The 144,179-nt window shown below is 40.1% G+C and overlaps 4 protein-coding genes and 1 long non-coding RNA gene across 5 annotated transcripts; 4 read left to right on the forward strand and 1 right to left on the reverse strand.

The window, feature by feature from the left end:
- Positions 1-888: 888 nt before the first annotated feature.
- Positions 889-19,786, forward strand: LOC309497654 (uncharacterized protein). Its single transcript, XM_082167953.1, has 3 exons — positions 889-949; positions 3,357-3,504; positions 16,689-19,786. Exons 2-3 carry the CDS (start codon positions 3,420-3,422, stop codon positions 17,912-17,914), a joined length of 1,311 nt encoding a protein of 436 aa, XP_082024079.1. The 5' UTR covers positions 889-949; positions 3,357-3,419; the 3' UTR covers positions 17,915-19,786.
- A 23,518-nt stretch (positions 19,787-43,304) lies between these two features.
- LOC309496030 lies at positions 43,305-45,033 on the forward strand. The gene is made up of 3 exons (XR_014204947.1): positions 43,305-43,437; positions 43,559-43,857; positions 44,464-45,033. It is a non-coding gene; the product is annotated as an uncharacterized lncRNA (long non-coding RNA).
- Positions 45,034-45,963: 930 nt separating this feature from the next.
- Positions 45,964-64,715, forward strand: LOC309497639 (uncharacterized protein). The gene is made up of 3 exons (XM_082167928.1): positions 45,964-46,022; positions 50,714-50,863; positions 61,626-64,715. The coding sequence occupies exons 2-3, from the start codon at positions 50,779-50,781 to the stop codon at positions 63,296-63,298; spliced, it is 1,758 nt and encodes a 585-aa protein (XP_082024054.1). The 5' UTR covers positions 45,964-46,022; positions 50,714-50,778; the 3' UTR covers positions 63,299-64,715.
- A 22,136-nt stretch (positions 64,716-86,851) lies between these two features.
- Positions 86,852-102,073, forward strand: LOC309497680 (uncharacterized protein). Its single transcript, XM_082168007.1, has 3 exons — positions 86,852-86,892; positions 87,751-87,891; positions 99,157-102,073. Exons 2-3 carry the CDS (start codon positions 87,807-87,809, stop codon positions 99,987-99,989), a joined length of 918 nt encoding a protein of 305 aa, XP_082024133.1. The 5' UTR covers positions 86,852-86,892; positions 87,751-87,806; the 3' UTR covers positions 99,990-102,073.
- Positions 102,074-112,876: 10,803 nt separating this feature from the next.
- Positions 112,877-138,811, reverse strand: LOC309496367 (chymotrypsinogen B-like). The gene is made up of 6 exons (XM_082166361.1): positions 138,735-138,811; positions 131,994-132,014; positions 131,727-131,889; positions 130,885-131,153; positions 130,629-130,768; positions 112,877-113,340 (listed from the first exon to the last, which is right to left on the reverse strand). The coding sequence occupies exons 1-6, from the start codon at positions 138,787-138,789 to the stop codon at positions 113,059-113,061; spliced, it is 930 nt and encodes a 309-aa protein (XP_082022487.1). The 5' UTR covers positions 138,790-138,811; the 3' UTR covers positions 112,877-113,058.
- Positions 138,812-144,179: the final 5,368 nt, after the last annotated feature.

Here is a 144,179-nt window from a genome sequence, read left to right on the forward strand (position 1 = left end):
TTTGAAACTAGACTTCTGAGTAATACTGAAGATATTGCTATAAATTACAGCAATTCCCTTCCCTTTATCCTTTTAAACGAGCCTCGTGTTTATAGCAGTAGTCTTGCGGGGTGGACTCATTTAAAGTAATGTTATCATCTGGTTTTAGCCAAGTTTCTCTCAAATACAGCACATGGTTATGATCTGTAATCATATCATTAACAATAAGTGCTTTTGAAGAAAGGGATCGAATATTCAGCAACTCAAGCTTTATCATTTGTTCATCTGTAGCCTATATCTGTTTTTTAATTACTAAAAATGTTTATCTGCTAAATGGGAATATTTAATTACATTATTGGCCTACTGAATACCTTGAAACAGATTGATTTTAATATGAAAATGCATTACTTGCATGTTGCATCACCAATAGAATTAACAGAGGAGAGGAGATAATGGATCTCCTTTTTTGACACCTCTACCTATATTGAATCGTGGTCCCAAAAGGTAGTTTAGCAGAACTATTGCAATTATCATCCACATATGAAGCCAGATTGACAATCATCTATGATTTTATTTAAACATGACTAACTTTAGTCGATTTGCAAAGAAATGTGAGAATAATTTAGAACCATTATTGATTAAAGTTATAGGCCTTCAATTCTCTATAAATCTTCAACCGGCTTAGGAATCAGTGTAATAGATCCCTAACATAGTTGGCAACAATACTTAATTTTCCAAAATTCTAAGATATCTTATTTAAATTCTTTGTAAAATTCACAGGTAAAGAAACGATGGTTTGAAACGATGGTTTGAAACTGAAAATCTTCCTCTTTGTCACCCTCCAGCAATTAGGTGGCGCTTTGCTCCCTTTTAGTCGGTTTGCAACTCGCCAGTAAATGCACAGAAGAAGAAGAACACGTCACAAGGCTGCGCCGCACTTTCGTGTCTGAGGTGATTCGACTGAAGAAAGGTTTGTGTTTTGAAGCATTTTAAGTGTTTAAGTTGATCAAAACCATTAGTTGAGTCAATGTTATAGGTTTTGCAAGCGCTGTAGAATGAATGGATTATTATTCAACGTGACATTGTAATGCTGTATCTAACATTTATTATAAATAAATGTAAAGTGCATCCACACAAAAGTAATAGAAAAGATGCGTCTCATTTTCTCGGTTAATAACTTTGGAGATGTCCTCAATGCTATGCTATAATTTAATTTACATTGAATGCGCATAAAGTTTTTCGTCGTGGAAATGACTTTCTCTCTTCAAACATTGTAGCTTTTTATTATTCCGCACATCCGGGTCACGAACTGCTCGTTCACTTTAATATACCGAAAAGCAAAATAGTGCTTTAATTATTGACCATCATTGAGGAAAACAGAAGAAAATCAGCAAATACGAATTACACTGTCAATTATTGTATTAATTATAGATAGTTTTATAGATTACTGAGTTTTGCCCCATTATCTAAACCCATCAACCACAGTAAAGAAAAAACAAAAATAAACGGTAAAACTAAGAAAATGTGTCTATTCCTGCGCACATTTCTAGATTTAAAGTGGAGCACACAAGCCTGTATGTATATGTGCAATACTTCAGAGTCTGATCACCTTTTTATTAAATAAAGCAAGAAATTAATGTTCATATTCATACAAACATCACATTAAAAGTTGTTCAAATAAGTGAATATTTCCAGCCCAAATTCCTCAAAAATAATTAGTTTGATCATCTTAAATGTGTCCCATCCTCTGGTTTTGACTGGATATGATTATGTTTTAGACAAGATTGGAGATAAATCATAATAAATATGCCACAACAATAAAAACAATAACTCGCAGATCTTCTTTTATCTCAGGACTGTGAAAACACCAGCAACGCTGGGACATTATCGCACACATAATGTTGCACATTAAAGTGGGTAACAATGAAATGTGAGGTAATATTGAACTGTTTGAAATATTGATACTACTTTGTCAAGTTTAACGAAGTTAGTTTAATTTTCTTGTCAAAATTGGCGATCTTCCATCGACAATAATGCAGGCATAAATTCGATTAGGCTACGTTTCTAATCGGAGCCTGATGTGATGACATGCAGACTGTGATAAAGGCCTATTTCAGGTACTGACAAGTTATAATGGGAGAAATGGAGCCATTCAAAATTCCCCCCAGAAGATTTTCCAATTAATCTTTTTTTTTTTAAATGTGGTCAATTCGATAGCAATTCTCAAAAAACACAAATCAATCTTTTTTTTGTGTGTATTTATTCCCGCAAACATTAAACATAATAATATCTGATTGACGTTAATCTCATTTACTAGTCTTCTACACTAGATGTCAGCCTCTTACCTTGATCCTGTCACTCATTCAGTGCTGAACATGTAGGATGCAGGTGCTCCTGTCAGCAAGTGGTACTCACTGCAGAGTCAAATGAGGACCAGCTCCTCCTCCTCGCTGGAGCTCTAAGGGGGTGGTCTTTGAAAATAACACACCCCTTTAAGGCTGAGCGATAAATCGATTTTAGCGATTAACTCAAATGTGTAGTTTACGTCGACTTGTTTGAATGATAATCGGTTTCCTCTTAATATCCGCCGATGCTCCCCTCTGGGCTCCCGTAGTTCCGAACGGACTCAGCGTTTGCCATAGAGATACACAAACAATATGGCAAATGAACAAGACCGCGACAGCACAAGCACACCCGCCAGAAACATTTACACACTGAATCCACAGGGCTGCCAACTCACTCCTTCACCGTGAGACTCGCGCAATTGTCACTTTACACACTCTCACGCCACACATCCATTTTCTCACGCAGAGAATCGCGAAGCAAAGACACTGATGGGACTCTGACACCGACAGACGAGACAGAGAAGGTTACTATTGATTGATATAAAACAAATTCTCAGCTCTCAGATTCTGTTAATTTAATTTTGAAATTCAAACAATAAACACAGTTTTGGCGCTTGTAAATGTGACATGACAGATCGCTGACATTTCTCAGTTCAAGCGGCACGTGAACCGAATCATCTGTTACTCTTTACTACTAGTTAATAGTAAATCAACATGAATGTGAACACTGGTCACTGTCTCTCGTGTCGCCGGAAGTCGCCCGCCCTCCATTGAAATTAATGGGATCTGAAGATGTACATGTTTTAAAATTTACACCCCTTCTATTATTGATTGCTATTAGGATGTGAAGAGAGTTTCAACCAGAATAACAAATAAGTGTTTATTGAAAAAATTCTTACCCTATCTTTAACTCTCACTCTGACACTCCCTTACCAGTGCATTGAACTAGAGCTGATTGAGACGCACCCAGAGATTTAGTTTGGATTCTTTTTTCTTTGTTAATTATCCTCATTATTCTATTATCTTTAACAGGACAGAGTGTCCAAACACACAGAAAAACTCCCGGTGAAGCAACTGAGATCCACGTGACACAAGATGGCGTTGATTAAAGAGGAGAGTGAAGAAATGAAGATTGAAGAAGTATTCAGTTTGAAACAAGAAGATACTGAGGAACAAATAGGTTGGTTTCATACTCAAAACTGAACTCAATAATTTAAAATGTCGATGTCTACAGAAATGAATGATATTTTTCAAAGAATGTCCTATTTAAAGCAGTTTTATTTGACGTGTAGTGGGTCGCTCTTGGGCAGTAGGGGTGGGAATCTCTTGGCACTTAAGGATTCGATTACGATTCAGAATGGTGCGATGATGATGATGATTATTGATGCAGGATTTCTTCTTTTCTGACTGTGACATTAGGGTGAATCTTTCTTTAATAACCTCATGATCCGATTCGATTCAGTGAGTCATGATCTGATTCCAAAACTATTCTTGATCTACAGATTTTTTATTATTAAGTTACCGACTTTAAATCTTAAATTTATTTGTAAATTTTTTAATAATTATTTGTACATAATTTTCGTGAAAATTGAATTACTTGTCTAATTATAAATAGGCCTGCTTTTTAAGGCGAGACACGGCAGGCAAAAACATCTTTTTTTTTTTTTTTTTTTACTGGTTAATTTTGAGATTTTGGGATATTTGTCTTCAATAACGTCTTCTGTCAGACTTTTGGTGAAAAAAAAAAAAGTCAGAAATACACTTTTAGATCTTTATTTTACTACACTTGGTCTGTTTGCATCTGTAGATTTCTCATAAATGCAACAAAAGTTGGCGTTCTAAATCATCCCGCTGCTCCGTGATTGCTGCCCGCACTTCTGTCGTCACATATACCGTTAGAAAGCTCTCTCTCTCCTGTACAATGCTGTCAGATCCAAATATGGTCATTTTCTTTTTATCAGCAACCAATCGTGAAAGTAAAAGGGGGGGCTTTAACTCTAAATGCACAATCTAATTGACTGATATAAATCTTTAAAGCCTGTTTTCCCAAAATCACTTTTCTCTCACACTCCAAGTCCGAAATCTCCACTTCAGTAGCACCTATATACACCAAACTTTCCAGTCTTGTACCTAGTTATATTATGAAGACATTTACAGAGGGATTTGTAAATATATTATTCCTAGCCTAATTTATATAACATTTTATTCCAAAAAACATGGCGAAAATCAATTTTTTAAGGCTATCGACAGTATATTCTGATTTACAGGAGTAAATATCCATATTAAAAAGATAGATATATAGATATCCATAAATCCCTCTGTAATTTTCCCCCCATCTAACCCTAACGCGCGAATGGATTCAAAATATTCAAGCGTCCAAATAGACGCGAATTTGACGCGCTATTCGCGTTTGGTGTGAACGCACAGTAACGTGGTGCTTTTTTTAAATGTTTGATTGCGTTCGTTGTGTTGTACGACGCGAGGCGAGGGAGCTTCAAAGAGCTCTGAATTACGGCTTTGCAAACATTGCATTTCGCTGTCTTGCTCTGCGGTGTTTCTAGTGTGAAGTATTTCCACACAGCGGACGTTGTTGGCTAGCCGCAAACTGCGGAATGGATTTCCTGAGCGGGGGCGTGTCTCATAACTCTGTGTCTCATTGAGCCGCGCCTCCGTTCAGTAAATCCATTCCGCAGTTTGCGGCCAGCTAGCAGACTAGCCGCCGGGAATCACTTTTGGAGTCATTTAAGCAGGCAACGTTAAAGCGCGGACATGACTCATGGATATCGGATATCTCCGCCGGTTGGATCGGGAAAATCCGATACGTGAATTACGCTGGTATCGGTCCCGATACTGGATCGGATCGGCCCCATCCCTAATTATTACCTTTTAATAATAATTACTATGATCTATTTCTAGGTTTTATATATATATATAATAATAAAAAAAAAATTATGCTGAATGACCAACAATATCTTAAGCACCAGTTTAGTTTAAGTTCAGTTTAAATTACAAATGCATTCATACATGCTTATCAAGTTTTTGTTCTCATTACTAAAGTTCTATCTAGAGGTCAACCGATATGGGTTTTTCTCTAGCCGGTGCCGATATTTAGAAATCGGGGCAGCCGATGGCCAATATATGATGCTGATTTTTGGCCGATTTTCCTTTTTTCCCCCTTCATCTCATAAAATCTAACAGTTAATAAGAAATGATACAGACAATTGCTTAAATTAAACATTTATTGAACAACACAAGCCTCTCCAATCAGTGCACTTGTATATATATTATAGACGGTTTCAACGGCAACAACATAAACAACCGTTATTGCGCATGGATGCTTTTGTGGCCCAAAACGTAACTTCCGGTAGACTTTCGCAAATAATCAATAACAATAGAGGCTGCGTTATCTTTCATTTTAATTGTACAACATTATCTGAATGAGGTCATTGTCAGCGATGCCAGTGTAAATCAGTAGTGAAATCTAAATGAAGAGCTGTGCTCAAGTTTTGACGGTATTTGGCCTTAAAAGATTGGGTTCGGGTGCCAGGGGTAAAAACCACCACAATTATTTAATTAAAGCTGCAGTAGGTAACTTTTGTAAAAAATTTTTTTTTTTTACATATTTGTTAAAACTGTCATTATGTCCTGTCAGTAGAATGTGAGACAGATAATCTGTGAAAAAAATCAAGCTCCTCTGGCTCCTCCCAGTGGTCCTATTGCCATTTGCAGAAAAAGCCATCCGCTAGTGTGACCATGACCGGGGAATAACCCGCGCCTGACAACAAAGGCTAGAGAGCGCGCGAGAGAGAGAAAGACGCAATCACACTTTCTTATTTTCCATTTCTGTCTACAATAGGGTAGAGTGGGGGAAACCGTAGGCGTAAGCACCCCGGGTGTCCGCGGGATCTTAAAAAGTATTCAGAGTTGATAAATCAATTTAGAGAAAATTAAGGCCCTTAACCCCCTGAGGTCGGCTGTATCGCCGGCGATACCAGCTCGCTTTTTTTTTATTAGTGTAAAAGAAACTCATAAATACTCTGTTGACTTTGATTTTCCATAGGAGTTTCATACATCAATCGATTCTGTTAAATGTGTATTATTTTTGTGTATACTCACAATAAAAACAAAGTGTTGTGCTTTTTGCCAAATAAAGAAAAATAAACACGAAGCGAGTTCTGCCTTCTCTCTGCCAGTGAAGTCCATTCTGAAACGCGTCCGAAAATTAACAATAACTCAGCGAATACTCAGTCAAACAGACATACAGACAGACAGGCATGAAGCTTGAATTCTCTTCTTTTAAATGAAGTCATTTATATAAAAAAACAATTATTCTCATCTTGTGAAATCTGTATTAAAAGAGAGCGATTCCAGTCGAGCTCATCTCATCTCATTACGTTATAATCGGCCCCGCCCACGGAGAGCGCGCGCTATTCAAACGCAAATGGCTGAGGCAATCCTGTGAACGCCCCCATCAGCTCGAGAAAACACACACGTTTATTTAGATCATTGTTTACACCGTCTTGCAGCGCTGTGAGGAATAATACTAATCGAAAATGTCCCTCAGAAGTGCGGGTATATCGAGGAGCGAGCTGAGGAATACAAGTAAGTTTTTTCCTTCTCACGTGAATTTCTTCACGTGGGTTTCTGTTTATGAATGAATAAACGGCACAGATGCGCGCTGTTTACCACAGCTGGCAAAGACAGTTTCAATTTAAATCGCGTGTGTGAATGAATGATGATGTTTTAGCAAACTGCATTGCTATACTGAGATAAGTAAACATCGACTGAATGTTGAAATAAAATGTAGGCTATTTGTATAAGCAACGTATTAAACTGCAAATTAACAATATGCCCTAATATTTCATGAAAACAACGTTACAGTCAGACGAAATATGAAAGACAACATTTTGTTTAGTAGATTTGGGTACAGTTTTTACTGTAGAATATACTGCCACATCAAATAAGCTTTTGTTTAGCCATTTCTATATATAAAATACGATTTTTGTCAAAAATAAAGTCATCAACTAAGATGTTAGCTGTTCCAATGTTGGTTATATTCAAACTAATGAATACATAGATAAAATGTAGGGCCTATAATCATTTTTTTTTTACAAAGAAAGAGTACACTTGAAATATTGTTGAAATTGTAATTATTGTTGTAATTGTAACCATTTTAATAAAATAGCAAAACATATTTACAAGATAGATGTAAGCAAAATCTTAAATGGTCAATATAAGTCTTCTTCTAAATATATCTTTTGTCCTTTCATTGTGGCTCAGTCAGTGTCACACCTGAGTGAATGGCTCATCATTATGCAGAGTGGGTGTATTCTAAGGTGTAAACCACTCCTCGTTCACGCCCCCTCGCATATTGGCTTTCCAAGCAAAACCTGTTTTACATCAATTTAAATCAATGTATGGTTTTATGTGAACGATAAAGCAAGACTATTTTCACATAATTTTGAAGAAAAAACTATAGGCGACGACATCCATAAGTCAAAAGTCTTATTGCCACATATTTAGTATGTGTTTTGTGGTCTTATTTCAAAAATTTTAATTTTTAGTTTTTTCGATAACCACGCATAAACATTATTCTCTCAAAAATGAAAACATGTACATACATGTGGCTCACATATTATTGTAGTCCTGTTTGTGCTATATAGAGTGAATTTACACCTTTGCCATTAATATGTTTATAAGCAACTGAAAAAAGCACAAATGTCAGGGCATGTCAGAACACCCCCAGGGCCCAAAAAAACGCTCAGACTCCAGAGGGTTAAAGTAGTAAAAAACCTTAAATGCCATTTTCCAAGGTATTAAATTGTTTATCATCTCTTCATTATGTAAATTTGTCCAAAGAGGCTGAATGCTAAAGTTTGCCTGAATTTAATCATTGTGTAGGTGAGTAGTGGGATTCTGTGTAGTCTATTTTTGGATTTGATCACATAATGTTGTCGTCTGCGTCGCGAAGTTTGGAATTACTTGAAAATGATCTTACTAAATGACCTTACAAAATGGAATTTCTTTTGATCAAATTAATTAATGAATCTGAGTTAAGATATCATCACCACAATGATAAATCACATGAAATACAAACACCAGTCGAACGAGGAAAGACAGCTGTCCATCACTGCATTCACGACTGCAGGTAAGTGCAGCTGGACCCCGCAGGATCCGAGATGATAACTTATCTGATAGCAAAATGATTGATGAGACATACGCTTCCTTTAAGTTTCGTTTAGGGAGGCGGGTTTAAGAACAGAAAACGCTGTTTTCGCAAGCCACACAACGACATTATGATCAAATACAATCCACGGCACCACCCAGTGCATTTAATTATAACTTTGAGATAGTGCTTGGATTTATCATGGATTCACAGCATTTACAGCCAGCAAAGAGTCAAATTCAAATAGTATTTTATTTTTCGAATAATAATTACAGTTCGAATATTCGTGCACACCCCTAGTACTAACACTCTGTGTTTGAAGGACTTGCTCTGGTGCATCAAATCAGGCACTCCGTAATCACAGGTAAACTGTCTGACCACTCAGGTGTTTGTCGTGAGAAGTGTACCACAAAGAGCTATGGTTTGCAGACAGTTATAAGAGTTGATGTTACAAATGCATCTTTTGAATATACTGTGTGATCTCTAGGTTTATTTTCCCACTTCCATAAGTTTTTTGTTTTTTTTTCAATTGTTTTGTTTATTGGTCTAATCTGGTTTCTGTTTTCTCTTTCTAATAAACCTTGCAATTGATTAGTCACTCAATTAATTATCTTGTGCTTCATTCCCACCTTTCTGAATTATGTTGCATTGATAAGGAGTTATCACAAACTAATATGGTTTATTTGTGCTATCTTACAATCAAAATAGTAAATGTAAGGTGTTGCCGATGTAACGGTGTAAGTGGCGATGAGATCTTAAAATGTATGGAAGGGGTCTTAAAAAAGGTCTTAAACTGTATTAAATTTAACTCCATGATTCCTGTATATACCCTTGGTTGGTTATCTAGACATGAATACCTGTATTAGTATCACTGATACTGGCCTTCATTCATAAAAAGATGCAATTTAAACGAGTATTTCAAATATACTGTCTTTATGTTGTCTCTACATTAATTTGGAGATTAAATGTGAAATTATAACATTATAAAAAATATAAACCTATAAAAATTTGATTTTAGTATTTTTAGGTGTAAACGGGGTCTAAAATGTTTTGAGCTTGTCCACTTTTGACCACTTTCAGAGGTAGTTGAAAAATTAGACCGGATTGCTTTCATTGTGTAGACGCTCATATCATAAGCGTACAAACAGCCACAAAATAACACCTTCTCTCAGCCTACTGACCTAATGCGTAAACATTGTGGGAAACGGGCTAACCAGACAAGATTATTATTATTATTATTATTATATATAATATATATGTTTGTGTGTATATGTGTGTGTTGTATGTTCAAGTTCAAGTTCAAGTTGAGCTTTATTGTCATTCCGCTACATGTGGGGACATACAGTGGAACGAAATGTCGTGCCTCGCAGGACCATAGTGCTACATAAATACAGACATACAACAATGAAGTAAAAAAAACACTATAAACCTATACACAACTAACCTACTGACAGATTTAACTATAAGTATACTATATATAAGTATTTACCCTATACAACTAAAAGAATAAAGGATAAAAAATAAAATAAAAAATACAAACTATATACTTCACAAAAATATTTACGCTATACAAATAAAAATAGAAGATACTGTAATATGTGCAAAGAGAGACATTTGAGTCAGCAGCTGGTTGGGGAACAGTGCAGGATGATATGTAGTGCATGAGCATGTAAACATATATTGCAGAGTCTTTTGTGGGATTGTGTACACGCAGCAGTGTGTGTAAAGTGTCCATAGTGCAGATAGTGTAAAGTGTCATACAGTTTTTTCTTTGGTGTGGTAAGGTTGGGTTGGGTTGGGTTTGGGGGGGGGTCCATGTTTCAGGAGGTAGGGGTTTGCGTGGGGTTTCAGAGGGGGGCGGGGTGATTTGAGTTCAGGGCTCTCACAGCCTGGGGGAAAAAGCTGTTGAGCAGTCTGGCGGAGCGGGCTCTGATGCTCCGGTACCGTCTTCCTGATGGTAGGAGCTGAAAGAGACTGTGGGAGGGATGGGTGGAGTCCTTCACGATGCTGCTGGTTTTGCTGAAGCATCGTGTAATGAAAATGTCCAGAATGGAGGGGAGAGGGGCACCGATGATCTTAGCAGCTGTGTTCACTGTCCGCTGGAGGGTCTTGCGGTCAGCAGCACTGCAGTTCCCGTACCAGACAGTGATGCAGCTGGTCAGCACACTCTCAATAGTGCCTCTGTAAAATGTGGTGAGGATGGGTGGAGGGAGACTTACTCTTTTCAGCCGGCGGAGGAAGTATAGGCGCTGTTGTGCCTTTTTGAAGAGTGACATGGTGTTGGTGGTCCAGGTGAGATCCTCTGTGATGTGCACCCCCAGGAATTTAGTGCTGCTGACTCTCTCCACAGTCGAGCTGTCGATGGTCAGTGGGGGGTGGTCAGCGGAGTTTCTTCTGAAGTCCATCACAACCTCCTTTGTCTTCTCCACATTGAGGGACAGATTGTTTGTGCCACACCATTCAGCCAGCTGTGCCACTTCCTCTCTGTAGTGCGTTTCATCGTTGTTGCTGATGAGACCTACCACTGTTGTGTCATCAGCAAACTTGATGATGTGGTTAGACCTGAACTTGGCAGTGCAGTCATGGGTCAGCAGTGTGAAGAGCAGCGGGCTGAGCACACAGCCTTGTGGGGCGCCTGTGTTCAGTGTGGTAGTGCTCGAGGTGTTGTGGCCGACACGGACTGACTGAGGTCTTCCAGTTAGAAAGTCCAGGATCCAGTTACATAGGGAATTGTTAAGGCCCAGCAGGTTTAGTTTATTTATGAGCTGTTGTGGGATTATTGTGTTGAATGCCGAGCTGAAGTCAATGAACAGCATTCTAACATAGGAGTCTTTATTTTCTAGGTGGGTAAGAGCCAGGTGGAGGGTGGAGGAAATTGCATCGTCCGTAGAGCGGTTTGGACGGTATGCAAACTGAAGCGGGTCGAGTGTGTTGGGGAGGCTGGTTTTGATGTTATGCATGATTAGCCTCTCAAAGCACTTCGTCATGATTGGAGTCAGTGCTATGGGACGGTAGTCATTGAGACAGGACACCGGTGATTTCTTTGGTACCGGTATGATGGTTGTGGATTTGAGACATGTGGGGACGACTGCCTGGCTCAGCGAGATGTTGAAGATATCTGTTAGGACATCTGTCAGCTGTACAGCACAGTCTCTCAGAACACGGCCAGGTATGTTGTCAGGACCCGCAGCCTTGCGTGGGTTAATCCTAGATAGGGTCTTCCTTACGTCGGCTGGAGACAGACAGAGCGCCCGGTCGTTGGGAGGTGTGGGCAGTTTTTGTGCAGGTGTGTCATTCTGCATTTCAAACCGTGAATAGAAGTGGTTGAGTGCATCGGGGAGGGATGTGTCCTCATCACAGGCCTGTGGCGGGGGCTTGTAGTCAGTGATGGTCTGAATGGCTTTCCACAGGTTCCGTGTGTCTCTGCTGTCTGTGAAGTGGTTGTTGATTTTTTGGGCATATGACCGTTTTGCATTTTTTATGCCACAGGTCAGACTGGCTCTTGCTGTTTTGAGGGCTGCTTTATCTCCTGATCTGAATGCTTCATCTCTGGTCTTTAGCAGCCCACGAACCTCTGCTGTCATCCATGGCTTCTGGTTGGCACGTGTGGTGATGGTCTTGGTGACTGTCACATCATCAGTGCACTTTTTGATGTAAGCAGTCATACATGTGTGTGTATGTATGTATGTACATACAAGGAAATTTCTAAGTGACCCCAAATTTTTGAACGATAGTATGTATATGTATATATATATATATATATATATATATATATATATATATATATATACATATACATACTATCGTTCAAAAATTTGGGGTCACTTAGAAATTTCCTTGTTTTCCATGAAAACATACATGAAATGAGTCTGAATAGGAAATATAGCAAAATGAATGGGAAATATATTCATTGACAAGGTTAGTCTATCTATCATTTAGATAAATCTAAAAATCTAACCTTTCATTGAAGTAAAATAATTGAAAGTGGGGGGGAAATCACATTATGAAATAAATGTTTTTTCTCCAAAACACGTTGGCCACAATTATTGATACCCTTTTATTAAATACCTTTTTGCAATCTCCTTTTGCCAAGATAACAGCTCTGAATCTTTTCCTATAATGCCTGATGAGTTTGGAGAACACCTGACAAGAGATCAGAGACCATTCCTTCATACAGAATCTCTTCAGATCCTTCAGATTCACAGATCCATGTTTGTGCTGCTTCTCTTCAGTTCACTCCACTCATCAGGTCAGGGAACTGGGACGGTCATGGCAGAAGCTTCATTTTGTGCTCCAACACATTTTTGTGTTGATTTTGATGTTTGGATCGTTGTCCTGATGGAAGATCCAACCACAGCCCATTATAAGATTTCTAGCAGAAGGCGTCAGGTTTTGATCTTTTTTATCTGTTGATATTTGATAGAATTCACGATGTATCTGAATAAGAAGTCCAGGACCTCCAGCAGAAAAATATGCCCACAACATTAAAGATCCAATGGTATATTAAATTGTACACATGGGGTACTTTTTATCCTTGTGTGCACTAAACACATCTAGCGTGTCTGACAACTGAATATGCTGGAGTTTTGTTTTTGGATGAGCGAGGAGCATTTTTCTTAAAACTTTCCCAAACAACATGTGGGATGTAGGGGTTGTTTGAATTATTATTATTTATTTTTTTAATAGGCTTTCTGACCCCAAGACTCAACTAATCTCTGCAATTCTCCATCTGTGATTATTGAAGAGTCTTTGGCCACTCAAACTTTCATCCTCACCGTCCATTAAGACAATATAGGCACACGTCCTCTTCCTCTTCCTTGATTATATAATTATTATATAATTATAATATAATTATTACTTCTTAATTATTGGCCTGATGGTCAAAATGGGGATTTTCAATTCTTTAGCTATTTTCTTACAGCCACTTTCTATTTTGTGATGCTCAACAATCTTTTGCTGCACATCAGAACTATATTCTTTGGTTTTACTCATTGTGATGGATGATTCAGGGAATTTGGCCTTTGTGTTTCCTCATATTTAAACTCCTGTGAAACAATAAGTCATAGCTGGACAATTTCATGTTCCTAGTCAACTAGTACCTAGTTCCTAGGTGTGCTAAAAAAAAGGTAAATATTAATGGGAATATACTTCAGAGATTTTTGTAAAAAATTCTAGATTTCAGAATTCAAAAATTTCAGAGAATTCTAGGGGTACCAATAATTGTGGCCAACGTGTTTTGGAGAAAAACATTTATTTCATAATGTGATTTGTGTAGAGTAAAAACACATACTAGCCTACTTTTTATCATTTGGGTTGGGAATCGTAAGACATTTTCCGGTTCCGGTTCCCATTCAATACGAATTAAAACTAATAAAAAATAGTAGTAAGGGGAAAATGCACAATCCTTTTTGTGTTTATTTCTTATACTTGTCAAATGAGTTTAACAGACTGGTAATGTCAACAAATTCAACATTTAGCAATTTTTGCAAAAAGAATTCATTTTTCTGAAGGAAAATAAATATTTCTGCATTCTCTAGGATAATTTGGGACCTCTCTTATAGCTTATTGTATCTCCAGCAGTGGATAATACCCTCTCAGAAGGGGTAGAATATGCTTGAACACACATGTAAGATCCAGACAGGTGAAACATAATATAATAAAACAAGAATTCTTCTAATTCTTCTGAGGTAAATCCAACAGCACAGCAACAACACAGTCTTCCAAACTCGATGAAAAGCAGAGGAGTAAGTTACTGGAGTCTCTGATTCTTTGTTTTGAGGTGATGGGACCTTTACAGGCCTTCACGTGGACTATTTGCATGTCAATCGCTCCTGCGCGCGTGGGTGCGGTCACAGAGTTAATGAGGACCCGTTTCAGAAACTGTACATGTTGTTGCTTTCATACGGATTACTTAAACAGAGAATATTTGTTTTTGATATAATTTAAATCATTTAAAAATAGAGACTCCAAGCTTTGTTAAAGACATACGTCACAAGCCTGTGTGACAAACATTCGCTGAGTTACAGATCATTTTCTGTTGCGTTTCAGAATGAACTTCACATTGAGAGAGACGGCAGAACGCGCATCATGTTTATTTTCTTTATTTTACGAATCAAGACCTGCAGTGTAAACAAGGCCCTTGTGATCCGATCGACCCCAACCCCTTTGTTCAAATATCGCAGACGGCCCTAGATTATTGGTGTTCAACATTCACTGCACTTTAAAACATCACACTCTTTCTTGTTCGTATCATGAGAAAGATTAAAGACTCCAGCTTTGATGTTTAACCACTGTTTATGATAAAACTGGGTTGCAGTGATATTAATTTCTTAATTTGTCAGGAGTGCAAAATAATCAATCTGTAATGTTTGATATTTTTTATAGAATATCACACGCATATGAATTCACTCACATATAATTCACTCACGATAATTATCGGCAGCCAAAATTTCGGTGCAACCCTATTTTCTATGTGAAGTTACTTTGTTGTAAATTTTATTCCTAACTTAAATCATTCACATATTTTTTAATAAAAAATAGTTCTAAGCACTTTATTTTATGACCTGTACTGACAATGATTATTTTTTTATTTTGTGTATACATAGGATAAGGTAATATTACAAACTGTTACTATGCATTTATTGTCAGTACTGGGCTTTGTACTGTGTGTGTGATGACCGTGTTTGTCTTCCACCACTGAAGACAATTTTGACCAACAAAATACCCTGGATAAGATGGGGTATATAGCTATGTATATAATGCTGTTGGTTTTGATGCTTAAAATGTTTTTGTTAAATATTTTGATTTCTTTTGCATTGCGCCATTGAACTGGTGTCAACTTGCAGTGTTTCCCCTACAATGTATTAAGCAGCGGCTCAGCGCCGCTGCAAAAATCTTCACATGATCAGTAATATCACGACATTCACTTAAAAACACTGAAACATGGCGACCGGCGGCACTGCTAATGCGATGGCTCTGAATCCACTTGTTGTCAAGAAAGGAGGAAAGAGCCACAAATGGAAATATTTTGATTAGGCTAATGTCACGTTGCCGTAAGGGGCCGTTCACATGCAAATATTTCAAATGTGGGCGTGCGGCAAGCGCGCTCATAATAGAAGCGACGCGGCGCGCTCGTTTTCTCTGCGCGCCTCTGTTCATGGTTGCATAGCAATGACAGACGCCACGGGAGAGCGAGCAAGCCTGTGGAAAGGAGAAAGCGGTACGAACTTTTCTACGTTGAAGTCTATGGGGTCGCTGTGTCAATTTTTTTACTGTCTATGGAAAATATGCCGTCCCGCCCCTCCGTGTTCGGCGATCAGGTTTCATTCTCGCGCAGCTTGTTTAGTAACTTTACGTGCGGGTCTTTTCTGCTCCGTGTTTGCGCCGCGCTCTCCGTTCCGTGTGTGTGTGTGTGTGTCGGCGCACTGCGCTCTCTGCTCAATGTTCAATGTTCTGCTCCTTGTTTTTGCTGCGGGTTCTGCTCTGTGGTTCACGGCCTAAACGCTCCAATCATGTACCGATCACGCACTGGAAAAGCAAAGTCCGCTCAAATAACGTGAAATTTCTCAGTAGTAGACTTCTGTTTGCTGAGCTGGAATAGCCATGCTGGGCAACAATGGTAAAATGACCTGCTCTGATCACATGCTCTGGTAATAATAGCTTTCTATGACTGGTAACGTTACTTTATTTTGATAATTAGTCAAAAAATAAATCTGTTAAATCCGAGTATGTTGCATAGAACTGAATGAAGAATAATATATTGATGTTTTATATTTTAATATAGGGCTATTTTATGTCCAAGTTGTGTGGACATTTTTCTTTTTTTCCCCTTTTTTGTGTGTTATTTAATTTAATTAGTGATTCTACATTTAAATATTGATGATTACAAGTTTTGGGGAATGCGATTAATTGTGATTAATCACAGCAAATTGTGCGTTTTTAATTATTAAAAAAATTTTAATCGATTCCCAGCCGTAATATATATATAAATTTGTATGTCTCAAAATGTCCATTTCTATCCACAAAACTTGCCAGAAGTCATGGTTTAAGGGGTTATTAAAAAAAAAAAATCTTCCGGGGGTGCATGCCCCCAGACCCCCCGCGAGTGGCTTGGTAACAACCTCCGGCACGTAACAGCACCGCTGCTGGAAAAATTTATAGGGGAAACACTGACTTGTATTTGTCTTTTTTCATCTTAGACCTGATGGCGCTGAAAGAGGAGAGTTCTAAGGAAATGAAAGAGAAAGAACATGATTTCATGACTGGAAAAAAATCTACACAGATTAAAAAGACCACACGGGAAAAAAGATTCACCTGCCAAGAGTGCGGAAAGAGTCTTTATCAACGTGGAAACCTTAGAGTCCACATGAGAATTCACACTGGGGAGAAACCTTTCACCTGCAAACATTGTAAAAAGAGTTTCACTGATAAAGGAAACCTTAATATTCACATGAGAGTTCACACAGGAGAGAAGCCTTACACCTGTCAACGATGTGGAAAGAGTTTCGCTCAAAAAGGAAACTTTACAAACCACATGAGAATTCACACTGGAGACAACCTTTTCAACTGCCAGCAGTGTGGAAAGAATTTCAGTGAAAAGGGAAGCCTTAAAATTCACATGAGGATTCACACTAAAGATATCTCATTCACCTGCCAACAGTGTGGAAGGAGTTTCACTCAAAAAGGAAACCTTAAAAAGCACATGAGAATTCACACCGGAGAGAAGCCTTATACCTGCAGACTCTGCAAGAAGAGCTTCACACGGGAACTAGGCCTTAGGTATCACATGCAAATTCACACTGGAGAAAAGCCGTTCAAATGTTGTAGGTGTGGAAAGAGTTTCACACGTAAAGAGACCCTTGAGGACCACATGAGAGGTCACACTGGAGAGAAGCCGTTCACATGTGGTCAGTGTGGGAAAAGTTTTGTAGGAAGACAAAACCTTAATAAGCACATGAGGATTCACTCAAGCGAGAACTATTTTAAATGTCATCAGTGCGGAAGTAAATTCGGAGACATGAATCGCCTTAAGAATCATGTAATAACTCACTCTGGAGAGAAGCCTTTCATGTGCAATCACTGTGGAAAGAATTTTAAAAATAAAGGAAAGCTTAAAGCTCACACGAGACTTCACAATGGAAAGAGGCCTTTCAGATGTCTTCAGCGTGAGAAAAGTTTCACAAATCAAAGAGACCTGAGACGTCATTTCCAAATTCCCTCTAGAGGAAAGAAATTGGATTGTGATCAGTGTAATAAAAAATTCACTTTGCCATTACACTTACAGATACACCTGAAAAGTCACACAGATTTGAGACCGTATTGGTGTTCTTTGTGTGGAAAGAGTTTCAAATGGTTTAGCAATTTAAAATCGCACCAGAAAATGCGTGTCTGTGTGAAATTGAGGCTACATTCAAGCCGTAAATAAATGTGGGCCTAATCAGATTTTCTTAATGTTTATTTGTCGTGAGACTGTTCACGTGACCTTTATACACTCACTGGACACTTTATTAGGTTCACCTGTTACTATTTGTAAACAAAAATATTTAATCATCCAATCACATGGCAGCAACTCAGTACATTTAGGCATGTATACACAGTCAAGATGAAGTTTCAACTAAACATCAGAATGAAGAAGAAAGCTGATTTAAGTGACTTTGAACGTGGTATGGTTGTTGGTCCTAAACCGGCTGGTCTGAGTATTTCAGAAACTGCTGATCTACTGGGATTTTCATGTAAAACTATCTCTAGGATTTACAGAGAGTGCTCAGAAAAAGAGAAAATATCCATTTAGCGGCAGATCTGTGGGCTAAAATGCCTAGTTAATGTCAAGAGAATGGCAAGACTGGTTGGAGCTGATAGAAAGGCAACTTTAACTCAAGCCACTCATTTCAACCAAGGTCTGCAGAATAGTATCTCTGAACACACAACACTTCAAACCTTGAAACAGATGGGCAACGGCAACAAAAGATCACACAGAGTAGCTCTCCTATCAACTAAGAACAACAAACTTGGGCTACAAATGGACTCAACAAAATTGGACAATAGAAGATTGGAAAAATGTTTTCTGGTCTAACGAGTCATTTCTACTTTGATATTCAGATGATGGGGCAGAATTTGGCATTTAACAACATGAAAGCAAGGATCCATTTTGTATCAATGGTTCAGGGTGCTGGTGGTGGTGTGATGGTATGGGGGATATTTTCTTGGCATACTTTGGGCCCCTTAGTACTAAAAGCATCTTTAAATCGCCACAGCCTACCTGAGTATTGTTGCAGACCGTGTCGATCCCTTTATGACCACAGTGTACCCATCTTCTGATGGCTACTTCCAGCAGGATAACGCATCATATCCCAAAGCTCAAATAATTTCAAACTGGTTTCTTGAACATGAAAATTAGTTCACTGCAATTAAATGGCTTTCACAGTCACCATATCTCAAACCAATAGAGCAGCTTTGGGATGTGTTGGAACGGGAGATTAGCATGATGGATGTACAGCCGACAAATCTGCAACAGCTGCATGATGCCATAATGTTCAAAATCAAACCAAAATCTCTGAGGAATATTTTCAGCACCTTGTTGAATGAATTAAAGCAGTTCTGAAGGCAAAAGGGTTCCAACCAGGTAATAGCAAGGTGTACTTAATAAAGTGGCCGGTGAGTGGGGTTGCCAACTGTATTGGGCCTAATTTATTTGTCCCGTACATGACCTCCCGTGTCCCGTTTATAAACTGCTACGCTGATCTAACCACTGAATGATAGGCCTACAACAGTAGCAGTGCTGATCAGGACACTTGAGAATGATCACCGACACCTGTCATTCAAACTTTTGAACTGTAGTGTATAGTCTATTTCAGATAAATGCTATTATTTTGAACAATGGTTTGTGTTTGTATAACATTAAAATAATTTTTTGAATTAAATTATACATAAATAGGTTAAGCAAAACAAATGTTTATGTCTGAGAACCTTTTGTACACATTCTTATCTGCAGACACTGAAATGACATACTGTGTGATACAGTACAAAATATTTAGATTGTCCCGTATTTTGCAACCCTACCGGTGAGTGCATGTGGTCCATATCAGACACTCATCTGATCAAAAAATTATTTCTGCCACAAGTGATCTAGTTATTGAATCTGATTGGAATTATAAAGGAATATGTATTTTTTTGCTGTTTTTGTTTAGTGTTGTATGCCCATGTGAATTTTTTTTTGTATTTTTGTATTTTTTTTGTATTTTAGAAATGCTTATGTTAAGAAACTCTCTGACAAAAAATAAATAAAGTACTACTACTACTACTGTGTAGGCTTTTGTATAGTGAAAATAACCCATAGCACTAGGAAAGCGAAAATGATGGTTCGGTATGTACTTCGGTTTGGAATGTTTTCGGTACAACAGTGGATTTTTTAAAATTACATAGTGGTTTATTGAACAATGTCTCCGTTACTTATGTAACCTCGATTCCCTGAGATAGCGGGAACGAGTATTGTGTCTTTGGTTGACAATATGGGGGAAACTCCTTTTCTCCGAATTGAAAAAATGCATAACACTACAGCGATCTGAGCACGCCTATTGGCCAGTCAGTGGGAACTACATGAACCTATGATGAAGCAGCATGTCTGCGCGAGCCAATCGTGGCGCATCCTGGCAAGAGAGCGCAGAGCCCGCTGAAATGGGCGGGGCATCTGCTTATAAAATAAGCTTTTTTTTCACCATAGGAATCAGGTTTAATTTGACTGAAGCGATGAATGCCAGTCATGTAGCAACATAGCACAGCCATCTACGCAATACTCGTTCTCGTTATCTCAGTGAACCAAGGTTATGTAATTAACATTCCCTTTTGAAACATTTACATGTATTGCGAATTTGCTGGACGCTATGGGGAACCAATCCAATCACACCGTGCTATGTGAGCAGAAGGACATGTTCTAGCCCTAGCCATGGACGCTTGGGTAAGGGTCCCTAGGTGGTAGGGCTGGAGAAGGGCAAGTTAAGCCCAGAAAAAAAAGGGGGCTCGGACTGTGGTCAGAGGGGAGCCCTTTGGTTCACCGAAGCATACAAAGAGCTGCTCTGTCTGAAATGGACAGAGCGCTGTATATATACTGTTAAGGCCCGGACAGGGCAAGTGAAGTTGACGCTCGTGTTCTAAATCGATGTGATGCCATGAGCCTTAGCAAATCACAAAAAAAAAATTGTCCACCACTAAATGGAGAAATTGTGGGTCTTCTATTGTGACAGTTTTATTAAATCTTGCTTACGCAAGATAAAAAGTGATCAAGCCACATTAGAGAGGAAAAAGGCCAAAAAATTTAACAGTTAAAAAAAAGAACAGTATCCAGTATTTAAAAAGAACATAATTGGGCTTGGGCGTAGACACACGTTGAGTCTTACTCCCGCATCTTTTTATTCTATAACTGGCTTAAAACCCCACGAATTCACTACCAATTGGACAATATTGTCGTCGTACACAGATCTGTATCGAATTATGGCAGCCAAATCAGCAAAACAAGGCAAAAAGGATCAGAAAGTTGAGGCGTGTGGTGATGACGGTAGAGATATTAGCTTGGCAGCCATCGCTTACCTTCTGGAAGAACACTGGGCTGCTCTTTTTGCAGACTTTAAAACCACTGTTTCGACACTCGAGGTAAAACTGGACCAAATTCAAGCTACCATGATGGAACCTGCCTCGAAGATTGCTCCTATCGAGACCCACGCAAATTCACAGGATGAGTGCTCTTAACAGTTTTTTCCTGTTAAATTTGGCGATCCATCTGTGGTGACATTCACAAGTTTACTCCATGGTAACTTCAGTCTCTCGATGACACCAGTCAAACTGTCATACAAGTCCACTCCTCGTGTTGTCCCCTTTATGGACTCCATGGCCAAAAACTCCTCCGTGATCTCAAAATTATCATCAATCCCTCTGATAAAAATTAAGAGCTGTGCTGTGTCTTTTATGTCATTACTTTCGTCCAGTGCTAACGAATAGAACTTAAATGACTCAGCTTTTTTGTTCAAGTCGCTGGTCAAATCTTCGTCAATTAGTTGTATACGGCGGGTCACTGTTCTGCGTGATAAACTAATTTGTTCAAATTTGTTTTTGCTTTCTGGACTTAGGTGAAAAAATATTGAGCTGTCCACTCCTTATTAAAAACTCGGCATTCACTGTCCACTTTTCTTTTCTTTGATCCACTCATTATTAATTTCACACGTAAATTTAAGATATTTCGGCTGAATCCTCAGCGTTAGTGCTTCAAAGCGACCGTTTGTACTTGGTTTCCATGGTGACGCGTCATCGCTTGTTACGTGACACACTGCAGCCACAACAGCGCTGAATGAATGATGATCTGCTTTTATGTCATTTTTTCTTTTTTACATTTGTTAGCTATGGCATGAAATATCTGATATTCCGATTGTCAAATATATGCAACGCAAAGTATTGCAAGGAAAAGGCAAAATGAATGCGATCTTAAGACAATTTTTTAAATAATCGACGGGCCGGATTAAACAGCCTAACGGGCAGTATGTGGCCCGCGGGCCGTAGTTTGCCCACCCCTGCCTTAGAAACTACCTGTGTTATGTTAACAGAGAGCAACCCTAAACTTTTTGCCAAAGTTGTGGATCTGTTATCCACTGGCCTGTTATCGTCCGGCTTCACAAGTTTCTGCAGAAGGAAAAGATCATCCGTGAGGCCAGAGCGAAAAGTGGAAAGCTTAACTATCACGGCACTCTCATCTCTATATACGAGGATTATGCTTCAGAAGTGCTCAAACAACGTTCCACAGAGAGGTGCTCTCTGAACTTTACAAACTGGGCCAAAATCCAGTGCTGTTGTTCCCGGCCAGGCTCACTATCGTAATGAATGAGGGAAACAGGAGAAGACTTGAATTGGTCGCTGAAGCAAAGGATTACATTGTATCTTTACATTCTGTTGAGGACTTTGGGGGATATCTTTGAAGCCACAATAGTTTTTTTTTCTTCCTTTTTCTTCCTTTTTTTCTTTTCTTTTTCTTCTTCTTCATCTCTATCCCTCCTCTTTTTGGTTACTATCTCCTCTTTTCCTGTTGCAGAAGGCCGTATGGTTTCAAGCCACCTGTTACGCCCCATGACTCAAAAAAGGGGACGCAACAAAAAAGGGGACATACGAAAGCCAATTCGTAAAGAAACGTTTTTAATTAGATAAGATAAATATACAAAAATGATGTACTGTAGTAGTCAAAAAGTCAGTAATGTCGTGATGGGTGTATGTGTGAGAATGTAATGTGCTGTAGTGTCGTGATGCATGCAAAAAGAAACATAATCAAACAATAACTAAAGCAATCAAGTTGGCCGTCCGCGCTGTCTCCCATCGAGCTTGCTTCTCTTAAAGAGGCAAGGGAAATTAGGCACAGGTGTCACGGATGCAACCCGGTTACGGGGGCGGAGTCATCCGTCTGCTACTGGGGAAAAACCCAATGAAGACCCAGGTTCATCACACTCCTCCCCTTAGAACAGGGATCTATTAAGAATCCCTGCAAACAAACAATTAAAACAAAAACAAACCCCATACAGAAAAAAAATTATTAAATACCAAGGACAGCAACCAGAGTCAAAATAGTGCCTTTTTTTTTTAACACCAATTTAAACATCATTCATAGGGGAACGTGACAGTGCATCTGCCACAACGTTTTCAGACCCCCTAATGTGCTTAATATCAAGGCAGTAAGCCTGAAGAAACAAAGACCAACGTATCAGCCTTTGGTTCGGACAGTGAAGAGAGTTTAAAGTCCCACTCCGATCATATTTTGATTTATTTTTAAACATTCTCAGTGGTCTTTAAATGATGATTATGCCGTTTTTAGCCAAAATCACAAAACCTGTGCCGTTTTCTGGGACTTCGCTTCAGCAGAGCGGCAGTAGCTCATTAGCAATTCGCCTCTGCGTTGTGGGCGGAGCCGTTGGCTGAAGCGAGATACATAGGCAGCAACAGCCTCTTTCTGTCTTTCTTTCTTTCTGTCAACACAGAAAACATTTCATCACTGGATCGTTTTTTTCGTTTAATTAAAGTGTTGTTTTATGTCAGCTGAATGTCCGGAACGCTTTTCAGAGAAGATAAGGCAACTTTTTAAGCACAATTCACACCCAGCGGCAATTCAGAAAAAGAAAAAAAAATCTCAGAATGCTCCACACGAAACTTTGGTCTTCCGACCTTTTACCGCCGTGTCGATTTATTTTGATTAATATGTGCGAGGGAGAGAGAGCAAGACAGCGCTTAGTTTGGAGACGGTGAGGTCTTGTTTACATTTTCGCCTGGCTCCGAAGACAGAGAGTGCGCGCGCGCGCGTCCGGGTCTCTCTCTCTGCTCGTTCTTTCAGTTATAAACATGTCCTGTCACAAGCGCAGCAGTTCATCTACATTACTCACCGATCAAATAAGACTTTGGCGGGACAAAAAATCACTTTGGCGGGCGCTAAAACAAGTTCAATGCAGGAAAATTCATGCGTGAATTTAACTGAGTAGTACATAACCATGCACTCGCACAAATGCGACCACATAAAATTTTAACTCGCACATTCTCAAAAAATGGTCGCAGTCTGGAACCCTGGAACGTAATCCATTCATCTCTCACAGCAACATGTTTTGGTAAAGCATGAAAGCTAATACCAATATCTCTCCTCTTAGCATTGCAACCCGCTACCGCACATAGGTATTGATCCGCCATCGTCTTCTCTACTCCTCATAACCTGACCGACCGGGCGGGCCCCGCCCAGTGGAGTTACTACGTCACAACTCCAGTCTATTTTAGCCGGCATTTTAGCGTCTGCTACTGATTCACAGCCATTTGAATGCAGAAATACTCAGAAATACAACTTTGAGCTTATTTTTCTCAAGATATGTCCTCTAGCATAAGAAAAATGCCACAAGAACATGTTAACACCTAGAAAAACATGATTTTCATCGGAGTGGGTCTTTAAAAACGTCAATGGGTTGTGGTCTGTATAAATAACAACAGGTTGACTTGAGCCAACATAGATGTCAAAATGCTGTAACGCCCAAATCAAAGCTAGAGCCTCCTTTTCCACCACGGAATAATTTAGCTGGTATGAGTTGAACTTGCGCGAAAAGAAGCTGACAGGCCGAACAACCCCCTGTTCATCAGTCTGTTGGAGAACAGCTCCAGCTCCAACCTGACTTGCGTCAACCTGCAAAGAGAATGATCTTTCAAAGCAAGGAGCAGCAAGGACAGAAGACAAACACAAAAGAGACTTCACATTTTCAAAAGCTAGCCCACAATTTGACGACCATATGAACTTTGTTTTGGCTTTCAACAGATCGGTAAGTGGTGCAACAACTGACGAAAAGTTAAAGCAAAAGGAACGATAATAACCTACTAAACCCAAAAAACGCATAAGCTCTTTTTTGGTAGTAGGCGCAGAGTATTCCTGAATAGCTTGAACTTTTGCATTTAATGGTCGAACTTCACCATTTCCGACCACTTTACCCAAGTATGTCACAGTAGCCCGAGCAAAATCACACTTGGCTAAATTCACAGTCAAGCTAGCTTCCGAAAGGTGCATCAAAACTGCATGCAGACGTTGTAAGTGCAAATCCCAACTGTCACTGAAGACAACCAGATCATCTAAATACACAGCACACCCCTCAAGGCCTGATACCACACGGTTCATCAGGCGTTGAAAGGTGGCAGGAGCATTTCGAAGCCCAAAACTCATAACTTGGTAGGAATAAAGACCTGATGGAGTAACGAAGGAAGAAATTTCTTGAGCTCGCCGAGTCAAAGGCACCTGCCAGTAACCTTTTAGCAGGTCAAGTTTGGTTACATACTGTTGTGGCAGTTTAATTCACTAAACAATCATCTTTGGCGTAAGAGACAGTCTGGAATCAAATGATCATTAAAAAGTAATTTATTCTTGCAAGAAGGCCCAGTTGCCACACAGAAGTCACAAGTACAGTCTGTGGAACAAGTGCGACCAGGAGGGAGGGGCAGGCCAGTCTTTATACTCTGTTATTGTTATCTTCCAAGGTTCTTTAAACTCCAGAGATGGATAAGACACCACCAGTGATCCTATTATACTGAACTTTAGTTTAGCTTAACTTACAGCCTGCAAGTCCTAAATTGGACAGCCCTTTGACCTTAGGGGTCAGGGCTTCAGCCTTCAAAGCTCTCCCCCTCTTTCTCCTGCCTCACAGAAGTTCCACATCAATCATTATATCACATAGTCAGCAACACACATAGTAGTCAATCTAGTGTATGTTAATGAAAATCAAAGTAAGTAATGAAAATCAAAAATCTCCCATTACACTCCTCCCTTTTTATCATTCATTGATAATTGTTTCATCAAAAACACTCACACAGTACTAATAATCATAATGAAACGTACCAAGTTCAAGTCTTACATCACACTTATACTTCTCATTTCTCAATTTCATATAACTGATCATACTCTTAAACTTAGTAGACAAAAAGATTAAAATTAAAACTATTAGGCAAAACATTAGAATTAAAACTAGTTTGAAAAAAAGATTAAAATGAAATAAGCTCAGGCTATTTTTTCAGGGATAGACCCTTAATTTTACAGCAAGCAGATAAAGGTTTATTCTGAAACCGGGCTAGACGAACGAGCTCTGTCATTGCATCCCCAACACTATAGGTCGGACCCTCAGTCATTACAGTATAAATAAGAAAAAGTTGGATTAATATTTAGTAGGAAAACAAAACATGCTATAAAAACACAGATAAAGTAGATAGGAAAACTCCTCATATTCAAACCCTGTCCTTGTATGCCATCTCGTTCCACGGATGGCTACTGCTTTTAACCCTCTTTACATATCATCGTTCCATAAAATAAAAACATCAGAAAAATTAAACAAAAATGAAATAAGAAAATAAAAACAGAAACAGAAAACATAAAGAAAACATTTGCACCAATCAAATCATTAGATCCATATCAATACTAAGCCCTAGTTTGATTTAATCAAATAAAATCATCAAAATCGTCACAAAACAAATTATTCTGCTAAACTTAAACCATTAGTTGGTCCACATCCTCCTCCAGGTGTGTTGATCATCTCGTTCGCCCCATGGACATTCCGTTTTCACCAATATGACACTTTGCGTGCCGTTGCAATGGGCTTTCCCTCGCTGGCAAGGGAGGTACGTTACTAGCACGTCCTTGATCCCTCACTGCCCTCCGCATCGGCGCGTGGGGTTGCTGAGGTTGGTTGGTGTAGTCTAAGGTGAGAGGCGTGGACCCAGGTGTCACCCTCTCCAACCCAGGGTGTCTACAGATATAAACAAGTTAAATTTAAGACTTTTTAAGACCTTTTTAATGCCACTTTGAATGAAATTTAAGACCAAACCTGTGATGGAAATACATATTATATTACATGCGTATTCGATTTTTAATTTGAGGGGGGAGTTTAGACTTTTTTTTTTTTATTACATGTATCTGGCCTAAATGTATGCTCACTCATTGCATTTTTACAATGGGGTAATTTTGGTCTTAAGAATTTACACAACACAAGGAAGCTTGATTTCAATCTTTGAATTAAATTGAAAAAAGTAGCACAAATAAATACAATAGAATAATAAGATACCAATAAATAGAAATAAAGAGAAAAGTTTTTGCTTAGGTCTAACACTAGTATTCAGAAATACTACAGAGACTGAATAAAGTAATCAAATGTAAAATAACACTGGGTAGTATTTTAGTCCTGACTATATTAAATACATAGGCTATTAATCCTGATTCCTTAAAATGAAAGCTATGGTTTGTTGTTTTGACAACCAAATGAATGACAGACACATATGGCTGCTGTCCCTTTAAGAGCTAGTGCACGGATCCTGTGTTCATACGGTCACGTGCGATTTATGCTTATTTAAGACATAACCGACTGTGTTTAGAGGATACTCACCAAGACCGAAATTGACATCATTTTCGCATGTTTTTGACTGTTACAGCGATAAAATCCACGAAAAATAACTTTTGTTACCCGCGAGCTGTTTGTGAGGCGGCTTTACTCTATGTATGTGTGCAGAAAAAAAAACATCTCTCTCAGACAGCGCGCAAGTACTGAATAGTTGCAAATCGCGTGAATGTTTAATCAGGTAAAACTTTAAAAGACGTGCAAATGGTAAAGTTACTTATGATGCAATGCTGGCCCGATTATGCAAGTGACAATTCCGTCTATCCCGACTCCCGAAACGCGAGAGTGTATTTTTACCTCAGTATGTTTCTTCTGGGGAGTTTTGTTTGCCGTTATGCTCATTTGTTTTGATTTCTTCCTATAAAATCTATCACAGAGACAAGCAGCGCGAGCCTCAACAGCGTTACCAGAAAAAGCCTACATTATCATTATCAATAGCTGTTTATGTAATAAAATCTGAATCATTCTCGCGATTCGATGCCTCACTGGTTATTTGATGGATATTAGGTCCGTCAGACTGGAGAAATTTTAGCGGTAACGTGACCAGAAATATTTAAGACCTATCGAATCTGAATTTAAGACATTTTAAGACTTTTTAAGGCCTTTTTTTAGGAAAACTTTATTTAAGACATTTTAAGACTTTTTAAGGACCCGCGGCCACCCTGCCAACCACTTTCTGATCATTAGAGATTTTTCCCTCAGATCCCGACCGCACCTCCAGTGGAATGAACCATTTCCTGCCTGCTGTCACCTGTGAATGCAGACCCTAGCTATTTTATTATTGACTGCTTGTCTTGCCGGTCGTCCCTTTTGGTGTGACCTGTTGAATCAACCGCCTGAAACATATTGTCACCCGATAATTTTGCTCACTGAATAGCACTCAGGGTCCTTGTTTTACCTGAAAAACACTCAACCCACTTTGCTCATGTCAACAAAACAATATTTCTACATTTGGAACAGAATCAGTTCTGTTCGACACAATCCATCCTGACATTCTGCCCTGTATCAAAAGTCTGCATGCTCTGTAAAGAAAAACAAATGTCGAGGTTACTGTCAGATAGTAAAGTACGTAGTTTCTTTTGTCTGTGGTGCTGCCGCATCTGCCCTGGCGTTCCCTGTTGAAACAGTCCCTGTTATTAGCACACACATACAACACTTTTGTTAGGGAGAAGAATGACTTTTTGCAGGGTTTTTCCCCCAGACATCTTTCTCTGCCTCTGAAACAAAACATTACATTCTTCACTCCAAGCCACAATCTCATCTTCTTATCGAAGTATTTGAAGGACAGCGGCCCTCAGTTTCACCACATATCCTGCCTTTCAGGCCTGTTGTTTGGTCTCTTAAGTCAGTCATCAACAAACATTTTCCAATGTCAAAGTCATCAATTGTTTCTATCAGGTCAGGTCGTGGTGTACAGACTTGGTCAGTATCAGTCAAACAACATTCTCCTTCTTTGTTCAATTCACAATATTCATAAATGTGAAGGGCTCTCTGGATAAGTTGATATTGCCTTCGCCAATGTGTCACTTTTGTTGTTGCCATCAAATCTGTACCATTTTCTCAACTCATAATGGATGACGATCTGCAACTTCACAGTTCAGATTTACATAAATACTTAAACTGATCCAGAAAGTAATTCAAATCAACACCATAAATGTCAAAAATAATTACTGCCAGACAGAGCTTGATGACTAATCACCTTAAAGCTTGCCCCGTGTTCTGTATTGTCTTTTCATCAGATTTTTGGCTTCTTTAAAATTTGTCATTTGCCTTAACCCATCTGTAATGATAAAACTCATTCCAGATGTTAATGACACAATATACACACTATTCAGACGGAATAGCTCCCCTAAACAAACACATACCAAACATGAATTAACACTCATAAAACATACAATGCTGTCACCGCCAAACAAACACACACGCATACCTGACTATGAACCGCTCATATTCTCATATTCATATCTTTTGGTGTTTACTCTAAACATATTTAAATTTTAAATAAGATTTTAAACTTCTCATTTTCCTGTAGCTTTGATCTAATTTTACATGGTCTCTTAACCAGTTTCAAAGCACGTCTGTTCATTATTCATTTTCTCTTAGAAAAGTCAGCTGGGTTGTTCTTGTTCATTATCATTATTTTGCTTCAGCTTGCTTTATCAGGCCGATAACAGAAAGACAGACAGAGTACCCTTCCTCCACTCAGCAGTCTCTCTCACTATAAACAAATAATCTTTTCAACAGCCCCCTAAGATTGTAACTAAATAAATCATAGTCTAGAACCCTTAATAGTTCACAAATTTTAAAATACAAATGTTTAACTCAAATTAGTACCATTACAACAATCTAAAATACATTATGCTATGAGCATTTCTAAGGTTATCTTTAGTTTAAATACTCCATTCCCCAAACCTTTGTTATCCAGAAATTTCTCTTAACTCATCACAAGCTGTCTTCATCTTTAGCCACCAACATGTCTAATGACCTTCAGGAGTTAAAACTATCTTACAGACATATTATTTCAATATCAACACTTCTATAATTTTCCCTTGCCCATAAGGCAACCAGCATCATGTTCCTGACATAAATTAAGTTTTGTTACTGTCTCCACAACAAATAATGACAGTCCCCTCATGGTCTCAGCTGGATCTTGAAAGCCCATTCCCATTAGCTCTTAATCTATAATTTTCTTCTCTTCAGGGTGTTGTCCCCTGGCATAGTTGCAGACACTTGTCATAATGAAAAACAAGCCATACAATAAATGCAGTTTTTCTGGTGAGTGGTATTAGAGGGACTCACATTTTCTGGGTCAGACTGCCGTAACCTCACAGCTCATCTGGCCTCTCAGTGATCTGCTGATGCTGCTGGCCACTCACAGTCACCTGCTCAACTCTAATACCCATCTCACATAAAACACCTCCATTCGGAGATGCCCAGTGTCGGCGTGACCCCCTGCCTTAGGTTGACCTCTGGCCAAAGGTTCTTACCCGTCCTTGAGTAGTCACTTCGTGCACACTGGTAACCGCTCTTTCCCATCACAAAATCAGTTTTTCCCCAACAGACTCAGTTGTTTTCTGGAGCTTAGGAAAGGCACATTCAAGAGTCACCAGAGCACTCTGGACTGCCTAATAGTGTTAACACAGGGAGACAGGTTAATAACAACAGTATTTAATCACAAAAATCTGTTAAATCTGTCCGAATCAGCAAAATCTCAGTCAATTTTAATCAAATCCGTCTATTCAGTGTACTGTTACATCTGTAGCCATAGCCATCAGCCCTGTTTCATGGTGGAGGCTAAAATCAGACAAAGAAGTTACTGGTCCTGAATTAAACTAGTCAAAAACGTCCCTTCTATCGTTTAAGACTTCTTTAAAGTCATTCAGTTTTACTTTTAAACATTTACAAACTTCCCTTCAAATGTATGAAATGCCTGTAGCATGATTTCTTTTAACATCTCCATATCTGTGGTTTTCAACTAAAACACTGTGCCTTACTATAAATAGCTTATTATCATTTATGACACAGGCTCAGATAACAGCTTTTAGCTGACATTGAATGAGAGAGAGACCCTGAAGCATTTAGGACTGGTACACTGCACTCTCATAAATTTCTAAAATCAAACTTTATCTACCATCTTTTAACTCTAGCCCAGCATAAGGCATCTTTGCCAGAAATGACATGCGTTTTCAAATAAACATAATTCTTATATTTGTCTTTTGCCCACATCAGGGAATTTAGACATTACAAATTTCCACTCAGATTGTGTCTCTGTCGCACTGGCCATTTCAGCCACAGCACACACCAGATTCAGATAAGCCAACTGTTTCAGCCAATCACAAGCTTATCTTTTGAAAGAAAAACATCAGCTTTTTAGTTCTTTCATGGTCAACTATCCTCCACGTTCAAAACACTAACAAACTGTTTGTTTAATCAGATGCCTTTCTACACATTTTACATTTAGCAACTGTTAATCCAGTAATACTGCTTCTACTTATTTGATTTCATCTCAATTTTAGTTGTCAAGTTCTCAATTACTTCAATGTTTTTTCTAGGAGTTTATCAATGTGCAATTAGGATTCACACTAACTTTTGAGGCTGCCCTCTCTGCTTGTGATACATCTTTTGCAGTTATCATTGTAAATCATCCGTGAGATTAGTCTCTCTATATCATCTAAAACCTTATCAAAGCGTTTCATTCAAAACACTATCATCCTTTTAGTTACCGGTACTTTTAAAATATTTTGCAACTCATTTGTTGGAGTCATCTGTAATTTTACATCAACCTGTATTCATCAATTCACTTTCCTTCAAAAGGATTCCCTTAAGACTTCAAATTTTTTTTTCCTTGTTTTTATCTCTTGTTCTTTAGACGAAAACTTTAATATCGTCATTTAAATACTGTTCTACTTTCAAACCCACATTAATACACGTCACTTTATCACTTTCTTTTCTGAGTGTCCATTTACAATTACGGACTAAATGGCCCTGCTGACCACAATTAAAACACTCTTTTTGCCTATAGTTTGATCATTGAGCTTTCAAACGGCTCCAACTTACTGCACACCCTTGAAGCAGTCTGTCCCCATCTCACAATATAAACAGAGCCACTGATAAGCAGTTCTCTGTATTCTTTTACAGTCCACCAGTGGCAGATTCAATCACATAGCCGAATCATAATCTTCATCATTATCATTGGCAGCATTAATTTTCTCTTCATAAAGTATAAAATTTGTACTATATTCCATAAATTTAATTAAAACAAATCCAAATTAATGTTATCATTATTTTCTCAGTCCCACTTATCTCTGCTGTTTCACAAAAAAAACAAAATATCATATTACTCGTATCTCAATCCCTAAAATGCACAGACAGCCATTATAGCTGCCTCCTCCTTCAACTCTTGTTACGAAAATTCTCTAGACATCATTATTTTACCAATAAAATATATAATTGTTCCCCATTCTGCTTAATAAACCTTTGTTCACTTAATTTGACTTGCATGCATTTTGCCCATATGTTTCTTCATTGCACAGTATACCGGTGTGCAGTATTTACTATTAGATGTCCCCATAATGGCTGTTATTCTCCTTCTTTCACTATTGCCTGTGGATTTTACTTCAGCGCGCTCAATCTGACTTTTCACCGTAAATCAGGAAAGGTTGGAATTAATTTTTCTGCATACTCTCAATTGCCTCCCTGGAAGTGTTCCAGTGATCAATTATTTCAGCTCCTATTAATCTCACAATAACGAGTACTCGGCTTCGGTCTGGACAATCGCTCGACCTGCCTAGGTCTCAATTTCCTCGCCCTTTTTAAAAGCCTCCCTTTCCTCGTACCACAGCTCTAGCTTCAGTTCTTAAACACAGCCATTATGGTTCATCCACAAAATTTTCTTTTCCAAATCCCCAAATGAAAAAAATTAATTTGCTATCTCTTACCCAAGATTTTCTGTTGCCACCTGGGTTCTTTTCCGAATTCCAGTGGAAGTCCTCCCGGGCCTGAAGCGGCTGGTTCTCCTTCTCTGAACACTTTCGAGGTGAGACTGAAGCCTATTGCATTCAGGGCGTTTTCCCTCCACCGTCCGCTGATCAGGTCCAGAAGGCCTTTCAAGGAATATCGATCCCAATAATCTGACACCAACTGTTGTGGCAGTTTAATTCACTAAACAATCATCTTTGGCGTAAGAGACAGTCTGGAATCAAATGATCATTAAAAAGTAATTTATTCTTGCAAGAAGGCCCAGTTGCCACACAGAAGTCACAAGTACAGTCTGTGGAACAAGTGCGACCAGGAGGGAGGGGCAGGCCAGTCTTTATACTCTGTTATTGTTATCTTCCAAGGTTCTTTAAACTCCAGAGATGGATAAGACACCACCAGTGATCCTATTATACTGAACTTTAGTTTAGCTTAACTTACAGCCTGCAAGTCCTAAATTGGACAGCCCTTTGACCTTAGGGGTCAGGGCTTCAGCCTTCAAAGCTCTCCCCCTCTTTCTCCTGCCTCACAGAAGTTCCACATCAATCATTATATCACATAGTCAGCAACACACATAGTAGTCAATCTAGTGTATGTTAATGAAAATCAAAGTAAGTAATGAAAATCAAAAATCTCCCATTACAATACCTAGCTGAGCCTACCTGGTCAACACAATCGTCCACCCGAGGGAGTGGAAAACAATCAGGCTTTGTCACAGTATTTACCTTTCGAAAGTCTGTACAAAACCTTACAGACCCATCAGGTTTTCCTACTAATAGACATGGAGACGCCCAGTCTGAACTTGAAGAAACTGCAATATCATTTTCTTGCATATACTTAATCTCTGCTTCCATCAAATCTTGTTTCTCTGGTGACACACGATAATAACGCTGTCTGATAGGGGAAGCATTACCCACATCAATATCATGCTCAACCCAGTCTGTTCGAGACGGCGCATCTCCAAACAACCCAGGGAAACTCCGCAAAAGTGCACTCAACTCCGCTACCTGCGAAGGAGACAAGTGGACCAGAACATCATTTAACCTTTCCAGAGACTCAGAATTATTTAAACGTCCACGTAAAATGCCATCATCTGGTTCTTTACCCTCATCCTCCATTTTCCCGGAGCAAAACCCAGCTCCAGCACCTGAAACAGCAAGGAGAGCAGAACGAACAGGGTTTATTTCCGTACTAGACTTCTCATAATATGGTTTCAGTAAATTCACATGATATAATTGAGTTAACTTTCTCCGAAACGGAGTGGAAATCTCATAATTTTCATCACTCAGTTTACGTTTTACCACATATGGGCCTTCAAATTTTGCCTCAAAAGGAGAAGATGGCAAAAGACGTGACACAAGAACCTGGTCTCCTGGCTCAAAAACACGACGTTCCACCTGGCGATCATACAACCGTTTCATACCTGCCTGTTGTTTTTCAAGATGAATTCTGGCCAATGCTCTAGCCTCAATTAACCTCTGTCTAAACCCATAAACGTACGACAACAGATTTTTCGGCGAGTCAGAAATTTTTACAGAACTTTGTAACACTGCCAAAAGCCCACGAACTTTATGACCGAAAACTAAATCGTTGGGACTAAACCCAGTGCTTTCGTGCACAACCTCACGTGCAGCCAATAGTAACCAGGGCAAACCCTCCTCCCAATCTCTATCCAGCTGCACACAATAAGCACGAAGAAGAGGATAGGCAATGGATAGGCCGAAGGAAAACGTGTAGCCAAACACATGACCGTAAGCAAATATTTGCTTCCCGACTTTGAAGGTGGCATAGGGCCCACGCAATCGACAATAAGGTGTTCAAAGGGATTACAATCAGCAGAAATCGGATGTAACGGAGCCGGTTTCAGTTTCTGATTTGGCTTACTGGTTACCTGACAAACGTGACATAACCGTATGTAGGTTGAAATATCGCTCTTTAAACGTGGCCAAAAAAAATACTGCAAAACACGATCATAGGTCTTGCGCACCCCAGAATGACCCGACTTTTCGTGTGCAACCTCCAACACACCATGGCGAAATTTTGTGGGAACCACTACCTGAACAATAGGATCTCCCACAAAATTTTCACCATGAGGATTCCATTTCCTCAGCAACAACCCATCTTGTACAAAATAGCTTCTAGCCTTATCTGGTACGTCGCCATCCTGAAGTGCAGAGGTAAACAGCTCATCCAAAGTGGAATCTGACTGTTGTTCCTTACTCAGCTCATCTGCAGACAGAGGAAAAGACAGAGCAGATAAATCAGGTACAGGCAAAAAAAAATGCTGTGCCTTTAACTCACTTCTTTCCTGAGACGTTAAATGCTCCATACTTTTAGTCATAGCGCGAGTTACAACACCCACAGGGTCTACCACCATTTCATGCTCACTCGACTCTCCACTAGATGAAACCATAGGAGACGGAGACGCATTTGGCCACACCCTGTCTCCTGCTAATTTGTTGCCCAAGATAAGGTGTACACCCTCAATTGGTAAAGCAGGACGCAAACCCACTACTACTTCACCAGTCACTAAATCAGAGTGAAGCTTAACCTTATGAAGAGGAACTGTTCATGTATTTAAGCCCATACCTCGAACTAAGACACTATTACCAGTTTCAGATTGCACTGAAAACGGCAAAATGGACTCTAAAATAAAAGAATCCATAGCTCCTGTGTCACGCAGAATTCTGACAGGAACTTCAACTCCATCTGACAATGACACTCGACCTTCTGTAATAAAAGGAGCATAAGTGGACAAATAATCATTTGACAGTTTATTCTCAGACTCAGCATCACTTGAATGAACAGAATTTGCAATTGCAGCAGGCTTAAACTTATTTACATCAATCTGTTTATTTTTCTCTTTAAGTATAGGACAGTCGCCCTTCCAATGGCCTTTTCCCCGACAGTAGTTACAGATTTTAGACGAATCAGACTTCCCTGAAGAAAAGTAACCACCCTGAGAAACAGCATATGAAACGCGATTCGCGGCAACTTCACGTGTTCTCCAATCAGCAGCAGTGTTTTTATGAGTGAGCATGAAGTCATCAGCCAACAACGCTGCCGTCTCAGGAGACTCCACTTTGTGCTCACTGATATACATCGCAATTGGATCAGAAACGGAAAGTTTAAACTGTTCAATTATAATCAATTCAAGCAGTTCCTCAAATGTTTTGGCCTTAAGCGACGCACACCAACGAGTAACATATCGTCTTAAATCTTGCACAAACTCCAAATGAGTCTGTCCCTGCTCTTTTTTACACAACCGAAAGCGTTGTCGATATGTTTCTGGTACACACTCATATGCTTTCAAGACCGCGGATTTAACGATTTCATAATCTCTACAGTCCTCTGTACTCAGAGCAGCAAAAGCCAACTGCCCCTTACCAACTAATACACTCTGTAGTAACAAAACACAATCTGTTTTAGACCAACCTTGTAACACAGCAACACGTTCAAACATAGTAAAAAAAACATCCGGATCAACCTCATTAAATTTAGGAACAAGTTTTAAACTTTGATTCAGTGGAAACTTCTCACTCTCGCCAACAGTTGAACCAGCGTCACCAACTTTACCTTCTTCAATGAGCTTCAGTTTTAAAAACTGCAAGTCCACCTTTGCTCTTTCTAATTCCATTCTATCACGCTGCGATTTCTGCTTTATTTTCTCATGTTCCATTTGTAACAATAATAACTCTTTTTGCTGGTCAAAAGTTAAAGCAGACTGTGTAGTCAAACTTTTTGCGTACTGATCACTTTCACTCATTTCAACTGTCAAAACTTTCTTATCAACCAGTTTATTTTTCAACTCAGTTTTAATCATTCACATGCAAGCTGGGTTGGGCCGAAAAACAATACATTTGGATGAAAATGCAACCTATGAAGAAGTAAGTATAAACGATGTTGTGATGAGGTTCAGTCCACTCAGGGTAAGGAAGGAAGAAGACAGGGGTCGGCTTGGGCTGGGACTCTTGTTTTATTTACGTCTCTTCAAGACAAACAAAAGGTGCGCACAAAGCGCGTTCACCGTGCACATGCACAGCAACAACAAACACAATAACTCAGAATTCTCGTGGTGATTCTTTCAGTTCACAGCAGCACACAAGGTCCCAGCCTGTCTCTCTCTCTCTCTCTCTGCCGCGCTCCGGCTTATATCCGGTCTCTCCACGCCAATTACTGAAATCAGACACAGGTGTTTATCATCTGCACTTGACCTACTTACGTTCCGCTCCGCTCCGTCCTCTCTCTCCCGCTACAGACTCCGCAAAACCACGCCCCCCTCGCCACATACCCCCACCGCCCGACTCAGGCCGGGGAGCTATCCGGTCTGCAGCCTCCCCCCCCCTCCTCCTGGAGAGAAAGTCAGCCACAGCCATCTGTACACCCGGCCTGTGGATCACCTGAAATTTAAAAGGTTGTAAATCTAGATACCAACGGGTGATCCGCGCGTTGGTATCTTTCATGCGGTGGAGCCACTGCAGGGGAGCGTGGTCCGAACAGAGGGTGAACTCCCGACCCAGGAGGTAATAGCGGAGGGTGAGAACAGCCCATCTGATTGCCAGACATTCTTTCTCTATGGTGCTGTACATCGTCTCTCTCTTAGAGAGCTTACGACTGATGTACAGCACCGGCCGCTCCTCACCCTCCACCTCCTGGGACAGGACAGCGCCCAACCCCCTGTCCGATGCGTCTGTCTGTAGGATAAAGGGGAGAGAAAAGTCAGGAGCATTTAGGAGCGGACCACCACACAGAGCAGCCTTTATCTGGGTGAAAGCCTGCTGACACTGCTCCGTCCACTGGACCCTATCTGGTGCTTCCTTTTTAGTTAAATCAGTCAGCGGGTACAAAATTAGGTACAAACCTTCTATAATAACCTGCCAGCCCCAGGAACTGTCTAACCTCTTTTTTGGTCTTGGGTCTTGGACAAGTCGCAACTGCTGCCGTCTTGTCAATTTGTGGACGCACCTGACCATGACCCAAGTGGAAACCCAGATATCTTACTTCCACTCGCCCAATTGCACACTTTTTCGGATTGGCCGTGAGCCCAGCCCTTCTCAGCGTCTTCAGGACAGCTCGCAAATGCTGCATATGTCGCTGCCAATCACCACTATAGATGATGATATCATCCAGGTATGCAGCGGCATATGCAGCATGCGGCCGGAGAATTCTGTCCATCAGACGCTGAAAGGTAGCCAGAGCCCCGAACAAACCGAAAGGAAGAGTAACAAATTGGTGTAATCCAAACGGCGTTGTGAAAGCTGTTTTTTCTTTGGTCATGGGAGACAAGGGGATCTGCCAATAACCCTTAGTTAAGTCCAGTGTCAAATAAAATCGAGCAGTACCTAGTCGATCAAGCAATTCGTCAACCCTAGGCATTGGATATGCGTCGAATTTCGACACCGCATTCACCTTTCTGTAATCCACACAGAACCGTACTGAGCCGTCCGTTTTAGGAACTAAAACTATCGGGCTCGCCCAGTCACTGTTGGATTCTTCTATTACTCCCATTTCTAGCATCGCTTCTAATTCACTTTGAACCACTTTTTTCTTATGTTCTGGTAATCTATACGGCCGGCTGCGAACAACCACACCCGGCTCAGTCTCAACATGGTGCTGAATGAGGTTCGTTCGACCAGGTAGGGGTGAAAACACATCAGCAAAATCTGCCTGTATTGATTTTATATCAGTGAGCTGCGAGGGTGAGAGGTGGTCTCCTCCAGGGGCCAGAGCGAGAGATTGGGACTTTGAACTCACTTCTGGACCGAGATCCTCCTCCCCACTCACTACCGTCGCCAGCATCACTGATTCTGCCTCAGACCATTTTTTTAGCAGGTTGAGGTGATATATTTGATGTGCTCCGCCCCTATCCGTTCGAGCTACCTCATAGTTGAGATCCCCAACTCGCCGTGTGACCTCAAAGGGTCCTTGCCACTTCGCGAGTAATTTTGAACTAGAAGTAGGGAGTAATACAAGCACTTTATCTCCCGGTGCAAATTGACGTAGTCTAGACCCCCTGTTGTTCAACCGACTCTGCTTGTCTTGCGCCTGTAACAAATTCTCCATTGATAGCCGCCCCAAGGTGTGGAGTTTTGTTCTCAGGTCCATGACATATTGAATTTCATTTTTGCTATCAGAAGGTCCGTCCTCCCAAGTTTCTCTAAGAACATCTAACACCCCACGGGGCTGACGTCCATAGAGAAGCTCGAAGGGGGAAAACCCCGTGGAGGCTTGCGGGACCTCCCGTACAGCGAACAAGAGGGGTTCTAGCCACTTATCCCAATTTTTGGCGTCTTCATGTACGAACTTACGAATCATGGATTTTAATGTGCGGTTAAACCGTTCGACCAGCCCGTCTGTTTGTGGGTGATAGACACTGGTTCGAATCGATTTAATGCCCAACAACTCGTAAAGCTCGCGAATAGTACGTGACATAAACGCCGTGCCCTGATCGGTGAGGATTTCTTTCGGAATCCCCACCCGGGAGATTAATTGAAACAGTGCGCTCGCCACACTTTTGGCAGAAATAGTGCGGAGCGGCACTGCTTCAGGATATCGCGTTGCATAGTCCACCAGAACTAATGCAAAGCGGTGTCCTCGCGCTGACCGTTCTAATGGCCCGATGAGGTCCATACCAATTCGTTCGAAGGGGACCTGCATTAATGGTAGAGGGCACAATGATGCTTTTGGGGTGGCCGGTGGATTCACCAACTGACATTCACGACAAGACGCGCACCACCTGCGCACATTCTCGTGAATGCCCGGCCAAAAGAACCGGGCCATGAGACGGTTTAGTGTAGCCGTTTGTCCTAAGTGCCCGGCCATTGGATTACAATGAGCCGCCTGGAAAAGCATTTCCCGACGGCTTCTAGGTATCAGCAACTGGGTTGTATCTTGCTTTGTCTGGGCGTCTTGGGTCACCCGATACAACCTATCTTTTAAAATTGAAAAATAAGGATAGGAGAGCGGTTGATCAGGACGAAGAAGCTGACCGTCGATAGAGCGAACCTGATCAAAAGCATTTTTCAGCGTTTCATCCCGGGACTGTTCCAGGGGAAAATCATCATGCTCAGGGAGGATGGTTCGCTCCAGAGCACTCGGTTCCCCCAGAACAGGCTCCAGAGGTTCCGGCTCAGCTTCTCCCAACTGTGCAACCGCTATTCCACCCTTCTCTCTTTTCTCCCAAGAGGCATCCGAGCATAAATATCCCAATAATCTATTGAATGAGGGCCAATTAGTTCCCAAAATTATCGGATGCCGGAGGTGCGGATTAACTGCCACCTCTATTCTATGCTTTTCTCCCCTGAATTGAATATCCACAGGCAAAATAGGATAATTCACCACTTCCCCGTGCACACACCGAACCCTAACCATGCGGCTATTATCCAATGCCCTAGGTTGAATCAGGCTTTGATGGATGGAGGATTGGTTACATCCTGAATCCACCAGAGCCTGATATGTACCCCCCTTGATACTCACTGGTATTTGGTATAGGCCAGCTTGATCGAGGGCAGCCTGTGGCGCGTCGGGGACCCGGATCAATGTCCCCACCTCCATCACCGGACAACGGTCGATAAAATGTCCTGGGTCCCCACAGCGCCAACAGGCCGGCCCAGACTTTACCGCCGCCCTGGCGGCAGGAAGCGGGTCAAGTGATTGGCGTGGAGAGAGCGGGGGTGGAGTTGGCGGTGTGACGAATCCCGTGGTCGAACTCCCTCCCCTGGGAGGAGCCCTGGGTGCAGCTGTTGGCTCCATCGGATAACCCGTTCTCCACCGGGGCGCTGGTTTTGGCGGGAGCCCTCCACGGGACCTAGGAAGGGGAACAGGTTTGGAGAGAGAGAGGGGAGGGGGAGAGAGAGAGAGAGAGAGAGATGCGGATGGTAAGGGTTCGCCGACCCCTGGGTACGCCACCATCTGGTCCTCCGCCAGCTGGATGGCCTGGTTCAGCGACGTCGGGCGGTGGCACTGGACCCACTGCGCAGTCTTCCTTGGCAGCCTGGCCACGAACTGCTCCAGTACCACACGATCGATCACATCCTCGACGTCGCTACTGGCGGCCATCAACCATTTGCGGCAGGAGTCCCGGAGCTGCTGTGCCATCATGAAGGGTCGGCCGGACTCTTCCAGGGTCAGGGTCCTGAACCTCTGGCGATGTTGTTCCGGTGTCCGACCGACCCGCTGGAGGATGGCACGCTTGAGGTCCTGGTAGACCAGGAGGTTTTGGACTGGCAGTTGGTGGGCGGCTACCTGCGACTCTCCTGACAGCAGGGGGATGAGCCGCATTGGCCAGTCCTCGGTGGGCCTTTCCCGATCCTCTGCCGACTTCTCGAATAAATCCAAGAACGCCTCCGGATCATCCTGGGGACCCATTTTGTTGAGCGGCAGAGGAGGTGTACTGTCCTTAGATGAGGGAATGGCCCGAACCTCCCGGTCTACCCAGCTCCGGAACAGCTCGCGGTCTTCCTGCTGGGACCGGAGGAGCGCCTCGAAGCGTTGATCTTGCTCCTCCTTGATCGCCAGCAGATGTTGGTGTTGCTCCTGGTGAAGACCGGCGAGCGACTGGATGATATCCGCAAATGGTGTAGCGGGCGGGGCCTGCATGGCGGCGGCGATCTTCTTCCTTCCCGGGTTTCGGCACCAGTGTGATGAGGTTCAGTCCACTCAGGGTAAGGAAGGAAGAAGACAGGGGTCGGCTTGGGCTGGGACTCTTGTTTTATTTACGTCTCTTCGAGACAAACAAAATGTGCGCACAAAGCGCGTTCACCGTGCACATGCACAGCAACAACAAACACAATAACTCAGAATTCTCGTGGTGATTCTTTCAGTTCACAGCAGCACACAAGGTCCCAGCCCGTCTCTCTCTCTCTCTCTCTGCCGCGCTCCGGCTTATATCCGGTCTCTCCACGCCAATTACTGAAATCAGACACAGGTGTTTATCATCTGCACTTGACCTACTTACGTTCCGCTCTGCTCCGTCCTCTCTCTCCCGCTACAGACTCCGCAAAACCACGCCCCCCTCGCCACAGATGTCTCTCTTGCATCTTTTAAAATTGTCTTTTGCTAAGTGCAACAGATTAAGATTAATTCATTAGTACATCTGTGGTCCGTGTACCTTCGCATAATACATTTTCTAGTTTTTTGTCTTCTAAACGGAAAAACGAAGAAACCTTTCATTTATCACATATTCAACCCTTCTCATGACCATACATAAACAAATCTCGTGTCTTTTTTCATATTTTTAATTTCATCACACTTTCTTCTAATCCGCCAAATGGGAAAACTATAAAACCAAAATGGATAAACAGCTTGAATATTAGATCTCTACATGGTCGGGAATAAAATGCTCCTTTTCACTGATCGGTCAACCAATAATCAAGCCGTGCTGTCATCAGTTCTTACTCAGCTCCGCGCAACAGAAAGAATAATAGACATCTGATACAGTTGTACGGATTATTACAGAGTTCATTGCAAGTTGCAACTACATTTAATCTCTTTCTCATCAAACAGCCAGACTAATAAATGTCTCGACACAAACCGTACCTGAACAGAGCTTTCTCGTACAGATAAATTTGCGTGCTGTGAAATACTAATTTATCTTATTAAATATTAATTTATGTGACATTTGCTCTCACAACTACCCCTAGCCTACGTATTTTGCACACCGCTGTTTTATTTAGCTGACCAACTCTTGAAATCTGTGTGCTAAAGCTACACGACGCACTGGACAGCGCGGAGAGAATTGCATAAGCTACATTGTAGTGAAGCACAAAGCAGAATCGATTCAAGGGTAGACTATGAAATAACACTTTGAACAATAAAGCCAGAGATGAAGAGTATTTGTATATTTATTGCCATCTAAAAGATTAAAAAAACGATTTTATAAATTTAAGAATTTGGTGAATAATGCATCGGTAGCATAGAAGCAGCATTTGAAGTTGCTTTTAGATGTATTTACACAATTTAATACTGCTCAGAGAGGTCAGTAAATGCTGTAACACTTTACTGAAATGCATTTTTCCCCTTAGTTGGTCAGAGCAAAAGTGGATGTTCAGATGACATTTTCCGGTGAAAATTCTTATGTTGGTCATACTTCCAAAAAGTATAATCTGTGATTGCGAATGACAGTTTCCACACCGGCGCGGTGACTGACAGCCGCACATTCTCCTCAAAACATTGGATTCATCCACGCTGTGCCGAGCCGGGGCACAACCCATGTAAAGTTGATAAAGTTGATAATTCCGTGAATAACTGCAATTGCAGATTGCAGAAATGGCAACAAAGAGGAAAAGCTACGGACTGCAGCTTTAACATGAACTAAGAATAAACAATACTTCTACAGCATTAATTAATCTTAGTTAATATTCATTTCAACCCTGCTATAATACATTATTATTTATTTGCACACTTATTTCAGTGTGCTATACTGACAATAAAGGCTTAATGGCTACCCTGTTTGGCGGTTTTATATTTTTAGGTATGTGCCTGACTGACGGAGCTGTACCCCAAATTCCAGGAAATAAAGGGGTGTTGGCTATCTTTAAATCTTCAGGTAAACACCAGGGACAAAACATTTCGTAAAAACTGACCCTGATCTCAAAAATACCAATAGCATATTGTATTTTTCTGTATTTTTGTACAATGGTCTTTTTTCCCCCCTTTTTTATTTAAAGGAGGATGGGGCTCCTGGAAGCTCACTCTTATTCCACCTGATGAAAGTGGGTACAATGCCAAGCATTTGAAGACAGCAACACAGGGTTTTAAAGGAGTTCTTTACATTGCTCCTCTTCAAATGGAACTTGACACCACTGCTCTGCCACCCGAATCTGAAACATTTAATGACATGCCAAAAGAGAAATGCCAGAGATGTGGAATCAGTTGTCCATTACTCATTCTGACAGCACACATAAAGACCTGTGTGACCAATGATGATGCTGAACAGACCAGTGATGAAGCTGAACAGAACAAACAAGTAAGATATATTAAAAATAGTTATTTTAATTTAATACATAATTTGCAAGTTTAGTAAGGTATAAAACAAATATATATGTTTACTAGAGATGCTTTATATATATATATATATATACTCAATATGATCACATTCCGTAGAGATTAATCTGGGTATGCACAGATCAGCCACAGCATTGAAACCACCTGCATTTTGTGTAGAGCCCCCTTGTGCTGCTAAAACAGTGCCAACCAGCCTCTCAGAACAGAGATGCTCTGATATCTCTGCAGGCTGAAGAGAGAGACCGCTGTACTGTGCTTAAATTCTGCAGCAAATGCTGGTACGGGTGATTGGAAATCACTTGTCCTTTAGAGTAAGAGACACTGGCTTAGACTCTGAAGAACAAAGCTGGTGTGTGTGTGTGCAAGCTGTCTTGCCTTATATACCCATATGTCCGGGGTATTGCCTGGCATGCAAATTCAGAAAGGAAAAAATTAAATAAAATTAAATAATTCATATTATTTAATGGACCTGAGCTAACATGAACTAACAATGACCATGGTCAAAAAGGGTCAAGTTCACCTAAAGTTTCAAGTAGGGCTTAACCAAAGTGATTTGTGTTTTGTCCAGGCCATTGAGGATCCATAAAATGAAATTGCAAACACAATCATGGGTATTTACACAATCCGAAGAGGAGATTCTACAGGAACAGAAGATATAGGAGTTGTGATCTAGGGGATTAAGGATTTGAGCAACCTTGACTACGTGATCTTGGCGTTCATCATGCTGTTCTGTCTCATGTATGCACTTGATCTAAGTTTTCCTGACAACCTCAAGGACAGTTTGTCCAGAAAATCTAAATGAACTTGGATGGACATAAGCTGAATGCAAAGATGCAGTAGCTTAAAATTAAGCTGTTTGCATGAGATGTGCTCTTTTTAGGGGACACATACTTAGGTGCAAATTGAGGATTGATAAGGATATTGAGTTGTTTACATTCTGCTCACACACAAACTGGAAAAAAATAAGTAAACCTATACATGTATTTCTAGTTAGTAGTTCTAGTCTTTTTTAGTTAGACATTAGGCCATATGTGTAAATTATTCTTTAGTTTATTTTACAGTCAAGTTTATTTTGACTCTTATTAATAGTCAAGATTTTGACTTTGGATTTCCAAAAACAAATTTCCAGACTGGGTAAAATAAGGGTTTAAAAATGTTTATTTTAACTGTCACAACTAACTTGTTTGGATAAATAATTTTCAATTTATTTATGGATAAATATCTAGTGCACACCTGTTTTTACGAATTTTAAATAAACACATCTCAATCAAGATTTGTCTCTTGTCTCTATGGGGTACAAAATAAGGATTTCTACCTAATAATTTATTTTCCAATTAAATGTTTTAATTTGAGTTAGACAAGCAAATATTTTATTGCATGGATTTGTGTTTTATTAGTTGGGGCTACACATATTTATTGGATAGAAACCCTGCTCTCAATTAAATTGAGTTTGTCCAGTGAGATATTTTTTTTGAGTGTATAAACAATGTGAAAGGACAAATGGTCTGCCTGAAGCAACTAGTCCAAAAGGCTAGAAAGAGCTAAATCAAAGAGGGCACACACACACACACACACACACACACACACACACACACACACACACACACACACACACACACACACACACACACACAATTCATCTTATTTATAATACAATAATAACAATTTGTAAATGTTGTAACATTTCTTTGTTTTTAAAGTAGTCAAAGGTTTACAACCCTTGTTTATTATGTAAAAGTAAAATAATACATTTTGTTGTGGCTCTTTTGAAAAATTCAACAATTTATAAAACAGCTTGTTATTGAAAAAAAATATCCCAACCCAAATGGTTTGCACTCAAACATGACTGTTGTCTTTTAGACAGAATTTCATGTTAGATGTGTTGCAAGAGTAGGCTATGCTTTCTCTGGTATTTTCAGCACATCCTTGGACAACATGTATTTAAAAAAAAGAAAAAAAGAACTTTGAATACCTCTGACAATGGTCGTTTCCTTAAATTTTCACTTTCTTCTCACTTAAACTTATTTGCACTCTGGTTTCTATGAACTATACAGGACTTTTATTTTGGTTTGGTGATGTGACGTCATAGGTCTGAGCCGCCTGCGTCTGGGATTCGGCTTAAGAAAGGTTTGTGATATTAAGAATTTAAAGTTTTTTAATCGATACAAACTATTCATTTAATTTTATAGTTTTGTAAAAATGAATTATTTTTTGTGAATCTAACATGGCAATGCTTTATCTAATATTTATGAACGCTATTTGTATGAATAAAGCTCACAACAGAAAAGCTACGTTTACACTGCAAGTCTTGATGCACAGATCTGATCTTTTGACCATATTATTATTTTTGTCCCGCCTGTTTACATTGACATTAGACTAGATTGCTATCCTATATCTGTGTTTACATTAATCCCTGCCCAAAATTATTCTGTTGGTGATCGCTTTACTATGCGACATTGTTGATCCTCCGGTTGTGAATGGCCCTAATAACATTATTTTATAATTCACTTCGGGTGGTCATGATTATTCGCCAGCATGGATAAGTTAAAAGCTGTCATTGATGTTTGCGGCGCAAAATCTGACTGAACGTATACAGATAACGGCATGAATTCAAGAGATAGAGAGAGATATTGGTTATGAGTGTGAATTACCTGCCTGCGCCTGTAATAGTGAAGCTTGTTCGTTTATTTACAAAACCAGCTAAGTTTACTCATTGCTGAGATATAGCCTACAATAATGTGACCAGATTACTTTTTTTTTTTTTTTTTTTTTTTTTTTAATGATCGTTTACTAGTGCTTAAAAATTAATCTTACTATCCTTAATTGGGCTTGTTATTTTGCATTTTAGGCTTATTTTAAGTAGAAATTATGTGCGAGTGTAATCACAGGGCTAGAATTTAACTTTTTTGCTTGGTAGCACTGGTTCTCCCAACTTTTAGGATTTCCCAAATTCCCCCAAAATTAGGACTGCCACAACTAAAATGTTTAATATACGTATTTAGGGCTCAACATTAAGCCTTGGCCACGAGTAAGTAAATCGGTCATTCGCTTGACCGAGTAAAAAAGTTGCTTGTCTGGAAAAAATAGAATATTTGTGTTGTAGATATAATTTATTCTGAAGCAATATTCTCATCAGTGTTCTATCATCTTTGACACGTTTAAATCTGCATACTTGTGATATTTACTGCAGGTTTTTTTATTATTTATTTTTTACCTTTTATAAAGGGCAAATTTTCCTAATCGTATTAAATGTATGCTTCATCTTTAATTTTAAATTCTTACATTTGATCAATAAATTAAATTAGAATAATAAGACACCTAAATGAATGTTACCAATCAAATTAAAACATTTACACCGAAAAATTACAACTGTCTAAACATTTTCAAATATATTATACAAGTAAGAAATGTTGAAAAGTATGACACTTTCAGGCTACGTTCAGACTGTCAGTCCAAATACGATTTTTGTGCATATCTTATTGAAATCTGATCAGAATTAGCTAATGTGAACAGATTTTTTTACAAATCCGTTTCAAGCTACATCCCTATGTGGTTTGAAATCCTATTTAAATCACATTTCGGAAAATCTGTTTCAGTCTGACCGCTGTGATCGGATTTCGGGTGGTTTATGTGACTTTCTCACAGCATGTAAAATGAAAACGTCAGACGTTGTTATAGGAAACATGCTGAAAGGTGCTGCTGAAACAATGCTGTGTTGTTACAAAGTGCTGGACGAGCAGGAAATTACAATATAACTGAGACATATTTTAAAACTGGCGGAGACAACAGCGTGGAAAAAAAGCTGTACATACAAGCCTCCAGTTCTGCCGCTGCCTCAGAAGACGCATAGTCCAGCGCGGCAGCTACACATAATTTAAATAAGACAATATCTCTATTGCAAGCCCCTCCATGTCGCGTTTTTTTTTTTTTTTTTACGTATGCCTACCAATGCAACATCATTGCCATATAAACCAATGCAGATATTCCAGAAAACAAAAGAGTTGCATGGACACACAAATCGGTTCTGAACAGTTGCGATACACTGTGTGGACATCAATCTAGTGGTGCACGATATATCGGCCGCTGATATAATATCGGCCGATATGGTCATTTTTTTACACATCGGTATTGTTCCGATGTCAAAATATGGCCGATGTGAACAGGCCGATATTTGACGTGTGAATTTGACCATGCTGACTCGATCTTAGCAGTAGTGAATGTGCCTGAGATAAATACACATTTCATACAGATGACAAAAGCAGAGAACAGTCTGTTTTCTTTCGTTTTGAATTGTTCTGTTTAAAAATAGACATTTCAAGCTTTCTATATATGTCTCCGGTCTGTGAGGCAGGTAGATTTCGGTTCATTTATGAGACGCGCTCCACTCCCTGATTAAATATTTTCTACTATACTTCTTATTTAATTCAATCCAGGCAATTGGTTGATGAAACATTTATCAAAATTAAGATACAATTAATACAAAACGAAATTAAATTTAAAGACAGGCTTTTTGTGCTTTCTGTTTGAGGTCTCTGTGAAAGTTTTAAAGCAGTCTTAGTGGCGCTCTCAGAGCGCTCACGTCAACTGTCCCGTCCGTAACATTGTTAACGCAGTCCAGTGCGACTTCATGACACATTTTTGACTGATCGTTTTTTGACTCGTAGATATTTGAATATATTGCTTGATATTTCATACCCGTTCGAATTAGATTTTTCTCAAAAGTGACAGCACGTGTGATTTGTGGATTACTGATAAGCGCGAGTCTGGAGAAACAGGCGTTTATTGATTCATTCTCAGTGTTGAGAAACGTAGCCTTCATGTGTTACGTTATTGTATTAATAATAACTAAAGTAGCCTACCTAATTATGTTACATATTTATTTTGTATGAAAACTAGCGCGTTCGTTACTTATGGATTAAAAAGTAGGCTACCGTTGTATCAGTGCTTGCGCGATCTCTCTCTCTCACAAACACGGACGCGCGCGCACACACAGAGAGAGAAGATAATTGTAAAATGAAAAATTGACGGGATAAGTTTAAATTTTGTTCTTGCTTGTTTTTTTTCTGTCAAAATATCAGAAAGTATTTTGTATTATCCATCCATGTTTTTAAAATTCGTTAAATGACGGACGTTTTACTGTTAACACAGCCCATGTCGGATTCGTCTTATAGCCTAGGCTACTTGTTATTATTTTTAGAATGATTCGTTATGCTATTATTGGACTCCTGTCTATTCATTGTCAACTGTTTTCTATAAATATGTTTGTTTTGGCTAACATTTATTCAGTTAATGAGTGTCCTGTTTAAAATGTGCAATGTTCAAACGCAAAGACGGCACGTCACAAATAGAAGCCCTTTTCCCTGTGGTATTTTTTAGTATCATATTTGGATATTGGAATAATAAATAAAGTAGGCCATCTTAATTTTACACAATGTTCCTGTTTTGTTTTTTTTTGTTTTTTTTACTGTTTTCTAAGGGTTTCTTAATTTTAGACAAGTTGACCAGCACACATTACTGTATATGCAATGCAGTATAATGCATGTGTGTCGTATGTGACATATTTTGCACACAGGTAAAGGTGCCCAATATCAGTCATTTCTAAAGTAAAAAAAAAAAAAAAAAAAAAAAAGTGTTTTGGAAAATAGCTCTTTATTTGATAATCATTAAAATTTGTTTTCTATACAGAGATATCGACATCGGTAAATATCGGTATCGGCCATAACAGCAATTTTAATATCGGTTATCGGTATCGGCCACAATTTTCACATCGGTGCATCACTACATCAATCATTTTAGATTGGATCCCTATCAGATACACAAATAATCGGATTTGGACTGGCAGTGTTGAACGTTAGCCTGGTAATACCAGACTCTGCTACTTCACTTTGCTTCGTATACAGAGTCTGGAAGGGCATAATAGAGAAGTGTTTTCTCTCTCGCGGGGGGGCGCTTGTCTGAAGTTTAAAATCATTGGTTACCCGTAAGCCAATCACATAACGTTTGGTTATGACGTGTGTTATGCGCATGCTCAGCCGCATCTAACTTCCACTGTAAACGCATGTATGATGCAAAAACTAAACCATCGAGCGAAATACCGGAGTGAACATGGCTGTGAATGACTTTTGGAGATTATGTGAAGTAAATCTACGCATCCACGGTACAATCAGCGTCTACGTCACGGCTCTCTGCCCGCCCTCTGTTTGTTGATTGGCCCGGCTGTTTTCAGGCCGGTGGAAAACTGAAAGATAGGCTGATATCTCAGACTGACTACAGGAGCGAAATGAAATTAGCGGAAGTAGGAACGTTGAAGGCTAGTTGAACGTAGCCATAAACATGAAACTAAACCGCCAGTAGGTGGCGGCAAGTGAGGCATTATTATTACCATTACCTCACCATTATTAACGAGTGAGGCATATTCGTTCAAGCGACTGATTCATTCAAGAATGATGCAGTGGAATGGGTCATTAATTCTTTGACTCAACCGATTTGTTCAAAACGGTGAATCATTCAGTAATGGAAACACGGTTGTATTGCTGTGAGTTGCGCTAGGTTTCTGCTGTGATCTTTGGAACTGTTGCTGCTGAAACAGAACCTTGTTGCCGTCAGTACGGTAATATACTATATATTATAATCCACCATCAATCGCCTCGTACACTAAATGAAATAAAATCTGCATCGTTTTTGTGATTCCCTATTTATTTTTTGTTATTGACGTTTTAATCAGGCTACTTGTCCGTTCGGGATAGTTAAATTCTCTTTCACTTGCCACTTCAAAAAATTGTCTTTTCTTTCTTTTATTCTCATCTTAAACATGACAGAGTGTTCGGACATACAGAAAAACTCCCGGTGAAGCAACTGAGATCCATGTGACACTATTATAAAGATGGCATTCATCAAAGAGGAGAGTGAAGACGTGAGGATTGAAGAAACATTCAGAATGAAACAAGAAGATACTGAGGAACAAACAGGTTGGTTTCATTCTTAAAGCTGAACTCTTAAGTTCATCCTTATTAAAATGTCCAGCTCTACAGAAATTAATAATATTTTTGAAGAATGTCATATGAGTGTCCTGTCTGTGGGTTGTATTTGATATGGAGCATGTGGACAGTCATGACCAGCCAAATACTAATGCTGCCTTCAGCAGGGTCTCTGGAGTTCCTTAAAGTGCCCCTATGTTATTTTAAAGGTAACTAATTGTTTTGGAGGTTTCCTAGAACAGCTTTACATCCATCAAAGGTCAAAAACACTTACATTTTCTCATAATATACATTGCACATCACCACATTGTTCAATGTTTCTCAAACGACTCGACGGATGAATCATTCTCTCTAAATACCTCCTTTCCGTGAGCCTGCTCTGATTGGCCAGATTGCGCAGTCTGTTGTAATTGGTCTACCGCTTACAAGCGGCTGTCGGAAGCTACACGACCATTACCATAACTGAACGTCAGCTCTGTCCAGAGGCTTCCTCAGTCCGCAGTGATTATACGCACTGTAAAGACTGCAACAATGGCATCCATTTTACCATATCAATCTGAGCGCGAGTCCAATGATGAAACATTGATGAAACAGCCTAGTTATCCAACCTGAACGTTCATCGCAAAGACGACTAGAGCAGGACGTTTCTCAGTGATAAGCTACTCAGTTTGAGGTACATTACGAGATCTTGGAACTGTAATTCCTCACTATCAGCACTAACAAGAGTATATGTTCATGTTTGTATGTTTCAATTTTTTGCGGTGCACATGCAGGAACTGTATCACAGCGTAGGGCTGTGCGATATAGCTTAAAAATGTATCACGATTAAATGTCTCATATCGTTTGGTATCGATATTTATTGGAATTTTTTTAGTAGAAAAGTTTGAATTCAAACCACTGTTTTTTATTTATTTATCCACATTATTAAGGCAAACAACAAATTTTAGCAGTCAAAAATAAAAATGTAAACAAAAATATCTTCTTTATGTCTTATATTAAGATTGAAACAAAGTAAGTGTTAAACAAAAACTATTGATCTTAAAATGTTACAAAATGTGTGCAATGTAAAAGTGTAAATGTAGAACAATCAAGGCAAACTTTGAGGTAGATCAACATCTGTAATAAGCTGTGGTGTAACGGTTCACAAAATTCACGGTTCGGTTCGATACGACACAGTGGTGTCACGTTAGGTAGGCCTACGTTTTCGATACAGCAAAAATAAAGAAATGCCAGAGAAATTTCCTTGATTTAAAAAAAAGATATATTAAAAGAAACATTATTTTTAAATAAGTGTGAGTTCTACATCTTGAAACTTTTAGTTTTATAAATGGGGGTAATATTTGAAGGATGAACAAATAATGTTTTGGTCATCACATTAAAAATACAGGGTTTCCGCGGGGCATTAAAAAGCATTAAAAGTCGTTAAATGGATTTTCGAATATATTCAATTATTTATTAATAATATTTTGACGGAGATAGCATGGAGTCGATTCTGGCCTGCCTCGCCCCCGATCCGTCCCCTTCCTCCCACCCCGCCCCACCCCCCCGTGAATCTTTAATGGAAACGCGCCTACTGTTTGCAATAAACAAATCATGTAAAACCATTTAAATATGAATTGTTTTTTTGTAGGGCTTGTTTTTATTGGTTTTATGTAGAGCTTAGTTAATCAAAACAATGAGACTTTTAACTACAACTCTTCCTTTTTATTATACAATCGTGTCAAATCATAAAATTGATAAGTGGGAAATCAAGTGGGATGATGCTCAAATGCAGCACAAGACCTTCATTTAAGGTGATGAAATGGCAAAAAAAAATGCTTTTTCACATGGTCAGGCTACTTAGAAGCGAGAATTTTCTGTGAATGCAGCCATGAGCACTGAAAACAAAAAGGATATCAGCTATGCATCACTTGTTTGTGATTATGTCTCAAGTGTTGGAGGAGTTAAGAACGTTCAGATCACTCCCAAAATGATTGCCAGCTGTAAAGCAGCTTGTCTAAGATATGAGGATTCTCATCGAGCAAAGAGAAAAGAGATCTTAGAAAACCAGAGGAGGAACGAAGTGGAAAAAAAAGAGGAGGCTTGAATCTGACATTGCCCACTTGGAACAAGAAAGAGAAAATGCAGCCACTGAAGCTGAGACCTCCTCCAAACCAAGAGTATGCATAATTAGATTTAATAGTTTTAGAAAGTCCCTGAAAGACAAAAAAAAATATTAACTTAAACAGATTTGTTTAATCTGCCTCAACTTGTACCACATTGACAGGGTTTATAATTAAAACAAAGAAATACCAGTACAAATAAAATAAAATAATTACAACTATAAGACAAAAACCCTGTTGAATATGTATAAAATTACTACTGACTACGTTTACATGCAGCCAATAACCCGTTCAAAACCGGGATATTAGCAATAACCCGGTCGCGCACGGCCATGTAAACACCGGCAAAAACCCGGATATGCTCATATCCCGGTTTTTAAAAACCCGGATATTATACCTGGGGTACCCCCTTTCTAACCCGAATATTTGGTCATGTAAACGCGTATCGGCATATCCCCATCAAAAGGGACATTGATTTGTGTTCTGCGCATGTTCTATTCGCAAGGAATCTTGGTCTTTTGAGTAGGGACGGCGCATACAGAAACCCGCGTGCAGTATACCGGAAGTAAACAAGAAGTAGAGGTAAACATGGCGAGACGCAGCACAGCACCACACTTTTGGAGCGAGGAGGAAAGCGCAAACAAAGGCGATCGCTATCTGCCCCGAACTATTCATTATCCGCGTGCTGCTGCTGCTGTTGTTGTCTTTGGATACAGGAAAAAGAATCGGAAATGACGCATATTGCGTCTTAAGGAAGTCCGTACGTCCAGACGCTAACCGTGCGTCGCCGTTTACATCGGGATATTGCAAATTCCATGTATACAGGAGTAACTCTCTCTGCTCACGCATGTAAACGCGTTATTCCGAATGTTTCAGAAACCCAAATAGTGACTCTAACCCGACCATAACCCGGATATTGGCTGCATGTAAACGTAGTCACTGTTTAATTGGGAGGAAGTTAAATGTTTTTCCTTTATTTTGTTATAGCATCTTTGAATAAGAATTGAATAAGTAGTTTGACGTCTTTTATGCACTGAAAGTTCATTGACTTTGTTCATGTTCTCATATTTAAAGTTGGCACAGTCATTGAATACTTTTAACGTGCTGTACTTAATTTTTACCATTTTGTTATATTAGTTCTTAATTTAGCTGTTTTCCTTTTTAGAATTTAAAGTAAATATAGAACTTGTTTGCTAAATGAGATCTCTGATTGTAGTCCTTGAAAACAAAAAAAAGTGCGTAAAGTCCTGGAATTTCATTATACAGTATCTGTATGAACCCTGCTAATGACATAATTTTCCTTTTTGGGTGAACTAACCCTTTAAGACCCTCAATTTGAATGTGAGGAACATAGTCTTGAAGGATCTTTTAAACAGTGTTGGGTAAGTTACTTAAAAAAAGTAATTAGTTATAGTTACTAGTTACTTCTCACAAAAAGTAACTGCGTTAGTAACTGAATTACATCATTACAAAAGTAACTAATTACCAGGGAAAGTAACTATTGCATTACTTAAAAAAAAAAAATATATATAAGAAATTTCTTGGATACCCCCACTATGAAATGTTAAATGAATGAAATTGACACTAAATAGAACATCTTATTATTATAAAACATTGTACACTAATCCAGGGGTTTTCAAACTGGGGGCCGCCAGGGGGGCCGCAGCAAGTTGGAAAAAAATTTGTTAATATGAGTATTGTTATAAAATAACATTTTAATAATTTGTTGCATAGCCTATCTGAACATTATACTTTTAATGCTAATCTTTTAGAGATTAACTGATTGATCGGCTGGTGACCAGAATTGGCCGATTTTCACGTGATTTTCAGTCTGACATAATGCCGATTCAAATGCACTCGGGCGCCGCATTATTAACATCGCGCATCAGCATCACACGTGCACACAGAACATACATGTAGGAAACCTTGTGAATTACGGCCGTTTCAGACCGCGAGCGGTGTGTGAGTAGCGTGAAGTTTTTTCGCCGTGCATGTTCAATGAGTGCGTTCACACCGCGAGCAGGAGCAGCGCGTGAGCGTCAAGCAGGAGCGTCGCGTGCTGTGAGCAGTAGTGAAGTGGAGGGTTTCGGCGCCGAGTCAATTTTTGCTGCGCTGCTCACGCTCAGTTAAAGTGAAAGCACACTTTTGATGGACAAAATAAATATGATTTCACACAAAAAGTACCAAAAATTCAGATAATTTGCATGTATAGTGTGTTTTAACAAGAACTTCAGTAGGCTTCAAGAAAATGAAGACTCAAAAATATTTATAGAAAATGTACCCATTTAAACTTGTTTTTATTAATCAGTTTGGATCAGTGATGCGCGGGTTGATCCGAAATGAGCGGGTGCCTGCGGTCACCCGCGGTTACGAGTCATCCAAAAATATTTTTAATGATATTCGGGTCGCGGTCGGTCGGGTCGTTTGAAATAAAGATGCCAATTAAACCTTTGTAATTTATATAGTAGTATAGAGAGCATAAGCGGAGTGGAGCGGTGAGAATCTTCGCTCATCGCTCACGGAACTGTCCACTCCCCCGCTCAAAGCTACATCAGGCCGCTCCGCTCATTATCGCTCGATCAGCGCTCAACGCAGTTTGATCCGCGCTCCACTCAAATCGCCCTCCGCTCGCTCCAAAAAGGGGAAAAAAAATCTACATGTAGCCTATATCACTGTAGCTTAGACCACAGCCTTACCTCCTAAAGAACTAATGAGCAACAACAACATTTTTCAAATAGAAATGTTTTATTTCAAATGACAAATTAGGCCTATGTAAGAAGGAATATAGCCTACACAAAGTCCTGTAAAATTAAACGAATAAATGGGCCTAATAATATGAATAACAATTATATAAACAAAAATATAGCCTACATAAAAATTTTAAAAGTAAATTTACTATTAGGCCAGAATTTTGATAAGTTAACTTTTGTGCAACGCGCACGATTAAAATTTAAATGGGCTTATATCCATTGTACACACAAACTGCTGTAAAATAAAACGAATAAATGGGCCTAATAATATAAATAAAATTTATATAAACAAAAATATAAAATAAATATACATAAACGTTTTAAAAGTAGGCCTAGGCTAAATTAACTATTAGGACAACATTCTTATAACTGAACTTGTGCGCAGCGCGCAGGATTAAAATTTAAATGGGCTTGTATCAATTGTTTGCATTTTACGCTGTATTTAATTTAGGCTACACTTTAAGTTACCGTATTCAATTTGCTAACCTTTTGCTTTCTTCCCAGCGTGTTCACATATCACACTGCATGTTTTCGAGAGATGTGTCTTTTTAGATTCCAAAATTAATCTTTAGGCCTACTGACTGAAACGATGTCGTTTTCTTCTACCACATAATAGTTAGTTTTACACCTGTATGACTTCTTATTTTCCTTTTTGAAGTAGCCTACTTTTTGAACTCCATTATTGAGCCGAGTTTTGACTGAAAATAGAATCCATCTTGCAGTCATCAACAGTAGACTGAGTCAGGCTTGACTGAGCATGCTTCAGAATCTTGGTGTGCGCGGAGCGAAATTGGAGCGGGAAATAGGGCGACGCTCCATCCTTTTAAAAATGCCGCTCTGCGTTCTGTCCAAGATCTGCCCGCTTGCTCCCGCTCCACTCCGCTCACATGCAATTTTCTATGAAATACATAGGCCTACACTTTATTGGCTGAATAACTGGCGCGAAGATGACGCACGAGCTCAGTCTGCAGGTAGAGATGGAGGCGGCAAGAGAAAAGGTGAAGACTGGGGAGTGGAAGCTCCGCAAATACACAAACAGAAAGAGCAAAGTTGCCGAAATAATGAAAGATAATGACCAAAGTGCTGGCTTTGTCATGTGTATTTCTTGCTATGCATTTACTAGCCTACTTTTAAAAAATGCGGGTCAGGAAGCGGGTCGGGTACAATATTTTCTTTCTTTTTTTTTGCGGTCCGAGTTGCGGGCGGGTTAGTTGAAAACGTCGGTCGGGTCCGGGTTGTTTATACATTGACCCGCGCATCACTGGTTTGGATAAAAGTGGTGTTTTATAAAAAAATATATAAATAAATATTTGTATGTGCTGTAAAGTGGTTCGAAAAAATTTAATCACAATCGGCTAAAATCTGTATTGGCAGGTCAAACTCAATGACAAATCGGAATTGGCCTTGAAAATTGTAATAGGTTCATCTCTATAATCTTTCTGATTGGCTGGTATCAAACACCATCACATAATCTGATGTTCACCTAGATGTTTTATTTATTTATTTATTTATACATTTGCCATAGTATTGTTGATGGGTTCAATAACACATCCTGCAAAAGGGGGGCCTTGGCCAGAACCTAGTGGTATTTGGGGGGCCTTGTCATGGAAAAGTTTGGGAACCCCTGCACTAATCTACACTATTTTAATGTTGCTGTGGGACAATGTGAGAGACACCTATTAACTTAAATATTAAAATATTATCATTACTATAGTGCAACAATAAAACAATAGATGGTTTAGAACTTTTTATATTTATTGCACAGACCACAACTGGCCAACAAATAAGTCTAAAAATAAATTATGCTTCTTAAGAAATGTACCAAAAATAAATAAATAGTAGCCTAATAAAAATATACATACACATACACTAGTGCATATAATTAAAATGATAAAACTCACACACCTTTACAACTGGTAGACATTCTGTATAGCCTACTTGAAGTATTTTCTTCCTCACAATAGTAAGTTTAACAAAAAGTGCTTTCAATATAATACTGAACAATGTATCAACATAAATAATAATAATACAATATAATCTTTTGGGGGTTTATTTTTATAACCTACAGAGAACGTCATCATCAGAGGTTATTTTAGCCAAATTCTAGTCGTGTTTGCCGCACGTGCTCACAACCGTCAAACAAATGTTTGAACGTTCCCTGCAGGTTATTTTGGAGTTTATGTTATATAAACTAATTAAAACATTGCATATGATACCAATATGCTACAGAGATTATTCAAATGCTGATATGTGTAATTTATTTATGAATAAAGTATTTATGCTCGGACACATTCGGTCTCTGTCGCGCACTGTCGGGCGCGTTCTCGGACACACTCGGTCTCTCTCGCGCACTGTCGAGCGCGTTCTCGGACACATTCGGTCTCTGTCGCGCACTGTCGAGTGCATTCTCTGACACACTCGGTCTCTCTCGCGCACTGTCGAGCACGCTCGCGGCATTCGCCTCACTTTTGTCGAGTCCCGCGCCTCATAAACACTAACACACCAGAGAAAAAACTTTGCGGCTCCTATGGCTGAGAGAGAGCCTACTTGGATGAAAACCGCTTAAGTGAGCTCAATTAAAGTAACGCCGCATTTTTATTGACAGTAACGGTAACGGCGTTGTAATGGAGGAAGCAGTAATTAGTTTGATTACTCGTTACTGAAAAAAATAACGCCGTTAGTAACGCCGTTTATTTATAACGCCGTTATTCCCATCACTGCTTTTAAAACGGATGGATTTTTACAGAGAGACTGAGACTAGCTTGTATATGATTCTGCAAGTTATCTGTTTGTTAATTATAGGTAAATAATATTGTCATAATGCCAAATAAATATTTTAATGAAAATAATGCAAATGCTGTCTAATGGGTGGTAAGAGATATTTTGGCACATACATTTTCTCAGTTCACTCACTGCTGACAGGTGTTTTTCTGCCCTTACTGCCCTCCTGCTGCTTTTTCTATACTTTCTTTTTTTCAAAAGCTATGATTTCAGCTTCATATTTGTAGCATAATTAAAAAATTAGCTACTAAGAAAGTTACCAATCAGAGTTTGTGTTTACACTGCACCGCTGGCTGAAATTTTCTTCAGTTGAATAAAAAGATTAGGAAAACTAGAGACCATTTTATTCCTACAAGTAGCATGTTAAGCCGTGTTTCCACCAAAATTACCAGGAACAATTTGTCCCAGGAACTTTTTTACCCCAGACCTGTTATTTTCTGCGTTTCCACCGCGGTCTAAAGTACCGTGAAGATTAGGCAAATTAGTCCGGGGATGTAGGACTGCACGCACTGCAACAGATTTTTAAAAATGGTGGTTGAAATGAAATGCTGCGTGGAGTCAACCAATCAGCATGTTCAGTGCCCAAGTCCCACCCCCGAAAGTTCCTGAATGCACTACCTCGCAAGCAGGGTAGTTTCCCCACTTTCTGAGGGGGAAATTTTTACCCGCAACTTCATTAGACCCTGGTTCCTGCAGTTGAAACACAAAGAGTACCACCTCAAAGTTCCTGCAGTGGAAACGCGGCTTTACATATTAAATATTGTGTACCAGCGACGGCTCTGAACCCTTGTCTGACGCCCCTGTGAGTAGACCATATAGACTCTTTTGGAGAAGCACTGATCTAAACCAGTGTTTCCCAAGGTCCTGGCATTTTTCAACTTCACACATAAACTTGCAAACTTTCAATAAGCACTTTATCTCAGAGGAATTTCCGTTACAATTTTGGATAGTTGTTCATGAGTCCCTTGTTTGTCCTGAGAATTTAAACTGCCCACTGTTCTAACAGAAAATGATCAAGGTCTTGCACATTCTTTGATCTACAGTTGTGTTCAAAATTATTCAACCCCCACTGAAATTGATTGTTTTGGCCGGTTTGACATTGATTTTGATCATTCAGTCATCCTGCTTACAATTAAATCAAAGAGGCACGTGTAGGTCAGACAAATATAACATAACATTTATAATGAAATAACCACAAATGTCTTTTCTGTGCTCACATTATTATCAGTTTTATTCAACCCCCAAGTGACATTCAATCTTAGTACTTAGTACAACATCCTTTTACAGTTATAACAGCTTTTAAACGTGAAGCATAGCTTGACACAAGTGTCTTGCAGCGATCTATGGGCATCTTCGCCCATTCATCATGGGCAAAAGCCTCCAGTTCAGTCACATTCTTAGGCTTGCGCACTGCAACTGCTTTCTTTAAGTCCCACCAGAGGTTCTCAATCGGAATTAAGTCTGGTGACTGTGATGGCCACTTCAAAATGTTCCAGCCTTTAATCTGCAACCATGCTCTAGTGGACTTGGAGGTATGCTTGGGATCATTGTCCTGTTGAAAGGTCCAACGTCTCCCAAGCCTCAGGTTTGTGACGGACTGCATCACATTGTCATCCAATATCTCCTGGTACTGAAGAGAATTCATGGTACCTTGCACACGCTGAAGCTTCCCAGTACCTGCAGAAGCAAAACAGCCCCAAAGCATGATTGACCCCCCGCCATGCTTCACAGTAGGCAAGGTGTTCTTCCTCCTCCAAACATAGCGTTGATCCATGGGCCCAAACAGTTCTAATTTTGTTTCATCAGTCCACAGAACACTATCCCAAAACTTCTGTGGTTTGTCCACATGACTTTTGGTATACTGCAGTCGACTCTTCTTATTCTTTGGAGACAGCAAGGGGGTGCGTCTGGGCGTTCTGGCATGGAGGCCTTCATTACGCAGGGTGCGCCGTATTGTCTGAGCAGAAACTTCAGTACCTACATCTGACAAATCTTTTCTCAGTTCCTCAGCAGTCACACAGGGACTTTTCTCCACTCTACGCTTCAGGTAGCGCACAGCAGTCGAAGTCAGCATCTTCTTTCTGCCACGACCAGGTAGCGTTTCAACAGTGCCCTTTGCCTTGAATTTGCGAATGATGCTTCCTATGGTGTCTCTTGGTATGTTTAACATCTTTGCAATCTTCTTATAGCCATTGCCCTTCCTGTGAAGAGTAATCACCTCTTCTCTTGTCTTCCTGGACCATTCTCTTGACTTCACCATGTTTGTAACCACACCAGTAAATGTCTAGAAGGAGCTGAGTATCACAGTCATTTTAAAGTTGCCTAATTGGTGCTTATTAGGCTTTATTGCTGCTCCCTGACATCCACAGGTGTTTTCAATACCTGATTGAAAACACTTCAATGAACCTCTGTTCTTCAGAGTGGTAGTCTTTAAGGGGTTGAATAATTGTGTCAATGAAGAATTCACAAAAGAAACATTTACTACTGTATTACAAAACCAATTGATGTCATTTTAGTTGCATATGGTTCTTTAAGAAGTCTTGTAGGATTTCATTCTGAATACAATTACAAATGTACACTAAATTCCCTAAAACCATTTACAGCATTGGGGGGGTTGAATAATTTTGAACACAACTGTATAACAGGGATCTCAAACACTGCTCCTGGAAAGCTACTGTCCTGCAGACTTCAGTTCCAACCCTGTTCAAACACACATGCCTGTAATTATCAAGTAACCCTAAATAAAATAATAAACCAGTTCTAGGTCAAGCTGTGATTGATGAAGAAAGAAAACAGTTTACAGTATTGAGAAGAGGTTTTGAGATATCAGGTAACACCTCCTTCGGTAGCTTAGTGCATATGATCTAGCATGTGTTGTTGGTTTTGATTCTTTATGCTGGTTTTGATTATTTAATGATTTTATGTTGGTTTTGATGTCTGTTGCTTTGTGCTTCTAAAATGGGGTTAACTTTTATTTGTATTTTGTCTTTTTTCACTTTAGACCTGATGGCACTGAAAGAGGAGATGATTATTTAAAAATTTTATGTTGGTTTTGATGTCTGTTACTTTGCCTTTAAACTGGGGTTAACTTTAATCTGTATTTGTCTTTTTTCACTTTAGTCCTGATGGCACTGAAAGAGGAGAGTCAAGAATTGAATGAAGTGGAAGAAAAAAAACAGTGTGAGGAGCATCATGATTTCATAATTGGAGATAAATCTCAGTGCTCACAGAATGAAAAGACTGCCTCGCAAAAAAGAGTGCGAAAGACAGGAACTAAAAGTGATTTCTCCTGCTTTCACTGTGGGAAAAGTTTCACTCAAAAAGGAAACCTTAATGTCCACATGAGAATTCACACCAGAGAGAAGCCTTTCACATGCCTTCAGTGCGGAAAGAGTTTCACACTTAAAGGAAACCTTAAAACCCACATGAGAAGCCACAGTGGAGAGAGTCCTTACACCTGCAAACTGTGTGGTAACAACTTTTCACGAAAAGAAAGTCTGAAGACTCACATGAGAAGTCACACTGGAGAGAAGCCATACACATGCCTTCAGTGTGGAAAGAGTTTTACACGTAAAGGAACCCTTAATACCCACATGAGAAGCCACACTGGAGAGAGCCCTTTTATCTGTAAACTGTGTGGAAGGAGCTTCACACGAAAAGAAAGTCTTAAGTCTCACATGAGAAGTCACACCAAAGAGAAGCCTTACACATGTGATCAGTGTGGAAAGAGTTTTACACGTAAAGGAACCCTTCATTCTCACAAAAGAAGTCACACCGGAGAGAGCCCTAACACCTGCAAACTGAATGGCAAGAGCTTCTCGCATAAAGAAAGTCTAAAGACTCCTGTCAGAATTTACACCGGAGAGAATCGGTTCATATGCGGCCAGTGTGGAAAGAGTTTTAGATGTAAAGAAAATCTTGATCAGCACATGAAGATTCACACAAGAGATTACCGTTTTCCATGTCATCAGTGTGGAAGGAGTTTCACAAACAGGAATCACCTTAAGAATCATGTAATAACTCACACTGGAAAGAAGCCTTTCATGTGCCATCACTGTGGAAAGAGTTTCACTCTTAAGGGAAACTTCAAGGTTCACATGAGAATTCATACTGGAGAGAAGCCTTTCACATGTGATAAGTGTGGAAAAAATTTTAGACATAAAGTTACCTTTAATTACCACATGAGGATTCACTCAAGAGAGAACTCTTTTCTCTGTCATCAGTGCGGAAATAGTTTCACAAACAGTACAGAACTTGAGAATCATGTAATAACTCACATTAGAGAGAAGGCTTTCATGTGCCATCACTGTGGAAAGACTTGCATAAACAAAGCAAACCTTGATATTCACATAAGGGTTCACACTGGAGAGAAGCCTTTCATCTGCCTTCAATGTGGAAAGAGTTTCACACGTAAAGGAAACCTTGAAGTGCACACGAGAGTTCACACTGGAGAGAAGCCTTTTACGTGTCTTCAGTGCAAGAAGAGTTTCACATATCAAAGAGACCTGAATCGTCATTTGCAAACTCATTCTGGAAAGAAATTGCAGTGTTCTGCGTGTGGCAAGAGATTTCGTAAAAGGAGCAATTTCAAAAATCACCTGCTGATTCACTCAGGAGAAAGGAGATTTAATTGTGATCAGTGCAATAAAAAATTTCTTTTGCCATCACACTTACAGATACACCTGAAAAGTCATGCATATGTGAGACCCTATTTGTGTTCCTTGTGTGGAAGGAGATTTAAATGGCTTGGCAGTTTAAAATGGCACCAGAAAATATGTATAGTACGAAATTGATTTAAATTTTAATGTTGCCCTCGTTTATTTATTTGATTCAGTTAAATACCTCGGAAACAAATATCAGAAATAAAGAGACAACTGAATGAAACAAGATAATGAACATTGCACTGCATTATCTGATTCAACTTTAGTGAGTGAATCCACAGGTAAATATTAGAGGGGTAAAAAAAAAAAAAAAATCAATAATGCATAGTATCATAATATTTTGTGAGGATATTGTGTCAATGCACAGGTGCCAAGTATCGATCTTTTCAGTGCCTGAATTTCAGCTCAGGATTTGAATTATTGTGCATAATTATACCTTAAGCTATTTTTATTTTTATTTGAATAAATCTTTCTCTGACTAATTTCACAAACAGTACAAATAAATCAGCACACTAGCATCCCTCTTTTTCTCTCTTGGACACACACAGTAAGCTGTTTGTAAAAGAAGTGAATTTTCACATTTTGGGAAAATTATAGTGTAACTACTGACAAATTATGAGAAACGGAATGATTAATTTAGGGTCAGAATCATTCCTTGTCACGTGACAGCTATATAGACTTAGGCCAGGGGTAGGCAAGTTCGGTCCTAGAGAGCTGCTGTCCTGCAGAGTTTAGCTCCAACCCTAATCAAACACACCTGAGCAAGCTAATACATTTTTTCAGGATTCTTAAAGGCGGGCGTACACGGTGCGATTTGTGCTGTTTTACGAGCTCGCAGATGATCGCGTGGAAATCGGTGATGCTCGCATGGTCGTCGCTCGCAGCGTGTGAGAGGAATTATGAGCCGAGCACGTTACTCCCGACCTCCCGATAATTGTTAAACGGCCCGATTTTCAGGAGTGTATACTATAGGCTGTCCCTATTTGCCAAATCACACACAACCACGTCACAGGCTAGATCGATGGGGCTATAGCTCAGTGGCAGCAATCATACAGCGTGCGCATACACTGTCACGCACACACACACACACACACACACATTTATCTCTCTCTCTCTCTCTCTCTCTCTCTCTATGTTGTTTATGTTGAAAGGAATATGGCTACTGTTCTCTGCTTTTCAACAAATAATTTGCTCACACATTTCTGTCATTTTTCTATCTGAAGCTATAGTTGCTTGCAACATTGAAAGCGCTGGTCTCTGTGTTTAGCGCGAAAGCTCACGTGATTGCCCGCCGGCTCGGGATAAAATTCGTGCAGGACAGTCGTGCCGTGTACCAGCTGCTTTGACGCGATTATCAAGTTAACTGACTCCTAACGTGTGCAATATCTCACGACCTCCCGAGTAACCGAACTCGCACCGTGTACGCCCGCCTTAAGGCTACATGCAGGTGAGGGTTTTTTTCAGGGTTGGAGCCAAACTCAGCAGGACAGCGACTCTCTAGGACTGAACTTGCCTACTCAAGGCTTAGGCTGAATCCCAATTCTCTGTCTTACCCCTTCCCCTTACCCCTTCCCCTTAGTTTTGCTCGTTCACGTGAGAGTAAGGGCTATCCCAATTCTCATTTTGATCAAGGGGTAGGGCTAAGGGGAAGGGGTAGATACCCCTTAAAACCAAGAATTTTCGCGAGCTTACTTGAAACCAAGGGGTACCCAGAATGCACTGCGCAACCGGCAACAAAGGCGGGCATACCATCAAGAAAGTCTCATTTTCGGCTTAAATGATTGATTGAAAAATGATGACAGTCGTGTTTTGTACTCTACACAGTCATGTACATATATATTTGCAACCATGTTGTTAACTGAAACGTTTTTAAACGTTTTTAAAAATCGCTGGTCTGCTACGCTAGGCTATGCTAACGATACATTGCTGGTTTGCACAATCAGTCCCGCATTTCTCTGACTAATGTCCGGGATTCGGCTTTTGTTTTCTACAGTCGCCATTCATTATGTGTAACGTTTCATTATTTGACACTGACACGTATGTGCCAGCTTTGCAGGTCATGTATTCAGCTTCAAACGGATCCCGACTGATACGAAAACACAGGAATTTAAGCAATGCTAAAACGCACATAAACCGATCACTTGTTTAGCGTTCATGTACGTTAAACACTACATTCAGATTCAACGGTTTGAATGAATTCAGTCCGGTTGAAACAACACTCTCTGTGCATAATGAATAGCGACGGCAGAAAGCAAAAGCCGAATCCCGGACATTTTTGGGTGATCCCGAAATCCAGGCGACATGTCCGGGAAAAAGATACGTGCTTAACATATTGTAACGCGTTGTGTTAGGAGGGAAACAAAATAAGGATAGCTCGCAGCTGAAGTATTAGGCCAGACAGACTCACGGAGGCGATTATTCACTCGCAATTTATTGACAAATCAAACTCCTGCAACTGTCTGCCACACGCTCCACCTTGACTTCCACAGCGTCACTCAATAAAACAAAGCAAGAATAATGAGCATCAACACAGAAATGACCCACATACATGGGGTTGTTCGAGTCGCACGGCACAATACCATTACAGCCTGTTCAACAGAGAGCGCGCAGCTCTTAAAGGGGCCATACTTATTTCCACTCGTTACAATATACTGTCCTGTATCACACAGGGACGCCGGAGTATGATGTATGATGACGTAACCAAGTGGCGTCTCATTTCATAGGGGTATGTTTTCAACCCTAGCGCTTACCACTCGGTTTCGAGGGACAAGGGCTAGGGGTAAGACGAAGGGGTAGGGGTAGGGGAAGGGGTAAGACAGAGAATTGGGATTCAGCCTTAGTCTCTGTAGGTGTCACGGTAAGCCAAGGATGACAAAGCAAGGATCTCAATTTCAGCAGTCTTTATTTAACTAAAAATAACAACAATCAACAGGAGAACCACTAAGCATACCAAACTTAACACAGGCGAGAGCTAACTCTGACTTAACATAGACTTGAATAGACAGATGAAACAGAAAGATAATTAACAGGGCATAAGTAAAGAATCAAAAACCTTGTCAACAAATGATGAACGTGAATAAAGGAAATACAATATAAAGCCAGGGACACACTTGACGATTAGCTGAACAATTCTAAGACTGAACTGAAGACACTTGCAGACTGTTTCCAATGACTGGAGCAGATTTTAAACACGACTGTGAACACCAACTAAACGCAACTGTCTCTGACTCTGATACTTACAACTGATTATGCCCAAAAGCGCAAATTACATTCATAATCGGCCTTACAGTCATTAAGCGTGTCCCCGGCTTTAGTGTCCCAAACAGAACATAATCATTACAGCAGGAAAAATAAATTAGTTCACCTCGAGAGTCCTTCGGTCTGAGTCGCTTTCGTTCAGTTGTCATGTGACCACTACTCATCTCTGTATGCAATGTTGCTTTTATTTAGGTATTATCATATAATTATACAAATATATGCAATAAACATTTTTGTGAAGATATTTGGAAATTTTTAATTTATGTATCTAATACAGCAGTGGTTCTCACCTGGTTTTGCCATGGATGCACATTTTCCCATGGTCATTGTGGTGAACGGCAATTTCAGGGCCCAGTTTATGGCCGGGCCCCTCTCTGTCTGTAGAAGTGGACAAAGGTTTGATACATTTTGATTGGGTCTTGGTGGACTAACACCACATCAGATAAAGATGCTAGGACAACAGCCAGACACCTTTTAGAGGGCAAGAAGACCTCTAGTACCAATCCTGGGAAGGACAGGACTTCTCATTAGTCCACAGGCAGTTTCTGCCCTTTACCCATCTAGAGACTAATTCCTAAGGCCTGTGACTGCCATCAAAATTCCTCAGGACCTCCGGATGCAGCAGCAGTGGGTGAAACAGAGACACATTGATCCATCCAAATCCATTCAGAGCCATGTTTGGAAACCTTAACCCCCTGGGGTCGGCGTCGGCGATACCAGTTAGCTTTTTTTCTTATCAGTGCAAAAGATACTCAAAATACTCTGTTGATTTTGATCTTACATATAAGTGTTATACATCATTCAAACCTGTTAAATGTCTTCTTTTATTTGTGTACACTCATAATAAAAACAGAATGTTGTGTTTTTCGTAAATAAAGAAAATAAACATGATGCGCATTCTGCCGTCTCTCTTAATAGAATAGAATAGAATAGAATAGAATAGAATAGAATAGAATAGAATAGAATAGAATACCACTTTATTGTCCAGCCAAGGCTGGAAATTTTTCTTTGGTCTCACCAGACCTATAAATACATCATTTTACAAACATAAACATATCTAAACATATCACATCGGTGCCGTACATCTCTCCGTCCATCACATCGCATCACTGCAGTTTGGCCCATACCCATTGTATTTAGTATACATTCTCTACAGAAAAATACAATTTAGTGTGATTTATTCATTACATTTATTGCACTAGGTATAAAAGATCGCTTATAAATATTCTTGTTTGCCAGAGGCACTCTGTATCGTCGTCCTGAAGGGAGCAACTCAAACTCATTATGGAGTGGGTGTTTTTTGTCACCAATGATGCTCAGGGCCTTTCTATATAGAGCTGTACTATAAAGGACATCCAGTGACTTTTGTTGCCGGCCTATTACCTTTCCTGCTGTTTTGACTATCCTGCCCAACTTGTTTTTATTTGTAAGTGTTAAGTGACCGAACCAGACCGAGATATTAAACACGAGAATACTCTCTATCAGGCTGACATACACTTTCTCCAGAATATTTTGACTAACACCGAACTCCTTCAATTTCCTAATTAAAAACATTCTCTGCCCGGCTTTTTTACAGATGAAATCAGTATTTTCAGCGAAACTTAATTTATCATCCACATGTGTACCTAGATACTTAAAACTATTTACTCTCTCCACTGTTTGACCGCAGAGAGTAAGCGACAGGGATGGTTCTGCATGATGTAAAATAAGCTCCTTTGTTTTCACAGCATTGATTGACAAAGAGCTGGACCTACACCATTGCTCCAGCCAGGAAACCTGAGCAAAATAATCAGACACAGCATCATTCTTATAAAAAAGACCAACTAGGGCCATATCATCAGCATATTTAAATAGTTTATACTTCTTGTCTTGCATTGTCGTCTCATTAGTATACACAGAGAATAATAACGGTGATAGAACACAACCCTGAGGTGCTCCTGTGTTTAGGACAATTTCCTCCGATACTGTTCCTCTGACACAGACTCTCTGTGGTCGGTCGGTTAAAAAGTCCTTGACCCAATGTACAAGACCACCATTAACACCTAAGTCCAAAAGCCGTTGCAGCAGAATATGGATCTGCATTGTATTAAAAGCAGAGTTAAAATCTATAAATAAAATCCGTGCATATGTGTTATTGTGCTGTAAATGACTAGAAACCATGTTAACCATAGTAAGAGTAGCATCATCAGTCCCCCTATTTGTCCTGTAAGCAAACTGTAATGGATCGAATTGTTCTTTTATGCATGATGTAAGATGTTTACTGACAACCTTCTCCATGCACTTAGCCAGTATGGGGGTTAAAGCGACAGGGCGGAAGTCATTCAAGGACTTAGACCTTGGTTTTTTGGGTACTGGTCTTATGATAGAATGTTTCCATGTCTTCGGTACAGTGCAGGTATTTAATAAAAACTGGAATAATCTAGTTAAAACAGTTTTTAGCTGGCTGGCACACACCTTCAGAGCACGCCGACCTAAACCATCAGGTCCCGGTGCTTTGTGGGGCTTAATTTGTGAGAGACAGATGCCAACCTCCTGTTCTGAAAGCTGAATGGTGGGGTTTCTGTGTGCACCTAGACAAATGGCGTTGCTCTTATCTTTAAAATCTGCAATGTCAAATCTTCCATAAAACCGGTTAAGATCATTCACAAAGGAGGGAGTGTCCAGTAAGTTGTCGTCATCTCCTCCTTTGGATCTCCTTCCCATCATTGTGTTAAGTCCCTTCCATGCTTGTCTGGGGTTCCCTGTACAAAACTGGTCCTCCACCTTATGCTTAAAGTCCATTTTGGCCCTTTGTATCTTGGCTCTGAGCTCCTTTCTTTTATTTTTCACACCTTCAGTGTCTCCCCTCAGAAAAGCCATCTTTTTGAAATTGAGACATCTCTTCATGTCTTTTGTCAGCCAGGGCTTGTTATTAGGGAATACTCTTACTTCCTTGGTATTAATTATGGACTTTTCAGAAAACTGTATATATGAAGTGATACAATCTGTCAGTTCATGTTGGTCTCTGCATGAGTCAAAGAACATGTCCCAGTCTGTGGTTTCAAAACAGCTCCTCAGCTTATCCTCACTCTCTCTGTCCCAGACCTGAATTGTCTTGACGATGGGCTTTTCCCTCTTCACGCGTTGTCTGTACTTCGGCAATAAATGAATGACATTATGGTCTGATTTACCAATGGGAGGTCTACGTATTGCCTTATATGCATCTTCGATATTGCCATAACATAAGTCAAGGATGCGTGATGAGCGGGTTGGACAGTCAACATATTGTTGTAACATTGGGAGATATGTTGCTAAAGACAGTGTATTAAAATCCCCAAGAATAAACACAGGTTGATCAGCTGATTTTGAGAGCACGGTGTTCAAACTATCCGAGATGCACTCGGCTGCCTCTTTGTTATTGGGGCCTGGAACATACACTAAAATGATTGTAAGCTGTCCAAATTCACGGGGTAAATAAAAGGGTCTAAAAGATACCACCAGGATCTCATAGTCTCTTGTGCATGTCTGTTCAACCACGGTAAATTGTGTTGCCCACGTTTTGTCAACAAACATACAGAGCTCCCCACCGATAGTTTTTCGTGATTTTACCTTATCTCTGTCCGCTCTGATTGCGTTGTATCCTTCTATATTCACATTATGGTCATTATTTAACCATGTCTCGGTGAAACAAATGAGATTGCTGCGTCTGAAGTCCTCCTCATGTTTAACACGAACACGAAGCAGCTTGTTGTTAAGTGATCTCACGTTTGATAGAGTGATTACTGGAAGAGGGTGACGACTTCTCCGTCTCCTTAACCGATTTCTAATTCCTCCTCTGGAGCCTAATGTGAAGTTCATTCTGAAATGCGACAGAAAATGAACTGTAACTCAGCGAATGTTTGTCACACAGACTTGAGACATATGTCTTTACAAAGATTGAAGTATTTTTAAATTATGTAAATTATATCATAAAACAAATATTCTCCGTATGAAAGCAACAACATGCACAGTTTCTTCAGTCCGTGCTCATTAGCTCTAATGTGACCACACCCACGCGCGCAAGAGCTGTTCACATGCAAATAGTCCACGTGAAGGAACGCAGACCTGTAAACGCCCATTACCTCAAAAACAAAGAATCAGAGACTTCAGTAGCCTACTCCTCTGCTTTTCATCAAGTTTGGAAGGCATGTTGTGTTTGTGCTGTGCTGTTTACCTTGGATTTACCTCCAAGAATTAGAAGAACGTGATTTGAAGATGAGAAAGATTTTTAAGGTAAGACATGTCCACTCATAATAGTAAGCATGCTATTGTTATATGAACTTTACATTGTAGCAACTAGTCAAACTGGTGCCAGACTAAAATGTATGTTATGAAATGAGATTGGAGTAAAAACATGAAGCCTAATGCAAAATTGATATACATGTATGACACAAGGATGTTTTTATGTTCGATAATAAAACACAGAATGATATAAAAGTAGGCTAGTATGAGTGTTTACTCTAATATGGTGAATATTATCATGTTTAGACCTGTGTTTACTGTTAAATACTGTGTTTGTGGATATCTGCTCAAACATACAGTAGATATGTACACTCATCTAAAGGATTATTAGAAACACCTGTTCAATTTCTCATTAATGCAATTATCTAATCAACCAATCACATGGCAGTTGCTTCAATGCATTTGCGAACTTCTTCACCAACAAAACAACAACTATCAGCAGTCAGTTCTCAGCTCCACACACACAGGAACCCAGACCGACCCCTTCCACAGCCAATATCCCTCTGTCCTCCTTTTCTTCGCTAACCGAGGAAGAAGTATCTACACTTCTCCTCTCCAGTCACCCTACCACCTGCCCTCTTGACCCCATCCCCTCACACCTTCTACAAGCCATCTCTCCCACACTTCTACCATCACTCACACACATCATCAACTCATCCCTCCATACTGGCACTTTCCCTACAGCATTCAAGCAGGCTCGGGTTACTACACTGCTCAAAAAACCAACACTAAACACATCATTTGTAGAGAATTACAGACCTATCTCTCTCCTACCATTCATTGCGAAGACACTTGAAAGAGCTGTTTTCAACCAAGTAACATCCTTCTTGTCTCAAAACAACCAGCTGGATGTCAACCAATCTGGCTTCAAGAAAGGGCATTCAACTGAGACTGCATTACTGTCAGTCACAGAAGCCCTACGGATCGCAAAAGCTGCTTCCAAATCTTCAGTCCTCATTCTCCTGGATCTGTCTGCTGCCTTCGGCACTGTGAATCATCAGATCCTTCTGTCCACACTCTCATCACTGGGCATCACAGGAACTTCACTCCACTGGTTTGAGTCCTATCTCACAGGTAGGTCCTTCAAGGTCACATGGAGAGGCGAGGTATCCAGAGCACATCAGCTGACCACAGGGGTTCCCCAGGGTTCAGTTATTGGTCCCCTCCTCTTCTCCATCTACACCACATCACTGGGACACATCATACAGGCACACGATTTTTCCTACCACTGCTATGCTGATGACACGCAGCTCTTCCTCTCATTTCAACCAGATGCTCCCACAGTAGCTGCACGGATCTCAAGCTGTCTGGCGGACATCTCCACATGGATGAAGGAACATCACCTGCAGCTCAACCTGGCAAAGACTGAGCTTCTCGTCCTCCCAGCCAATCCGTCTCTACAGCACGACTTCACCATCCACAACATCAGGAAGATCAGGCCTTTCCAAACTGAGCATGCAACACAACTTCTCGTCCAGGCCCTGGTCATCTCTAGGCTTGACTACTGCAATGCTCTTCTGGCTGGACTTCCAGCATGTGCAACCAAACCCCTACAGATGATCCAGAATGCTGCAGCTCGTCTTGTCTTCAACGAGCCCAAGAGGGCCCACGTCACTCCTCTGTTCATCTCTCTACACTGGCTACCTCTCGCTGCTCGCATCAAGTTCAAGGCATTGACGCTTGCTTACAGATCTATCACAGGCTCAGCTCCCTCCTATTTTCACTCACTCCTACGAGTCTACATCCCTACCAGACACCTACGATCGGTCAACGAGCGACGTCTCGTGGTTCCATCACAGAAAGCCACAAAATCACTTTCCAGAACATTCTCATTCACAGTTCCATGCTGGTGGAACGCTCTCCCCACCCTCATCCGGAATGCAGAATCCCTGACAACATTCAAAAGACAGCTGAAAACCCATCTCTTCCGTGAGCACTTAACCTTATAAAATTTTTTAAAAAATTTAAAAAAAAAATTCCTTTCCCTTTGAAACATCACTTATCAGGCTTATGCTACTCTGAATAATACCTGAACTTCGTATTTTGAGCACTTCTTGCGTTGTTGTTGTTTTTGCCTCTTCATGATGACTCGCTTAATTTAGTCCTAATTTGTAAGTTGCTTTGGATAAAAGCGTCTGCTAAATGACTAAATGTAAAATGTAAATTTAGGGGTGTGGTCCTGATCAAGACAATCTCCTGAACTCCAAACTGAATAGCAGAATGGGAAAGAAAGGTGATTTAAGCCATTTTGAGCGTGGCATGGTTGTTGGTGCCAGACGGGCCGGTCTGAGTATTTCACAATCTGCTCAGTTACTGGGATTTTCACGCACAACCATTTCTAGGGTTTACAAAGAATGGTGTGAAAAGGGAAAAACATCCAGTATGCGGCAGTCCTGTGGGCGAAAATGCCTTGTTGATGCTAGAGGTCAGAGGAGAATGGGCCGACTGATTCAAGCTGATAGAAGAGCAACTTTGACTGAAATAACCACTCGTTACAACCGAGGTATGCAGCAAAGCATTTGTGAAGCCACAACACGCACAACCTTGAGGCGGATGGGCTACAACAGCAGAAGACCCCACCGGGTACCACTCATCTCCACTACAAATAGGAAAAAGAGGCTACAATTTGCACAAGCTCACCAAAATTGGACAGTTGAAGACTGGAAAAATGTTGCCTGGTCTGATGAGTCTCGATTTCTGTTGAGACATTCAGATGGTAGAGTCAGAATTTGGCGTAAACAGAATGAGAACATGGATCCATCATGCCTTGTTACCACTGTGCAGGCTGGTGGTGGTGGTGTAATGGTGTGGGGGATGTTTTCTTGGCACACTTTAGGCCCCTTAGTGCCAATTGGGCATCGTTTAAATGCCACGGCCTACCTGAGCATTGTTTCTGACCATGTCCATCCCTTTATGACCACCATGTACCCATCCTCTGATGGCTACTTCCAGCAGGATAATGCACCATGTCACATAGCTCGAATTATTTCAAATTGGTTTCTTGAACATGACAATCAGTTCACTGTACTAAAATGGCCCCCACAGTCACCAGATCTCAACCCAAGAGAGCATCTTTGGGATGTGGTGGAACGGGAGCTTCGTGCCCTGGATGTGCATCCCACAAATCTCCATCAACTGCAAGATGCTATCCTATCAATATGGGCCAACATTTCTAAAGAATGCTTTCAGCCTTGTTGAATCAATGCCACGTAGAATTAAGGCAGTTCTGAAGGCGAAAGGGGGTCAAACACAGTATTAGTATGGTGTTCCTAATAATCCTTTAGGTGAGTGTATATATACAGTGTATATAAAATCAAATATAATAAAATATAAGAATTAGGTTTTGTCCTATTAACAAAAGACAATATAGCCTACTAATATTAACAAATGTTAGTTTTTTAAAAGTTAAAATTATACTTTATCCATTTGTTTTGTTGTGTCAAATGATTAACAATATAAATTGATCAAAGCTTAAAACAAAAAAAAATAATTAAATGAAAACAAAGCTTGAGCGTTTGAACATTTTTGATTCTCAACCATTTCATATGTAACAATTTTTTTCATAGACCATACACAATATGTTGGACTGAAAAAACTAAATGATTAATTTAATGTGTTTTTTACTCTGAAATAGAAAAGGCATCACACACTAGCTGTACCTGCTCCAAATAAATAATAGTAATTAAATACAAATACAAAATCGAACTAAATAAAATAAATAAATTATATAAAACAAAATCAGACCAAAGAAAATAAATCTTATAAAAATTTTGCAGGCACACATTTAACAATAATTCTCACGTGACAAATAAATAAAATAAATCAAAACTCCATAAAAATGGAGTTAATCCTGAGGCGCCTTTCGTCATGACACTCGCAAAAAAAATAAATGTCTTCTTTGAACTGGAAACGAAACATGAAAGGCTCTTTGGCCAGTTCTAGCTCATCTCTCATTTCCGCCTGATCAGGTTTAAGAAGGGCCTTTTCCTGCTCTTCCTTCTTTAACTTCAGATACCTCGGCTCTTCCACAAAACCTCTGAACGAGTGGCAGTTTTTCCTCAGCCATCCAACTGCGGTCCAGAGGTCTTTTACTATCTGTGGTTCCTTCATGAGAGAAGAGTACAACAAAGGGATGAAATATTTAATTAATTTAAAAGAAATTATTCTCACAAGAGAAGAGATGGTTTGCAGCACATTTAGCTGCTAGCTAATTTCCATCTGTTGTCCCTGGGGAGATTGGAAGTGTCCTCAACAATACATTGTGTTTTAATCAGGATGCATGTTAATTAATGGTTTGAAATAGTTTTTTTCATTTGCCCGTTTGAGACAATAAAAACATACCTTGTCGCCGATTTCAGTGTCATGTTCTTTAGGTGGCACCTGCACATCAACGGCAGCATGTTTCCTGTGACCAGGGGCGTGTCTAGAGGGGGGGGCACGGGGTGGCATATGTGTATGATTATTATGATTATGTATATGATTGGCCACCCCTGGTGCCCCCCCAACATCATTGGGCTAGATTTACTGTCAACATGCATTGCATTAGGATAATGCAATGTAAGTCGCTTTGGATAAAAGCGTCTGCCAAATGCATAAATGTAAATGTAAATGACAATGCCCAACGCCATTGGATCAGAGCGCTGTCAATCACTGCTTGATTTGCGATCGCAAAGCAGAATCACTGGTCCGTGTTTTTCAAACAGAAGAGAGAGACACCTCGACACGCCACTGTTTATGGTATACACACTCAATTACAGTATATATTTTGAAAATCGCACGCACCGTATGTTAGTGTGCATTTTGTGCAAGGACCTTAACGTTAGATTAGCTAACGTAACTTCATCAGACTAACGTTACTGAATAGAGAGGACTGAGAATGAAAAGAGGACAGAGTCTTTTTTGTTTGTTTTTTATTTATTAGAACAAAACTGTGAGGTCCAATAAATGCAGTGCCACATTTAATTACCATCTATATTAGGGCAACAGGGCATTGCAAATATTTTTGAAATCGTGCGTAATGTTTTCTAAACAAGAATTTATTTCCAGTTGAATTTTCTGATTTCCCATGGGCCCCCCCTCACTGGTTCTTGGTCCCCCCTGTGCCCCCCCATTTATAAAATCCTGGAATCGCCCCTGCCTGTGACAAAGTTTGTCTCGGCAGATCTAGAACAAAATAGTGTCATAATCGAGCTTAAGTAAATTCATTGTTGATTCATTTCTGTTGTAAAAAAGTTGTTAATTAATCTATATAGCCATTCTGGAGAAAACAGTGATGTCATCGTCCAGCTCAGTTCAGTTCTCATATAATGGTGTCAATGACAGATCAATAGTATTGTTGAATAATAACTTACAAAATACGTAGAGCTGCTTTGTATAAGCGTATAACGTTATGTTGCATCCAACAAAGATCGAACTTCTTTTGACCTTGTTCTCTTCTTCTGTCATGATGATTCCGTCTTCATTAACTGTTTAACTGTTTACATGAAATCTGCCAACTTCCGGCATCAGACTGCTACCCCGCCCACTTCCGGCATCAGACTGTTAGGCTGGCGCTGTCATCCTCACACTGCTATGACGTATGGTTTTGCGGTTCTGCAGTTGGTTAGTATTGGTTTTTGCTCAACCTCAAAAAGTGAAATTTTTAACATGCTATATGAAAATATCTGTGGGGTATTTTGAGCTAAAACGTCACATACACACTTCTGGTGACATCAAATACTTATTTTACATCTTGTGAAAAGGGCATTATACCACCCCTTTAAACCCCATTAACACTTTAAATGTAATTAGTTACATCCGGCACATTTACGTGTTGTGCCCGCCTAAACGAGCTGACACTTTTCTCACAGACACCATGTTCTTTGACTCGCGATGCAGAGCATATGAGGATGGAAAACACCGTAAGTAGGTGTTTTATCTCATTTACAATATGTATTTTATAACATAAAAAATGTACTTATACCGATATTTATATGCTGTGCACGCCTAAATGAGCCGAAACTTTTTCTCAGAGACTTCTTCTTTTACTCGCGATGCGGAGCAGACGAAGTGTGCGACTCCTTTTAAGTGAAGCTTAAAAGGAGGAGCGACGACAGTGAAGGACGAGAGAGGAACAGGCCTGGATTTATGTTGTGATTTGTTAATGTTTTATTATATGTGACAGCAGTCGTCCGTAAAGGCGGGCAATACACTATGCGATATGCGCTATGCGCGGTGGTGGGACATGCTTTTACATCAACAGAAGGTGGTGTACTGATGTAACTGTGTTAAGGAAGATGTGCTGTCCTGATGTGGAAGTGCTTTTCATTAACTGTAAGCCGTTCTACTCGCCGCGGGAGTTTTCCTCGCTCGTTCTCATCAGTGTTTACATTCCACCGCAAGCACACGTGAGTACGGCGCTGCAACAGCTGGCTGATCTGATCACAGAAACAGAACAACAACACCCGGACTCTGTTCTTATCATTCTCGGAGACTTTAATCAGGCAAAACTCACACGTGAACTGCCTAAATTCAAACAGCACATTACATGCCCCACCAGAGACAATAATATTTTGGACCATTGCTACACCACAACAAAGGATGCATATCGCTCCGTCGCCAGAGCAGCTCTAGGACTTTCCGATCACTGCCTGGTTCATCTTCTACCAACTTACAGGCAAAAACTTAAAACTGCTAAGCCAGTAATAAGGACTGTAAAGAGATGGACCAACGACACAGAGCAGGTCTTACATGCCTGTTTTGAATGCACTGACTGGAGTGTTTTTGAAGCTGCTGCCAGCGATCTGAACGAGCTCACAGAGACTGTAACATCATACATCAGTTTCTGTGAGGATTTATGCATCCCTACCAGGACTTACTTATCATTCAACAATGATAAACCATGGTTCACACCAAAACTCAGACAGCTTCATCAGGTCAAAGAAGATGCCTACAGGAGTGGGGATAGGATCTTGTATAATCAGGCCAGGAACACATTGACAAAGGAGATTGAAGTGGCTAAGAAGAGCTATGCCAAAAAGCTGGAAAACCAGTTTTCCTCCAACGACCCTGCATCAGTGTGGAAAGGCCTGAAAGACATTACCAACTACAAGACACCATCCCCCAGCATCGACAGCAACAAGCATCTTGCGAACGAGCTGAATGTCTTTTACTGTAGATTTGAGACCCCCGATCAGACACCCCATACCCGCCCTGACCATCTCTCTACACAGCCATCAACACCTCCAGCCATCCCCCTCCCCTCCCCCCCTGCACTTCAGATCAGTGAGGATAATGTGCGTCAGATCTTCAGGAAACAGAAGAGAAGGAAAGCACCAGGCCCAGACGGTGTTTCACCAGCCTGTCTGAAAACCTGCGCTGACCAGCTGGCCTCTATCTTCTCACTGATCTTCAACAGATCACTGGAGCAGTGCAAAGTCCCTTTCTGCTTTAAACGCTCCACCATCATCCCAATCCCGAAGAAACCAAAGATCACAGGACTCAATGACTACAGACCTGTTGCCTTAACATCTGTGGCCATGAAGTCATTCGAAAGACTGGTGTTAGCATATCTGAAGGACATCACTGGACCCTTGCTGGACCCCCTGCAGTTTGCCTACAGAGCAAACCGGTCTGTGGATGATGTGGTCAATATGGGACTGCATTACACCCTACAACATCTGGACAAACCAGGGACCTATGCAAGGATTCTGTTCGTGGACTTTAGTTCTGCCTTCAACACCATCGTCCCATCACTGCTCCAGACCAAACTGACCCAGCTCTCTGTCCCTAGCTCCATCTGTCAATGGATCACCAGCTTTCTGACAGACAGACAACAGCTAGTCAGAATGGGCAAAATCACGTCCGACAGCCGCACCATCAGCACCGGTGCTCCACAGGGATGTGTTCTCTCACCACTGCTCTTCTCCCTGTACACAAATGACTGCACCTCTAAAGACACCTCTGTCAAGCTCCTGAAGTTTGCGGACGACACTACTGTTATCGGACTCATCCGGAACGGTGACGAGTCTGCGTACAGACAGGAGGTGGAGCAGCTGGCTCTTTGGTGCAGTTATAACAACCTGGAGCTGAACACGCTCAAAACAGTGGAGATGATCGTGGACTTCAGGAGAAACCCCCCTGCACTCCCTTCACTCACCATCATGGACAGCACTGTGACCGCAGTAGAGTCATTCAGGTTCCTGGGCACCACCATCTCTCAGGATCTGAAGTGGGACACTCACATAGACTCTATTGTGAAGAAAGCCCAACAGAGACTGTACTTCCTGCGTCAGCTGAGGAAATTCAACCTGCCACAGGAGCTGCTCGTACAGTTCTACTCAGCTGTCATCCAGTCCATCCTCTGCACTTCCATCACCGTCTGGTTCGGCTCTGCTACCAAAACCGACCTCCGTAGACTACAGCGGATAGTTCGGACTGCTGAGCGAATCACTGGCACTACCCTTCCCACACTCAAAGTACTGCACTCATCCAGAGTGAGTAAAAGGGCTCGCAAAATCACTCTGGACCCGTCACACCCAGCACACTTTCTGTTTGAACTGTTACCGTCTGGTCGACGCTACAGAGCACCGAGCACAAAAACAACCAGACACAGGAAAAGTTTCTTTCCCCAGGCCATCTACCTCATGAACACTTAAATGTTCCCCTACTGTGGAACAAACATGTGCAATACTTCCCTCAGACATTTCATTATAGCACCTTATAACTTTATATATATTTATAATTTATAATCTTTTATTTTTATTTTTTCTATTTTTTATTTATACCTATGTTACTTGTCACTTGTCTTGTCACTTTATATTGTATGTGTACTGGAAGCTACTGTCACCAAGACAAATTCCTCGTATGCGCAAGCATACTTGGCAATAAAGCTCTTTCTGATTCTGATTCTGATATTTGTGCGATTTCAGCAAGGTACCTACTCACACTGAAGGAGTAGATCGCATGCGATGTAAAGCCAAAGCTCAGGATTTATGTGCTTACACTGTACGGTCCGAACGTTGAGCTGCGACTTCACTGCTCACACTATACGTGTGAAATATGCGCGAATCAGCGCGATAAACCCTTGTGCCGGGTTGTGCCTATAGACGATATCATGTATCTAGAGATATTGTCAAAAAAAGCATTAGCTATCAATATCAAGATGCTTTAGTATTTCCAATTTATGTATTATATTATTATTAGTATTATTGTATTATTATTATTAGGGGAGGCCTAGGATACTTTTATTATTAAATTGATAGGCTATTATAATTAAATTGCCACGCAATAATTTCATAGCGCATCACCGCATAACCAATGCGCTGTGAGGATAATAAAATATAACATAGAAGCTTACTCCTCCTTATTGAAAATTGTCTAAAACATTTAGGTTGATTACAATGAATTATAGGCATATAATTGACCTTTCGCCGGCCCCTCCCCCAAAACGGCCATTGTCCAATCACACATCATAGCAACCGTTACTATGTGAGCAGGTCCGACAAACATTCTCCAAGCAAGATGGTGAAGCGGTGCGCCCACGGCGTTTGTAAACATGTGGAATAAGGGCTGCCTCCGACAAAAAAACATTTTCTAGTCGACTATAGTTATTCATTTAAGCCATTAGTGGACAAATCGCCCCTTTATATTAATTGAATTACTTAAATAGGCTATATAGCCTACAGGATAATGAGCGTTTACGTAATATTTTGCCACAAAGAACTGGTAAAAGTAATTTGGGGTCAGTAAGATTTTTTAAGAAATTAAGAAAAGTAATAGGCAAGGATGCATTCAATTGATCAAAGGTGACAGTATAGACATTTATAACGTTAGAAAAGCTTTCTATTTCAGAAAACTCTGAAACTTTCAATTCATCAAAGAATCCTGAAAAAAACAAAAAAGTTTTCTACATTGATAACAATCAGAAATATTTATTGAGCAGTAAATCAGCGTATTATTCCCTCAGGTAACGTTAGGTTGCATGTTTTCTTGCGTGGGTGGATGTTGGAATCAATAATCACGTTGTTTGCATTCGCCTATGATTTGCCGAAATCAAAATGCTGACATTGAAAGTCCCGCTCGGAGCGGTAAATCAAACAATGATTTGTCCCTAAATAATGATATATTAAATCATAATATATTATATATTATTATTGATAGGATGATAACAGGTGTCGTGTTCAGCACTGCTGCTGTATCAGTCAGTGGTTAGATCAGCTTTGCAGTCAAAAAAAAAAAAAAAAAACAGGACAAGGGAGATATAAATTATGCATTATTAATTATGACAAATAAATTATGCCCAAAATACGGGACATTTGGCAACCCTAACGTTAGTTTTTTCCCTTCCCCAAGAACAAAGCACATAACGTTAGCAGGGCTGAACTGGAACAAAACAATAAAAATCAAATTTGCTAATAAAAATGAGCAAAATATAGCTAACAGCTCAGATAACTGCGATTGTCTGCAACAAATCGGAGAAAATCAAGACAGAAGCTACGATGCCTACGGATGCTGGTTGATCACAAACTTCCAAGATGCCGTCTGCAAGTGTGTTTATGTCGATTGTGTGGGTATTAGAGATTTTTCTGCGATTGTCATGGGGTTTCTCAGATTTCGCTTGAGACCGGTAAGCATTAGCCTCGATAGTAGTCGTGTCTCCTTCATTGTGTATTTTTATATTTTGAATATATCCCTCCACTGCATAACTTACTGTAACCCCTTTTGCCTCGATCTGGAGGATATCGCGGAGGTATTACTCCAAAAAAGGTCACTGACACGCACGGGTATACCTCTTCCCGTCATGGCAATCTGTCGCGCTGGTCGTGTTTGACCATTTGTTTGTCGGACATAGCAACAGTAACTAAGGGGGGCGGGGCTTGGCGAAAGGTCAATTCATTATTAACAGTCTATAATATGTCAGAACACTGCAATTATTCATCAATGAAAATTAAAAACAGCTTTATTTCTAAAACATTGTTTAACAAATTAATAAAAGAGGCAAAGTGTACATCGCAGGTGGCTTGAAAGATGTGGGTAATGGTTAATCCATTTTACAACACGAACTGGAGGTGAGCAACAGTAATTTGTAGCTAGTTTGTGTCACGGAACAGTGAACGAGAGACAAGGATACAATTGCAGAGGAAATTTATTAGTGACAAGCAGACAAGGTACAAACTCAAAACTCAGGAACTCCAGGAACGAGAAACTCGGACAAACGAACCAGCACAGGACTACAAACACAGGGAGGCTAAATAGGGGAACAAACAAGGAGGGTAACGAGACAGACAGGTGGGACAAATAAACCAATAATCAGATAACAAGATGGGAGGGGCTAGACAATAGACAGGAGCACATGGCCCAAAATAACAAAACACCCATGTGCAGCACAAGACAGGACAGGCATGTGACAGTTTGAACTACAGAACTTACAGATGTCCCTCTTTTTTTTTTTTTTTGCTGCAGGTGAAACTTCTGTTTTCGCGCAGTGAGGGGGGGCAATCGGTTCGTAGCTCTGCTTCAACTGTGCGATATAGTCACGAGGAGCGACCAAAATTTATAACATGCCAGAAATTCATCCGACTATCCGATTGCCGGTCGGGAGAGGTTTATCGCTTCTCGTTTCCCCCTGTACACTGCACGAAAACTGCACGACAAACGACGCACGACAAATCTGAAAATCGGCCCCACCCGAAAAAGAGTCGCATGGGTCAGAATTTGGCTCAAAATCGGACTAAAATCGTATAGTGTATCCCCGCCTTTAGGGGCTGCTGTCTTTACCTTCGTTTTTTATTTTGTCATTAAAGTCTTTTGAATGTTCACCGATTCCCACCTTCTTCTTCCCATAACAAAGAACTTTGCTATAGTATTTTATATCATATTGATGCATGTGCAGTCTTTTCTACACATTTCCACTGTTTTTCCATGCAAACAGACGCAAGGCTGACGTGTATGACTGTTGCGATTGTGTCTTGTGGCGAATCAGCTCAAATGAGAGGAATATATAATTAATAATTAATCATACTGGTTATGATCAATTATTACCAACACATTTTAAATCGCCCAAAAAGGGAATACATAGCCCATATATTTGTATCTCTATATATAGATAATTAACCACAACGAATTATAATCAATTATGAATATACAGATAGGCTATAGATCAAATTTCAGAATAACCTACAGAATTAATTTCACATCGAATAATCCGTTCGTCCACCGAACCGACCATACGATGATCTTATCAACTCTCAAGAAAGGCTATTCTTCTGATTATGAAGAATAACTTTCCTGTTCTATAAGATTACTAACTTGTAGGCTACTCAACAATATAAAGCTTGTAGCTTAAGATCACACATTTAAGAGGCTTTGTTCAGTGAGCAGCAGACAGAGACAATCAAGCGTATAATGGGTTTTTAATAAATGAAACTATAAAACATACAACTACATTTAACAAAGAATATATAAACAGAATAATGAAAGTAAAGAAAGAAAGAAAGAAAGAACAGATCACAGAATGGCAAAATATCACAAACAGTTAACCTTTGAGATCCAGCAAAGAATCAAATCACCTCAAAGTAGGGCAGACAACCTTAAACTCATTTAAATCTCGATAGAAATAATACTTGCATGGATCTTTGGTGCTGAGCAAGAATGCGTGTTTGTGAGTGTCCGTCCTCGGTGTGTCCGTTAGTTTGAAGCGTTCTTTCGGTTCTTCCGAAAAAACCTTGGGAGAACCCAGGCTCAGTCGGGGGCCAGTTCTCCTCTGGCATTTATGAGCTAGATCCATTAGGTGTAGTCCACACCTTTACTGGGTGAACCGACCAATAGAATTAGAAACTTTGAGCGGGAGAGAGTTTCTTTGTCTCCTCTTGACAGCCTAATTTGCATGGTTTATGATGGTGTTAGAATTCATCTACTCCTAACCTACTACATATATTTAGCTTAGGCAAACCGAGAGGTTTAATTCGGTACCAAGATCGATATGTCTGGAAGATACAAACGTAGAGATACATTCTTATTCTTTAAAATAAGCACTTAGAGTTCAACTAACACAACTAGAAAGTCATAACTAGGCTAACATGAGGGGGGAAACATACATGCATACAGGAATATATCATATACATTTTGGAATTACTAATATTCTGAGTTAAATGCAAAGAATGTTTGTGTATGTGTATTGTGGCGTCTCGGAGAGGGCTCTCCTGCCACCAGGACTTCTTGCTTGTAGTGAGAGGGGAGTTGGGGTGTTTGCGATCTGTTTGAAGCTCACAAAGGGGTTCGGAGGTTTTTCTGTTGAATTTCTACCATGCCACAAACGTGTCAAATTCGATCCAGACTCATTGACGCTAATCTGTGATTTACATGAAATGAGTCAATAGGTTAAAAGCTTTCTGAATCTTAGAATGAGTCAGTCATCGTAATTTCATCCATACACTACAGTCCTCGCGTCTTCCTTTTTTAAGACTCTGTTAAGTAAAAAAAAATTCAACTTTTATATGCAGCGCCACTCATCAATTTCACTTCCAAAACAGTAAACCAATCAGAAGACCTCGGAGGTGGGGAAAGCAATGGAGCTTTTGTTTACAGTAGATAGTTGGCATGGCATGGCAACATGGCGAGAGCTCGCATTCTCTGCTGCGTTTTTTTTAAACTATTCCTTTTTTAAAATAGTCTCTCGTTTTTAGTTGCAAAGACGCGTTCTGTGTGAACTTAAGCGCGTGTCTCAGAACACTGGCTGTGTAATATAAGCACCACTGTCTTTTGGATTATCTCAGTTTAGCTAGCATGCGTAGCAGGCGTTCATAGAGTTAAGCTAAACTGCCATTTTCTGACTATTCTCGTTTTCCACACATTTGGACACACTCAAGTCTGTGTATTTTACAGTTATTAGTCTATAACTGTGTTGTAATTTTGCATTAGTGTGCAGAAAATTACAAGCATGGAGAACTTGTGTTGGGGAGGATTCAACGTCTGTTGAGGCCCATGTGAACATGCTTCAAAGCGAGTATCAGAAGACACATCCAGACATCTTGACTGTCTATGCACAAACATTCTCCTGGAGATGCTGAGAAATCATGGAAGGAATGTGGAGGATGAACTCTAAGAACGTCTGCTGGAGTAAGTATAGTAAAAACATCTGAATGTTACAGGGAAGCAATCTATTATAATTTTGGAAATTGTGAAATCAAAGTCATGCCTATTTGTCTATTGCTGTCACTGAAAACAAGGAAGATAAACATTTCTGAAAATATATCTGTAAAGGCTACATTAAAACCTAACAGCATTTTATGAAATACAATTGCTTTCAATCGTGTCTTTATACATATTCTAAATTTTTTTAATAAGGTTGACTAAATATCCATCCTTCACCAAGCAGCTTCTGTCATCACTTCAGAGAGAGCTTTGCCAGAGTTCTGACAAATGTGCTGAAACTTGCCAAGGCAAAATCCCCCCTAGCAAAACAGTACACTGAAACAAGACAGGATACCCTGGCTGAAGATCGACCAGGTAGAGACACCTTGCTAGTGAACCTCACAATATATCTGTAATTTGCTTAACCACATTTCAAAATATATGTTATTGTGAACATAGGATATTTTTCTGTATTGCAGGAATTTACTTCCTGAAATTGTAAAGGAATTTACTTTACAAGAAGTTTGTAGGTAACTAAGTCGGGTGTGAAGCTGTTTGTGCTTGCATACTCCAGCAATGGGCACACCAGTGATGTTGCCATTTACACTAGAAAGAGCCACTTCATTTCAGGGCGGGTCTCTCACATGATGTTGTCAGCAGCCTCATGGATCCATCATTCTTGGGGAGAAGTTATCATTTGTATGTTTACAATTTCTACACAAGCCCAAAGCTTTTTAGGGACTTCCATGCCAGCGGTTTTGTGGTGTGTGGTACGCTCCGTGACTCATGCAGGAATGTACCTCAATGCACTGACCTCACAGAGCCACAGTGGATCAATCCAATCGATCAGACATTAAGAACGATATTTTGTGAAATGGATGGACACAACCTGATGTTAAAAAAACATCTTGAATTTTGCCAGCTGTTTTACTGCTGTATAGGATTATCAAAACTGTTAAAAATTAAAAGCAATGCAAAATTACTGAATGCAAGGTTTTCTTCGAGTTATAGCTACCAGCATTGTAATTCACACAATTCACCACATACGGGTGTTCAGAGACAACATTTCATACATCTATTATTATGTATTTCTTTTAAACAATAGGGTAATTTGCCAGATGTTTTTGCTTAATGTGCTTGATGGGTGCTGTAATTTAATGGACACATAATCTATATTATATATATATATATATATATATATATATATATATATATATATATATATATATATATGAGAATGTCCAAATGTGATGATTTTTTTCCCTCAAAGTTAAAAAGTTTCCTATCAAACGATACCTACCTTTTTTTTTACTTTTCTTGCTATAGTTTTGGAGTTGTGAGTCTTTACTTTTGTGTATGTCAAAACAACTCTAAAAATGCCTTCAGGACTTAAAGGGTTAACTCCATACTTAAGTGGGTCATGAATGTAAAGTTTCAACTATACATTAACACAATATTACATTAACAATAAACAAACCTTACATTAACACTAACAGTCTTTCTTAAACATTGACGTGTCTGTCTTTATTGTATAGTTAATCAATTTGGTTAGAAATTTTAAAAACCAAAACCAAACCCTGATTTCTACGGAGCCCCTCACATGACATGAAATAATAGTTGGCTAAATCGTGAGCAAGATTTACTATTTTGTTCTCTAGATTTGCTATATTGTGCGCACAATTTATAAATCGAGGGAACAAATGAATAAATTGTCTGCATGATTTAGCAAATCGAAGGAACAAAATAGTAAATCGTGGGCTTGAATTAGTAAATCGTAAATCGTGCAAAATAAATTTTGCAGTTAATAACAACACATTGCAACATGTAACCTATTGTTGCATATTTTTTTGTTTTGAATAATCTGGCTCATGTTTAATCCTTGCTCATTTTATAAAAGTAAAATAATATTTTTTACTGTGGCACTAAAAAAGCATCAAACAAAAATGTAAAAAACTGGCTTTTTATTGAAAAAAGTTTCCGACCCCTCACCCCTGGCTTTGATATTTGAATACGTGAATAGGACTTTTATTTTGGCATGATAATATGACGTCATAAGGCGGCGCCGCGCTCCTCCTCCTGCAATTCGCAGAAGAAAGGTTTGTGTTTTTAACTGTTTAAAATGATGTGTTTAAGCCACTCGGTATACATTTTTTTGTATACAAACGATTTAAATTAATTGTTTTGCTTTATCTAACATGAATGAACGTCATTTTTGTGAGCAAAGCCCCACAACACTAGTAACGTTACCAGAAAAGATGCGTCTCTTTTTACGAATTCGGACATTAGCAAGTGATGAGAGCGTGGAATATAAACAATGAAACTCCGGTGAAAGTGGAACTGAGTTTAAAACAACACCAAAATGTGCCTTTATAATTTACAATGATAGATTTAGTGTCTATTATATAAAAGGATATTGGACTTGGTTCATTCAAGTCAAATAATTTTTTCTTCCCACAAAACACTTAGTTTCAAAGTAGCTTTACAGAAAATCATATTATAATGGCTTAACTCTTTAACATCAAGCAGATTTAGGGCTGGATGATGTTTACCATTTGAGAAGATCTAGCTGTATTCCTGCAGGATTTTGTGAAACTGATGGGTGGACATCATTCCCTCTATGGCCCCTTATTTAGTGTGCAAATTGAACAAAGTCAGTGCATTGACTTATACCTGAACTTTAAAGGGGACTCAAACCTCTTTTTAGTTGTGATACAGTGTCTCAGTCTGCAATACACTACATCATACTAATACTACTATTACTAATTATATAATATAATATAATATAATATAATATAATATTCACCATTCCAGCGTGTTCTTAAGTTGGATCTCTAATCATGATAATTAGAGACCATTTACTCTCTACTGAACTATGCAGCTTATTGAGACGCACCCAGAGATTTAGGATGGATTTTTTATATTTCTGTTAATTTTTCTCATCTTGTACATGGCAGAGTGTCCAAAACTCCTGGTGAAGCAGCTAAGATCCATGTGACACACTATTATAAAGATGGCGTTTATTAAAGAGGAGAGTGAAGACATGAAGATTGAAGAAATACTCATAGTGAAACTTGAAGATACTGAGGAACAAACAGGTTGGTTTCATTCTCAAAGCTGAACTCAGTCATTTGAACCTTATTAAAATGCCTCTACAGAAGTGAATGATATTTTTGAAGAATGTCACATGAATGGCTTAATTAAAGTGGTTTTATTTGACATGGAGCGGGTCCCTCACATGGACAGAAATGTTGAGATCACATGAGACAAATACTAATGCTGCCTTCAAAAGCATCACACATTAAGTTAAGAAAATAAGGAAGTAGTCTAAAAAGCTTTCTAAATCAAAACAATAAACGTGTGTGTGTGTGTGTAAGAGAAAAATTAAAATTTTAAATAACTGTGTCGACCCAACTGGCATATAGGTTAATGAGTTCATGCTTGACATAAATTTCCTTGTGTTCATCTGAAGAAAGTAAATCATATTCTGGGACGACATAAGAATGAGGTAAATGAGATATTTTCATTTTTGTGGAGTATTCCTTTAAAGTTAAACCCTATATCTACTTAAGAATTGAAAACAAAGAAAGTTTATATAAATTATGCCAGGGGTTCTCAAAGTGGGGTCGAAAAATGTATTTTATGAACTATAAGTTGTTTTTTTGTATCATCTGAAAGGTGATGTGACTTATATGCATTTAACGTCAAATAAGCTAAACATGGGTAGGATGTTAAAAGTAGACTTAAAACTTCAAAGTAGATAGGCCTACTTAAAGATTTTATTGACTTAGTTCTCGTGTCTGTGAGGCAAGTACGCTATAGTTTCGGCTCATTTTTATGACTCGCTCCAGAAAGCAGTTCACAGTTCACAAAGTTCTTGTACACAAAATAAATAATAGTTTAGCATCCAAATATATGTGACTATGGAAACATTTGGATTCGTGTCGAAAGAAAACGGAGCCAAACTGCAGTTTCAGTTTTGCTTTAAATGCATTCGTTTAGGCTTTAAAATAAATGTTGTTTGTAATGAATGCAACTATCATTTCTTTTATAGGCTACTATAAAATAAACACTTGGGCAACTAAAATACATGTTTATAATGTCTGTAAACATTTAGTTTTATCTACTGGTATTTTACATTCATTTTGAATATAATAATATAATGCTACTGCCCTTTTAAACTGATTTACTGCAACCTTAAAAATGCCCTCTAATGTTGACCTAGTGCTGCTGTATTATGAGAAAGTCCATATAAATAGATGGGGGCCATTTGAGCCAATTAAACAAGCATATTGTGTTCATTACTCCCATCTAACAACAACTTTGGGTTTAATCACCATTATATTTATGAGGCGGTCCTTGGGAAAGTTTTCTACCCTATAAGAGGTTCTCCTGGCCCCCAAAAGTTTGAGAACCCCTGATTATGCAACAGTATCAGGTGAGTTTAACTTTACTTTTGTTGTCTAGAACATTACGTGTGTATGTACACATCAGCTTAATATTATTAAAACACTGTATAGAAGATTAAAATAACTTTGCAAAATAATTCATTACCATTCATAAAATACTTGCCACCACAGACACTAATGTTAACATACAAAAAAATAAATGGATAGATATTTATATGAAAAACTGAAACAATACTTTTAAATATGAAACTACAACTACTGGTAGGTGGTAGCGAGTCATTGTCTTAAAGGTCCTGTTCTTCATGATTCCATTTTTCAAACTTTAGTTAGTGTGTAATGTTGCTGTTAGAGCATAAATAATACCTGTAAAATTATAAAGCTCAAAGTTCAATGCCAAGCGAGTAGTGTTGTCAAAAATATCGATATTTCGATAAATATCGATACTGAAATATCTGAACGATACCAATACTAATTTCCCGTAGTATTGATACTAGCCGAGCTGTCACTTTCACTTCTCTCCAAAGGCGCGTTGACAAACACCACTAGGGTGACCAGACGTCCCGAAAAATTCGGGACAGTCCCGAAATCTAAACTGTTGTCCCGAAACCCGAATCTGGCCCTAATTGTCCCGAAAATTATACTAAAGCAAAATCTTGAGTATTGTCTGATAAACATTAAAAACTGTCTGTGGAGGTTGACACTCAGGCGCGCCTCGAGCCGCGCGGAAAACGCGTGCATGCTAGAAATAGAACCGACGCCTATTTTTCACGCGACACGCAAGGCAAAATAGAATAGGAAAAGATGTTTGTATGTCATTTTGACATGAAAACATATTAATAAATGACATTTTGATGAAGTTTTTACATAAATGCAGATATAAATATAATAATAAAAAAAATATGATCGATTTTCAAATATTGCACCTGTCAATACAGAACGAAATATTCTGTAGCCTATTTTGCCTATTATTAGAGTGCAAGTTGCTGCAGCCGCGAGGACAGTCACTGCTGCACGCGTAAAGGAGTGATTGATTGTTCGCGGCACTGCAAAAAAATACTTCACTACACAATTATCTCGTTATTTTCGTTTAAGCTTATTAGCGTTAGGCTATACTGAGAGGTCTGATTTACGCACTGTTACTTACAGCAGTCATTGTTTTTTTTCTTTTCACAATGACATTGAGTATATGATTTTAATGTGTTTTTTTTTTTGTGTTTTTTGTGGCAGACTAAAGAATAATGACAGACTGTTGATCTTTGAATAAAAATATGTTCAGGTTTGAAATTCATTATCTTTTATTATAGGCTACGCAGTCTAATATCATAGAAGCCCCCCATCCCGTCATCCCAGACCCCAGACCCATAGACCCTCCCCCCCCCGTCATCCCAGACCCCAGACCCATAGACCCTTCCCCCCCCCCCCCCCCCCCCCCCCCCCCCGTCCCGAATTTCAGCCAATCTCATCTGGTCACCCTAAACACCACACACGCACTCGTCTCATTCGCTCTGATTAAATAGCAAAAGTGAAGTAAATGGGGTCGATCACACCTGACGCGTTTTTTTTGCAGTGAGAGGCGCCTGGTTTCAATTGGTTTCCAGCGAGCGTTCTACGCGCTGTTTATGCGCTGCTGCGCCTCGCGGGTCTTCCATTTTAGTGCTGAAAGCTTGTTGCTTGAACGCCCGGAGAGTGCGATGATGGAGGATAAACTTGTGGTGCTCTCGCGGGTTACCAGGAGCTTAACGACTTCACGAACCGTAACTACCACAATGTTAACAGAAAGTAAATAAAGTTAATAAAAGGCTGATTTGACGTTTACTTGACTGACAGGACAGCTGTTTCAGTGGTTGCCTAGCAACATAACAAACGCAGCGCACTGCTCGTTCTGTGTGATGAGTGCGTGTTCGAACCTGAAAAAATGCGTTAGGTGTGATCGGGGCCTAATACAGCAAAGCACCTGAAAGACCGACACCCGGATCTATATAAATAATTTCGAGAGGTTGGTAACTCTTCTCATTTTAACATTTCTGAAACATTAACCAAAATGGCCTTTGTTGTTATGAGTGTGTGTCATCTCGTTTTTTCACCGTAATTCTTAAATTTAATATAATCTGACTGAGGAATCTTAGACAAGTAAATATTTTAACTGTGGTCAAATGTAAATTAACTTGTGCTTATTTAACTTTATTCAAAAAATTATTATTTAATTCTGCAATTTGCCTTCATTAGCGATTATCATCAATTTGATTACACAGATACTAATTAAACTAAACTGAGCTAGACAATGACATCTCTGAATTCAATAATGAAATGCCTTTAACTGAAAATTGAATGTTTAATCTTATTATTATGCATTACTGACACTCTATCCTCCAATTTGATACTGTTAAGTGCTTTGACACAATCTGTATTGTTAAAAGCACTATATAAATAAAGGTGACGACTTCATGTCGATCCAGTGAGCACTGTTTTCGTGTGTGATGCACGTTTGCGTTTAAATCTGTTCATCAAATAACGTTAATGTATTAACCAGCATTTATGCTTTTGAACCAGTGCACTACCTCAGGACATTTTTGTTCATGTAAAATATCCCTCATTGTCATGTTCTAGACTTGTTATATTTAGCTTTAAATAAAAATAAAAATACCCCTTAATATTATGGCAGTTTTTTTCTCCGTGGTATCGAAAATGGTATCGAATATCGATATTTTTCAAGGTATCGTATCGAAGTTAGAAATTCTAGTATCGTGACAACACTACAAGCGAGATAGTTTATTTAACAGAAGTCCCCTTTCAAAGCCTACAGCGAACGGCCGGTTTGGACTACATCCCTCTACTTCCTGCTTTAATGACGTCACTAGAACAGTTTTTTGACTAACCTCCGCCCACAGGAATACACACAAAAAGGGGCCATGGTCTTGTTGCGCTCCCACGGAGAAGAGGAAGAGTTGCGTTTGTAGAGTGTGTTTGTCGTCGAGACGCTTATTTTTATTATTAAATAATTTAATGTGCAGTCACGTAACATTCAACTTTTAATAAATAAATTATTGTAATGCATGGCAACTATTTCTTTTACACAACATGGCATCTTTTAAGGCTTTTAAGGCTATATTCATGGTGAAAATAAAGTGTATTTATATAAAGTTGTTTGGATGAAAACAATTTCAAAAGAACTATACACAACAAAAAATTATTTAATTAGGAGGTGTTACAGTACTTTTTGCATTTCTTTGCAGCAGATGTTTTCAATCTCCGTTGGCATTTTGTCACAGTTACCACATGTACACTTAACCACATGTATACCTATAAAACATATATTACTAATCAAAACTCGTGCTCACGTGTAACTAAGGTAGGAATAAACAATGCACTTATTTAAAAAATTCAACAACACCATCGTTAATTCGACAGACGGACAAAACCATATACCACAAGCTTTTATAACAGTTTGTAACATTTAACATTACAATTTAACCAATTCAAGGTAACAGCCAAACGTAAAAGTATGACAACTACTAAATAAACAGCTTACCATTGTGAAACATCCTGCAAAAGTCGTGCTTGAACAGGTTCTAATCGATCCTCTTCATCTATGTTCTCCGGGTCTGATTCCAGCTCAAATTGATAATGTAATATTAAAGACATGTTTACAATAACACTGAGCGCATGCATCTCCACGTTATGGTAAGAGGCGTGACCTTTCCGGGCAACGTGCGCTAAGCTGCTGTCGAATCACAACACAGGAACCGCTGGCACAATCAGAACTCGTTACGTATTTCTGCAGGAGGGACTTCATAGAACAAGGAAGTCATCAGCCCGTTTTTATGACAGTGAAAACAGCGGTATACAGATAAGTAAATTGTGTGAAAAATACTGTGTTTTTTTACACGCGAAACATGAACACGTTATATTGCACACTGTAAACACAATCAAAGCTTCAAAAACACAGGAAAAACGGGACCTTTAATGAGTGAGTCATCAAATCATTGATTCAGCTGATTCATTCAAAATAGCTGATTTATAAAAAAATAATAAAAAAAGATTGTCTATGAATGGGTCATTAAAGGGAAAGTTCACCCAAAATTTTTTATTGTTTTTTTCATTTCAATTACTCACCCTCATGTGGTTCCAAACCTGTAAGACTTTCGTTCATCTTCGGAACACACATTAAGATATTTTTAATGAAATCTGAGTGTTCTGTCCCTCCATTGACAGTCCATGCAACTACCACTTTGACGCTTCAAAAAGAGATCTTTAAACTAATCCATTTGAATTGTGCAGTTTATTAAATTTTCTGACGAGACACGATCATTTTACATGATTGAATGTTTATTTGTGAATAAAAGCCTAAATTAATCAACTCGCACATCAGTTGTGGAAGGTCAAGCATGTTTGCTTGACATGCGAGAACCAATGACGTTCATTCACGTGTTACGCATTGTTTGAGGTTCCGCAAGAACCAATGAGGTTCATTCTTGTTACGCAGCACGTTTGAGCTTCCGCAAGAACCAATGAGGTTCTTTCACGTGTTACGCATTGTTTGAGGTTCCGCAAGAACCAATGAGGTTCATTCTTGTGTTATGCAGCACGTTTGAGCTTCCGTAAGAACCAATGAGGTTCATTCTTGTTACGTAGCACGTTTGAGCTTCCGCAAGAACTAATGAGGTTCATTTTTGTTAAGCAGCACGTTTGAGCTTCCGCAAGAACCAATGGGGTTCATTCACGTGTTACACATCGTTTGAGGTTCCGCAAGAACCAATGAGTTTATTCTTGTCATGCAGCACTTTTGAGCTTTCGTAAGAACCGATAAGGTTCATTCTCGTGTTACGCAGCACGTTTGAGCTTCCGCAAGAACCAATGAGGTTCATTCACGTGTTACGCATCGTTTGAGCTTCCGCAAGAACCAATGAGGTTCATTCTTGTGTTACGTAGCACATTTGAGCTTCAGCAAGAACCAATGAGGTTAATTAAGCAGCACGTTTGAGCTTCCGCAAGAACAAATGAGGTTCATTTTTGTTAAGCAGCACGTTTGAGGTTCCGCAAGAACCAATGAGGTTCATTCTCATGTTACGCAGGATGTTTGAGTTTTTAGCAAGAACCAATGAGGTTCATTCTTGTTACGCAGCACGTTTGAGCTTCAGCAAGAACTAGGGGTGTAACAATATATCGTGTCACAATACACTCACCTAAAGGATTATTAGGAACACCTGTTCAATTTCTCATTAATGCAATTATCTAATCAACCAATCACATGGCAGTTGCTTCAATGCATTTAGGGGTGTGGTCCTGGTCAAGACAATCTCCTGAATTCCAAACTGTATGTCAGAATGGGAAAGAAAGGTGATTTAAGCAATTTTGAGCGTGGCATGGTTGTTGGTGCCAGACGGGCCGGTCTGAGTATTTCACAATCTGCTCGGTTACTGGGATTTTCACGCACAACCATTTCTAGGGTTTACAAAGAATGGTGTGAAAAGGGGAAAAACATCCAGTATGTGGCAGTCCTGTGGGCGAAAATGCCTTGTTGATGCTAGAGGTCAGAGGTGAATGGGCCGACTGATTCAAGCTGATAGAAGAGCAACTTTGACTGAAATAACCACTCGTTACAACCGAGGTATGCAGCAAAGCATTTGTGAAGCCACAACACGCACAACCTTGAGGCGGATGGGCTACAACAGCAGAAGACCCCACTGGGTACCACTCATCTCCACTACAAATAGGAAAAAGAGGCTACAATTTGTACGAGCTCACCAAAATTGGACAGTTGAAGACTGGAAAAATGTTGCCTAGTCTGATGAGTCTCGATTTGGTAGAGTCAGAATTTGGCGTAAACAGAATGAGAACATGGATCCATCATGCCTTGTTACCACTGTGCAGGCTGGTGGTGGTGTTATGGTGTGGGGGATGTTTTCTTGGCACACTTTAGGTCCCTTAGTGCCAATTGGGCATCGTTTAAATGCCACGGCCTACCTGAGCATTGTTTCTGACCATGTCCATCCCTTTATGACCATCATGTACCCATCCTCTGATGGCTACTTCCAGCAGGATAATGCACCATGTCACAAAGCTCGAATCATTTCAAATTGGTTTCTTGAGCATGACAATGAGTTCACTGTACTAAAATGGCCCCCACAGTCACCAGATCTCAACCCAATAGAGCATCTTTGGGATGTGGTGGAACGGGAGCTTCGTGCCCTGGATGTGCATCCCACAAATCTCCATCAACTGCAAGATGCTATCCTATCAATATGGGCCAACATTTCTAAAGAATGCTTTCAGCACCTTGTTGAATCAGTGCCACGTTGAATTAAGGCAGTTCTGAAGGCGAAAGGGGGTCAAACACAGTATTAGTATGGTGTTCCTAATAATCCTTTAGGTGAGTGTATATCGCAATACAAAAATGCAACAATATGTATCGTGGATAGTGACAATATGTATTGTGTATAGTTCACCCAAAATAAAAGTTACTGTGTGAGGAAAAAATTCTAGTTTTCAGAGTTTTAGTGTCAGTACTACATTAAACTAAAATATATAATGTTGAATATAATGTATAATAATGCAATGGGGGAATATTGTGGGTCCTGAAAATGGCAAATGTCTTATGTTACCAGTAAAAAGTGCAAGCATATTTGTCTAAAACTAATTCTGTATTTTCCGCTTCAGAATAATGAATATTTTTATTCTGGTGTCACTATTGTCCTGTGCATTGGGTTTCCAGCACCAAGTCCAAGCCAATCATTTACACCCACAATGTAATATCAAATTTAGCATTTTAATCAACAGTTAATTTTTTGTTAACCTTTTATCATATGTCTTGGAGTATCGCAATTATATCGTATCGTGAGTTCAGTATCGTATCGTGATATGAGAGTATCGTTACACCCCTAGCAAGAATCAATGAGGTTCATTCTTGTGCTATGTAGCACGTTTGAGCTTCCGCAAGAACCAATGAGGTTCATTCACGTGTTACGCATCACGTTTGAGCTTCCGCAAATACCAATGAGGTTCATTCTCATGTTATGCAGCACGTTTGAGCTTGAAAACAGTGATGTTTGTTCTCACGTGTCAAGCAGGTTCAGTTGAGCTTCTGTTTGTGTTTACTTATCTATGTTTATATGTGAATAATAATATAATATATATATATATATATATATAAAATTAGGGGTTGCACGACTACTGATTTCTGCTAGTCGATTAGTCGAAAACAATACTCGAGTTACTCGACTACTCGTCGTTCATGCTACTGTAAATGAAAAGACATGAAATAGCTAGATCTTATCAATAAACATTTATTAATTCATAGCCTAATGCAACAATTGCATAAGTAAACTCTCAAAACATTATAATTATGACATTTCATTTTAAAATTTTCATGTAACAGTCTAAAGCCAAATTAATAGCCGTTCTTGCCTTTCATTTCAGACGTCTGCTTCTAGGGGCCGTTCACATATCGCGTCTTTTCCGCGCTCAAGGTCGTTATTTCAAATGTAGGCGCGCGGCGAGTGCGCTCATAATGGAAGCAACGTGGTGCGCTAGTTTTTCCAGGCGGGTTTTTCCTTCTCATCTCCAGAAATATATCTAGTAGTAAAGCTAATGCAAGGGCTAGAAATAAATTAATCCTTTGCTGAATGATACTTCTTCGTCGTCATCATGGAGAGCGCAGTTTGGTTGCATAGCAACGACAGACGCCACGGGAGCGCAAGCGCTTGTAGGAGACAGCGGCACGGCCGCGCGCGCTTTCCACAAGTTTTTAGACACAATATGTGAACGGCCTCTTGCAGAGTTGGCCAATTACAATATTTTTGCCATCCTTGATGAAATACTTCCACACATCTGATGTGTGGTGTCTGTTGGTGACGTTCGCCATTTTTAATTATTTTATGGTTAATGGACGCTCAAGTAGTCGATTGTTTCCGACAGTGTCGACTAGTGGTTGAAGTAGTCGATCTATCGACTACTCGACTAGTCTATGCAAGCCCTAATATATATATATATATATATATATATATATATATTAGGGGTGCGCCAAAATATCGATATGGCGATATCTCGCGATATTTACTCCCGCGATCGATTCTCGATGCGCTCTTGCCAAGTATCGATCTTAAAAGCCGTTAGGGTGGGCGTACACTGTGCGAGTTCGGACACTCGGGAGGTTGTGATATTGCACACGTTGCGAGTCAGTTTAACTGATAATCGCGTCAAAGCAGCTGGTACACGCCACGACTGTCCTGCATGAATTTTATCCCGAGCCGGCAGCAATCATATGGGCTTTCGCGCTAAACACAGAGACCGTCATGTTGCATGCATGCAGGCAAAGCTTCAGATAGAAAAATGACATAAATGTGTGTGCAAATGATTTGTTGAAAAGCAGAGAACAGTAGCCATTCCTTTCAACATAAAAACTTGAGAGAGAGGTGTGTGTGTGTGTGTGTGTGTGTGTGTGTGTGTGTGTGTGTGTGTGTGTGTGAGACAGTGTATGCGCACGCTGTATGGTTGCTGCCACTGAGGTATAGCCCCATCGACGTGGTTGTGTATGATTAGGGCAATAGGGGACAGCTGGTGAAAATCGGGCCGACTCCCCGAATTTTTTAAACAAGTTTAAAAATTATCGGGAGGTCGGGAGGTGCTCGTAACGTGCTCGGCTCGGCTCGTAATTCCTCTCACACGCTGCGAGCCACGACCATCACCGATTCCACTCGATTTCTCCCGAGTGAAAAAAATCATCTGCAAGCAAAACTAAAATAGTGTCTGTGACTGTTTTGTTGCAACTGATAAGACACAAGTTGTTTTTGTTATTGTGTTTCATCCAAAAAAATAAATGGAGATTATTTTCCTAATTAAAAAAAAAATCGTTTTATTTCTTAAAACATGATATATTGTGAGTTATTACTGATAATATATCAATTATCGCAGTATCGCCATATCGTGATATTATCGGTATCGTGATATTATCGGTATCGTGAACCATGTATCGCGTATCGTATCGTATCGTGAAGTACCCAGTGATTCCCAGCCCTAATATATATATGTATATATATATGCTTTATATGATGAACATATTGATTTTAGGCATATATATAACTGAATCTCTTCAGAAAATTTTGACTAAATCATATGCTTTATATGATGAACATTGATTTTAGGCTTTTAGGCATATAATCGAGTCTCTTCAGAAAATTTGGACTAAATCATTCAATTCATATGGATTCGATTTACAATCGTTATGAATTTTTCGAATCGACAAAATGGTAGTTGCATAGACTATCATTAGAAGGACAGAAATCTCTCAAATTTCATTTAAAATATCTTCATTTGTGTATTGGAATATCAACAAAAGTCTTATGGGTTTTGAACAACATAAGGGTAAGTAATTGATGAAAATTGTTTCATTTTGGGTGAACTAACCCTTTAAATCATTGACTCACTCGATTCATTCAACAACGCTGGATCATTCATTAACAAAACACCTCTGTGTGCTCCTTGGATATGCAACGATTCTGATGTGGCTTTGTTTGGAACTATTTTCTTTTAACAATATTAACAATATTGTGTCTAAAATGTAGGTCTATTCTATATATAAACTTCTTGTTTATTGTACTGTTGTATTGCCACGTCACTTTTTTTTAAGTATCGCTTAAATTGTAATACACCCCCCCCCCCCCCCCACCCCCTTCATATTTATCAGTGCCAAAACAGTGAAAGCTAATGATAATGTGTCTCTATAGTTAAAAGAGTATAAAAGGAGAAAAGCATAGGACTTAATACCGAGCCCTGTGTCATTTCATTTCTTCATTTAAGCAAGCAAAGTTTTAGCGCTCCGAAAGATAGAACCTAAACCATGCTAATGCTCTCCATAAGAATTTCATGGTCTATGTTGTCCAGTGATTTTATAATGGATCTATTCTTATTGCTTTGTGGGGGGTTAACTTTTATTTGTATTTGTATTTTTTACTTCAGACCTGATGTCACTAAAAGAGGAGAGTGAAGAACTGGATGAAATGGAAGAGAAAAATCAGAATGAGAAACATCATGATTTCATGACTGGAGAAAAATCCCAAAACACTGATACGACTTCCTCACGAAAAAGAGCTCAGAAAACCGAATCTAACAGTTACTTTACCTGCTTCCAGTGTGGAAGGAGTTTAAATTCAAAACAAAACCTTGAAGTCCACATGAGAGTTCACACTGGAGAGAAGCCTTACACATGCCTTCAGTGTGGAAAGAGTTTCACTCAAAACCAAAACCTCAAAGCCCACATGAGAGTTCACACTGGAGAGAAGCCTTACAATTGCACTCAATGTGGACAGTTTTTTACACATAAAGGAAACCTAAATGCGCACATGAGAATTCATACTGGAGAAAACCCTTTCACCTGCAATGTGTGTTGGAAGAGCTTTTCACGAAAAGAAAGTCTTAATACTCACATGAACATTCACACAGGAGAGAAGCCTTGCATTTGTGCTCAGTGTGGAAAGAGATTCAGTTGTAAAGAAACCCTTCAATGCCACATGAGGATTCACTCAGGAGAGTATTGTTTTATATGTCCTCAATGTGGAAAGAGTTTCAGTCATAAAAGAAGCCTAAACACTCACATTAAACTTCACACTGGAGAGAAGCCTTTCATCTGCCCTCATTGTGGAAAGAGTTTCACACTTAAAGGAAATCTTCAGACTCACATGAGGCTTCACACTGGAGAGAAGCCTTTCAAATGTCTTCAGTGCGAGAAGAGTTTCACATATCAAAGAGACCTGAAAAGTCATTTGCAAACTCACGAAATTGTGGAATTCTGAATGTGATGAGGCTTTGAGACTTTCTATTTTCTTCATATAAACATAACACTACTGACTCCTCTAATTTCGATTGTTTAGAGGAGTCATTCCATTCTTTTTTTGCTTCCTGTGAATCAAAATATTAGTTAAACTTCTGTTTTGCTCTGAAATAGCACAATGCAAATTAGGTCTGTCACAATATTAGACTTTTCACACCGTGGTTATCGTGGCCAAAAGAATTCACGGTAACAAGATATTTTTTTTAGCTAATGAATCACTCTTTTGCATACAATTAAAACAATTGAGACTCTGGCCTATTTGACACTGCCTAAGTAATAACCAGGAGAGAGAAATAATTAAGTTCAACAGTGTTATAAATAAGCTTTAAAAACACAACTAATACCTTAACCCGTCCCCATTTGTAACCCAAATCCAATAAATGGCATTCCCAAATTGAAATACATTGTTCATGAAGCCTTTGGACGTAAAACTTTGTAGACTCATTTAAAAGAAAATATTGGCAACTTGTCAAATTTTCAGAATTAAGTCAATGATAAAATTCTGAGATTTATGGAATATTTTTAAGAGCAGGCTTTGTAAGAATACAACAAAATATTCATTTTAAAGATATTTGAAGTAAACCTACAATAAAAACTGAATAAGTTTTTATCCAAATGAGCACAATTTTGGACCAAGAGCATCAAGGGATGTAAAATAAAAACAAAACACAGAAAGACGTCAGCAGTTAAAGGAGAACTCCGGTCAATTTTAACATTGAGCAAATTTTTTTGTAAATTTGGAGTGCTGTCATTACAGAGAACAACGACAAAAATCGGTGTTGCCTACACCGTGTTATCCTCTTTTTAAAATTTGCACCCTGTTGACTTCAATGGGGCACGTTTTAAATCTAAATCTGCTTAAATCTTTAAGTCGATTGTCGAGTTCACGCGCATCGGTTTAGTATCTATGATCACGCGCGTGAACTCGACAATCGACTACTGTAGACTTCGACCGAAAACAGGAAGAAAATACAGGTATGTGCGCTGGCTGAATTAACTTCATTTTTATTCATATCTTTCACATCTACTGCAGTCAGATTCACCGCGTTCACTCTGAACGAATCCCTCACAATGGCTGGGCATTTGTAATGACACATCAAGGATGTTAAGAGGCTAAAAGCAGATTTAAAATGTGCCCCATTGAAGTCAACAGGGTGCAAATTTTAAAAAGAGGATAACACGGTGTAGGCAACACCGATTTTTGTCGTTGTTCTCTGTACTGACAGCACTCCAAATTGACAAAAAAAAAATGACCTCAATGTTAAAATTGACCGGAGTTCTCCTTTAACAGGTTATTGTAACATTTCCCATTTCAGGACTAGCACAAACAACTTATTCTCTGAACAGTGGCGAAATCTGCAGGATGATGGACACGGAGGTTGGTGGTTTTGTCCCTTTTGCTCTCACTGTTGATCAGCAAGTCCTGCAGACTGGGGTGATTTTCTCTAAATCCAATAAACTCCCATACTGGGAGTACTGTCTTTTATATAAGATTATAATTAAACGGACAAAATCTTTACTTAAATAATGAACATTGCACTACATTATTTCATTCATCTTTAGTAAGAGATGAAAATTTAATATTCAACAATATTTTTGATCTGACTACTGACGCTGCTGTATTAGAACTGAACTGAGCTGGAAGATGATAACATTTTTTTGCAGCATTGCCTCAGATGAAATTAACGAATTTAATATTTGATGATTTTTGCAATGGAACTGAATCAACATTGACTTCAGCTGAACAACAGCCGAAATGCATAACTTTTCTGTTATTACTGTAAAGCTGTTTTGAAACAATCTGTATTGTATAAAGCGCTATATAAATAAAGGTATAAGTGAATGTACTTGTAAACATGCTTTCAATTTGAACTTGAATATGGCTATCTTTGGGGCTTGTTCCAGCTGCACATTGAGTAATAGCTTAAAATTCAATCAAAATCATCACTGATTTGAGGTGTTTTTAGTTTACTTTGTGTGCAGTCACAACGGTGTGACATGATGTGATCAAAATTTTCCTAAGGTTAAATAAATCTGTAAACTCTATAGGCAGCCCTTGCACATTACTATAATATTAAAGGTTACAATTAACAAAAGAGCCCAAACTATTAAATCAATGAATCTTGAGATAAGGGACAAAACATTATTATAAATTGATATATTTGTAGATCAAGGTCTCGGCTAATGAACCATGTTAGGGAACAGTTTATCAGAATTTTATTTTTATTTATTTTTTTTACTAAATATGTACATCTATTCACTTCATAACTTAATTTGTGCCAACTCTGTCAGACGCATTAAAACGCATGCTATTTTAATTTGATCTATCCAAAAACAGTGTAAAGTCTTTTATGTCATAATGTAAATGATGTAATAATCGTGTTCAGTAAAGAATCTAAGTCATAAAATAAAAATTAGTGTTTTCACACTATTTAACACAATCCAGTTCCTAAATTCCTTAATTCTCTACCATCCTTTTTAATGTTAAACATATATGACCAATGTTCTTAGGTAAATCAGACTGTCACCATTCTGTTCTGTTTAGTTTTGTTCTTAGACTTTCAGTTTGTAATTCTTCAGTTCCTGTGTTCCTTTGACTGTCCCGCCACCTATCTGTAACCATGGACACTAACAATCAGCTGTTGGTTATTCATCTCATCACCATTGTGCATTTAAGTTCCTGCTGTTCACGTTAAGTTGAGTTTTGCCTGTTTGCCTGGCTTTGAGTCTACTTGACATTTAAACTTCGTTGGGAACTTTATTCATCTGTTTGCCTGCAAACACACTGTGACAGATGACCAGACCGCCCAAAATGGACAAAAGGGTTAAGGTGATCGTCCTGGCTCAGGATAGCCATAATTTATTTTGTTAAAGATTTTTGTTATCTTGCTGTCACCTGCACCCTGGACGACGAGTCCCTGAAGACTCCGTTATGGATCGGGGCAAACCCCCAGTGAGTCTGACCAGGGTCGAATTAGTAACTGAAGACTGGCTGATGGATTTCCATACAGAGGTATCGTCTCCCACCCTATTCCACCCCGTTTCTTATTCTTCGCTGTTTTTAGACAACACAATAGATTGTTTGGACTGTGACTATTCAATTTCCTCTAAACCCTCATCGCTGTTTCTAAACAGCATAGATACTTGCATGAACTGTACATTACCTTCAACTAGGGGTGTGACGAGACGCTTACTCCACGAGACGAGACACGAGATTGGGTTCACGAGAACGAGACAAGACGAGATTTTTACACAATTTTTAAGAAATCCTCAATGATGAAATATATGAATGGAAAATGGTCTTTTATTCAACTGAAAATCACAAAATGCAAAACAATTTAGGTGCATTTTGAAATCAACTTGTAATGAATGTTATTTTACTTCTATTTTAATTAATTTTATGCAGTAAAGGACATGCAAACACTGCAAAATGTTTTGCTATAAACTCTACCGTCTGGCTTCTCCCCTGTACGATTTCACATGAGAAATCTAACTCCTTTCCACAAATCGAACATAAAAAAATAAAACCGTATAAATAAAATAAATATAAATAACTGAAATAACAAACTGAAATGCAAACAGTAAGTGTGTATCCATAATCAAAGTACTGCTCTCTCAAAACTACAAGTTCAAACAGAAACAAATTTTTTCTTCAAGCATGAAAAAGAGATAAATTAACTACACAGAACAGCCTAAGATTATGGTCATGTTCTTTTTCAAGAATATAAGCATGTCGATGATTTCTGGCAGCAGTTGAGACCTTTGGGCAGGGCTGCACGATATGAGGAAAAGCTGCGATGTGCGATAACATTGTTTAATATTGCGATGTCGATATGACTTGTGATATGTGAATGTTAGCTATACTGTTCCCATGTCTTAGTGCTTTAATAGGTTCTTTGCGTGATAGGTCAAATGTTTATTACCTGCCTGGTTCAGATTACACTATTTTAGCACGATTTTGGCACGATCCGTTTCGTGGAGATTCGGACAACGGGCGTCGGGACGCAAGATTCGATCGTTTCATTTCGTATAGTGTGTCATAGTGGGCGATAACCTACGCGTCTGCGATGCTTCAGGACATCATGACAGAAAGACTAGCATGTTTAATTTTAACGGTCCTCCACGACGGGTTGAGTGCGAGCGAGAGTGAGTGTGCGCGAGTGAGTGAGAGTGCGAGCAACAGTGAGTGTGCGTGCGCGAGTGAGCGTGTGTGTGTGTGTGTGTGTGTGTGTGTGTGTGTGTGTGCGCGAGTGAGTGAGTGAGCGAGGGAGAGTGAGTGTGTGTGTGTGCGCGGAGTGTGTGTGTGATTGGCCCGGCACACAAATGATTTAAAAGTGGCAGGGGCATCTTCAATACTAATTTCACCCTCACGCTCCATCACTGACATCACAACAACTCACGAGACAAAGTTTCACCTCGACGAGAAATCTCGTCGCGTTTTAATCTCGTCACTCCCCTACCTTCAACCCTTCCAAGTCTCCATCTGCCTCCGTCACTGACCTTCTCAGCCAGTTATCCAGCCCCGCCTCTGCTGGAGGTTTGCAGCCATACACCATCTCCGGAATAGCCATGCAGTGACGTCGAGGCTCAGGTCGAGCAACCTCCATCAACGCCTGAGCGAGTGGATCCTGTGGCTCCGGTTCCGGCCCCTGATCGCATCGGCCTGTCTCGACCTGGCGGCTCCAACAGACTCTCCAGGCCTTTCAACTCAACCTGGTTCCCTCGTCCCATCGGCTCCCCCTTCGTCAATCGTCACACCACCTCCACCATGGACTTGCAGATCTCCCGATACGCTCCTTTCCTCCCTCTCCTACGGCTGCAGCGGGCTCATCCTTCCCTTTGGACTAGCCCCAGTCATACCGCCATCGTCTCAGTCTTAGGGTACTCTGGCTCCGCCTCCGTCGGTCGTCGCTGCAACGTCGCCTAGGCCTCCGATGCCAGCGACGTCACTCTGCTCCATCGGCTCTCCATCTGCGCCCTAGGATCCATTGGCTCCACCTCTGCCGGTCGTCCCCCAGATGTTGACAGTCCCGTCTACACCTTGGCGCCACCCTTCCTCGTCTCCACTGTAGGCTCATGTCACTGCCAGGCTCTAGGTCCGCACCACCGGCCGTCTACCATAGCCAGGGGATCGTCGTCTTCCCATCACCACTCCTCCCGCACTGCCTCCTGTCACCACCCCTTCGCCACATCCTCCCCCTCCTCCTGAACCCACCGTTTTCAACCAACCGTTTTCAATTTAAAACTTTTTGTGCGTTTTGGCTGTTATATGAAATATTGAAGTTCATTAAAAAGTGTTTTGGCACACCTGGGCGAGTGGCGCTATGCATTGTTCTAAAAACGGGTTTTAATTCTGGCATGTTACATTAGTGTTCGACGAACGCGCCAAGATTTTTTTCTCAGAACAGTGAAAAGAACTTAAAATATTTTGTTGTGTTTGGTCATACATATAAGAATAACACATCTGTTATGAATTGGAAGACTCAGTAGGATCCATTTGCAGCTTTTAATCAAGGAACGTCAAAACAGGCAAGGGTCAGGCAACAGCAAAACAGGGTGATCCGAGAACAAACACAGAGAGTAGTCAGGTCACAGGCAGAAGTTCAGGGCAGGCAGCAAGAGACAATAATCCAGGAGCAATCCAAGTCGAGACAGGCAGCAAACAGGCAGAAACGAGATAACAATCCAAGGTCAATAAACAGATCAGTAGAATAGGGGAAAACGCTCAGTGATTACAGGCCGTGGCAATGCAATACTTCGCAGTGAACTGAAGAGTGACAGAGGTTTATATGGGTGTATGTGAATGAGCTGCAGGTGTATGAGATGAGTGTGGATGAGCTGCAGGTGTATGTGCAATCAGTCCCAGGTAAGCGGCATGATGGGAAGTTGAGTTTGTGATGTGATCAGTCTGGTGTGGAGTGCCCTCTGGTGACTCTCAGAGGCACTCCAGCTGGTGATCGTTACATAGCCCCTCCCCAAAGAGCGGCTTCCAGACGCTCCAAAAACAGTCCAGGAGGGAGGTGGAGCGGAGGCGGATCCGGGGGCGGGATGGAGGGCCAGGTCCGTGGGGCAGAAAAGGACCTGTAGATTGCAGCAGAACGGATGTCCAGGGCGGATCAGGCTGTGCAGGCGACCAGGGCGGATCAGGCTGTGCAGGCGACCAGGGCGGATCAGGCTGTGCAGGCGACCAGGGCGGATCAGGCTGTGCAGGCGACCAGGGCGGATCAGGCTGTGCAGGCGACCAGGGCGGAGCAGTTCGTTCAGGAGGCCAGGGAGGAGATGACCCTTCGAACGGCCACGGCGGAGACGACCCCTCGGGCTGCCACGGCACAGGAACAGACACCGGCTCAGGAACTGGAACAGACACTGGCTCAAGAACTGGAACAGACACCGGCTCAGCGGCGGCCATCTTGTCCGAAGACACTGGCTCGGCGGAGACCATCTTGTCCTGAGACACTGGCTCGGTGGAGGCCATCTTGTCCTGAGACACTGGCTCGGTGGTGGCCATCTTGTCCGAAGACACAGGCGTGGAGTCTGCCATCTTGTCCGAAGACACAGACGTGGAGTCGCCAATCTTGTCCGAAGACACAGGCATGGAGTCGGCCATCTTGTCCGAAGACACAGGCGTGGAAAGAGGAAGAGGAACAGATTCAGGCTCAGGCTTAGGAACAGATTCAGTCTCGGCGGGACGAGACTCTGGCTCGGCAGGACTGACGTGAAGCTCTGGCTCGGCAGGACTGACGTGAAGCTCTGGCTCGGCAGGACTGACGTGAAGCTCTGGCTCTGGCTCGGCAGGACTGACGTGAAGCTCTGGCTCTGGCTCGGCAGGACTGACGTGAAGCTCTGGCTCGGCAGGACTGACGTGAAGCTCTGGCTCAGGATCAGTGCGCTCTGAGCTTGACGGGACTAGCGGCAGCGAGGGCTTTGAACTGGGTAGGACCAGCGGCGAAGAGGACTCTGAACTGGTTAGGACCAGCGATGAAGAGGGCTTTGAACTGGACAGGACCAGCGGCGGAGAGGGCTTTGAACTGGACAGGACCAGCGGCGAAGAGGGCTCTGAGCTGGGCAGGACCAGCGGCGAAGAGGGCTCTGAGCTGGGTGGCAGGACCAGCGGTGAAGGCTTTGTGCTGGGCAGGACCAGCGGTGAAGGCTTTGTGCTGGGCAGGACCAGCGGTGAACACAGCTCTGGACTGGCGTGAAGTGCAGGCTCGACTGGACTGGCGTGAAGTGCAGGCTCGGCAGGAAGATACTCAGGCAGGAAGGTCTCGGTGAAACATGATTTATGCAGGATAGTCTCAGCGGGACGAGACTCCTGCACGATGGCCCCTATGGCAACACGTACTGACCTCAGCGGGGAATCGGCCACACTGGATACCAGTCCTGGATGATAATAGACCGATCCGGTGACTAGCTTGATGGCTGGCGTGACGGGAACAGTCTCTGGAAACGCCCCCTCAACAGTAGAGGGCTCGGGGAATTCTGCTAAGACGTAACGAGGCTCTGGACGGTCTGCTGAGACGTGATGGGGCTCTGGAAAATCTGCTGAGAAGTGACAGGGCTCTGGAAGATCTGCTAAGCCGTAACGAGAGTACGGGGAGGTATAGCAGAATTCTGGTTCAACGGGTGTGGTAAGTTCATGGGAACCCTCATCCACAGGGCCCACAGAAAAGGATGAGCAGCTTATCCTCAGAGCGAATTCAATATACTGACATAAAGTCCATTGAGGAGTGTTGTCAGGCATGAGGTATTTTAACATGTCCTCAAGCCCAAATCGGAAAGCATCCTTTAAGACTGCATCGTCCAAGTCTACCCCATGGCAGAGCTCACAAAATTCTTCAACATATTCTTCTATAGATCGGTTACCTTGGCTGAGGCGGAAGAGACGGATTAGTGGGTCCATGGTGGGTCTCGGTTCTTTCTCGGCTGCTGGATCTGAAGCGGCGAAGTATTCTGTTATGAATTGGAAGACTCAGTAGGATCCATTTGCAGCTTTTAATCAAGGAACGTCAAAACAGGCAAGGGTCAGGCAACAGCAAAACAGGGTGATCAGAGAACAAACACAGAGAGTAGTCAGGTGATCAGTCTGGTGTGGAGTGCCCTCTGGTGACTCTCAGAGGCACTCCAGCTGGTGATCGTTACAACATCATTCAATAAAGGGTCTTCTTTTATTTGTATACACTCACAATAACAACAAAAAGTTATGCATTTGTAAAATAAAGAACAAACAGGATGCACTTTCTGCTGTCTTGTTCTCCTTTTTGCTCATCACAAAAATTAAGCGAAACTTCGTGGATACAAGCCTCAGTCACAAAAAGAATTATATCTATTTTTTGGAATTATTTGGTCAGAATTATTCAATCACATTTTGTATGTGACCTCTCTTTTAGTTTTATTTATATATATATATATATATATATATATATGGAATGTTTCATTACTCCAAGGAAGGAGAAGGTAAATAATATAAATATAAATAAATTATGTTTTTGCTGGAAAAAATATATACAAAACTGAAAATATAAGACTTTCTTTCCTTTTGTTATATAGGCTATAAAATTTAAATTCAAAACAAAATTATAAGAAAAAATTAGCGTAAGCACTTTGAATACGAAGGTAATTTCTTAAGGTCTTTAATTGCCTCCCCAATCCCAACACAAAAGAAAATCAGATATTGTAAAACTGCAAAGAACGTAAAAACATCTTACATTTAAATAAATCCCTAATATGAACATAATGAATATAAACTTGTTTTCTTTACATTAATCAAGGTCTGACAATATGGCATCTTTTTTCCATTATTTTGACCAGCTGTCATTTTCTGCAAAGAAATGCTCTAAGTCTAAATGACAATATTTTTATTTGAAATTTGGAAATGTTGTCAGTAGTTTGTAGAATAAATCAAAAATGTTCATTTTACTCAGATACATACATACATATGCTAAATTAAAAAAAGTTTCTCTGGATTTATTATTTATGTATGTGTGTGTAAATAATAAATATATACACGTGTGTATATATATGTTTGTATATATATATATATATATATATATATATATATTAGGGGTGTAACGATTCATCAACTACATCGATGTATCGATTTATATTCCTACGATCCAACTGGATCGATCTGTGCTCGGCAAGTTGGCCTTCCGGACGACATATCGATCTAATATCGTTTTAAAAGGTAATGAATCGATTGTATCGATACTAGGAAATAGCACATTGGATTTAAGCACGTTAGACTTTATATGGATGGGTTTTTTTTTGCACATTTAATGATAAAGGCGTTAAACGTGACTCGATTCAGTCTGCCTATCTGTGTCGTCGTCGCCGCCATGCGTGACGCGCCAGCAGCAGCTCAAAGACAACAAGAGGCGCAAAGTCTCTCACCTCAGAAAAACAGATTTTCCTGTCCTCTCAGCCGCTACACTGCAGGAGTGCGCACTCTTCAACTGCACGCGCAAATGCGGCGGAGCGCGCTGTATCACTTCACTAAAGTCATACGAGAATGCAATGTCGTAAATTAGTAAGTTAAGAAATAAAAGTAAAATACCAATAAATTACGTTATTGGTACGCCATGTGTGTTGCTATTTATCAGGAGCAGTTTCCATGTTTCTTTACCAGTGCTTCTAAGTATTGTGTATCACCATGGTCAGTGGCGGTTCTACATTGAATTACACCCTTACTCCCCTTTCCCCTTCTCAAACAAACAGCTTCTGTGCACGGCATCTTCTCAGCAAGCAGGAGGCGCAAATTTGGCAATTCCCCACACAGTGAAATGATAGATAATAGAAAACCGCTTCGCGGCGCAGATTTGTATTTTTTTTTCTGCTCGTGCCGGCGGTGCCGCCCCCCAAAAAATGCCGCCCCGGGCGATTGCCCGGTTCGCCCGTGCCTAAAACCGCTACTGACCATGGTAGCCTAATTGTTGTTTGTTTCCATAACAAAATGCCACTTACTGGTTATTTTGTATATTTTTATATGACTGTGGTGGCTCATACCAAGATTGTATTAACAAAAACTAGTTTGGGACTGCTATTTAATAGCTTAACCTCGCAGTGCCTACTGTCTATCAGTATTTGTCATATTCTTACATTTTTTTTGTTAATTAAAGGGGGACAGAACTTGTGTGTCAACAATTTTTGTGTAAACAAATGTATTATAATAGGCTTGTATAATTCCTAAAAAGGTGGGTCGCGGCTTGATGACCATGGGGAAATGTGGGTCCCATAACCAAACTATTCAAAACATCATTCAATGTTGTGATAATCGTAATTAATAATCACAATTACAATTTCAAGGGAATAATCAACAATTATCATTCAGTCCTACCTATTAAAATAAAATGTGAATGCATTTGACATTAATTTGTGTTTTACTTGTTTGTTTATATCCATAATTAATTGATACCTGATTCACTTACAAGAATTTTTGGCTAAAAAGTCACTGAATCGATTTCAAGTCATTGAATCGTTTCGGATCGTATCGTTCTAAATGAACCAATATTGTCCTTGAATCGTATCGACAGCCATGAATCGTGAATCGAATCGTTGTTAAAACGGATCGTTACACCCCTAATATATATATATATACAAGACTGGGAAAACTGGAAGAGAGGGCAACTCTCTGAGAGAACAAAGGAAATTAACATTTGAACTCACTCGTGCACTGTTCGAGACGCAAGTCTCACCTCAGAATCATCCTAATCTACATCTCTTTCCCTCTTCCCCCACTCCTTCTCTCTCATGCTGAGATCACCAAAATTCACCCAAGAATCTAAATGGTTTAAGGTGAATAATTATCATACAGTATTACACGTTTGGTATCATTTGAAATGTCTCGGTGCGACTGGTACAAAGGTAACCAAAGAAGTAAACCAAAAGGTAATAAGGTATGGAGAGTTTAGAAATATCTTGTTAACTGCTGTGCCCCCATGTAAATCAACCTCTGTCCCCAGTAAGTCTGGGACGGTGATTAATGCAAATTCCCACTGTGAACTCATGTTTACATTTGAAAAGTGGTTTCTGCCTTGGTCTGAATATTAGGGAGATGTTGAAGAAGGCTCGTCGCGTTTTACATAATAAATTGTTACATTATATATATTCCGACTGACTCTGAAATATTTTTCCCAAGTAGATTAAATGGATTATGTTCCTGCAAGTTTTGCGTCAGATTAGTGACGACTAATATTTGAACAGCAAATGATGCTAAATTTGGGTGTGTCTTAACTTTAAATTTAATGTTACTTTAAAGCTACACTGTGTAGGATTTTCTCCCATCTAGCGGTGAAATTGTTTATGACTACCAACTGAATATTACTTTCTAGCCCCTCCCATTCCGAGGGTGTTTTAACTCCTACGGTGGCGTATAATTTCAAATCTGAGTAATCTCCCCCTCGCATTCGTCACGGTGCCACTGAGTGTAAAAACGCTTATTCTACGCTTACGAGAATACTTGATTAGTTGGTAGAAGTAATTACACATTAATGAGCACATATCATTTTGAAAGAACAAAATGTTTTTTGCTAAGAATCAACTTAAAAAATTACACAGTGTAGCTTTAAATAAGTGTAAGTGGGAAAACACGGCATGGCCAATCCAGAGCTATTATGAGAGAAGTAATGTTAGTCAACTTATATCTGTAATAGTGGCCATACCTCTACTGAAGTAAACATGAAGTTAAATTAAAGTGTATGCAATTCCATGGGGCTATACCACAGTATATTTGTGTAAACGTGAATGTGACTGATCTCAGGTCAAAACTGCAAAACAGCAAAATTGTATGCAATTACCTCTGTTTGATGACTAAACTGATGAGCTTGTGAACGTGAGACCCGCGTTAAACAGAAGACATGAGGACCTCTGAGCGACACCGTTTCCTAATCTGAAATGGGTAAAATATACTTAAAGAGTTAAAAAGAATAATCAAACATTCGCTCACTTTTAATGGTGCTCAGATATCATTAAAACCTTTTTCATTTATGGAGTCAGATGAAATAATGAGGTAATACAAATGAGAACATGTATTTAATTTAATCTTGTTGTGTTGCGTAAAAGGAAAGACAGTAACGCGCAGCAACCTTCCCCGTATTATTGGAGACCGCCATTGGACCGATATACTGGCTTACATATATATATATATATATATAAATAATTAAATAAAGATTCTTTGTTTTTTTTAAAGGAATCTCTGCTCATGCTTTGATCAACAATACAATAAAAACAGTCATATTGTGATATATTATTACAATTTAAAATAGCTTTTCTTATTTATATATTTAAAAATTTAGTAATTTATTTCTGTAATTTTCAGCATCATTACTCCAGTCTTCAGTGTCACATGATCCTTCAGAATTCATTCTAATATTGCTGATTTAATGCTCAATATTTTTTATTTTTATTATTATGTTGAACAGTTGTGCTGCTTAATATATTTGTGTACACTACTGTTGAAAAGTATGGAGTCAGCAAGATATTTTTTGAGGACATTAATAAGTTCATTCAGTAAGGATGTGAATTGATTAAAAGTGATAGTAAAGTTTTTTTTTTATTATGTTACAAAAGATTTTGAAGAGAGAGAGAACCTTCCCCATGTCAGTTCCTTCTTTTGTATTTATTTTGTTAAAACAGTGTGATTACAACATGGTAATTGATTACATTTTCAACAGCCAGTATCCCTGATCACATTGCAGAGCTTCAGACCCTATTTCAGTTAAGCATCGGTTATCAGACATATAAACATACAAATAACCGGTATTGTTATAAAACAAACAAGATCAGTCGATCTCAAGTAGTTATGCAAACATCCTGAATCTCAGAGGACACAAGCATGCTGAATTTCATGTTTATGCCCTTATAATGTCAATAGGATAGCTTTTCAAGAATAGTACATTATTGAAAAGATAAAAAATAAATGACCAAAAATAACAGTATAACTGCTCTTTTCATCTATGTGTGAGAGCATGAACAGCACAAAGAACCCTTTGATCCTCTTCATCAAAGAACCCTTAGAATTACTGTGAAAACTATCTTTAGGAAGAGAGATATTGGAAGAATGTGAAAGGAATGATGGAGACTGTGAGAGAAATGGTAAATAAAAGGAGGTTGAGTGAACTGAATCCACTGGAGTTGAATGCAACAAATCCAGGAGGGTTGCTGCCAATGGAAGATGTGATCCAGTTCTGGAACTGAGAAACTCTGGCGAACACAGTGGGATATCTGGGGTCATCACATTGTTCTGCACCAAAACTCACAATGCCGGACTGAATCCACCGGGAGCTGTTCCTACTGACCAATGGACCTCCAGAGTCTCCCTGTATTCACAAACATTCAGCATTTATATTTCTGACAATATACAGTGAACAACTGTTACAGACACAAGTATGCAACAGTGTAGCCGAAAGGTAAAAGTATGCCAGCCGTGTGTCCACCAAAGATTTTTTCAGCCCAAAATGTTAGACTTTGAGTCAAACCAAGTGTGCCGCACACATCCTGAAAAGTGAAGCCAAAACATTTTGATCGCCCCCTGGTTGCTGGCTGCAGTATAGGTCCCTTTCCTCTCCATGTAAACGAATGGGACCTGAGCCAAACAAAAAAATCAAATTTTTTCCCAAAGATGGTTTCTGTCATTTTAGGTAGTTCTTACCATGATGACATATGTTCAAAAGTACGTTTTCCGAACACGTTTGGTTTAATTTAGTTATTTCTGTCATTGCAATTCTTGGAGAGATTGGCATGGTTAATGTATTTGGTATTGGCGGAATAGATCTGTACCAAGACTTATTACTGCCAATACATTCACAGACATTGCTGTGTGTATGTAAGACATGCTGCTGCTGCTGCACATGTAACATTCATGAAATAACCCTGTAGCAGAACTATACAGGTGGAGCTGGGGAGGGTGGAGGGTTTCTGAAAGCGCACTGAAGACTGCTAACAGCAAATCAAATACTACCATAATAATACCGCAACAGCTGCCCTATGTAGATAACAATGTGATCGCTACCAAATTGAGTTATGGACCTATCGGCCTGCACTATCTAGAGTTTCATGCCAGAACTAGGTATTTCTGTCTCGGAGAGATTGGCATGATAGTAGATATTAGCATATAATGGGAATGGCAATGTTAATGTATTTGGTCTTGCGGAATAGATCGGCTACACTGCTGTTACCGAGTACCGTGATTTGCTACTGCCAATACATTCACACACATTCCTGTGAACATGTAAGACATGCTGCTGCTGCTGCACATCTAACATACATGAAATACATTTTTTACCAGATAATTTACAGGCTGTACAGCCAATGCCAAATAAAGCTGTACAGTTGCACAGCTTTTCCCAACCGCTCTAGATTTAGATTTTGGAGCAAAGATGTGCAACAGCTGGAAGGAAGACTATTTATGGAAGCCCGTTTCCGCCACGTTGAGTAAAAAAAAAAGATTCTTTAAGTCATAATAATGAGAAACTTTCTCATAATAATGACTTAACATCTCATAATAATGAGAAACTTTCTCATAATAATGAGAAACTTTCTCGTAATAATGACTTAACATCTCAAAATAATTAGAAACTTTCTCGTAATAATGACTTAAACATCTCGTAATAATGAGAAACTTTCTTGTAATAATGAGAAACTTTCTCGTAATAATGACTTAACATCTCGTAATAATGAGAAACTTTCTCGTAATAATGACTTAACATCTCATAATAATGAGAAACTTTCTCATAATAATGACTTAACATCTCGTAATAATGAGAAACTTTCTCGAAATAATGATTTAACAACTCGTAATAATGAGAAGCTTTCTCGAAATAATGAATTAACATCTCGTAATAATGAGAAACTTTCTCGAAATAATGACTTAACATCTCATAATAATGAGTAACTTTCTCGAAATAATGACTTAACATCTCATAATAATGAGAAACTTTCTCGTAATAATGAGAAATTTTCTCGTAATAATGACTTATTTTCTCGCACTTCTACGCATGCGCAAAGCAGCGGAGCAGAAGGGCGTGCCGCACTAGCGACATCCGCTGGTCAAAGCCGTGTAAATGCATCACAGCAAACATGGCACGCTCTGCAAAACAGTTGTTTTCATTAAAGTCAGTGTGATCTACTAAGTGCAATCTGTACTAGTATCATTAAATAACATCATCAGTAGACCTATATCTTCCATACTTTTCCATGCGCACGATAAAATGTGAAAGTGGAATGCAGAAGCAGGACGGTTACCATGGTAAAGAAGGACGCCTGCTTGTGCACAGCGATGGAAATTGTTACATGAATTTACAAAACTATCAGATTAAAGTTGGAATGTTACATTTATTCGTCAAGTTTAAGTGTAACATCTTCATAAAATATATGGGTATGTGTGTTAATATAACACATATTTTGCAGATGCTTCTATCTAGGATATTTGATGTGCAGGTTCATCTGGAAGATATCAATACAGAAATCACCTTTAAAGGGAGACTTCACCCATTTGCATTAAGCTTTGTATTGTTAGAAACCCAGTCATATATTATAATAAATGTGGATTTTTCATCCATTTTTCCCTGAGATGGGAGAAATAAGGATTTAAGTGTTTTACTTCCTGCTTATTATGACGTAAAAATCATCATTTTGCGTCATAATAAGCAGGAAGTCACATTTCATTGAAAAGTGTAGAGACTACAGACACTCGTTCCTCATCTTTCCCAGGGGGCGGGAACCGCTCACGCTACAGGCCTATTACAGATCAGTGGGTGGGACTTGACTTTCTGAAACTAAAAGCAATATCCTCCATCTTGTTTGGAAGCTAAGCTAACAGGCGCTGTGGAGCCAGATGTGAAGATATGACAATAGCGGAGGGTAACGTTACTCAATATGATGTAGAAGAAGAGGATTTCGGAAGTCTGATGCTCGAATCAGGTGTTTGTGGCTACCTTTACAAGCCGCATTATAGCGCAGAGCAGCCGAGGCAGCAGAAGACCTGCCTGCCGCGGACGAGGAGCCCGGACTGGCTCGAGTTAGGGCGGACTGGTGGCGCCGGTGATCTCACTATGCAACTACGAACCGCTACGAACACGGAGATAGAGTCCGTCTGCGGCAAAGAATTTCAACAATGACAACTTCTCCTGGATGAAATCTCTGAATCAGACGAGGACACGGACGTTTGTGTTGTAAATCAGACGAGGACACGGACGTTTGTGTTGTGAATCAGACGAGGACACGGACGTTTGTGTTGTGAATCAGACGAGGACACAGACGTTTGTGTTGTGAACTATCCTAGTTTCGCACCGCATCTGACTGAACATCCAGGTAACGTTACAATGCAATAATTCACCACTTCGAAAGAAATACAAATGAAGAGTAATTCACTAATGAGTTCGCCAACTAACTAGACATTTTGTGTGAAATGAATTTCAAGCTCTGGTGGTAGCTAGCCTTGTAGACGGAAGAGTTATTTCTCTTATAGGCAGATATGCGCTTTCTGGATTAGGGGGAGTGGCTTGCGCAGCTGTGCAATGTGGTGCATTGTGGGAGTTGGTGTCTTTCATACAAATGCGTCCTGAAGTTACTTTCTTTCTTTCCTCGGCCAAGAAGGCACCAAATTCAAAATTTATTTTACATTTCGACTACATATATGACCCACTTTCAATAAAGATCAATGTTCCCATGGGTGAAATGCTCCTTTAAGATGTTTATGACTTTGGGGACATTTAAACATAAGTGGGCAGTGGAATGGGGGAAAACGCAAGGTCTTGAGACGTGTTTTTAAAAGCTGAACTTCTTTTCAATTGAGCGCCGCGTTTTTAGAACGCCGTGTCATGCGCGAGACGCTGCAGAAGAGCGAGCGAGCGTCCGTCTAGTGCGCGTATGCCTAGAAAAGCAATGAAAAAGCGCGTTCTGTATGAACGGACCCTTACACAGATTTCCAGATAAGTGTTCTTAAACAGATTTGGAAAGGTGTGCTGTCTTATCATTCCTCCATCTATTTGAAATCCATGGATCACCCTTCTGTGTTGCTGCTTGTTCATACACAAAAATACAAATGAATATTACAAATGAATAAAAGACTATCTAGCTATGGAAGCCCGTCTCATATATTGATCATTTATCATTAATGTTATTCACTGCAGAGCGTGCCATGTTTGCTGTAATTAATTTACACGGCTTTGACCAGCGGATGTCGCTAGTGCGGCACGCCCTTCTGCTCCGCTGCTTTGCGCATGCGTAGAAGTGCGAGAAAATAAGTCATTATTACGAGAAAGTTTCTCATTATTACGAGATGTTAAGTCATTATTATGAGAAAGTTTCTCATTATTACGAGAAAGTTTCTCATTATTACGAGATGTTAAGTCATTATTATGAGAAAGTTTCTCATTATTACGAGATGTTAAGTCATTATTACGAGAAAGTTTCTCATTATTACGAGATGTTAAGTTATTATTATGAGAAAGTTTCTCATTATTACGAGAAAGTTTCTCATTATTATGAGAAAGTTTCTCATTATTACGAGAAAGTTTCTCATTATTACGAGATGTTAAGTCATTATTACGAGAAAGTTTCTCATTATTATGAGATGTTAAGTCATAATTATGAGAAAGTTCCCTTTCGAAAGGGAACTCTACACTACGTCAGAATGACGTTATGGGGAACGCCTCAGGCGTGACAGGTGTCTGAAATAAATATCAACTCACGTCAATCATGTTGACCGGCGACAGCCCGTGAATCATCAGCTTGATTAACGCGCGACCTGGATGTATAAAGGGGAGCCTTGCACACATGACAACATCTTTTCGTCTTCAGGGACTGTTTGTCTGTTTTGAGAATATCGCTGAAGCGCGCGGGAGGCCTCTTGTGCAAACTGTGAGCATTTTTCATTTAAAGAAGCTCCGCTCTCGTCGGACACTTTTCTCGAGGGAGGAGGGTTCAGCATCTGAGCCCCTTGGTGCGCGCGATCTGTGAAACAATACTGTTTGGGTACGAGGCGTTCACAGTCAGTTCCTGAGGGTGCTGGCAGTCTTCATTAAGAAATATCTCGGCGCGCATGAGAAAGAAAAAATCCGTGCGCTGTCGGATGTTTCAACCTCGCACCTGTTGACTTTATTCTCGAGGGATGAAAGCCAAATATATTTTAACGGCTCGTTTCTCGCGCTTGCCGAGGCAGTGTGTAGATTACGAGAACGTATAAATGTTAAAACAGTATTGTCTGGTGATTATGGCTGCACTTAATTCTATGAATTAAAATGATGGAATTTTATCTGACTTTTAAGAAGTTAGATATTTAGTAATTCAGCCTATCATCCAGATCGCGTTATCCAGTGTTTTTGGCTGCATTTTAATTGAGGAATTAAAATGATGAGCAGTGAACAAAAAGAGCAGGTGTAATTCTGGTCTTTTTGTAAAATGTGAAATTAACATATTTCTGTTTCTTTTCAGACCACGTCTCCTTTTTTAGAGTCTGGGGCAAAATGTTGTGGGTAAGAGAGTAAATCTAAAGATTTCTTCGATGGTCAGGTAGTAGGTCTTATCAGGCCTCCTTGACCAGACAGTCCCCATTTTGCAACCGGACAGCGCTTGGGCCTCCCTGAGGTGAGCTCCCAGGAATTGACTGTCAAGGAGTAATGTGGTTATCAGGTTATAGGCCTCACTAGGCCTTCCTGAATATGAGCTTCCACATACTATGGTTGAATGAGCTCCCACATATTATGGTTATCAGGTCATAGGCCTCACTAGGCCTTCCTGAATATGAGCTCCCACATACTGTGGTTATCAAGTTATAGGCCTCTCCAGGCCTTCTTGAATATAGCTCCCATATAATGTGGTTATCAGGTCATAGGCCTTACTAGGCCTTCCTGAAAATGAGCTCCCACATACTGTGGTTGAATATGAGCTCCCACATTCTGTGGTTATCAAGTTATAGGCCTCACCAGGCCTTCTTGAATATGAGCTCCCACATACTGTGGTTATCAGGTCATAGGCCTCACTAGGCCTTCCTGAGTATGAGCTCCCACATACTGTGGTTGAATGAGCTCCCACATACTGTGGTTATCAGGTCAGGGGCTTCACCAGGCCTTCCTGAATATGAGCTCCCACATACTGTGGTTGAATATGAGCTCCCACATTCTGTGGTTATCAGGTCATAGGCCTCACTAGGCCTTCCTGAGTATGAGCTCCCACATACTGTGGTTGAATGAGCTCCCACATACTGTGGTTATCAGGTCATAGGCCTCACTAGGCCTTCCTGAGTATGAGCTCCCACATACTGTGGTTATCAGGTCAGACGCCTCACCAGGCCTTCCTGAATATGAGCTCCCACATACTGTGGTTGAATATGAGCTCCCATATTCTGTGGTTATCAGGTCAGAGGCCTCACCAGGCCTTCCTGTATATGAGCCCACATACTGTGGTTATCAGGTCAGAGGCCTCACCAGGCCTTCCTGAATGTGAGCTTCCACATATTGTGGTTGAATATGAGCTCCCACATTCTGTGGTTATCAGGTCATAGGCCTCACTAGGCCTTCCTGAGTATGAGCTCCCACATACTGTGGTTGAATATGAGCTCCCACATACTGTAGTCGCCAGGGTATAGGCCTCACCAGACCTTCCTGGTTATGAGCTTCCACATGTCAGGTTACAGGCCTCACCGGCCTTCCTGAATGTGAGCTCCCACATACTGTGGCCATCAGGTTATAGGCCTCATCTGGCCTTCCTGATCATGGGTTCCCACATGCTGTGGTTGCCAGGTTACAGGCCTCACCGGCCTTCCTGAGTACGAGCTCCCACATGCTGTGGTCGCCAGGTTAGAGGCCTCACCAGGCCTTCCTGGATTCGGACTGGCATAAGTACACGCACTTTCGTTTCGTTTACTTTCGAAAATCCATATTTATGGTAAGGGTTAGGCGCTTCCGCTTCATTCCCTTTTTTACGTGGCTCAGACTCCGGTTCTTCACCTCGAGTCCCACTCTAAATGCGTCTTGTTGTCACTATGTTTTACGACAGACGCCTCCCTTTTAAGCTATCTCCCACATTCTGTGGTTACAGGCCTTGTTAGGCCTTTCTGAAGGTAGCCCCTGTAGCAACAATGACATCTGCTTTTCACATTAAGTGAATCATGTGATGTTGAACACATCTTCTTTGTCCAAACAGCGCTGGTTAATAATTCCCCACGGAATAATTCACCAGCGCCGGGGTGTCTGTCACCCCCCCAGTCCAGCGCGGACTCCCTGTGACTTTTACAACTTCACAGACTCGTGACATCCCAGAACACACACACATACACACACACACACACACACACACACACACACACACACACACACACACCAACATCCTTTGGTGTTTAACTTTTAATGTGTGTAACTCAGACTTGTATCTGAACTTCCTGTATGTATGTGTGATTAATGTTGTTTTGATCATATAGTTATGATCCTCGCGTGTTTTGATCTGAAATGTATTTTTGAAGAATGTTCTCCCAGTAGAATCGCATCCCGTAACCCGAGCTCATTGGCAGGTCATAAAATTTGACCACAGAGCTATCCAGCCCTATGCATGAGATAACAGGGTCGCAACATTCCAACACACACACACACACAAACACACTCTGGACTTTGAAACAGAAACCCCCTACAGAAAAGGACTTTTACCCATAAAGTCACTCTTAAATGTACTAAATATATATATTTGTGTGTTAAGAGGTGTGTGTAAACCATAGGAAAGCATATGTCCTATTTGTAACATTAATAGGACTGCTATTGCCTATACAAATGCATAATAATGTATCTTTGCATGGCTACAAAGCCTCTATTCTATTTTTGATATCTCTGTAATCCTCTCCAGCTAACGGAGTTGAATTCCGATAGCAGAATTCAGTGATGCGCATTGTTTTATAAGTTCATATGTCTGGAGAAAATCCTCTCAAGTTAAAGTCAATCATGACTCATTCGAGTGGGCGTGTCTAACCGGACAAAGGAATCTTCCCGCTCGAAAAATCTCGACAGCTGATTCGTCCTACACGAAGGAGGGGACGGCACATGGGACACTGATAAAAGTCCAGACCTTCAGTAACTCTCCCTCTCTCTTCCCTCTCAACTCATCCAACTTCTCTGGACCCTCTTCCTCGGCGCAGCGCTTCTCCAAAGGAACATCTGGAGGAGGCCCTGGCCTTCTCCATCGAGCGAGCACATGTTCGAGTCGTAGCTGCGTCCTTTGCAACAAAGACTGTAAACCTCTCCCATCCCGGGAGATGAACCTTATTTTCCGGTAACATTAAATTCAAGTGAGCCTTTACATCGTCTTGCGAAATGACCCAGAAGACGAAGCTAGACGCAAACCAGCCGGACACGCGCACGCGCGCCCCCTCTTCAGCACCACACTGAAAGAACACAGAATCTTGCAAGTAACGTAACGCTCTCTAAACGCTGATTTCAGGTGTCCAGGTCTTAGGTCTGTGATTTAAGTTACCCTCTATCTTCCCTCTATATCTTTCTTCCTTTCATTTCATTTTCATTCTGATCACGCTATGTTTATGTTTTTGTTCGGTTAAATGTTTATTCGTTTGTTTGCATTTTTACGTACGTTTATGTTTGTAGTTTATATAATCTCTAGTGTGTGCCATTTTTATTAATAAACCCATGTATACTTTTAATTGTCTCTGTGTTTGAAAACCCACCTTATAAAGTCAATGAAATTGTAAAAGATCTAAGCTACAAGCTCGATATTGACTACCTTAAGTAGTTTTAATTCATAAACTCAGAAAGTTTGATATTCGCGGCCAGAAGATAAAACTTTCTTGGAGTTTGAAAAGAGATACCCCCTTCTTAACTGTAATGATCAGACAGTACAGAACAAGGTAATCTCGATAATTGATAAAATAAATGTACATGCGACTTATGAATTATGACCATGAGTCATAAATATTAATATTGCCAAAATTCCCTATATTCTTGAGCTAATTCACATTTACCCCGAGTCGTTATTGTTACACCCCACATTGTGTGGCTGTCAGGTTACAGGCCTCTCCGGCCTTCCTGTAAACGAGCTCCCACTTACTGTGGTCGCCAGGTTTTAGGCCTCACAGGCCTTCCTGAGTATGAGCTCCCACATACTGTGGTCGCCAGGTTAGAGGCCTCACCAGGCCTTCCTGGATTCAGACTGGCATAAGTACACGCACTTTCGTTTCGTGTACTTTCTTAAATCCATATTTATGGTAAGGGTAATGCGCTTCTGCTTCATTCCCTTTTTTACGTGGCTCAGACTCCGGTTCTTCACCTTGGGTCCCACTCTAGATGCATCTTCTGTCGCAATGTTTTACGACAGGCGCCTCCCTTTCAGGCTATCTCCCACATTTTGTGGTAACAGGCCTCATTAGGCCTTTCTGAAGGTAGCCCCACATTGTGTGGCTGTCAGGTTACAGGCCTCTCCGGCCTTCCTGTAAACGAGCTTTTAGGTCTCACAGGCCTTCCTGAGTATGAGCTCCCACATACTGTGGTCGCCAGGTTAGAGGCCTCACCAGGCCTTCCTGGATTCGGACTGGCATTAGTACACGCACTTCCGTTTCGTTTACTTTCTAAAATCCATATTTACTGTAAGGGTTATGCGCTTCCGCTTCATTCCCTTTTTTACGTGGCTCAGACTCCGGTTCTTCACCTCGAATCCCACTCTAGATGCGTCTTGCTGTCGCAATGTTTTACGACAGGCGCCTCCCTTTCAAGCTATCTCCCACATTTTGTGGTAACAGGCCTCGTTAGGCCTTTCTGAAGGTAGCCCCACATTGTGTGGCTGTCAGGTTACAGGCCTCTCCGGTCTTCCTGAATACGAGCTCCCACTTACTGTGGTCACCAGGTTTCAGGCCTCTCCGGCCTTCCTAAGTATGAGCTCCCACATATTGTGGTCGCCAGGTTACAGGCCTCACAGGCCTTCCTGAGTATGAGTCACACTCTCCGGGAGATCCCATCTCTGTGTTCCGGAACTGAATGGTTTCTGCCAGCTTCGCAGGCCTTTGGTTTCTGGATGCCTTATCCAAGGCAACTTCCAGAGGCTCTGTCTCGGACAGACAGGCTATGGCCAGACTGTGTGTCTTAGTATAGATCACCAGGCCAGCCTGGTGGTATTTCAGGTGGCACGCTCCCCTGAATAGTGACTGGCTGGGGGTCCCTTGGGTCCCCTAGCCACACTCCCTACAAGTGACCCCTTCTATTGGAAGCTGTGGTCCTAAGCCTTTGAGCTGGCCCAGATATACTCCCATTAACTATGTTCTGGCAGTTTCTTGGTTCATTAGCTTGGGCTATGACCGGTAGGGAGTGCTGTCACTGACAGCCCAGTGTGACCTGAGGGCATGCACCCCCCTTAGCATGGTGGCGTTGGTATATCGTTCCCCATAGCGTCATTCTGACGTAGTGTAGAGTTCTCAGGTTACGACTGTAACATATGTTCCCTGAGAACAGGGAACGAGACACTACGTCTTCCTGCCATGCCTCGGGGCCTGCCTGCAACAGTCCCTTCAGATGATAGGATGTTGTCATGTGTGCAAGGCTCCCCTTTATACATCCAGGTCGCGCGTTAATCAAGCTGATGATTCACGGGCTGTCGCCGGTCAACATGATTGACGTGAGTTGATATTTATTTCAGACACCTGTCACGCCTGAGGCGTTCCCCATAGCGTCATTCTGACGTAGTGTCTCGTTCCCTGTTCTCAGGGAACATAGGTTACAGTCGTAACCTGAGACGTTTCTCATTATTATGACTTAAAGAATCTTTATTTTTTTTACTCAATGTGGCGGAAACGGGCTTCCATAACTATTGCTATACATTTGTAAAGAAATTTATTTTTTGAAATTTCATAAGTGATAAGAGAAATAGGCAAGACAAGCCAATAAATGCATGCTGCTGCATAGGTAGACATGCATACATCTGCACATATGACTGAACATAGACAGGATGTGATAGGCTTGTGATTGAGTCTACAGGAGTTTGGGAGGGACCTTGATAATGCAGCTTCTACTGCGCAGATTCTGGTTCCAAATGATGTCATCAGCACAATATGACAGCGGCCATTTCAGGGACATTTTGGCTTTATTTTCCTACAGTGAGATGCATAGTCCATCTTTTTTTTTAAAACAGTCTATGGGTAAAACGCAGCACTTGTCACTGTCAGTTTTTACTCTGCCATCCAATCACAGTGGAGGATGGGTGAGGACAAAGACCACATTGGCCAACTGTCACATCCTTGTCGACTATAAATAATAATGGAGGTGAAGTTAATATTGCAGATCAGTAATTGTTCATAAAATTAATTATCTGTGAAATAAGATACTAGTCAAGTCAAGTCAAGTTTATTTGTATAGCGCTTTTCACAATACAGATTGCATCAAAGCAGCTTCACAGTATTAAATTAAAATAATACAACAAAGTTTGTTTCAAGAGGAATTTATTGATTGATAAAATTAAATTAGATATCCCCAAAATATCCCCAACTGAGCAAGCCAAAGGCAACAGTGGCAAGGAACCGAAAAACTCCATCAAGTGACCTAATGGTGTCCTAAAACTCCATCAGGTGCCTTAACCCTCTGGGGACCAAGCTGTTTTTGGGGCCCTTGAGATGTTCTGACATGCTCTGACATTTGTGCTTTTTTCAGTTATTTATAAACATGTTAATGGCAAAGGTGTAAATTCACTCTATATAGCACAAACAGGCCTACCATAATATGCGAGCAACATGTATGTAGATGTTTGTATTTTTAAGAGAATAATGTTTATGCGTGGTTATTTTAAAAAATAAAAATGAAAGTTGCTGAAATAAGACCACAAAACTCATACAAAATATGTGCCCACAAGACTTTTGACTAATGGATGTTGTCCCTTTCAGTTCTAGCTTCAAAATTATGTGAAAATAGTCTTGCTTTATCGTTCACAAAAAAAAATAGGCCTACATTGATTTAAATGGTGTAAAACAGGTTTTGCTTGGAAAGCCAATATGCGAGGGGGAGGAGTAGTTTACACCTTAGTCCCACCCACTCTGCATAATGACTCTGCATAATTAGCCATTCATTCAGGTGTGACACTGACTGAGCCACAATGCAAGGACAAAATACATATTTTGAAGAAGACTTATATTGACCATTTAAGATTTTGCTTACATCTATCTTGTAAATATGTTTTGCTATTTTATTAAAAAGGTTACAATTACAACAATAATTACAATTTCAGCAATATTTCTGCAAAAAAGTACTCTTTCTTTGTAAAAAAAAAAAAAAAAAGATTATAGGCCTACATTTTATCATATGTATTCATTAGTTTGAATATAGCCAACATTGGAACATCTTAGTCTATGACTTTATTTTTGACAAAATAGTATTTTATATATATGAGCAGAAAAGCTTATTTGATGTGACAGTATATTCTACAGTAAAAACTGTACCCAAATCTAGTCAACAAAATGTTGTCTTTCATACTTCGCCTGACTGTAACGCAGTAACTGTAACTGTAAAAGCAGTTTATTCTTTCACACACAGGCGCGCGATTCATATTTAGGCTAAACACTCTTTACAAATAGACGCGCGATTCATATTATAGAAACGCGATTCATCTTTTTGTTTACATAAGCCTACAACGTTATTCCATAACGTTATTCCACATTAACACTTGAGAAAGGATAACTTAGCCTACCTCACTCCTCAGCGGGATCTGCTCCTCATATCAGCACGGAAAATTTTCTCCATAAGGTAGGCTATATTATGCCTCTTTGTTTACAGCTGATGTGGGGGCGTTTCACAGACTGAAATGGTTCTCAGAATTTGCGTTTGAATAGCACGCGCTCTCCGGGGCGTGGTCAAATTACTTTTGAATGGCTCGTAATGAGCTCGACTGGAGTCGCTCTCTTTTTATACAGATTACAGAAGCTGATAATATTTGTTTTTTATATAAATTACTTCATTTAAAAGCTGCGATCTCAAGCTTTATGCCCGTGGGTCTGTTTGCCTGTTTGACTGAATTTTCGCGGAGTTATAGATAATTTTCGAACGCGTTTCAAATGGGAGTTTACTGACAGAGAGAAGGCAGAAATAGCATCATGTTAGTTTTTCTTTATTTGTCAAAAAGCAAAACACTTTATTTGTATTGTGAGTATACAGAAAAAAAATAAAACTGAACAGGATCGATTGATGTATTACACGAAAATGAAAGATCAAAATTAACAGAGCATTTTGTGTTTATTTTTCATTGCTAAAAAAAAAACCGAGCAAAACGCGTGGGCGCGTTTTTGGTCCCCAGAGGGTTAATGGAGAAAAAAAACCTTGGGAGAACCCAGGCTCAGTCGGGGGCCAGTTCTCCTCTGGCATTGGATAGAGGCCGGATTGTAGTTTGAACTGTAGGATTATATGAATGCCTGGCTGAAGAGATGCGACTTTAATCTAGTTTTAAACTGGGAGAGCGAGTCTGAGTAACGAACAGTATCAGGAAGACTATTCCAGAGTTTTGGAGCCAAATGTGAAAATGCTCTCCCTCCTTTGGTGGTTCTGGATATCCTAGGTATGACCAAAAGCCTTGAATTTAGTGATCTCAAAGAGCGCGATGGATTATAGGGCGATAGAAGATCCGTTAAATAGACTGGAGCTAAGCCGTTTAGGGCTTTATAAGTCAGTAGCAATACCTTGTAATTAATACGGAACTTTATAGGTAACCAATGCAGTGATGATAAAATCGGTGTTATATGATCATATTTTCTTGATCTCGTAAGAACTCTAGCGGCGGCATTTTGGACTAACTGTAGCTTGTTTGTTGAGGATGCAGGACAACCAGCTAATAAAGCATTACAGTAATCCAGTCTCGAGGTCATGAATGCATGAACTAACTTTTCTGCATCAGAAACTGATAGCATATTACGTAGCTTAGCAATGTTTCTAAGGTGGAAAAAGGCTGTTTTTGTAACATAAGAAATATGATTTTCAAAAGACAGGTTGCAATCGAGTATAACACCCAGGTCTTTTACTGTAGAGGATAAAGTAACAGGACATCCTATGATGTTAAAGTTGTATTGTGCGAGGTTTTGTGGGCGGTTTTTTGAACCGATAAGTATTACCTCTGTCTTGTCTGGATTTAATAAAAGAAAATTACGCGTCATCCAATCTTTTATATCTTTAACACACTCTGTCAATTTGGAAAATGTAGCGTTTTCATCCGGCCGTGATGAAATATATATTTGAGTGTCATCAGCATAACAATGGAAACTAGTTCCATGTTTCCTTATAATATTTCCAAGTGGCATCATATATATTGAAAATAACAGAGGGCCTAATACAGATCCCTGCGGCACTCCATAGTTTACTGGAGTTATGATCGATTTTTCTCCATTTAAATAGACAAAATGGTAGCGGTCAGATAGGTATGATTTGAACCAGCTTAGTGCTTGTCCTTGAACACCAGTATAATTTTGTAGTCGATCTAAGAGTATTGTGTGATCTATAGTATCGAACGCAGCACTAAGATCAAGTAAAACTAGTATTGAGATACAGCCTTGGTCAGAAGCTAAAAGTAAATCATTTGTGATTTTAACGAGCGCAGTTTCAGTGCTATGATGCGGTCTGAATCCAGACTGAAACTGGTAGCACATTACTTCCGTGGATTGTGCCTTCAAAGCGCTCTTAAGCACATCAAGCTGGGCATTTTCAGAAGACTAGAAATGCCTTGGTGGACACATGGCCTGAAGTACACTCACCTAAATGATTATTAGGAACACCTGTTCAATTTCTCATTAATGCAATTATCTAATCAACCAATCACATGGCAGTTGCTTCAATGCATTTAGGGGTGTGGTCCTGGTCAAGACAATCTCCTGAACTCCAGACTGAATGGCAGAATGGGAAAGAAAGGTGATTTAAGCAATTTTAAGCGTGGCATGGTTGTTGGTGCAAGACGGGCCAGTCTGAGTTGTTCACAATCTGCTCAGTTACTGGGATTTTCATGCACAACCATTTCTAGGGTTTACAAAGAATGGTGTGAAAAGGGAAAAACATCCAGTATGCTGCAGTCCTGTGGGCGAAAATGCCTTGTTGATGCTAGAGGTCAGAGGAGAATGGGCCAACTGATTCAAGCTGATAGAAGAGCAACTTTGACTGAAATAACCACTCGTTACAACCGAGGTATGCAGCAAAGCATTTGTGAAGCCACAACACGCACAACCTTGAGGCGGATGGGCTACAACAGCAGAAGACCCCACCGGGTACCACTTATCTCCACTACAAATAGGAAAAAGAGGCTACAATTTGCACAAGCTCACCAAAATTGGACAGTTGAAGACTGGAAAAATGTTGCCTGGTCTGATGAGTCTCGATTTCTGTTGAGACATTCAGATGGTAGAGTCAGAATTTGGCGTAAACAGAATGAGAACATGGATCCATCATGCCTTGTTACCACTGTGCAGGCTGGTGGTGGTGGTGTAATGGTGTGGGGGATGTTTTCTTGGCACACTTTTAGGCCCCTTAGTGCCAATTGGGCATCGTTTAAATGCCACGGCCTACCTGAGCATTGTTTCTGACCATGTCCATCCCTTTATGACCACCATGTACCCATCCTCTGATGGCTACTTCCAACAGGATAATGCACCATGTCACAAAGCTCGAATCATTTCAAATTGGTTTCTTGAACATGACAATGAGTTCACTGTACTAAAATGGCCCCCACAGTCTCCAGATCTCAACCCAATAGAGCATCTTTGGGATGTGGTGGAACGGGAGCTTCGTGCCCTGGATGTGCATCCTACAAATCTCCATCAACTGCAAGATGCTATCCTATCAATATGGGCCAACATTTCTAAAGAATGCTTTCAGCACCTTGTTGAATCAATGCCACGTAGAATTAAGGCAGTTTTGAAGGCGAAAGGGGGTCAAACACAGTATTAGTATGGTGTTCCTAATAATCCTTTAGGTGAGTGTATGTTTCAGTTGTCTATTTGGCAGTATGTCTCTCTATTTATTTACGTGCTTTGTCGCGGTAGCATACAATGGCAGAGGGAGGTGAGAAAAAAAAAAATGCTCCAACTACTTCACCCGAATCCGCAGCCAAAAACAAATCATCCACCCGCCCCAATAATTTTCTCTGATTTAAGTATCCACACCCGATGGTCAAATTACAATTATTCTGTGTTACGCGTGATTATAAGTGGATGATCGTCACCTTCAACAGCGGACTTGGCGACGGTTGATGGGCGCATATTTAATGGTAACATAATACACTGATTAATGAGCGCTGCTTTTAAATGAACATTTCTTTAAAGCAAAATTTATTTGACCGATTTTTCTTAATGGCATAAATAGCTTTACTCCCTTGAAACTTAAAAGTGGAATGTCACTGTTTCTGTCACTGCGACTTCCCGAACAGGCGAGTGCACGCACACATCACTTTTGAAGTAAAATTGAAAATTGAGGATGCAGTGCATCGTGATGCATCGTGATATCGAATTGAACTGAATCGATGACATGATAATCGTAATTGAACCGAACCGTGAGACGAGTGTAGGTTCACACCCCTACTAGCCGTACTGTTCTCAGTTCAATGGACATTTAGAGTAACTGGAGCACTGAATGAGTTGGAAAAAACCAGCATCATAGGATCATATACGCCATTTTTTTTAGCTCATTTGGAGTCAGAGTGACTGTCTGTGACTCATTTGGAGTCATCGAGTAACTTGTAGATCTGTGCTGACTCGAGCTGCAAACTGTTTCAGAAGGTTCAGTCCAATTTAGTGAAATAGTTCACTAAAAAAAATAACAAATTGTTTTGCGTCACTCTTGTAAACACGCTTAGTACCGTTTCACTGAAGCTATGGACTTCAGGTGATAATATTGTAAATACTGTTCAGTTTCTTGCACAGACTAAGCGTTTAGGCTGAGATAAGACCTCAATGTATCGTCAGGAGCCACGGGTATTCATTTTGTCATGCCTGTATTTGCTGTTTGACTCTCAAAGTAATGGTAGCCATTGACTTGCATTTTATGAATCACTAAGGACCACGGTTTCAGCTAAAAGTCTGAAACATAGTTAAATGTGAAAAATTATCATAGAGTATTATACATGTTTGGTATCATCATGTTAGGTTTGCATCTTTTCTCTTTATTCCAGAGCATTTGATGTTATTGTATTATCCTTGAACTGATTATGAAATTGGCATGATACATTTACCTGACAGAATAAATTGTTACATTTGATTATTCTAACTGACTTTGACATTATTTTCATTAAAGAGTTAAAAGAATAGTCAAACATTCGCTCACTTTTAATGATGCACGGATATCATTAAAACCTTTTCATTTATGGAGTCAGATGAAATAACGAGAAAATACATGAGAGAAAATATTGCATTTAATCAAAAAATACTTTGCCACGAGAAAAGACAGTAACACGTAGAGACCTTCCGCGCTGGTCGGATGCCGGATTTTTTGGCCGATCGAGTGCTAGCTTACAGTAGTAGTGTATGAGTTCATGATCAGTGGAGCAAAGACTTTAAGAGTTTAACTGAGCAACTAGGTTGTCAGTGTGCAGGTGACCGAAAACTGGACAGTAGTTTTGTAAATTGCTTTAGATTAAAATGGGTTAAAATGAATGACTGATGTCTTACCTGACATGAACATTTCCCTTCCACATTTAAAAATCCAGCACAAATCATTTCGCTTGTGATGTACCCTCCCCAAGCATTATAACAGGCACTGTTGTTGACAATTGGTAACATAATCTCCTGCAGTATGTCAGGACGCTGGCCTTTAACACAGATCAGAGGATATATTTTGCCAGCTTTTAAAAAACTTTTCTAGGTAAATTGTTGAGGGTTAAGTAATCTTTTTGTTCAGTTAATTGACAAGCAAATATTCACTCACCTTCAGGCTGTAGCCTTCCCCATCCAGTCACCCAGCTCTCTGCACCTTCAGGAAATACACTACCAGCAGCCGCCAGACAGACTGGCTTAATGTAATCATTGAAATTCACAGAAGAGGAGAGCTGGATCAGTGCTAAGTCGTTGGAAAACTTGGGATTGTCATAGTCAGGATGCTTGATAACTCGACTCGCTGTCCTGTATGTCTCATTAGGGTTTGAGCCCGATTGGCTCCGACGCCCGAAGTACATCACAATGTCAGACACACCGTATCTGTAAATAGAGAAAGTCTACTTTAATCCCACTATTATCAATTTACAATTGTATCTTAGTGTGATAGTTCACACAAAAAATTAAATTACATTCTTCTTTCAGACGAATATTGGAGTTATATTAAAAAATGTCCTGGCTCTTCCAAGCTTTAGAATGGCAGCGAATGGCCGTTGCACATGACGCTGCATTGCGCCGGGTGTATGATAGGGCCCAGTATATTCGTTTGGCCGGACGCTAGTTATTTTACTTTAAATATGGATATTTTTCTTACACAAACGCATCGCTTCGCTTCAGAAGGCCTTTATAAACCCCCCGGAGCTGTGTGGAGCACTTTATGATGGATAGATGCACTTTTATGATGGATAGATGAACTTCAAAACAGCAAAAAAAACATTCACTGCCATTATGAAGCATGGAAGAGCCAGGCTTTTTTTTTTTATATATAACTTTGTATTCGTCTGAAAAAAGAATGTAATATACACCTAGGATGACTTGAGGGTGAGTAAATCATGGGATAATTTTAATTTTTTGGGTGAACTATCCCTTTAAGCTTAATTTAAGATGCCAACATACGTGCTGAAGCAGTGAGCTGCAGATAAAACCCAGTCTTTATTGATTAGACTCCCACCACATAAACCTCTTTCCCCGAGATAAATGATGACTTGCCACGGCCAAGACCCTTCCTTTGCATCCCCCCCTCCAACAATCTTATTGTTTAGGGGGGCTTGACCACATACTAATGAGAGAAAAAGTAATATGAGAATTCCTTAAAATGCCTCACAGACATAGAAGAAACATTCTGCGTGGAACAAGAGTTTTATGGTCATTATGACAACTTACCATCTAACTGGCAGAGGGAACCTGTGTGGGTAGACAAAGACAAAGTAGACAGTCATTTGTACAGAGCTGATAAAGTGTTACTGTTAAACTCTTACATCAGTGCTGGCACGTACCATTGGCATGAAAACAAGAAAAACCTTCACCTGAATAATGGTATTTATGGATTTTTAGCCAAAATTCCTTTAAAATTATTTCATAGTAATAACATGAATAAAGTAACAATCCTTAACTAAATTAGGCCAGTTTTACATGCAGTGTATGTGAATTAGCAGCAGGCTTACATTATGCTTTCACACTGGCAGTGTTTCTGCTACGTAATAGAACTGCATCTCATATACAGAAGAGTTAAGAGGTTGCACACTTATAAGCGTGTCTCAAAACGCGTGCATGGCTAGAAATAGAACCGACGCCTATTTTTCACGTGACACGCAAGCGTGTTGAAAGCGTTTCCAGGCAAAAAAGTTTTTATATGTCATTTTGACACAAATACATATTAATAAATTACATTTTGATGTTTGAAAGTCTAGGTTTTTGACATAAATGCAGATATGTAATTTAAAAAATAAATAATGATCGATTTTCAAATATTACACCTGTCAATATAGAACGAAATATTCTGTAGCCTATTTTGCCATCAATACTGCCGACGTTGTCTTTGCTGCTATATATGTTTAACATGAAGTATAGGCCTTCCATATGGAGGACCAAACCTGCAGATATTAAAAATGAATAAATAAATGAATAAATATGCGATGAAATGTAAAAAAAAAGAAAAAAAAAAAGAAACTAAGTATAAAAAGACTATTTTTCCTTTTATTTCCTTATTTATGTATAATTATATTTTTCCCACATTTATTTATTTATTTCCACTTTTATTTATTTATGTATATATGTATTTATTTCTACATTTATTTATTTTTACATTGATTTATAAATTTATTTATTTATACATTTATTGCTTTGTATGCTAATGAGGGGGTGTGTTTTACCTCAGACATAGCAATCGAGCTCAGGGTGGCAGTGCTGTAGCTTTGAGGCCACAGTGACACCTTGTGGTGTGACCAAACAATATGCAAGAGGTTTGTGGATGTGACTTTACAGGTCACGCAGGGAATAAATGACTTAGAGATGGCAATATGGCCAAAACCTTATATTGAGGTTTATGTCCTTTAATGGCTCGTTTCCACTGAGCGGTACGGTACGGTACGGTTCCGGACGGTAAACAATGAATCGGCTAGCGTTTCCACTGCCAACAGTACCCTTACTTGATAGGCGTGGTGTAGCCTCATTTTCGCGCGAAGAATAAAGCGCCATAGTAAACAACAATGGATGACATGCAGCAGATCTTGTTCTTGGTTCTCAACATGTGGCTGTTTGTCACAAGAAGACAAGCGCCTAGATTAGACGTCTCATGAGGGTGCGAGTTCGGTAATTCTGCAAATGGAACAGCGCGTTCTTGAAAGCGTCACTCAGCTCTCTCTGCAACTTCGGTTATCTTTGTATGTATATTTTAGGCAACAATAAAACAAAATATGTTATAAACCTCCACTCTGCCTCTTAACGTTTTCATTTAAAGAAATCTTAAACATTATAGCCACACTAATGTGGTTCAGGCAACACTGATTATATTCACGGCATGCATAACGTTAGCCTATTTATAACAAAACGAAATATAAAACTCAACCCTGCATCTTTTCGTTTAAATATAATATAAAAATATTAAACTTATTAATAAGGTTCAGGCAATATGTGCATTTGTACTCTGATCATCTTCACTGTAATAAAATTAAAAATGGCAAAACTCAACCCTGTCTCTTTTTGTTAAATTTCAGTTTTATCAATATTAGCCATTATAAAATGGCTAAGTAAAAGGTACAAGTAGCTATACAATAAGAAATAATGCAAACAATTCAGTCAAACATAAAAAGTCAGCGCTCCAGTCTAACCTTACAACGGTAAAGTTAAATAGCTTAAAAATATAAAGTTATGAAACTTCACTTAGCCCTCAGCCAAAACAATTGGCCTGGGAACAAATTATAGATTCACGAGACCAAATATCGCCCATTAGATATACACAAGACGAATTTTGGTATTTGGAATTTTTGGTACCATTCACAACTTTTGACAGTGGAAACGGAAATAATTGCGTACCGTGCCGTACTGTACCGTACCATACCGCTCAGTGGAAACGAGCCATTATATCACCCTAACTGTATGTAGCTATATAGGTTTACCATACATAGGCCTACTCTTTATTCCGGAAATGGCCGTAAAACATCAGCAGGTCGTGATTTCTAAAATGTCTGGGCACACATGAACAGAATCCGCTGATAACAGACACTTTGACACAGAAGCGCGTCAAATTATCCACTATTAACCACATTTTATGCCATGCATTGTAGATCCATACACAGAAGCTAACTGCATTTTTAATGTATCTTTCAAAAACAATGTTGACAGCAACAGAAACAAACTTTTCCATAAAGAGTTTCCATAAAGATTTTTTTTTTTTTGAGAAATAAACCAATTTACATTCAAAATAGGCATTGAACAAACAATAGGCTATTGACAATTTACAATTCTGAAAAGCTGCTATATTCTCAATATCTCAAAAATTACCCCACTAATAATGCCCAGAATGGTACCAAACTTATACAGTTGTACAAATAGGTTCTGTACTCATAAAACGAGGCAGTGGAAAGTTTGTAAGTACATCAGGAGTTTATTTAAATAACACTTGCCTGACGGCTCATGCTACTGCTAACCCGGACGTCGAGGTCACTTCACTGAGTTGAATTAAAGCACGTAAAAGTCCTGACAGAAAGCAATGCATAAGGATGTAAAAAAAATTATTATTGGATTATTAGTGCAGTGATTATTATGTTTCTATCATGTTATATGTTTGACAGCAGTTCTTCTAACCCTCATTGATGGAGTGTGTAGCATATTTGATCAAATTAATTAATGATTCGTCTGAATTAATGATTGAACTCACTTGTTAAGATGGTGGCTTGGCACCACCTACTGGCTGTTTTAGTTTCGTATTTAAACGAATAATTTAATCGATTCTATCATTTCATTTTTCAATATTCAAAATGTTATATTAAAAAAAATATTCTCATAACATTATTTATGCATTTGTGATAGCAGTATAAATGCATCCATGGATCTGCATTAACAGTCTGTGTAAATAATATCTAAAGCCATTCAGAGTCAGCGTCTGCACGTCCAACATCTGCAGCGCAAAGATGGATTTTGTTGAAACTAATTTTATTTTACTGGTAACAGGCCTATAGTAGTGAATTGATCAGTTAAACTTAATAACTTATAGGCTACATGATGATGCATATAGCTTACTATTTAATAAGGTTTTAAAAAATACACCAGGAAATCAATTTATTGCGGAAATATCACCTCTTTATGGAAAAGTTTGTTTCTGTTGCGGTCAACATTGTTTTTGGAAGATACATTAAAAATGCAGTTAGCTTCTGTGTACGGATCTACAATGCATGGCATAAAATGTGGTTAATAGTGGATAATTTGACGCTCTTCCGTGTCAAAGTGTCTGTTATCAGCGGATTCTGTTCATTCTGTTCGACCTGCTGATGTTTTACGGCCATGTCTGGAATTAAGAGTAGGCCTATGTTTGGTAAACCTATATAGTTACATACAATTAGGGTGATATTAAAGGACATATAAACTGTGATATAAGATTTTGGCCATATTGCCATCTCTAAGTCATTTATTCCCTGCATGACCTGTAAAGTCACATCCACAAACCTCTTGCGTATTGTTTGGTCACACCACAAGGTGTCACAGTGGCCTCAAAGCTACAGCACTGCCACCCTGAGCTCGATTGCTATGTCTGAGGTAAAACACGCCCCCCTCATTAGCATACAGAGCAATACATGTATAAATAAATGAATGTATAAATTAGGGCTGGGGGAATTAACGCGTTAATCTTTGCGATTAATTTGAGATGTTTCACGCGTAAAAAAAAAAAAAACGCAATTAACGCAGCACCTTTTTTTTTTGCCTCGTTTTAATGATTTCCTGTTGCGGCTGCTATTGAAAAGGACGAAAATATGCCGTCCTGCCCCTCCGTGTTCGGCGATCAGGTTTCATTCTCATGAGCGGGTCTTTTCCGCTCCGTGTTTGTGCCGCGCTCTCCGTTGTGTGTGTGTGTGTGTGTGTGTGTGTGTGTGTGTGTGTGTGTGTGTGTCGGCGCGCTGCGCTCTCTGCTCAATGTTCTGCTCTGTCGTTAACGGCCCAAATGCTCGAATCATGTACCGATCACGCACTGGAAAAGCAAAGTCCGCTCAAATAATGTGAAATTTCTCAGTAGTAGCCTAGACTTCTGTTTGCAATAGCCCTACTGAGCTGGTATAGTCATGCTGGGCAACAATGGTAAAATGACCTGATCACATGCTCTGGTAATAATAGCTTTGTAGGACTATATTTTATTTGGATAATTAGTAAAAAAAAAATAAAAAAAATAATAATAATTATCTGTTTAATTGATTATGTTGATTGATTATTGAAAAAGAATAATATACTGATGTTTAATATTATTTTAATATAGGGCTATTTTCTGTTCCTTTGTGTGTTGTTTAATTTAATTAGGTGATTCTAAGTTTAAATATTGATGATTACAAGATTGGGGGAAATCCAATTAATTGCAATTAATTACAGCAAATTGTGCAATTAATTCGTTTTTTTTTTTTTTTTTTATCGATTCCCAGCCCTAGTATAAATAAATAAATGTGGAAATAAATAAATGTAGAAATAAATACATATATACATAAATAAATGTGGAAAAAAATATAATTATACAAAAATAAGGAAATAAAAGTATAAATGTTTTTTTGCATATTTATTCATTTATTTATTCATTTATTCATTTTTAATTTCTGCAGGTTTGGTCCTCCATACTTCCACAACTCTCTCTTTTTTTCTTTTTTTTTTTTCGGTCGGGATCTGCAGTGCGTGTCAGTGTCAAATAAAGGTGCTAGCGACCTAGAAGCCCACATAAGGAAAGTATATGCTACAAAGAGAACATCAGGAGGATTGAAATAGTTTTTTACTGAAATAGTGTTGTAGATTTTTTGTTTTATTTTAACCTATGGCCATGAAAAGAAATAGTGTCATGTAAAAGGTGTTAAAAACTAAACTATGTTTTTTTTCTATTATTCTATTGTTGCGGGCCAAACGTTGAATGGAAAGGATGTATAACTTTATGTCAGAGGTCTTCAATCCTGCTCCTGGAGGGCCACTGTCCTGCTAAGTTTAGTTCCAACCCTAATCAAACACACCTGAATCAGCTCATCAAGCTCTTCAGAATCGCTTGAATATTCAAAGGCAGGTGTGCTGAAGCAGGTTGGAACTAAACTCTGCAGGACAGTGGCCCTCCAGGAGAAGGACTGAAGACCTCTGCTTTATGTATTAAAGTACAATAACATAGTTGCAAAGTTGTGAATGCATTTGTCAAGTATTTTTTGATGCATTCACCTACTTGCTAAAATATTTCAATTATTATAAAATACAGTATACTTAAAATCGTAAAACAGTAATATAATAGACAGTCAAACGTTTGGACACTATTCATTTTTATTGTTATTATCACTATTTTAAAGCTGCAGTCGGCATGTCTATTGAGGGGACTTAGCCAAAAGTTTTTTAACGTTTACAACTCTCATACCCCTGCCCCACTACCACCGAGCACCCTCCCATCGAGTTCATGCACGTCAGTGCGTGTGTACCAGATTTTCTGTGAATGTGGCCGTCTCTTCAGCATCGAAGCATCATTTTCTTTTCCTTGGTTGTTTTGGACCTCCTAGCTCTGGCTGTTACCCGAGGAATTGGAAGCTTGTTAGTAGATTTTCTCCCCGCCATCACGCTTCGTACAATCCAACACACCGGCGAACTTCAGGTGTGTGCATCTGATATTGTAACGTGCGCGAGGGGGAGGGGGGATCTGTGGCGTGTGCACGAACTGTGATTGACAGTCAGATCTCACACAGCCCTGCGCTGATTGGACTAGAAGAACGGGGAGCGGTGGATTTTTGCAAAACAAATAACATGCTCCAGGTGGAGGTAGAAGCGCAGGGTTTTTTTTCTAAAACCGGCTGATTTATGTCGTTCTGTCGGAGCAAGTGTGTCGTGTCGGTTTCAGTGAATATGATCAAAAAAATCTTGCCGACTTCAGCTTTAAAAGTGTGGGATTTATAAAGAGACCAAAATTATAAAATTAAACAAGTCAAAACTATATTTTAGCTTCTAAAAGATAAATACAAACGCAATTTCAAGCATTTAACCACAAGTCTTTAGATCCAAAGGTTTTGGATCCAGAGCATTTATTCCAGAGCATTTGATGTTTTGTATCGATTATCTTTGAATTGATTATGAAATTGGCATGATACTTTTACCTGACATAATAAATTGTTACATTTGATTATTCTAACTGACTTTGACATTATTTTCATTAAAGAGTTAAAAGGAATAGTCAAACATTCACTCACATTTAATGATGCACAGATATCATTAAAACCTTTTCATTTATGAAATAACGAGAAAATACATATTCAAATGTATTGCATTTAATCAAAAAATACTTTGCCTCGAGAAAAGACAGTAACACGTAGAGACCTTCCGCGCTGATCGTATGTCGGTTTTGGGCCGATCGAGGGCGAGCTTACACTTCATTAAACTTATATCCAAGTTTTTTCATGTTGTAGATTGTACCTGCTATGTTGAGAAGTATGGTTCCGGCAATACACAAAGCTGTGTTAATCTTCATCCTTATCTTCTGGTCTGTGATATTACTGGTGTCTCCTCAACTGTCAGGTTTAATGAGATGTAAAGTAAATACTGCCACATTTATCAGTGGTTCTCTGGCCCCACCCTCCATTATGTTAATCTCTGATTCAATCATAAAGCTTATTTGGAGGTTTTTCATTGTTTTGGATGTGGGTGGGACCAACCACTTAAAACCAGTAAAAACCAGATCACTTTCTGCAATAACTGCAGTTTTCAAAAAGTGACATTATATCAGGAACTCTACCCCCATTTAAAGGCAAGCAAGAGCAAAACAATTTAAATAATGTGCTACTTTCTTGTCAGGACTTTCATTTGAAATGAAATGTTGATTAAAATGAGTTTGTTTAAATTTATAAGAAGTGTTATAAATCTGTTTTGAAAGAAGTTGTTTTTTAAATAAAGGTTTCAAAGTTAAAGATATCAGACTGTGTATGTATATTTATTATCCTTACCCAGAGATGGCAAAAGTACTCGCTTCCCGTACTCAAGCAGAAGTACAGATACTTGTGTTAAAAAATACTCTAGTAAAAGTAGAAGTACTGATTTAACTTCTTTACTCAAGTAAAAGTAACAAAGTAAAGGCTTGGAAATCTACTTAAAGTATGAAAGTAAAAGTAGCCTTGCAAATGACAACCATTTTCTATGCAAAGCTACCTGGACCACACAAATGTTACTAGAGTGCAAGCTGAGAAAGTGGATTTGGAAAAAAGGTTCTTTATATGCCATTGCCTACATTTTAAATGGATGTCTGCCAATAGACCTAAAACATCACATATATGATTACTGTGACAGAGACTGGGACTCCAGGTTAATAAGATTCTGACTGAGTAGCAATATATGAATTCAATTGTGATTCTGTAAGAATTCACAGATCCAGTTTCTCTTTTTTAATCTCCCCCTTAACATTTAAAGGAATCTACATGTATGTCTGTGTGCTCAAATATGGCTTCTGGAAAGAAAATAAAGGATAAATATGAATTACTAAACAGACATTAATTAAGAAGTTCCCCATACTTTTAGAGTTACAACTAACAACCACTATACAGCAGCGTATAAGAAATGAACTGAAAGCTAGTAAATCTTTGAACATCATGGAGTGCTAATAATAATAAATGTAATATGTCAGGCTCACAATTTAAAAGTTGGAGAAATTACAAATTCAATGTGCATTGTATTGAATTTGTTTTTAATGATATTTAAATAGACAATAGACATCCAGCAAAAGAAAAATGGCAAGTGATGTATGCCCTCAAATCTGTAGATGTGCATGGATTTGTCTTGAATCCCTTCAAGAACTTGGGAGCAACTAGTGTATACAGACCTTCTGTAATGCATAACGTGTCATAACATAGGACAGTGAGTGAGTGAAAAAACGTGTGTGTGTCTGGGATGGACAGGGAGAGAGAGACCGCAAGTGAACAAATGTATACCTCAAAGTCTGTGTGTGTTTGATGTTGGGTGAAACCCTAAGACCCTTCAAAAACTGTGGAATAACTTTCAAGGCATACTTAACATAACAACCAGAACCTTCTTTTTTAGCATCAATGTGTGTGTGTGGGTGTGGGTGTATGTATGTATGTACACATTAGTATCAGTGTGTCACGGTTGGTAGATCCGCTGTCTCATTCTAGTGTAGTGTGTTTGTGTGTGTGTGGGTGTGTCTCGTTACGTTTATTGTTTCGGGTGGGCGTGGCCGCCAATCATCCCGATCAGTGGCAGCTGAATGTCATCTAGCAGCCTATTTTATGCCCTCTCTCCTGTCTCATGTTGTCAGATTGTTGTTTGAGTATCCCGTGCTTGTGCTTGTTCCTTCGTGTTTCCTGTGTACTGGACTTTGGATTACTTCACCTCTGAGCGTTTCTCACCAAATGTTCTATGCATTTTTCGCTACAGCCTAAGATGAACGAGAATATTCGTTCTAACATTACTGAAGGGAAGAGCGGCCCTGTGGGGAACGGCGGTGTGGGAGAACCAAGACCAATGCTGCACCTCGTTCCACGCACTAGCCGCCGAGATGAAGAGAGTCTTCGACCGGGCGGTAGCGGGCAAGGAGGCTGCCAGAAGACTCGCCGACCTAAAACAGGGAAGCTCCTCGGTGGCGGACTATTCAATCGAGTTTCGCACTCTGGCGGCTGAGTGCAAGTGGAACGAGGAGGCACAGTGGGATATGTTCCTGCATGGGCTGGCCGACCGTGTTCAGAGAGAAATGTACATGCTGGACCTGCCTCCTCGTCTCAACGGGCTCATCGATCTGGCGCTGCGGGTGGACGGCCGCGTCAACCAGTTGGACCAACACGTTCACTCCGTTCGCACCCACGGAGGCGCCGGACCTCGAGGCGGTGTGGAGGAGAACACTGTTGGTCCCATCGACGATCACGTGCCCATGCAGGTGGGGAGAGCCTGGCTTTCCCGGGAGGAGAGGGAAAGGCGGAGATCCCATGGACTCTGCCTTTACTGTGGTGGCCGCGGACACTTTCTACACTCGTGCCCGGTAAAAGAGCAAGCCCGATTCATCTGGCACACGAATTACACCTCCCCATCTCGTCTCTTCCTCACCAGATCTCGGTCAGTGCTCTAAACGGTCAACAACTTCCCAACATCTCACTTTCTACAGATCCCATAACTCTCATCACCTCCGGCAACCATAGAGAGACCATTCCCTTCCTCCTCATGGACTCCCCCATTGCACCTATTGTGTTGGGGCACCCTTGGTTGGTGAAGCACAACCCTCGTGTGGACTGGGGTTATAATTATTTGTCTATGTGGAGCGAGTCCTGCCATGGGTCCTGTCTTGTCTCTGCGTGTCCATCTGTATCTGTTTCTGTGTTACAGGAGAAGGCAGTGGATTTGTCAAACGTGCCCACGGAGTCTCTGGACCTGAAGGAAGTGTTCAGTAAGTCTCGGGCTGCTTCTCTTCCTCCGCATCGTCCCTATAACTGTGCTATAGATCTAGTGACAGGTAAGTCTCCGTCTAAGGGCAAACTTTACTCTCTTTCTGTCCCTGAGAGGGAGGCCATGGAGAAATATATTTCTGATTCTTTAGCGGCCGGATTCATCCAACCTTCCTCTTCTCCTGCGGGGGCGGGGTTCTTTTTTGTGGGTAAGAAGGACGGCTCTCTGCGACTTTGTACTGATTACCGAGAGCTGAACAACATCACGGTAAAGAATACGAATAGGTTGCAGGGAGCGTCCATCTTCACAAAATTGGATTTACGTAACGCTTATCATTTGGTTCGCATCAGGAAGTGGGATGAATGGAAAACCCCGTTCAACACCCCCAGGGGGCACTTTGAATACTTGGTTATGCCTTTCGGTCTTTCCAACTCCCCAGCGGTTTTCCAGGTACTCGTCAATGACGTGTTGAGAGACATGGTTGATCAGTTCATATATGTTTACCTGGATGACATATAGATTTTTTTCTTCATCTCTCCAGGAACACGTTCAACACGTCAGATGAGTGCTTCAGAGGTTGCTAGAGAATGGGCTTTTTGTCAAGGCGGAGAAATGCGATTTTCATGCACAGTCTGTTTCCTTCCTAGGTTACATCGTCTCTTCTGAGGGAGTGCGCATGGATCCTGACAAAGTTAGAGCTGTGATAGATTGGCGAAGTCCAGATTTCCGTAAAGCCCTACAGCGGTTTCTGGGGTTCGCTAACTTCTATCGGCGTTTCATTCGCAACTTCAGCCAACTAGCCGCACCTCTGACTGCCTTGATACAGCTGAGGCTGTATTTGCTAACCTCAAGAGCCGCTTCGTTTCGGCTCCCATCTCAATCGCCCGATTCCACACGTCAGTTCGTGGTGGAGGTCGACGCGTCAGAGGTGCGGGTAGGTGCAGTTCTTTCCCAACGCGCTTCCTCAGACGACAAGATGCACCCTTGCGCGTTTTTCTCCCATCGTTTATCACCTGCCGAACGTAACTATGACATTGGTAACAGAGAGTTGTTGGCCGTCAAGTTAGCATTGGAGGAGTGGCGTCATTGGTTAGAGAGGTCGGGGGTACCTTTTATCGTTTGGACCGATCATAAGAACCTTGAATATATTAGATCTGCCAAAAGACTCAAATCCAGGCAGGCTCGGTGGGCACCTTTTTTCGGACGTTTTGACTTTACTCTCTCGTACCGCCCGGGTTCCAAAAACATCAAACCCGATTCCTTATCTCGTATTTTTGATTCATCCAAACGCCCGGTTACTCCCGAGTGCATTTTACCAGAGAAAGTAGTTATCTCCACATTCGTATGGGAGGGCAAATCGAAGGTCAAGATGGCCTTAGAAGGGGTAACGCCTCCGCCCGGTTGCTCACCGAATCGGTTGTTTGTTCCGGAGGGGTTACGGTCCGACGTCATTCGATGGGGTCATTGCTCCAACGTGGCTTGTCATCCAGGGGTAAGTCGCACTAGTCACTTAGTAAAGCAACGATTTTGGTGGCCATTAATGGCTCGTGACATTCACGATTTTGTTTTGGCTTGCTCGGTTTGTGCCGTTGGTGAGATGTCTAACCGACCTCCTGATGGGTTACTTCAACCGCTGTCTGTCCCTTCGAGACCCTGGTCCCACATTGCGCTAGATTTTGTCACCGCCCTCCCGCCCTCTAAAGGCATGACGGTTGTTTTAACCGTAGTGGATCGATTCTCGAAGGCGGCACATTTCATTCCCTTGCCCAAATTACCCTCAGCCAAGGAGACAGCGGTTACTGTAATTGATCACGTCTTTCGGTTACATGGCCTCCCGATGGACGTGGTTTCTGACAGGGGTTCTCAGTTTGTGTCCAAATTCTGGCAAGAGTTTTGTAGATTATTCGGAGCTACAGTCAGTCTGTCTTCGGGTTATCATCCCCAGAGCAACGGTCAGTCCGAGCGAGCCAACCAGGATTTAGAGAGAATGTTGCGATGTTTGGTTTCCAAGAATCCTTCATCCTGGAGCCAACAACTTTCTATGGTGGAGTACGCCCATAACTCGTTACCAGTGTCATCTACGGGCATCTCTCCGTTTAAGTGTAGTTTAGGGTACCAGCCACCTATTTTTCCGAGCCTGGACTCTGAAGTGGCGGTCTCCTCCGCTCACGCCTTCGTCCAAAGGTGTCACCGCACTTGGACTAGAGCCCGCGAGACTCTACTCCAGAGTCTTGGTTCTCTCTGAACACGGTCGGGGGCGCGCACCAAGGCTAAAGCTGATCGCCACCGGTCTAGGCCACCCATATACGTCGCTGGTCAAAAAGTGTGGCTTTCTACTTAGAACATTCCTCTCCGCTCCGTTTCTAATAAACTTGCTCCTAATTTTATTGGCCCGTTTACTATCACCAAGATCATTAGTCCGGTGACAGTCCGCCTCAACCTTCCTCCAGCGTACAGGAGAATTCATCCCGCCTTTCA

The sequence above is a fragment of the Leuciscus leuciscus genome (assembly GCF_965113295.1).
Source record: "Leuciscus leuciscus genome assembly, chromosome: 4".
NCBI lineage: Eukaryota > Metazoa > Chordata > Actinopteri > Cypriniformes > Leuciscidae > Leuciscus > Leuciscus leuciscus.

Excerpts from the sequence above, each read along its gene's own strand:
- LOC309497654 (XM_082167953.1), top strand. The coding sequence starts at position 3,420 with ATGGCGTTGATTAAAGAGGAGAGTGAAGAAATGAAGATTGAAGAAGTA. Across the intron at positions 3,505-16,688 it reads AGATACTGAGGAACAAATAG|ACCTGATGGCGCTGAAAGAG; the intron begins GTTGGTTTCATA and ends TTTTCATCTTAG.
- LOC309497639 (XM_082167928.1), top strand. The coding sequence starts at position 50,779 with ATGGCATTCATCAAAGAGGAGAGTGAAGACGTGAGGATTGAAGAAACA. Across the intron at positions 50,864-61,625 it reads AGATACTGAGGAACAAACAG|TCCTGATGGCACTGAAAGAG; the intron begins GTTGGTTTCATT and ends TTTTCACTTTAG.
- LOC309497680 (XM_082168007.1), top strand. The coding sequence starts at position 87,807 with ATGGCGTTTATTAAAGAGGAGAGTGAAGACATGAAGATTGAAGAAATA. Across the intron at positions 87,892-99,156 it reads AGATACTGAGGAACAAACAG|ACCTGATGTCACTAAAAGAG; the intron begins GTTGGTTTCATT and ends TTTTTACTTCAG.
- LOC309496367 (XM_082166361.1), bottom strand. The coding sequence starts at position 138,789 with ATGAAGATTAACACAGCTTTGTGTATTGCCGGAACCATACTTCTCAAC. Across the intron at positions 131,890-131,993 it reads TTCCCTCTGCCAGTTAGATG|TATGTGGTCAAGCCCCCCTA; the intron begins GTAAGTTGTCAT and ends TTCTCTCATTAG. Across the intron at positions 113,341-130,628 it reads AAGGGAAATGTTCATGTCAG|GGAGACTCTGGAGGTCCATT; the intron begins GTAAGACATCAG and ends TTGTGAATACAG.